This window comes from Pelobates fuscus, chromosome 12 (genome assembly GCF_036172605.1).
Source record: "Pelobates fuscus isolate aPelFus1 chromosome 12, aPelFus1.pri, whole genome shotgun sequence".
Lineage (NCBI taxonomy): Eukaryota > Metazoa > Chordata > Amphibia > Anura > Pelobatidae > Pelobates > Pelobates fuscus.
Window position 1 is genome coordinate 120,499,502 of NC_086328.1, and position 144,179 is coordinate 120,643,680.

The 144,179-nt window shown below is 41.7% G+C and overlaps 1 protein-coding gene across 1 annotated transcript; it reads right to left on the reverse strand.

The window, feature by feature from the left end:
• Nucleotides 1–25,626: 25,626 nt before the first annotated feature.
• EHF (ETS homologous factor) lies at nt 25,627–80,606 on the reverse strand. Its single transcript, XM_063437895.1, has 9 exons — nt 80,488–80,606; nt 39,226–39,319; nt 35,934–36,170; nt 34,410–34,469; nt 31,904–31,963; nt 31,738–31,812; nt 29,940–30,005; nt 28,793–28,988; nt 25,627–28,152 (listed from the first exon to the last, which is right to left on the reverse strand). The coding sequence occupies exons 2-9, from the start codon at nt 39,314–39,316 to the stop codon at nt 28,053–28,055; spliced, it is 885 nt and encodes a 294-aa protein (XP_063293965.1). The 5' UTR covers nt 39,317–39,319; nt 80,488–80,606; the 3' UTR covers nt 25,627–28,052.
• Nucleotides 80,607–144,179: the final 63,573 nt, after the last annotated feature.

Below are 144,179 nucleotides of genomic sequence, written 5' to 3' on the forward strand. Positions count from 1 at the left end.
AAAAATCAGTTTTTAGCCTTAGATTGTACTTGATCTCTTGATATTTGGTAGGAAATTGCAGACTTTAGGTCATATTTACCATGTACAGAATGGCATTAATTTCTTAAAATTCTGCAGTTTCAACCGAGAGTTTGCAGGCAAGCTACGTTCAATGCTTAACTTCTCCTGCCGTTTATCGAGAAGTTAAGCGTTGAACGTACCGTAAGACAAAAAGCGATTATGGATATAGCTTAATGAAAGGTTTACATCCGTGGTCAGCAACCGTTCTCCACGTCAGGGCCAGGTGCCATGTCTGTGTATGGATGGTGGGCCACATTTATCTATATAGACAAAAATGTAATATACTAATGATAACAGTGGTAATAATAACAAACACAGGAAAGGAGCCTGTTTCTTAAGCTGTTTAGTAGATGGCCCCTAATTTGGTTTCCTTATGTGAGATTGGCATATTTATACGGATACCATATTGGGGAGCTCTCTACTAAACAGCTGAACAATCAAAATTAAGAAAAGCTATTCTCTTCTCCCCTTGCCCTTTCCTCTTGTCAACAACGTCACTTTTCTTTCCTTAATGCAAATCACCTCTCTCCATGTGCCCCTCTCTCCCTATCAGTCTCTCCCTTCTCTAGCAGCATACACATTCTTTTTCTGGTAGAGTTTAATTGCTCTCTTCTTTAACAGTGTTGTCCCTCTTCTCGCCCAACACTACCCTTCACTGACACTTTCATTTCCCTTCATTTACACAGGCATACACACACTCATACAGACCTAGTCATACACACACTCATACAGAGACACATACACAAACTCATACAGCCACACATACACACACTCATACAGACCCAGTCATACACACACTCATACAGAGACACATACACAAACTCATACAGCCACACATACACACACTCATACAGACACAGTCATATACACACTCATACAGACACAGTCATATACACACTCATACAGCCACACATATACACACTCATACAGATACAGTCATACACACACTCATACAGAGACACGTACACAAACTCATACAGCCACACATACACACACTCATACAGACACAGTCATACACACACTCAGACAGACACAGTCATACACACACTCAGACAGACACAGTCATACACACACTCATACAGAGACACATACACAAACTCATACAGATACAGTCATACACACACTCAGACAGACACAATCATAAACACACTCATACAGACACACAGTCGTAGAGACACTCATACAGACACATAGTCATACAGACACTCATACAGAGACACAGTCATAAAGACAGACATAAACACACTTATACATACATACACTCATACAGACAGTCATACAGAGACACATACACAAACCCATACAGATACAGTCATACACACACTCAGACAGACACAGTCATACAGAGACACATACACTCATACAGACACAGTCATACACACAGTCATAGAGAAACACAGTCGTAGAGACACTCATACAGGCACACAGTCATACAGAGACACAGTCGTAGAGACACTCGTACAGACACATAGTCATACAGACACTCATACAGACACATAGTAATAAAGACAGACATAAACACACCTATACATACACACACTCATACAGTCACACATACACACACTCATACAGATACAGTCATACACACACTCATACAGAGACACATACACAAACTCATACAGCCACACATACACACACTCATACAGATACAGGCATACACACACTCAGACAGACACAGTCATAAACACACTCATACAGACACACAGTCGTAGAGACACTCATACAGACACATAGTCATACAGACACTCATACAGAGACATAGTAATAAAGACAGACATAAACACAGTTATACATACACAAACTCATACAGACACAGTCATACACACACTCATACAGAGACATATACACAAACTCATACAGCCACACATACACACACTCATACAGATACAGTCATATACACACTCATACAGAGACACATACACAAACTCATACAGCCACACATACACACACTCATACAGATAAAGTCATACACACACTCATACAGATACAGTCATACACACACTCAGACAGACACAGTCATAAACACACTCATACAGACACACAGTCGTAGAGACACTCATACAGACACATAGTCATACAGACACTCATACAGAGACACAGTCATAAAGACAGACATAAACACACTTATACATACATACACTCATACAGACACAGTCATAAGGAGACACATACACACACTCATACAGACACAGTCATACACACAGTCATAGAGAAACACAGTCGTAGAGACACTCATACAGACACACAGTCATACAGAGACACAGTCGTAGAGACACTCGTACAGACACATGGTCATACAGACACTCATACAGACACATAGTAATAAAGACAGACATAAACACACTTATACATACACAAACTCATACCGACACATACACACACTCATGTGGACACATAGTCATATATATACATACATACACACTAAACAACTTTAGCTTAATAAGGCAGTTTTGGTATATAGATTCTCACTGCTCAATTCTCTGCCATTTAGGAGTTAAATCACTTAGTTTTTGCATCCCTAGTCACACCTCCCTGCATGTGACTTACACAGCCTTCCTAAACACGTCCTGTAACGAGTCATCTAATGTTTACACGTCATTTCTTGCAAATTCCATTTAATTTAGAATTTCTAATCTCCTACTCTATTAATAACTTGCTAGACCATGCATGTATTTAAAGTTCAATTTACAGAGCAGGATAAAAGAAAATGTTTTAAAGTAAGTTAGTAAGTCTGTTTGAAAATGATACAATATAATTTTTATGCAGGCTGTGTCAGTCACAGCTAGGGAAGGTGTGGCTATGGCTGAATAAACAGAAACAAAAGTGATGTAACTCCTAAATGGCAGTGAATTGCGCAGTGAGACTTCAGAAGCATGATCTATACACCAAAACTGCTTAATGAAGCTAAAGTTTTTTTGGTAACTATAGTGTCCCTTTAAGTAAGGGGTCTCTCAATGAACATCAGATAGGAGGGAGCAAACTTGCTAGAAATGCCATAAACCTGGCTGCTGGTGGTGCGAGGGAGCCATGAGGTGTGGCTTGCTTTAGTTCTATGTAGATCTACATTTCTACAAATCTACAACTACCTCCAGAACTCGGTTGCCCGGTGAGGCAGATCAGACTGTGGGGGAAGTTGACAGACTGGATCCCATAATTTAAAGCAATTAGCTGCCGAGCCATTGATGTACAGAGGTAAGACCGGGTGCTTCCTACAGACCGTGGGCTGCCGACCACTGGTTTACATGAGGCCGTTCTCTATTGGACGTCTGCATGGTACTCATGTTTGCTACCGATGTAGACCGGCACTTGTAGTTTACTGTTATCTTGGACGTATGATGACAAAGATGATCTCCAATTATATATATATATATATATATATATATATATATATATATGACCTCAATGCTTATACATAGGGTTTAGATCTGCACTATCATTTTTGGATATTTTTTTTTATGTTGCAATCACTACATTCTTAATAATTGGACTAAAATGAGAATTATTGAGCATTCAAAGTAAATTAAAAGTGAATCTCAAATTTAAGGCCAAAGTAGCCTAGCTACAAACATAGCCAACTTTCCAGTCTGGCTACTTTACACTTAAATTTAAATTTTACTTTACATTCACTTTAAATTCCTGACAATTTTACCTTCCTGAATAGCCGTGTAAAATTTTGTCAAGAAACCAGGAGGTGACAACACTTCATGACTCCGTACACCATAACAACTTAAATAAAACTTACGGTTTATGGATCTTACACTGTCCCTTTAAGAAATCCATGCTAACGTGACAAACTTTGATTCTAGTTTTAGCTGTCTTCACAGTTGCAGTCAGATCATCAGGACAAACTACTACATGATCTCTGCAGTTCTAAAAACATAAGTTACATTATTATAAATCTTCACCGGGAACAAGCCTATTGTGATGCTGTCAACCTGCAGTGATCGATGACAAACTGCATTTGCTAACACAGGCATAATGTTGTTCATGTATTGGCTTATCGTCACTTTAACATGTATTATACAAACTTGTATCTTTCTCTGCTCAAAAAAAAAATTAAAATCACTAAAAAAAAATCACTATTCACACACGGGCTCATTCCTGAATGTGTGAATTGTCAAGAATTCTAAGTAAATTTAATGTGCATTTCAAATTTTGTGCCCAAATTCTCCAATTCAGCTGATTTAAGTTATTCAGTTCAGGTCTAAAAATGGAAATGATTTTTAATTCACTTTTATAGCACCTATATAGGCATGATATGAGCAGTTGTCAATAACTTTGAGTTTTTACGCACAACCATGAAATTGATCCCTCAGTCAATAAATCTGTTTGGGGCTTGTCCACTAAACAGTTAACTTTTGTAAATTGATCATTACATTTGCAACATTTGAACAAACACTCCACACAGTTGAAACACTTACAGGGTTATACACTAAAAGTGAGAATTCAGAGTGGACTTTAAATTTAAGGTCAAAATGGGCAATTGCGCATATTCTCTAAGTCAGCTATGTTTTCAGTTTGCTACTCTTTTCAAATTATTTTTTTTTATAAAAAAAAAAAACAACAAAACAATTTCAAAATGATATTATAACAATTCAAGCAAGATGTCCCAGTGAAATCGTAATAAAGCAGATACTCTGGTTTTAAATTTGATATTCACTTTGAATTGTTACTTTAGTGAAAAAAACAGTTTAGTTGCTTTATGCGTGAAGAGGTGTCATTTTTGCCCTTTTCTTTTAAAAGAAACTGTTTTAGAACTGAGCATTGTTAGCTCCCCCTCCCCCCTCACCCCCCCCCCCCAACTGTCAATCAGACAACTGGTCCTGTTAATTCCTGGTTTCGCTAGATCAATGGAACTAAACTCAAGAGGCAGCAATTGCTCAGAGCACCTGCCTTGAAAAAAATTCTTATTGAGCTGCATTGGGAAGTCTGTGATTGGACAGCCACAGAAAGTCTGGGCGGGGCTAGTAGAGGAGGACTTGCAAAGGCATCAAGACAAGAGATCTTTGTTTTAGATAAACCCCCAACGAAATGAATGCATAATTAAATGCATGCATGTTTGCATTGGGGGTATATCTACTAAATAGGGATTTTGTTTTCTGTATTTGGCCAGTGGAGTGTCCCTTTAAACTCATTATACCTACTAGGAAAGCCTCCATCACACATATTTTCCAATTGCCACTATGCTATTTATTTTATAAATTTGGCTGTTTAGTGGAGGAACCCCTTAAAATTACAAAGTAAGGGATGCTACAAAGTAACTAATGTGTCTCAGCCAAAAGAAAGTATATACCAATACTGCTCTCAATGTGCAATGCCCTCCAAACCCCATTGTACTTCTGTTTATAATCTCTTAACTGTGACTGGCAGGGCTATTCAATAAAGTGTGAAATGCCAGAAATTAAAAGTGATGTTCACATTTTTGGCCGAAATAAACAAACTATAAACATCACTGTTTTAAAATAACCATAGCAATTTATCTATAATGTGCTAAAACTGGAATTCTCTTTGAATACCCAACAATGCTCATTTTACTGAATAACTTTGCTAGTGTTGTACGTAAAGGTAGTTTGAGATACAAATGGTTAATAGAGAGTTCTTAATATAAGTTATAGACCATAGTGAGGATGAAAACAAATTAGTATAGTATTAAGGTAATCCACACACACACACACACAAGTAAGCAGACAGCCAAGCTAATAGAAAAATACATCGCAAATTAAAACTCTTCTGTAAACAGAACAGGTAAGCTACCGCAGACGTAACGGCTTAATTAGCTCAGACAAGCAAATAAGTCTCTCTGAACAAGAAATTGGTCAATGTTCTCTATGCAATGATATTTGGGACAGAAAACACACAGGAAACTAATCAGGGACATATTCACTAACACCAATTTGTAATGAATTGAAATTATATTGTGAAATTTGGGCAGACATTGCTGCTTTTGAAACATTCTCCAGTTATAGTCTATGTGGCGGCCTACTTGCTGGGGACCCGAGTGTCGCAGCCAAGGACTCCCTTTCCCACAGGGATTATAGCCCAGAGAGCATATTAGAGTATTATAGCTGTTATACCCCTTAAGGACCAAACTTCTGGAATAAAAGGGAATCATGACATGTCACACATGTCATGTGTCCTTAAGGGGATAAACAGAAGGTCCCCAGGAGAACAATACAGATTGCAACATACCCAGTGCCTCGCGTTCCGTTCTTGACCACATAATTTAAGTAGCAGCCAGACACCTTGGTGACAATTAACAATTTCACACAAAACACAGGGTTTACATGCCCACATTCCCAAACAAAAGCTGTCCCTGGAAGGCTCTCTTCTGAGTGCTCACTTTGTCCAAAAAGCACTAGGATTGGTGGTGGCTGGCCTGAGTTAGCTGAAAGTAAAATTGTGACCAGGTCGCGGCCATCCTCTGATTCAGCGGAGAGTTCCAGAGCGCTGGCTGGAAAACCCCGGTCACCAAAAAATGATGGCGCTTTTGGTGGGTTAATGGAGCTCCCTCAAGTCCTGGGATGCCTCACTACCTCTTCTATCACTCCTCCAAATAACTCTCTACTAGGTCACACTTTGACCAAGAGCGCCCTCGACAACGTTTTACCGGAGTACGGCTATTTTGAGATCCAATCAGGAGTTTCAGAGAAGTTGATGGTTGCTCCCTGTCAGAAGCTGTGCCTTTGCAACCTTATGTTGGGTCTACGATGATTCTGGGGCCGCTAGGAAGGGCTGGGAGGCACAAACTTGATGGACAACTGAAGTGAAGATAGCTCTTTTAGAGGGAGGTAATGGTTGGGAGACATGTACCATTCCTGGGTAACTGGGTGGTCTGTCACAGTCTATACCCACTATAAAAGGCTGTAGATCTCAAGTCTACAGTCTTTGCAATCCCGCAGCTCAATGAGAACTCTTTCAAGGTAGGTGCTCTGGGCAATTGCTGCCTCTTGAGTTTAGCTCCACTGATCTAAACAAACCAGGAAGTAACAGGACCAGTTGTCTGATTGACAGCCAGGGAGGTGTAACAAGGTCAATTCACAGAAAACTAAATTTCTACAGAAATTTGCACTTTTTGTAAAATTAAAAAAAGAGGACACACTCTTCTCATATGAAGCACTCAGCAAGCTAACGTGCTTTATGGATCCAAAGTATCCCTTTAAAACTTGCTTAGGCTGAACTTTCTGGCCCAGTAATTTGTGGTTGACAGGTTCATCTCATAGTAAGGCTTGAGTTGTGGGCTGGGGAAGAACTTGGAATGAAAAGGCTGTGTAGGCATACACATTTAAAGCATTTTAAGGAATGTTCAGATATCTCCAGGCTCCTATGACTACTAGAAGATCATGAGAGTTAAAACCCATCCAAGACATTGTTGTTCTGCCATTCTAATAATGTAATGTGATGATCACTGTTACTTTTGGACATAATGATATGTTAGTGTACTCAGTGCTCCACTCTGATGGATACTCTGATAGATGTTTTGACCCCAAGAGTGAGGATCTATCTGAAAATAGAGAATCATACCAGGCACCCTCCCTATTCCAGTGTTATTAGAGAAACTGAGCAGCCACAACATTAAAACCACTGACAGGTGAAGTTCATTCATTATATTGCTACAATGTCACCTGTCAAGGGGTGGGGTATATTAGGCAGCAAATGAACAGTCAGTTGTTGAATTTCATGTGTTCGAAGCAGGTACAACGGGAAAGCAAAAAGATCTGAGTGACTTTGACAAAGGTCAAATAGTGATGGCTAGACAACTGGGTCAGAGCATCTCTAAAACAACAAGTTTTGTGTGGTGTTCATGATATGCAGTGGTTAGTACCTACCAAAAGTGGTGCAAGGAACTGTTGAACCGGCGTCAGGGTCATGGGAATCCAAGGCTAATTGATGGCAGGTAAGCAGAGACAGCACTGGGCAAAGTTCTGTTGGTAAGCCTTGGGTCTGGCATTCGTGTGGATGTTATGTTGACCCATACCACCTACCTAGAGATTGTTGCAGACCATTTAGACCAGTTCATGGCGGTGGTCTCTTTCAGCAGGATAATTTCACATTGCAAAAATAGTTTGAGGAACATGACAAAAAGTTCAAGGTGTTGTCTTGGCCTCCAAATTTCCCAGATCTCAATCCGATTGAGTATCTGTGGGATGTGCTGGAACAACAAATCTGATCCATAGAGGTCCCACCTCATAACTTGAAGGACTTAAAGGACCTGCTGCTAATGTCATGGTGCCAGATACTATAGGACATGTTCAGAGGTTTTGTGGAGTACATGCCTCAATGCATCAGAATTTTTTTGGCAGCACAAGTGGGACCTACACAATATTAGGCAAATGGTTTTAATGTTGTGGGTGATCAGTTTATATTTTTTTTAATAAATATTGTATTTATATGTTGTGCAGTTTTATGACTCCTAGCATTGAGGAGCATTATAGATTACAGGGTAGATACAAGCAGGGTAAATGTTTACAAATGTTTTTATTCTCTTTAAAAGTGGACTCCATGTTGTGAAACACTTACTGTCCCTGGAAACCATACATTACAAGCAAATCAAAATAGAACTCAGAAGAATATTCAGAAAGGACAACAGATCAATATTTTGTCCTACGGTGGGCCCTTGCTCAGTTTACAAGCTTGTTTTAGTTACATTTTTTTCACATTTCAAAGAGTACCTGAACCATCTACATATTAAATTGAACACAACCTAAATGGCAGTCCAGATACAAAATACCTTGCAACCTCCTCAGCTATATAGACTTAACAAAACTGTCTGCTGTCTAATACATATACTAGTCCAGTGTATGATAAAACTAGGAACAAGCTTTAGCTCTACATTCGAGAACCGGTACACTGTCCACCAAACAGAAGTAGCCGGCATGGGTATCATATCAACTAGAACAATCAACAACTAACCGAGAATCAATCATTCCTTAATATATGTAGAACTGTGTGTTTTCCTACCTTGTTATAAATCAATGATGGAAAATATTATGAAAATTTTCTCTGCAAATGATTTTAACTATGATTCTTTTGCTGCCCTGGAATTTTGATGACAGACGTGTTTGTATTAAAAATGTATATGGTATACATATTTAGAAAAGAATCCTAAAATGACTCATTGTAGTTTGATCCATCATCTGGGCAGCACTGAAATCCCACCATGCTCATCGAAGGGCAGTGTCACTGCAGTCCCACTGTAAATGGAGACATTTTAAAAGTTGTTAGTAGGGTTATTACAATAGTCCCAAAGAATACGGAGAGTTAGGGTTAGGTGGCTTTAGAGATAGGGGATATCCCCATTCAAGAGGCTGTGAACATTAATTCCACAGGTGATCCCCAATATCCACAAGGAATATAGGGTTCATCCCTGTACCCCAAACTCTCATGGCAAAGAATTCTATAAGTAAACTTTGTGTTTCAACATATGCCTTCTCTTAGAAATAGTGGAGAGATCTTTTGTATCATAGCATCTCTCGCAAAATGAATTAAAGAGAGTCAAAGCATATCGCCTCCAACACGTCAACAAAACTGCAGCAGAAAGAAAATCTACCCAAGTGTGTTACATTGATCAGATATTTTATTAACACTGCCTAACACCATTGTCGTAAAACACCTCTCTTTTACAAAACATCTGCTCTAATGTAGCTTTCAAGCCTCCTGTGGCATGTGGACAGAAAGTCAAAAACGCCATAGCTTCTCACAGTCATTTTCTGCCGTTGCGATATTGCAAAACCTGTGGTGTGGATGTGTGCCATCATATACTAAAGAAGGTCTTTCTTCCAGCCAAAGAACACAGTGTACTGTACACAATGGTATAGAAGAAACAAACAGACAATGTACATAGAGAGTTTCTGTAGCCAACCCACACAACCAGTCCTAAAGGATTACCTAGACATCTCCTTTTTATGACTAGCCCATGTGGAACACTCGGCAAGCGTCCCAAATCCAAGAGCCACTGACCCAATTTGAGACGTACATCCCTTACCTCCCATTATTTGAGTCAAGGTGATTAAATTAAACTGCAAAAACTGCAAAAAAAGTTAGATGCTCAATCTTTGTATACTTACTTAAATCATTTTAAACAATATATGATATATTTTACTTATTGTAAGAATGTTCAAAATGCAGCCTTGAAGTTTGACTTGCAAAGGTTGCTGCAGTTTGTTGGTGAAGGGTAGAGCACCTGTTTACAGCAACTCTGAGATGCAGAATGTAAAAATTGAAAGAATTGAGCCTTAGAAGATAACTTTTTGTTATCTGTAGTATTAAGATCAGTGCTTGGAGCAAAGGGAGAGGGAGTGAAAGTGAGACTTTAACAGGGTTAATTACTATAGTGAAAATTGTTGGTGAATGTGAAGTCAATTTTAAATTTAATGCCAAAATAGCTAAATTGGAAACATTCTCAGTCAGTTATGCTTCCGGTTCTGCTGTCTAAAATGTAAAACTCACTTTGAATTCCCGACAATTCTCAATTCAATGAATAACACAGTAAGTGTTAAATTTCTTTCTGCGTGGCTTTGCATGCAAAACAGGAGATGGTATATAGGTTAGAATTTATTGACGTCTACAGTTCTTCTTTGTGAAATGCCAACATAATGCCAACAATAACTGCACCCTTATGCCAGGATGTTATTACCATCTGTTGTTTGCAATGGATTCAAATTTCCAATTCATGCAATGAGATAATGGCTCTTTGTCTCAGAGGTCACAAGCCCTTCTGACAAACGAGACAGTAATTTATCACAATAGATCAATACTTTGTTGTGCCTTATCAGGCCTGATCTGTCATTTACTTTTTAATTACTGTGTACTTTTTTTTTTATTTTTCAATTCCAGCCCACTGGATAAATTTGAGCTAATAAATTGTCTTTAGGGCTGTTCAGAGGATTTGGCAGGTTACTTTAGCTTCCGCTGCGGAAAACATGAAAAGGAGGTGTAAATGGAAAAATGTGTGCCACGATTTTCATCTTTGATGTTGGGGAAAAGGTGACTTGTGACTAGCTTCAAAATTCAAGTCCACGTGACTTATCTATCATGAAATTAGGGCTGAATACATTTTGGAATTATGGAATGAACTAAAAACACCGTGGGTGCATGAACCGAAACAGAAAACGGATCCCCGTGCTAATGATTTTTGTTCTGTTTAGTATTATTGAATGAAAAAAACACAACTATTATTTGACTCTGCCCCCTTCTATGACTTCACCCTATGGGACATCAGCGCTCAGTGTGGAACATGGACACGTAGAGATTGCATTGGGAAAACACTCATGTGTCTATAACTGCAATGATTTTTTTACGCGCACTTAAAAAGGACCACTATAAATGCAGTCAGTGTTCCTGCTCTTTTCTGAGCTCAGTATGCCCTGATATACCATGTTTTCCTTCGCAGATTTCTGTACAATAACTAAATATCTTATACTTATTATTTAAAGATACATTCAGAGCACCATAAGCACTACAGCCAACTGTAGTGGTACTGCAGTCAAACATTCTCTTGCAACCCCCTGAGAGTAAGTAGTCAAACCATTCGAGAATGGTGACTAGTGGGTTCCCATTGCCAACTCTCCTAGAGCTTAAAACTCCTACAGGAGCCTTTTGAGCCAAGCCATAGTGAGCAGGGCTAGTTCATTGGCTGAGATTGTCATCTGAGCACTTTCAGGTAATGAGTGTGGTCCTGCACCACTGGACTTAGCTCAGTGACGAAGTTTCTGCAGAGGAGGTGGCGGCAGGCGGCCAGCAGAGCCCAAGTAAGTTGTCAAACTGTTAGCCAATAGTTAGCGATTGGTTTAAGTGGGTTCTTTGAGAGAGCACCTGGCATGGGTGAGGGGGGCTTTAGGGACTCTTTAACTCTGGATCTCTACAGTTGGTTCAGGAGTACTTTGTGTGTTTTTTTATAGCTTTAATTTTATATCAGGCTAGTTAGGAAGAAGAGGCGGTGCCCCCCCCCCCCCACCCACCCACTCAAATGACTAAAACAGTGTTGTATTCCTATAAAAGTCAAATAGAACTGATATAGGCATTGACTGACCCTATGTAACATATGTCCCATTGTAAGTTTTAATGTTGTATAAAATACTCAGTGTTAAATGGACATTATAGGCACCCAGACTACTTCAGCTCATTGAAGTGGTTTGGGTGCGGGGTCCCTGCCCCTTTAGTCCTGCAATGTAAATCACTGCAGTTTTTGAGAAGCAATGCTTTCCTATGGGGGGGAGGGGGTCTAATGCGCTAGCAGCGCTCACAGTGCATGTGTATTAGCCCTCCCCCCACCCCCCTCATCGGGTGACGTTGGAGAAGGAGCACCGACCCAGCGCTGATGGAGATCACAGCTTGTATTGGGTAAGTGTTAAAAGGGGGCCAGAGCTATAGTGCAAGGAATACAGCTTTGTATTCCAAGCACTAAAGAATCCCTTTTATCACAGTAACATGAAATGGGAAAAGGAATATCATACCAGCCCTTTGGCCACTCTAGCCCATCACATAGTCCAAAACAATAACATTAAAACAGAGTACAGTTAAAAAAAAACAAACAGAGTACATCTGCACTTATGGAGATATGAACTTTGGGTACATTTATTGATTGGTGAAACTCAGCACATGAACCCATTGGAACTGTAAGAATAAGCTTGTATTAAAAGATGAAGTTTAATAATGTAATCTCTTTCATTGTGAGATTAAAACAAGAGTCTACTTCTTTCATATGAGACATTAACACTATTATATGAGACAGTAATATAAATCAATTCAGGATAACACGGGACATCATGCAACAATCATATTTTCACCATAAATGGCTAACAGAGCATTAAATCATTTTATAATTTTAACAGCAGTAGGATAATAAAGCAGCAATTTACATATAGCAACCGTGATGTCATGATGTCATAATAAGGAGAATTCCAAAATAGTTTGCAGTCTGACTGTGACATCATGATGTCATAATAAGTAGAATTCCAGGATTGTCTGCGGTGAAAAGCAGCAAAATTCTGCAGTATATTACTGTCTGGAAATCAGGACGGAAAAAGCAAACTTGTGACTTAAGACAAAATTACAGTGAATAATATGTCGGCTCTGTCAATATCTAAAGGTGAGCTGCAGCGTACTATGAAGTTCTCCCAAAACAAAAGCATTTTTTACACCATGAAAGACAACAAGCAGATGCAGGAGAACGTCTGGGAGACAATGTGGCAGCAGCAAAGATTCATTGATGGAAACCACGGGTTTAATCAGAAGATGGGTAACTGGAGATCCACACCAAGCAAAATTAAGCTGAAGGCATCACAGCAGGTGATCTATCAGAGCAAATTTCAGGTTAAATCTGCAAAACAGGAGGGCAGAACAGAATTTGGAGTGTATCAGAAGAAAAGGATGCGCACTGATAGCTACAGCAGAGAGATGGCATGGGATGGCATGCTGTTCAGAGGACAAAATCACCATTTTGGAGAAAAAAAACCTAGGAATGCTATTTGGCAAGGAGGTAAAAGGGGCAAGCGGGGATATGGTCAAGAAATGCGAAATCAGAGCCTGATGTGTCAAGGTGGTAAAAGTGGAAGAGGTTGGGGAAGTCAGATGAACAGAGAATTTGGGCACAGGGGAAGACAGGATTTGGGAAGATGGCCCACTCTTCCCAGAATGACAACGGAGGAACTTGATAAGAAACTGGCTGCATTTACCATCAACACAGAAGGCCATGCAGATACTGAGATGGAGGTCGACAACTCCAGTGCAGAAGGCTCTTTCAATGAAAACATGGAGCTTTATAGGCCCATTGTTGGAAGTCCTCCTGAGGCAGAGAAACATACGGAAATTCTCAACAATCACGGTCATCATAAGGCAGAACAGTCTGGCAGCATGTTTACCTCTGTTAAAATTACCTGTTATATGGAAAAAACATATTTCATTAAACATTGAATGAGATGAAATGTACACTCTTGTGTCTTTTACCTTCTAACCTGATATCCTCCGGACATAAGTATAAAGGTAGAAGTGATGATAAAAGGATACCATAGTCACCAAAACAACTTTATCCTAATGAATCCGTTTTGGTGTAAAGATCATGCCCCTGCAGTCTCACTGCTCATTTCCCTGCCATTTGGGCTGTAAAATAAATTTGTTTTTGCAGCCCTAGGCACACCTCCCTGTGTGTGACTTGCACAGCCTTCCTAAACACTTCCTGTAAACTTCCTGTAATGTTTACAATTCCTTTATTGCAAATTCTGTTTAATTTAGAATTCCTAATCTTCTGCACTGTTAATTGCTTGCTAGACCTACATTGCAGAAGTGTGAGATTCCAATTTGAAATTAAAGCTCAATTTATAAAGCATAAGATAAAAGCTTTTAAAGTTAGTTAACATCTGATTGAAAAGGAAACCAATTTTTTTTCATGCAGATTGCATTAGTTACAGCCAGAGAAGGCGATTTAACTCCTAAATGGCAGAGAACTGAGCTAAACTATTGTGTGCATCCACATATTGAGACATTTTAGTTTCCACATGTGCTGTGTGTTCTCCTAAATCACTTGAAATTGTTGTATCAGGTCTGAGGATGGACTTTGCAGCATCAATTGCATATTGGTTTCAGTCACTGGGGCCTTCCCTAAATATTGTGATCATTTCATCATTTTGCAGCATGGTCTCCTCAGCGGAGGTGGCAACGCCATCTTGTTTCCTCTCCGGTGACTGCCAAACTTTAGGCAAGAGCTCCATGCTAAGCGGCTATTTGGATTAAGCAGCAAGCCATGCCTTAAATTTGAAGTTGAGTTTGAATTGACTTGGAATTCCCAGCAAGAAATAATCCTGTTTGTGTTTATTCATATATAATTACAGGGCCGGACTGGGAAAAAAATTAGGCCCGGGCATTTTTCAATCAGAGCGGCCCCCTAAGAAGGGGGCGGGGCCAGAGAGGGTGTGTTTTGTCATCACTAATGACAAGCACACCCCCTCTCAAAGTGAGCAAGTTGGTTCAATGCGCAGAGCCGCGCTGAAGAGCTCTGGCATTAGAAAAAGGCTTGCGCTGTGTTTGCTTTTAAATTGTCTCTGGTGTCTCCACAAGTGGGATACCAGAGGACAATTGGGCCAGGAAAGTGCATGGTGCATGTGTTTGGAGCCTGCTTGTGAAATTGCGTGTGTGTTGAGTGTGGTGTGGTATTGTGTAAATAGGTCAATTTCATTTGTGTTTGTGGTGTAATATGTGTGGCTAGGGGCTGTAGATAGTGTGTGTGTATAGGGGGCATAGTGTTATAGGGGATGTAGCGAGTGTGTGCATACAGGCTGTAGTGTGTGTGTGTGTATAGGTGACGTAGTGTGTGTAGGGGTTGTAGAGAGGGTGTGTAGGAGATCTAGTGTGTAAAGGACCCAGAGTGTGTATAGGAGATTGTGTGTGTGTGTATATATATAGAGGATTAAGAGTGCATATAGGGTAAGGGATCTAGCGTGTATCTGGAGCATAATGTGTGTGGTGGTGCAGTGTGAGGGGTGCTGTAGTGTGTGTGTTTGTATATATATATATATATATATATATATATTTGGACGTATTGTATGTGTGAGGGGCGCAGTGTGTGTGTATTTAAGAGGGGTGCTGTGTGTGAGGGTGTTTTTATCTGCCGTCACATTCTAGGTTTCTAATTTTCTTTGTCTGTTAACTCACTGAGGGTTATTTTATATATGTGTATGTGTGTGAGCGAGGGTGCTGTCTGTCTGAGGGTGCTGTCTGTCTGAGGGTGCTGTCTGTCTGAGGGTGCTGTCTGTCTGAGGGTGCTGTCTGTCTGAGGGTGCTGTCTGTGAGTGAGGGTGCTGTCTATGAGTGAGGGTGCTGTCTGTGAGTGAGGGTGCTGTGTGTGTCTGAAGGTGATGTGTGCTGAGTGTCTGAGGGCGCTGTGTGTCTGGGTGCGCTGTGTGTCTGGGTGCGCTGTGTGTCTGGGTGCGCTGTGTGTCTGGGTGCGCTGTGTGTCTGCGTGCGCTGTGAGTGTTTGGGTGCTGTGTGTGTCTGGGGGGGCTGTGTGTGTCTGGGGGTGCTGTGTGTGTCTGGGGGTGCTGTGTGTGTCTCGGGGTGCTGTATGTGTTTGGGTGCTGTGTGTGTCTGGGGGGGCTGTGTGTGTCTGGGGGTGCTGTATGTGTTTGGGTGCTGTGTGTGTTTGGGGGTGCTGTGTGTGTTTGGGTGCTGTGTGTGTTTGGGTGCTGTGTGTGTCTGGGGGGGCTGTGTGTGTCTGGGGGGGCTGTGTGTGTCTGGGGGGGCTGTGTGTGTCTGGGGGGGGCTGTGTGTGTCTGGGGGGGGCTGTGTGTGTTTGGGTGCTGTGTGTGTCTGGGGGGCTGTGTGTGTCTGGGGGGCTGTGTGTGTCTGGGGGTGCTGTATGTGTTTGGGGGTGCTGTATGTGTTTGGGGGTGCTGTATGTGTTTGGGGGTGCTGTGTGTGTTTGGGGGTGCTGTGTGTGTTTGGGTGCTGTATGTGTTTGGGTGCTGTGTGTGTCTGGGGGGGCTGTGTGTGTCTGGGGGGGCTGTGTGTGTCTGGGGGGGTGCTGTGTGTGTCTGGGGGTGCTGTGTGTGTCTGGGGGTGCTGTGTGTGTTTGGGTGCTGTGTGTGTCTGGGGGGGCTGTGTGTGTCTGGGGGGGGCTGTGTGTGTCGGGGGGGCTGTGTGTGTCTGGGGGGGGCTGTGTGTTCTGGGGGTGATGTGTGTGTGTGAGGGGGCTGTTGGTGTGATTTTTTTTTATTTAAATATTTTAATTTAAATATATTATTAATAATGTTTTTTTTTTTTAATTTAAATATATTATTAATAATTAAAAAAAATAAAAATAAAAATCCCCCCTCCCTTCTTACCTTTAGCATGGGAGGGGGGAGCCGTTCTGCCTGCGAGGAGCCGAGGAGCAGCTTCCTTCCCTGGTGGTCCAGTGGTGAGAGTGAACTCTAACCTGCCGGCTAGAGTTCACTCTCGCGAGATCTGAGCGTTGCCGCGGTAACCGCGGCAACGCTCAGACCTCGCGAGAGGACCCGGCGGAGCTGCTGGATTGAGCTCCGCCGGTCCTCTCTGCTGCTTCCCTCACACCCCACAGCCGGCAGCCGCCTGTCAGTGTCTCTGGGCCGGTGAGGGAGATCTTTGATCTCCCCACCGGTCCATGGAGGCTCAGAGCAGGGCCGGCGCTCGGATAGCGCTGGCCCTGCTGGGGCTGGCAGGGGAGATCCTGTGATGTCCCCTGCCGGCCTCGGCCCCGCGGCCCACCGGGCATTTGCCCGGTATGCCCGATGGCCAGTCCGGGCCTGTATAATTATATTATATTCACACATAGGAGAGCTGTCAAAGTTTGTCCTGGAGGTGACCACCAGTCCAGATTACTTATTTTTTAAATAAAATTTATGTCTAGTATTGCAATATAAAAATAGGATACTGTATATCAGGTGCACAATGTCACTAGCTCGGTCTAAAAGTTATTCGACACAAGGAATGTGTACAAACAGAACTTTGGTGTACTTTGTAGCTTCTCAATGGCATAGAGTTTGTGTGGCTACATTGATTTATGTATAAGATCAGTGTGTATGAATACATTGCTGTATTTGTGTGCTAGCAGGAGCTGGCCAGCCTCCACATAATTAACCACGCATTGCCAAGAGTTATTTAAGTATTTGCCCGCGGACTGCTAGACAGCAGTTGAGGAACCATTAGATGTAGTTGCTGGGGGAAGGAAAAGGAATAGTGTGACAATTCCTGATTTTTACCAACCTAGTAAGTTTGTCCAATTGAAAGAAGATACTATGAATGTCTACTCAGTGGTGAGAGTTCTGGGAAAAGCCAGCCCTGCCATACTAGGACCATGAGCTAACGTTTTGTAGGACATATTCTAGAGCAGCACAGCCTTGGCACTCCATAGCCATGGTGGGCCGGAATTCAGGGTAAGGTTTGAGGAGTCAATAACTTTTTTATTAATGAACCAGTTTCAGTGATATTACATACAATGAATGCTTAACGTATTGAGATTTCTTTGACTAGGTACGGAAGATGACCTCTTTTAAATGAGCTCCATTGTTCATAACATTATTTAATGTTTGAGGCTCTAGCTCTCAAATTTCTGCACGGATATTCTCTTTGAGCTGCGTAAGTGTACTCTGTTTGTTCACATACACCAGCTCGTTCAGGTATCGGGAGTTGAGAAGTCAATTGAAATGGCGGCCAATTAATCAGGGAATTTTCCTGAAAATATACCAAACAGTTGTCTCAATATGTCCATGGTGGCCCTCGATCACTTACAATATGTACTAGCAACAATAAAATTTAACTACTAACAAACAAGTTATTTACCTGTCAAACCCTACTCTGAATTTTTGACCCACGCTGTGTTTAGGGTAGCTGTGAAGGTACTTATAACGGACCATTTTGCACACAAGAGGTTAAAAACCGTTTAGGCGAGATTCCCCTTTCAGATGCACAGGCAGCTACTGCAATCACCAATCTCCTGAACTGCAAACACACAAATTCTCCAACTCCCGAACTGGAACCAAACGAATCCTCCAACTCACTAACAGGAAACTTACGAATGCTATTAGACAGCCGAACAGGAAAAACAATACGAACAGCTTACACTCCTGGCAGTCGCACTGTAACAGCATACAATCCAATTCCCCCCAAGAACGAGACGACACTTTGTTTGAGGATCAAGCAGAACTGATTTACTGGGGCTACCTGCCCGGCTTTTATGCAGGTCTCCCACCAGATGGAAGACTGGGATACAGGACAGACACCGACCAATTACAGACATACAGTGTAAAAACATTCCCACAATACATTGTAATCCCTCCTCTCTATCCTGGAGATAATTGGGAAATAATCCAATTATCTCCAAGGACAGAGGCAAGACTCCATTAACCACGGCAGACCAAGGACGGTAAAAAGACATTAAAATATACAATGTTACATTTATTACATAAAATACCCACATGTAACATATCCCTAGATAGCTTAGATCTGAGCGCACATTATTACCAAATGGCACTCAGATCTCACACCTACAGTTCAATTGCCATGGAGCCAAAGTCTCTTATTACCCGAATAGGCTCCGTGGCATAGCTATCTGGGTTAAAGCCTTCACATAGTTAAAGTCCCGATTGATCCGGCGTTCGGCTCAACGACTGAAGCTAGAAGTAGGGAAGGCTGGCGGCTCAGCGGTGTTCGCAAGTATATAAGTGTCCGTTTTTAGTTCCATGAATTTGGGACTGAACACCGATGGCTGCGCAGAATGCTGCCACGCAGTGTTAGTTATGCGCAACTGCGACCACAAACAATTAAGCTGCGGTTAACCGCAGTTACTGGGTGGTCAATTGATGGCACATGCCAGTTCTGGGAGGCCAATTGAAGACATCCGAAAGTCCCTGGTGGTCGGCCATTCGTTAGTTTGTTCGAGAGATTGAATCTACCGAACGCCCCAGGCAGAAAGGTACGAATAAGCCTTTCTGCAGGGAAAATAGTGTTTTTAAATGCCGGTCCATAGTCTAAGGGGAGCAGGCGGGCAACCAGGCTCCTCCAATGCACAGTGGCGAGGTTGGCTCCGCCACAGCACTACACTGCAATGCACATTTCCCACAATGCACTAAATATCCTCAGGAATCTCATTACCATGAACGGATTGCATTCATGCCCTAATACGTTGGCAACATTGTCAGGTTAAGTGTAAAAGGAACGCTTTGCTCATTCTGAAATCTGGCCCCCAGTCATTGCTCTGCCGTGCTATTTTTTGTTGTTGTTGTGCTTGCATTGAAACGCCTGGGTTCCTTTCAGCATTTCCAGATATAATTATAATTCAGTATTTGTGTCTGGCAAGGAATCTAATGTTTACGTATATTATCTGAAGTATTCGCTTGGCTGTTGTTGTAATTATAATGTGCATAACTGATAGGATTAAGTAAACTGGATTTACGTGCGTCACTCACACTGACAAAGTAATCAATCAATGAACAGAGACACAAACAAGGTTCTCAATAGTGAAGAGGTTATATCTGATTTAAATAATGTCCATTTACCATGAAATGCTGGCAGGGGGGCAGAGGACACAGGGACAATTGCCCCACTGGTCCATTAGCCAGAGTCATCCAAGGGTTGTGGAGTTCAAGCTCACTGCCAATAAAAATAGCAGGAAGTGCACTGGGATTTCTGATAGCACAGTATTGCAGGAGTGAGGCACCAACCTGAATTTGTGCATGGCTTTTGTTAGTCCAGTACTGTGTGGGTTTCTACATGAGCTGGTGGCCCATGGTCTTAATGGCCTTTGGACCTGAACTGGCCCACTGGAACATTTCCCGGGAGACAGCAGTGTCTTTATCTGTATGTACGATGTTCATGGAGCAGTCCAAGAGAGAGTAGGGTGAGCTAATACAGGGCTCATGACATTGATAACACCAAGTGGTCGTCATTAGTGATGGTGAAGGGCCGAATAAATATATAAATTGCAGGCAGCAGCTTAAGCAATTAGCTACCCGCTGAACATAATCCGAGTAAATATAATTTAATATAAATTAGTTCACAAGAAATCATGTTAGACACACCCATAAAATGAAAAACATGATTCTAAATTAATTATTGAAAAGTCCACAACCTACGCCTTCTTTATGTGTAATAAAATATGTGCCTGCCATTAAGTTTAAATAAAAATAATCTTTCTTTATCTGTGTCTCTTCATCTCTCTAGTTGTTAATATGCGTTACTTAAAGTGGTACTCAAACCAAAAAACATTGGTTCCATAAAACCCTGCTTTTGGTTAGGGTAACTATTGCTGTGCTGGTTCACCCCTCCACCCAAACTAAAAAAAAAAATATTAACTAAAAAAATTTAAATAATACTTACCTCTGTTTCAGTGCAGAGGCCACGTTCTCCCTGTAGCCCGATCCTCCTCCACTCAGAACATTAGGTATTGGAGTTCATAACGCCCCAATGAAGCTACTAGGTGGAGTTAGAACTCAGTTAGCAGAGGGTTTAACCCCTTAAGGACACATGACATAAATATTCCATCATGATTCCCTTTTATTCCAGAAGTTGTGTACTTAAGGGGTTAAAATGCTGTTTTTGTAGCATTTCATAGCAAATGCTGCACATATAAAGTGCTGCGGAGTAAGACGGCGCTATATAAACGCCAATAATATACAGACTTTTATCGTACAGCCATGATGTTTGAGCTGTAAAATGTGAGTTGAGGTTAGAGTTTCAATTTATAGCTACTGAGATACAGAGTGCTAACTTCAAAACATCTTTGCTAAACAGTCTACCATATTTTTTTTTTTTTTTTTTAGAGAATGAATAAAAAAAGTTATCGATATGTTTATTCTTACTAATTATTTGTTTAGGCCAGGCTTCCCCAAACGCCGGCCCTCCAGATGTTGCTGAACTACAACTCCCATGATTCTCAACCTATCTATTTCATTCATAGAATCTTGGGAGTTGTATTTCAGCAACATCTGGAGGGCCGGCGTTTGAGGAAGCCTGGTTTATGCCATGAGAATTGTGGTTAACATAAATATGCCCCTGGTCCTTTTTTTTTCATTGTATGTATTCCTATTTAAGCTGATCATTCACCGTGTCCATGAAATGCCAAAAATGGTCAGGAAGTCATCTAACTCTGTGTATCACATAGGAGCGATAATGGATACGTTTTACATTAATTGAATTAAAATAGGTACTGTTTCTAATGTATTGATGTACAGAGCCGGATTGCGAATTGTTTGTTCCAAGTTTTTAGGAGTTGAAAAACAATTGTGTTTGGCGAGAGGCATCTGCACTCAACTGTCACTAAATATTTGTTTCTGCCCAGCTCTCTGTGCCAGAATTGCACTTCCTGGTGGCATTTTATGACATTAAAAAAACACAGGGAAGGAACCTTTTTGTATAAGGAACTTTTATACACCCTCTTATTGAAATGGATTTATTATTTGATAACCAACTTTAATTTAATCCATTCAATGTAAATGCTTGTGCAGAAATAATACTTATAATAACTGATTTGTAATGCATTATATATACACTTTAGTGGCATTGTCATTCAACCCCTTAAGGACACATGACATGTGTGACATGTCATGATTCCCTTTTATTCCAGAAGTTTGGTCCTTAAAGGGTTAAAGGGCCACTGTCACTTGCAAAAGGTTTTTAATATTATGTTTTTGTTATCCTCTGTATTTAACAATTCTGAATTTGTAAGGTGTAAAAAATAAAATAAAATGTCAACATCATAAATGAATACCCTTTTATCCTGCAACTGGGTGCCTCCATCTTAGCTCCCTGTCAGTCGTTGTTATAAACTCCGTGCTTTGCACCTGGCACACAGACAAAACATCTAGAGAAGACAACAAAATGGAACAATGTTTCTAATTGTCCTTCTCATTTGCAATGTGTGTCCGGGCTGTACCTGGGCTTAATTCGATTGTGCTTAAATTTAAATTTAAATTAAAATCTAATGGCAAAAAGGTTAACATAAGTTATAGGTGATTTTCAATGTTTTCGCCAATGGAGTAATTTCGAAGAAAGGGAATAATATTAAAATAAGTATCAAGTTAACATTTTAAGTGGATTTAAAGAGACAATTAACGTGTCTTTATTTTTTTTTTAACCTTGTATCCCAGAAAAAGAGTTAGAGAAAGTTGGCGAGGTGAAAATTTTTTGTTTCCGATTTTCTGCAAAAACAATATACAAGAAAAAATATGATTTAAAAAAAAAAATGTATTCATACATGTAAATTTTTTATTTTTACACAGTGCTTTTACCCAGATACAAGATGCACTGTCCGTAAAGTCCTTCGAATGATTTCGTACACCAACATTGACCCCGTTACTGTGCCTGATAAAAGTAAAATTTTCACGTCTAATCCTGAGGACAATGGCTTGTCATTGTTCATGTCAAGCAAACACAGAATAACACGTCATCATAAACATTCTAACAGCAACAACAGTGAGATCGGAGGAATAGCACTGACCCGAACACGATTTCTGTCCTATTTATGACATTTATACTTGCAACATGCTTTGTTTATTCTCAACACAGGAGTCTAGTCTTACTCATAAAGGTAATGTGTCATGAACTATATAAATTATATGACAACTGTCATTTGTTTAAACTTTATTCAACGGCTTTCTCCACCCCAAACAGCTGTAATCCACCCTTTGGTTAAACTAAAGAATTGAAAAAGGTCAACAAATAAAAAGAATGTGGACTGTTGAGAAATCCTCTAACCAAGGGTAATGTCTGGCTTTGTTTGTCTATATACTTTTTTACAGTAACCTGATGCTTGAGAATTTTAATTTTTTTCCAAGAAACTGCAGAATTTCAGGGTGACGTGGTATTAAATGATGGGCATGTTTATTCACTAATATTCCCGTTTCAGTCAATTGAATTTGAATTGCAAAACTGGGGCTAAAAGATCCAACCTTTGAAATAGCAAAGCTTGAGATCAGATGAGATCTTTTTTCCTATAATTTACCATTGGGGAAAAGTCCAAACGAGACATCATCCAATAACATCTACATGAATACAGAGGGGGGGAAAAGCAATGCATACAAATAAAAGAAACAAAAGTTTCAAGCAATAATACATACCATAATGAATTAATACAAAATAATGCCCTAAACCAAGAAAGCATTATTCAAGAGTAACTATAACCGTGTTGGACATGCCCTATTGGACACTAGTTACTGTGTAGTCACTCATTATTTAAAGGGACACTATAGTCACCAGAATAACTACAGCTTATTGTAGTTTTTCCAGTAAGTATAGTATGTCCCTGCAGCCTTTTTGCTAGTGTAAACACTGCCTTTTGAGAGAAAAAGGCAGTGTTTACATGCTCCCTAGGAACAGCACTTGTGGCCACTCCTCAGATGTCCACTAAAGGTGCTTCCTGGGTCAATGCTGCAAAGTGTGACTGACGTTCAGCGTGTCCGTGCTCTGCAGATGCTGATTTTTTCCCCATAGAGATGCATTGTTTAATGCATCTCTATGAGGCCAAGCTGTTGTTGGCTCCGGCTGCCCCGTCTCATTGACGGTCTCAGCTGAACCAATGCCTTTCCTATGGAAAAGTATTGGATTGCTGCCTTGAGATCCAACAAAAGCTTGGCCAATCAGCATCTCCTCATAGAGATGCATTAAGTCAATGCAAGCCATCTAAATGGTGGTTTTAAAACGATAGGGTCAGGAATACACGTTTATATTCCTGACCCTATAGTGTTCCTTTAATTTAAAACTAACCTTTAACCCAGTCTTTCATATGTTGTCTGACATCACTCCCTTCCACTCCTCAGAGAGAAATATTTGATTGGACCATTTAATCGGCTGCACACACTCTCAGACAGCAAGGGGAGGGCGGGAGTTGTGAGAAGATTTTTTTTAATAGATTTCTGCAATGGAGGGATGTAGGGGAAAGCATGCTTCCCCAGGCTTCATCCGTTACCAGTCTACGGTGCACATTCTTTTGCACAGAATTGACATTTAGCAGCCCAGAATAAAGTTCCAGGCTGCCAAAGTCACATGTGCCAGGGGTGTAACTAGTAACAAGTTCATATATCTCTGAATGTGGACTGTTTGAAGCTGAATCTCTGCAGAGACTCCTACCACCATGACCACTTCTAAAAGCAGGCGTGACCATGGTGGTTAAAGTAGCCCTGTAATAATGGGAAATTTTAAAAAATAAAGAAAAAGCTAATTAAATAATACAATTCCAGTACCGTGTGATTCATTTTCCTGGATATTAAATTGCACCTGAAAAGAGGGAACATCACTGCACATTCTTTCCTGGATCAGTTTAAGAACACACACAGTTTTTTGCACAAAAGGCTTAGCTCCCCTTGTGAATAGTCTGAGTTAAATCCAGATGACAAATCTTTGTCCAATAAGAAGAAATTACCATTTCATTTCACTAACGTTACCTATGGGAGATACTGTATCTATACAATATATATAATTTTTGTTATGTTGCAGTGCAAACCCCACTTTGCTTTTTGAATAACCACATTCCAATTGCTCTAGTTCATTGATCTTAAGCCTTTATTGTCAGGGACCCAAATTATGTACATGGCCTTAACATGACGAGCCATCACTGCCCCTTTGGTTGAGCTATCTTAGTCATTAAGTTATGCTTACACAAAAGCCCTTTGTATTGAGATCATATCATTCTATTAATATTCAGTCTCACAGGACATGAGATAATATATCTGTTTATAAATGCATTATCGTTGGCCAACAAATTCAATAAAGACACAAAAGCAGTTTTAAATAATTCATATTGAAACTTTATTTCAGTTTACAGAAAAAAAAAAACACATTAAGCCCTTTACTTTACCTTTGCTACAGGTACATCGGAGAAATAGCACTTTTGAACCAATACATCTAGTTTCTAAAAAAAAAAAACACCCTGAATTATTGTCTGATGGACACCTCTCAGAGGCATTGAGTGGCCTAACTGCCCTCTCTCCAGACAGTAAAAAAAGTTACATACAAGGAAACTCATTGAGAAAGCTGTCAGTTTAATGTAACCTAACCAGAAAGCTGACTACATGGGAAAATATAACATATTTCTTTAATGTGTCTTACAGGCACAAAGTTTTTTGCTGTTTTTACATCCAGCAATGAGATGAGAAATTTTTTCAAATTTTTTATGGCCATCTTTGACTACCACAAATGGCGATGTTGAAAGGCGCTGACAGCACACTCCACCGTGTGTTTTTTTAAAAAAAAAAAGTAAAATCCTTTATATACTTGACTTCAGTATTGTAACTTCATCTTATTTTAGGTTATGATATCCCATGACGTTTGAATTTGACTATGGCTTTTTTTTAATACCAGTAGTGCGAACGTTATGAATTACATTTTACTATGTATGTGTTTTTGCATTTCCTCCCTCTTCTAGTGGAATTTATTTACTAAACTCCGATGAGTGGGCCTATGGTTAATTATGATTCACAGGTGAATAATGAAGAATTATACCTTTGGCTAATGACTAAGAAAAATGCAAGGCCTCCAAGGCGTGTGTTGATTGCTAAACTAGCAGGATTGCATAATATTTTGTAATGCTAGTCAATCATATCATTAATCAGGCCAGGAGGACAGGATATTGGGGTGGAGATTATCTAATCAACATGTTCACGCCAACATTTAGGATAAGAAATTTAGACGTTGTATTATGTTCACTGTACAGAAAACACCAAAAGCTGGCTGCATCACGTCTATGTTTTATTTTATACATAGTATGAAGTCAATTCTTTAAATATTAGATTTTAATTTGTTTGTTCTGTTGTGAACTATTTTTGAATTTGTACTAATAACATTTAGAAGGTACACAGATGGTAGTATTGTGGCAGTGACATTTATTTAATCTTGGCGACACTTTTATATGTTTATAACATACATGTCTGTTTTAGGGAAGAAGTGAATAATAGACAAAAGAACAAGAGGTCACCCATTTAGACTTAAAGAGAGAAGATTTCACGTAGAGCAGACAAAAATGTTTTTTACAGTGAGAACAATGAGGTGTGTAATTCTCTGTCTAAATGGTTGTTTTATCAGATTCTGTAATTATTGTAAATGTCTGGATTATTTCTTTGGAAAAATAGAACACCCAAAGATATGATAGTTTATAAGTGGGGTAACAGTTTGTTCAACCAGACTGCCATTATGGAGTAATTAGGAAGGAATTTACCCATCTTGTGGCAAATTGGAAAATAATTTTAAAGTGGGGTTTTTCCTACTTTTGGATGAACAGCAGTAACAGAGATGGATGAAACGCTGAACTTGAAAGACACATTTTTCACCTTATATCACTATATAATTCTATACTTGAAACTACCATATAACAAACAGCCCGTGTAATGCAGTATACAGTTTAGTAGACGTTTGGCAGTCAGACTATTCCAGTAGGAAAACAAAACTTAATGAGCCAGGTGATCTCATATAAACAACCGGAATTCCAAGTAGAAGCATTGACTCTGAAACATCCAAAAACAGCAACTGAGCAAAGAAATCCTGAAATCTGTGGCGGGCCTGCTTTTCTGTCACTAACAAGGAGTTATCCACTAAACAGTGAGCTGCGGTGAAATTACACGAGTCGAACTTTAAGGCCAAAAATAGCAACGCTCGGAAACAAAATTCACCAAATCGGAAAATTCTAAATCAGTTCCTATCTCACCACCATCTGAGATCCTCCTGGCTCAGACACATACAATTCAGAAGTCCGCCCTGACACCCTCAATGGCTGCTGGACACAGTTTCAAAAATTCCCTAAAAGTTCACATTTGTTACAAAATATTTTTATTTACATATTTTATGTATATAGTGTGTGCTTTATAACATATCCCTTACTGATCACTTATTGCAAAAAAAATAATTACTTTATATCCCTTACTATGAAAAAAAATCTGCATTTTCTAACACTTTTCTACAATCACCAAGAAAACTTGATTTAATAGTTAATACGACTTCAATGGCACCTTTTAGTCGCAGTACCCCTTACTGGCCTCAGTGTTTATGGTGGTGCTGTAAGCTCTTTTTCATAAGACCACCATTCAAATATAAGAGGCCACTGGCTAGGGTCAGTAGATAGTAAAATATTTTTGCACTGCATGAGTTAATAACATAAAACCTGTGTGCTAGTGTTTTTGAGGACCTTATAATAGGTTGTTTATATGCACACAATATGTCACCTGTCACTGTTTATAAAACCAACAGGTGTGCAGAAGATATTCCTGCTTTATAACATCCTTTATAAATAATTCTCTCCTTCCATGATCCATTATTATGAGCTTAGAATCACAAGCACATTGCAAAATGTTAAAGTACATATACCTCCTTTAATGCCACATTTCACAGAAAACTGGGTGCGTCTCTTCCAAAAGAAATCAACAGAAAAATAGCTTCAGAAGACGCAAAGTCTGAATGTTTTCCTTAATGTTGATGTCCTCATTGTTTTTGTGGTTTTTTTTTTGTCATTTTTGATAGATAAATAACAATACATTGTCTTTGTTTCACAGTGTTCTAAGATTTCAGCTGTCATTCTCCTTCCAACCGCGAGCGTTTTTTCCAAACTTGTATACCAATCTCCGTCCGTCCACCCGTTCCAGTATTTCTCTCTTGTAATAGTACCTGGATGAATTGACAGGGACACGTAATGGGACAAAGGTGACAATATCTACAGGGTTCGTAAACAGCAAAGTGTAGTAAATGAAAATCTGAACGCAAAATTTAGGCTAAGACAGCCAGCGTGTGACTGTTTTTGGAGCTTGAGAGAATTTCCAAGATATTTTTTCCTAAATTTAACAAGAAGATGTACAGATTTAAAGCTGGGGGCTATTGAGGTTGTTAATCTGTAGTGTAGCATCCAGATTACATCTAAGGGATAATAAAAGCTATAATCTGAAATGGCAATGAGGAAGTAAATCGGAGGGCTATTAATGGGATAAATGGGGATTGTTATTTTTCGACTGTTTAACCCCAAAGTTGTTCCTTCAGTTTCTGATGCAACTGCCCCCAGCTTTCTTCTTTCTTGTCACTACAATATAAGGAACGTTTAGCCAGCTGACTGTTATTAGGCTGAGAGTTTGAGTCTGTGTCGGTTCAATGAGTATTAGGTTGTTATGGTGGTGGGAGTGTTTGTTTAAGGCACTCATTATAACGAATTCGGGGACAAAATGCACATCAATCAGAATTGTACTTGCACATCAATACTCTGATTGAACATGATGTATTTGTAAAAATATACACAGACTGCCAGAAATACTCCTACCTCATAGCGCGACTTAATTTCTCATACGTCATACTGCTGTTGTTTTTTTTCTTTCCCCAGAGTTGAGCGACAGCTTCCGATTTCAGGAACCGGAACACCCCCTGCGAACGATCTTCCCATTTAATTAAACCAGGGTTCTTCTCTGGTGTCAGCAGAATGTCCCGTATAAATTCCCATAGGTGTGTCCCTCGGGGATCTGAAGAAAATAATGGTTACATTTACACGATTGGTAAGACTGGTCAAAAAACTGGTTTGGGGATATTTGTTGAAAATGATTTCCTTGGAAGGACCATCCATGAATATTTAGCAAACAGTCATTGAGAAACACACAAACGTATCTATCTATTTTATTTTTATCAGTAACATACAGACAGATGGACAGATAGATATATAGGTGTATATAAAATCATCTTCATAATATAAAACGTGGACCATTGAAGATGGTTTGGGAAATGTTGCACTAGTAGAGAAAGGATACATAAACTGAACTATGTTGTCATATAAATATAATATATATTTAAAGTAAATCTAAAGAAAAAAGAAGATACATTCAATGGTAAATAACAAGTATAAATGAAAACCCAGAAGTCTCTCTGCTGATGGCTGGAGGAGATTATGGAAAGTGTAATCCAACAACAGTTGGATGTCCTAGGTTGAATATGGCTGTCTTAACCTCTAATTTGCTTAATGTTCTTATGCCTCTATACCAGACACACTGAACATATAAAAACAGAAATTATGACACTCGACATGGGCCAACTGGTCCATCATCTATGTAACTGTGATTGGCTGAGCTTGTTAGCTCTCTCATTCTGATTGGCCACTGTAGAATTGTGAATTGTTACATTAAGACTCTGGCTGGCTTAAGGATATTTGTAACTGTTTTTTGTATCACTGGTATTGACTGGTAACTCTGTGATTTGCTGGTAAATCCCTTTAATTGGATAGTCATGAAAGCTCTGGCATTCAGATATACTGAGATCATTGGTAGATCAAGAGATATCCCTGATATTGAACCCATTCCAAAGTTCATTCTACCTCTTACACTATTGGTAAACGCATTACCCCCACACTCCCCCTTAACCTCCTGTCGTGCAAGATAAGCAAATCAGTATTCAATACTTCTGGCGTGTTAACAATCACTCACTGTGCTTCTTGGAGCTGCTTTTCTGATGATGTTCGTGTGATTTCTTTACGTCAGGTTCTGTATAACCTAAAAAGACAAAACTGCATTGTTTTTTTTGTATTGATTTGACTGTGCCAGCACTGCACTAAAAGAGACCTTAAAAACTTCCATATAGAAATCAAACAAAGGCTCTCTTCAGATTTGATGCAACATAATAATGTTTAACCCCTTTTATAAAAATTGAGGATAGGATCTTCTACCACGTAAGTGTCAGAGAGATGGCTGAGCAAAGCAGTCCCTGATCAACAAGACATATATATATATATATAAATAGAACCTTAAAGGGACACTGTAGTTTCCAGAACAACTACAGTTTATTGCATTTGTTCTGGTGAGTAGAATCATTCCCTTCAGGATTTTTGCTGTAAATACTGTCTTTCCAGAGAAAATGCAGTGTTTACATTACAGCCTAGTGATAACGTCACTGGCCACTCCTCAGATGGCTGCTAGAGGTGCTTCAATGTATCTCTATGAGGAGATGCTGACTGGCCAGGGCTGTGTTTGACTTGTGCTGGCTCTGCCCCTGATCTGCCTCCTTGACAGTTTCAGCAAATCCTATGGGGAAGCATTGTGATTGGCTCAGACCACCACTTCTGATGAGGTCAGCAGACAGCAGGCAGATCAGGGACAGACCCAGCAGCTGCAGACTAGAATACAAGTAAGATTTTACTATATTTAGGGAGGCCAGGGGTGCTAGATTGTGGTTTTAACACTATAGGATCAGGAATCCTTGTTTGTGGCCCTGACCCTATAGTGTTCCTTATAACAATACAAAAAATATTTGGAGATCTGAAATTCTACTATACTCCTGTGTTTAGTCATTTGACGACTCGCAGGTATTGACATGTATATTTATTTGAATAGATATGTATTTTCAAAACCATTTTAATGTTGATTGATTTATGTCCTATGCTACTGGGAGGCCTTAGTCTGGCCATAGGTTTTAAACCATAGGTTTACCAAACAAGCCCAACCTTTCACATTTCTCTGCTGTCAGAGTCGACCCACATAAAATTAAAACTTTGAGAGATTTCTAATTGTGATGCAAAATCATTTTACTTTTTTTTTTATTTCTGATATTAATAATCTCTTATTACTCTGCTTATAAACTATCATATCCCTGAATTTCCTGTTTCACCCAAAAAAAATACAGAATATTTTTTTTAGTTACCTACTGATTGTGAATAAGTCACCAGAGAACTATTTGTACCTTTCCACTTCCATGCTATCCTTCTTTAAAGTCCCAAGGGGAAATCTTACCATTGAGTTACACACATAGTTCACATTAGCAATCTGAAACTTAGCATTCTGGCCACCTGATTGATAGCTCCGAAGGGGCTTGATTACAGAAACAGAGATTTAAACAAATCAATTGCAGTTATAAGCCACTCTCATAATAGTGAGTAAGTGTGCAAGGTGAACTAACTACCATCACTTTTGAAATTGCACAATATAATTTTTGGTAGTGATCAAATCCTATGTATACCAAAAAGCAGTGTAGAATGTTTTTTTTTTTTTTAAAACATAATATAGACTCTATGTCAAATTGTGTGAAAAAAGGTCAAAGTATATCGACTAATGCTTCAAACTAAATGAGTAAAAGTGGATGCACATAGGATATAATTTAAGTCACATAGAATGGTCCAATCAGAGAAGAAGAATCAAAGCATGTGAAATGACGTCTGCCCAAAGGGTCATCTTTACCATCTTTGTGCATAATATTAGACCTCAATAATATGCTCCTCTGATGCCAACTCACCCACTGTATAGGGATTTGGTGACCGTGAAGCCACCGGCAACTGATTTCGACCAAACGCTTTACTCTCATACATTTCTGAAAACAAGCCATAAAATGGGTCAGAATTTCATGGGTTTCGGAATACTGTCTCTGATCTATAGTTCACAATAAAAGAGAAATAACCTACCATCGTAGCTGTTATCGTATGAATAACCGTCTTCTTTCCAAGGAGTAACTGCAAGAGGTTCTGTAGAAATACAGATAATATCAAACTTAAATCCAAAAAGGGCCACTGACTGTGTCGATTATTTCCATGTATGCCCTAGGGTCTAGATGTTGTCATGACCCAAATAACGGAACATATTCTTATTTTATTATGGACCTCTTGAATGAAAAGGACCTATCGAACCCATAACTCTGATTGAGACCATATAGTTGATTAGATGGTTGAGCATAGTCAAGGAATCACCAAATTATTTAAAATGATAGAGCTCCATGGTTACTAAAATTAAATTTTATGACATTGTCTACACATTTTCATGGAATCACTGGTTCAATCAGACCATACATCCAAAGTAGCAGTCCAAGTACCATAACCACTACAGCCCACCATAATGCTTATACTGAAAGGAGGCCCCTGGAACTGTTACACAGTAAGCCGTCAAACTGTTGCCAGCGGTGTCATGCTTACCTTGGCCCATCTAATCCCCACTGTCCTTCCAGTCTTCTGGATAACGCTAAAGTGGACATTTAGTAGTATAATTTCTGTCCTTATATGGACATTGGCTGAGAGTTTCAGCCTTGGAGATATTCAGAAGATTGGAAGGAAGGGCTAAAGTCAACTAAGTGATTCAGGTAAGTGCAAACCAATTAAAAACAACTTGACTATTTAGCATGGGACAGTGCCAGAGGACTCCTGATACTATTACACCTACAGCCTGCTGTCACAGGAATTAAGGACAATCTAACTTAAAGGGACACTCCAGGCACCCAGACCACTTCTGCTCATTGGAGTGGTCTGGGTGCCAACTCCCACTACTCTTAACCCTGCAAGTGTAATTATTGCAGTTTTTAATAAACTGCAATAATTACCTTGCAGGGCTAACTCCACCTCTAGTTGCTGTCTACTAGACAGCCACTAGAGGGCACTTCCTGGATCATAGCACAGGAAACCTGTACTAGAGCGTCGCTGGACGTCCTCACGCTGTGTGAGGACCTCCAGCGTCGCTCATTTCCCCACAGGATAGCATTGAAATGCATTTTCAATGCTTTCCTATGGGGAGACCTAATGCGCATGCGTGGCATTGCCGCGCATGCGCATTAGGTCTTCCCGGCCGGTGGGAGGGATCAGTCTCGCCCACCGGCCGACGCAATCACTAGGAGGAGCGGCGGCGGAGGGAGAAGAAGCGACAAGGGACATCGTCGCTGCCTCTGGTAAGTTACTGAAGGGGTTTTTACCCCTTCAGCAACCGGGGATTGGGGGGTGGGAGGGAGAGGGGACCTGCAGTGCCAGGAAAACGGATTGTTTTCCTGGCACTGGAGTTTCCCTTTGAAGCCAGGTTCACATCTCCTATAGTAATATTAAAACGACACTCCAAACACCATAACAACTTATAAACCTTACGATTTCTTTCAGACTACCTGCACACTAGGAGTTATATATAAAGCGTAACTCTGGTTCAGAGTTCTAAAATTTGAACTGTGACTTGAATACCAGTTAAATGTCCCTACTGATAGCGTCTTAAAGCTGCAGTCATTATTAAAATATCATGTCAGTTATTGCTGTCTGTGGTGAACTACATATCCTATAATCCCCTACTGGCCAGGAATGTATAGGGTATTCCCAGTTCTAACATTGAATATCCTAAACTTGGTCAGGGGAGAGCTGTTGTAAATCCTGAGTATTTTTTGTTCTTCTTGTTTGTTTGTTTTTTTGCATAATTTTATCATATTAGCTATACAGAATGCAGAAAAATGGGGCCAACTCAGCACTAGACTGGAGTGTCCCTTTGAGTTTGACACTGAGAAATGTTTAGGGTAAAGCCACAGTCAAGGCAGGGAATTTGCCGCGACTGACATCATCTTCTGCTTTTGTGTTTCAGATGACATGGGCGAGCTGAGGAGAAAAAACAAAAGCAGCAACTTCCAAAGTATAGACTATTTTATAACATTTCCAAGGAATCCCTAAAGGGAAATACCATGCAAAGATATCTAGAAATATACATTATAGCATTAATTGATGTATCGTGCTTTGCAAAGTTGGAAGGTCTGCGGCTATTTAATTTATATTTTATTTGTTTATTTTATTTTTCAGGTTCTCTTAATTACATCACGAAAATATATATTTTATTGAGCTCTGGTGGGTGTCCTTCAGGTAAGCCGTGCACAGGAGGCTGCGGACAGTGATCCAAACAGTTAGACAGACCAACTGCTGTCTGCAGAGAGCCGTAACAATGTTGCAAAGTAGTACCGGTATATGGACAAGATACAAAGCACTAAAATAGTCTCACTTTATTTCCCTTTAAAAAATACAATAATTCCAATTTATTTACAAAAACATTTTTTTTTTTAAAATGCATGTTTTAATGTAGTTCATAAATTCCCAACTTTTTCAGTAGCATTTTTTTTTAACCATGAATTGGGACATGCAGGTAATTTACGAACACAAATCAAATAATCTAATAATTGCATACCTGTATGCTCTGCCTTTATAACAACATTGAGCGACTGGAGCATCTGGTTTCCATACTGACCTATAGATATAAAGCATTGCAGAACAGATAATGTAAATATCACTTTAAAAACTTACATCAGGCAGGTTATCTGCCAAAACCCTGAAGTATGCATATTTGATGCTGGTATTATAGGTTAACTGTGAATGTTGAAGGGGTACCATAACCACTGCAACCTGCAACCATTTTTTTTAGCACTTTGACACTAATCTGTGTTTTTCAGATGTCTGCGGTTTTTCCAGTCTTCTGCGCTATCACTAAAGCAGACATCTTCATTCCTCTTTGGTGGTATCAGTTTAGTCTAACTTTACATACCATTCAATGGGAGTGTCAGCCCAGGGATCGATTTTTGGTTCCAGCCTAAGGATCTAGTAAGAATTAGTGGTGTTCACCACATTGTAAGGAGTAAAACCGTTTTAGAACATTTTGACTTTTTACCTGGTGGTCACTGGGCACTGCTCCCCGCCTCCACTACATCCAACAGAGAGGCAGAAGCTCTCTGAGCTAGCCGTGCGGGGCAATTGAGAACTGTCAGCTGACGCTCTCAGCCAATGAGCTAGACCTGCACTGACTTAACTCAGGAAACTAACATAATGTCTTAGACAGGAGTTTCCGTCTCTCTGGCTGAGGTAGTGGAGGCGGGTAGTGGCACCCGCAAGACTTGATTTGACCCCCTTTACAATGGCAGGAAGCCAGCATGTTGTAGCAGTTATGGTGCTGCAAGTGTTGCTTTAAGAACAAAATATGAAAAAAAAAGACTTTGTAATACTTAAAGAATGGCGTGCAAAGAGTTAATGACTTGAAAAATATATATATTTTATTAAGTAAAGTAACACCTTTAATAGTCTGGGAAATCTTCCAAACTGAGTGTTTATAAACATTTTGCAATACTGTCAGTCTGGGAACCGGGCCAAAATAAATATTGCCACATTTTGGCAGTTTATTCCAAAACCAGTCAATTGTTATATATAATTAATATATCTCACCAGCATTGTTAAAGTTCAGCTGTCATGCAGATATGACGTGATGCCATTGTACAAGGAATAAAATTACGTCTAGCAGCAAAAAGACAGGACCCGCACACTGGGTAATGGATTAGCCAAATTGTGGCATCACTTTTCATGTACCTTCCTATCCACATGTCTAGTTAGTGTACCTCAGAGTCAGTACATAGACTCACGGTATTCCTTTCAGAACAGTACATCTTACAAAAGCAATCCATTTAGGAGAAAATCAGGAACCACTCAATAAAATACTTTTTATATCAATATATTAAACGAAGTAGCATTTATGTCACCACTCTGGACCATACAAATAGTGCAAAACATACAAAGTAGAGCACAAAACAAAGCGACTCACAAATATACGGTGGCAGTACAGCACTGGCAGTAATGGCAAGATCCATAAAGTGGATGTAAATCATTGGCTAATCATTCGTGCCTATCCTCCCTCCACCCAGCCACCTAGACTAGCTTGATAACCTACCATGCCACTTGATATTCTGTACGTTGCTGTATAAGATGTGTCCAGCTGAGCCCGCTGCCTGGGTGAAGTCTTGTAGAGTCATGCTGCACAGACGTTCCCCGGTGATGTCAAACTCTTGGAAGGGGATGCAGCTTGCGTCCAACTGGTTGCTGTCCATGAGTTGCTGAAGCCATTCCCATACATGGAACTTGGTCCAGTACTGAGGTGGAATCTCATGCCACTGACTTCCGTAGAATCCTGCAACCACCAATCAGAACATGTCACATCAGCTCTACCTTCTATGTGGATAAAAAATAATAGAAGAAAATTCTAGGCCTAGTCAGTCCATTCCTACTCAATCATGTAGATGTCTTTAGGTGGACTTCTCTTGATTTATTGTGAATAATGAAACTCCTCTCTTATGGTTTGTTAATAATATTTTATCTCCAGGCATTTCTTCTTGAAGACTCCAAGGCCTCAATTTAATAAGCTTTCCATGTGATTCAATACTGTTAGAAAACTATCCTAGTCATTTTTCTACTGAAGTCCCCATTACAGTCTATGAGTGTTTTTGAAGATAAATCAACAGTTTCGAACCATTTAGGAACCTTATTAAATCAAGGCCCAACTCATTTATTAAATCAAGGCCGAACTCTTCATTACTTAAATCCTATCTCGTTCCTCAGAAATAATAATGTGCAAATAGTTTATTGATGAATTTTATCTGTGAGTCAAATTACAAAGCAACCACATTACGACTTCCTTGGTGTAGGATTTTTCAATTATTCAGTTTACCAAACAAAACGAACATGGCCCAGGTTTTTTTTTTTTTCTTTTTGTCAATCTTTGTTTTTATTGAGGCATAAGATGGGTCAGTACAGAAAGTAAAACAAGGGGTTAATGCATGAAATACATACGGTATGCATAACTCAGGGATAGGCAACCTTCGGCTCTCCAGATGTTGTGGACTACATTCCCCATAATGCTCTTACACACATAATGCTGGCAAAGCATCATGGGAGGTGTAGTCCAAAACATCTGCAGAGCTGAAGGTTGCCTATGCCTGGCATAATGATCGTACAATTGTTGCATGTAGTCCCGAGTATAACGGCCTCATTTTATGAAAGTTACAACAGTAGTACCATACAGGCTAGACAGGTTTTTTGTTTTTTTAAAGGTTTGTCGTTGACCTAGAGTTTGATAGTACAAGCTATGGATCATATGATCCGATTGGTAACATGCTAACTAATTAACACAACAAAAAGTAGTTGCATAGTTGTAGGCAAATAAAGTTAAATGTAGTACAGGCTGATGTAGTGTATCAGAGGTGGTAAAGCACGTTAGGGCAACAGACTTGTGTCAATAGACATATATGCCTGTTCAAATGCGGTAAGGCAATCTGTTTTGTTGTAAGGCATATCAATGAACTGGCATTATATAGTTTTTTAAGATTGAATGGCACAGCAGTGTATTACTATACTGGTTAAACCGGTAGGTGCATGTGTAGTCTCCAATAGTAGCATGCTCAATAGAACATCATCCTAACCAGCTAATACGTTGCTTAGGGTCCACAGCTGGGTGTGTGGTTAGTGCAAGTATATGATAAGCAGGCAAGTGTACAGATGTTTTTATACAGCAAGCATCTTAGCTAGGGCTATTATTCAGATAAAGTAAAGTAAAAGACAGTTCAATAAAGTAGAGTAGAATAGAGTACACTAAAGTGCCATCAGGCAGATCGCGGCACATTGCGTCAGCCACTGCGAGTGTCAGGGTGTTAGAGACCGCTGTGTATTGCAGGTTTGACTGTGATATTATTAGCACATATGTCCCTCCATGTAGTGGTGAATGCCGCCAGAGTGTCCCTTGGTGAGGCTGCCTGCGGTGAGTTCCGCAGATTGTGCCTTTCATATCTTCCATCTGTTTACTTTGTGGAAGCTATTAGTAGGCATCCTCTTCTTGGGCATGGGGATACACCCCGCAGGTCTCTCCAAATCCACTGGGTCCCGACGTCCCGCTGCAGGGCACAGTGTCCGGAGGTTGATGTGGTGAGGTCGGAGGTCGTGGGGTGAGTGCAGGTCTTGTACTGAACCGATCAGTTTGTCCAGGTGCGGGTAGTGGTGCAACCTAGCTGCTACAAGGGGACAGCTTTTCGGTGCTTTCCCTCAGCGATGGTCTGCGGTCTTGGCAGTAGGAGGCTGGGGTGAGGCGTTCTCAGTTGGCACGGTCTGCGCGGCTCTTCTCCAGTGGCTTGTGGGGCAGTTACAGCACGTTTTGCCATTTTGTTGAGGCCGCGTGGCAGTCGTTGGCGGTTGGTGCCGAGCTGCCTTGTGGGTGTTTGCTTGCCTGGTGGGGACCGGGATAACCCCCACTGGTCCAAAGGGGGGGTGAACGGGGCCGGGACGGCTCCAGCCGTGTTGTGGCTCTCTGCAGCCGGGGTGAGAAGCAAAGCAGCGACCGTCTGCTCCACTCCCCCCCGAATAGGCCTCAGTCTCCAAGCCCCAGAGCATCTCACCGGGACCCGGAACCACCCGCTATCAGGTGTTCTAGCTGCACCGGGTCACTCCAGGATCCTGTACCATGGATTTCCAGGGTGTTTCAGGCTGAGTTAAGTGGGTATTTGCCCGATTTTAACTAAATTCCTCAGGAGCCATAGTGACTTGCATCCTGCCAGCATGGCCGCCCGGCCCCGCCCCCCATGACCCAGGTTTTATCGATTCTCCACTGGAGGAGAATTAGCCAAGCCCTAAAACATGGCCCATTTGTGGTCTGTGAGATTTGAGACTTGGAGTGAGAACCACTGCAGAAAAAGGTTCAAGCCACTGAAAGCTTGGATACGTATATTGCAGCCTTGAAGATTTGTTTTAGTTCGAATTGCAATTTGTCTGAATTTGGGCATATTGGGGAGATTCGGTAAAAATGCAGGCGATCCAAAAATGATTCTGTTTTTGGGAAAGATGGTTCATCCAAGCCAATTTTATTACAATGCACATGTTTCAGAGGGCTGCAACATTATTTCGCAAGTACAATGACTATAGTCTCCACCGTTTTCTAAAACGTTTTAATACAAAACTTTTTCATGGAACCCAAAGTCACTAGTGGCCCAGAGGGAACGGAACCAATCTCATAGGCTTCGCTTCTTATTAAAGGACTGTTCTGTTCCCCACAAAACAAAGAAAAAAAAAACAAAAAAAAACAAGAGTATTATTTAGTATAATGCAGATGAAATTAAATATTTTAAATGTAAAATTGTTGCTAGGTTTGTATTTTATTTGCTATGACCCCACAGCCAGCCGTGATCTAATAATGTTCTCACCATCACACGCCATATAGGGACTGGTCCAGGCAGGTTGGTGTGGGTTGGCAGTAAGGTTAATATTCATAGTACTGCTTCCCTGTAAAATCATGATCTGTGGAGGGAAAAAACAAGGAGAATTGTAAAAAAACAAAACAAAAAAGTGAAATCAATCATTTAGGGAAAAATTGGAAAATGACCTTGTGGAAATCAGATTAATGACTGAGCGTGTGTTTTGACGTTAGATAGGAGCAGAAGGAAATGGATGGAACCTGGAATGCTATGTGATTGTCCACTCACACTCACTCTCATATTTTACCTACACTATTACAGCACTTGTTGAATACTGTGAAACCAGATTGAAAGGAGACACAGTTATAGTTCCTCGGTTATCTTTTATACTGCAAAATATATAACTCCTGCTACTACAAGCTCTAGCACTCTATTAATGGAGAAGGATATAAGGAATTCTAAATTAAACATAATGTGCAATAAAGGAAGTTTAAACATTAGATCACTCTTTATAGGAAGTATGTAAGGTGTTTGTGTAATTTAAATGCAGGGAGGTGTGGCTAGGTCTGTATAAACAAATCGATTTAACTCCTAAATGGCAGATAATTCAGCAATGAGACTGCAGGGGCATAATCTATATACCAAAATTGCTTAATGAAGGAAGACAGCCTCTAGAGGCTGGATTAACCCTGCAATGTGAACATAGCAGTTTCTCTGAAACTGCTATGTTTACATCTGAAAGGTTAAAACCTGGGGGACATGGCACCCAGACCACTTCAATGAGCTGAAGTGGTCTGGGTGACTATAGTGATCCTTTAAGCCTATTCTGAATTTTCCATTTGCAATGAATGGATTTCTGCAGAGTTTAGTGTTGGTTATAGATTTGTTTCACAAGTAAGAATTGTACTGTGCAACAATCCTCCACAATTCTAAATATTTGATCCTGAAAGCTAGTCAGTAAATTTAACAGACTTAACTTTAATTTAACTAATTCAAACTTTTGCAATCCAATTATACTGTAACAAACATTTGCCCCCCAAAACTCAAAAAACATTAGATCTACAGTTGGTTTTAGACTGCAATCCCTATCATCCACAGAAAGCCAATCGGACTTGACCTAAGAACACAATTTATACATAGGGAAAGAAAATACTATAATGAACAACAATGCAGGATATTACCTAGAATCAAAATTAAAAATATATATATATAATTTGTATTAATAATATTTGTGGCTAGTGCATTTTGTATATTGCACTTAACACTTTTAGAAAATAAATAGTTAACAATTGCTTGTGAGAGGATCTGCAAAGTCATTCTACCATGTAGCCTACCGTAAAAGCAGAACTTAAAAACAAAGAAGCTCCCAGCTTGTATGGTTTAATGATTTAATATTACTTTAGGAAGTTTCAGGCGGAACACAAGTGAATGGATATGCAGAGTGAACTGTCTCAACTGTATAAAACAATGGGTGGGTGTTTTAAAATATTTCTAAAACTTGGTTTAAAGGGACAGTATAGTCATCTACACCACTTCATCTTAATGAAGTGTCTGGGTGCAGTGTCCTTGTCTGTTTAACCCTGCAATGTGAAACGGTTTATATTGCACCTATAGAGGCGGTCAAGCATTCATTTTTTGCTTTCCTACGGGGAAGTTTGAGTGTGCGCTGCAAGTGCAAGGGAATGGGAGGTGGGAGGGGGGGGGAGGGGGGTGAATAGTTCAATTACATTTCTGTCACCTGACAGACACATCAGATCTCACTGAATGGCGAAAGAGTTGATCATTAAACTAACAGGGTTATTTACAAAAGGGTAAATTGTAAAGTGTAATTTGAAAAAAAAATCATTTCATTTCGAATTCACTTTAAAATTCAAGAACTTCAAAATGTGGGATTTATATACTGAACATCGAACTGCAGTAAAGTGTAAACTGAATTGCAAAATGTAGGAAAATACAGGAAAACCAATGTTGATATAGGAAACCTCTCCAATTCAATCTGCCCAATGCTTGATTATTTTAGCTTCAATTTTGCAAATCAGTTTTCAATACACTCCTAGTGAATAAACGCCCTTTAGTGTAAAGCCGTATGAGAAGTGTGATGTATTGATGGGAGTTGCACAAATTTTGGTCCAAAATAAGCTAAGTTGGAAAATAGCTCTAATTTGGCATCTTTTCTATCTCACTTCTTTCAAGTTTAGTCAATAAAACCCTGTATTTTCAGAAAATCTTTATTAATTCTTCATTCTGACTGTAACAATACAAGTACAACGGTAATAAAAATGAAAAAAGCAATATCCACAGAGTACATATGCAACATTGAAGATAACAATACCACAAGGACATAATAAAAGTCAAACAATTGAACAAAATATTGTACAAGACACAATGTAAGATAGGACAGATAGAATGTGTCTTTTTTAAAGTGGTTGTTTGCTGGAAATAAATGTGAGATTGTTAAAGGACACTATAGTCACCAAAAGAACTTCAGCTTAATTAAGCAGTTTTGGTGTATAGATCATGTCCCTGCAATCTCACTGCTCAATCCTCTGCCATTTAGAAGTTAAATCACTTTGTTTATTAACCCTAGTCACACCTCCCTGCATGTGACTTGCACAGCCTTCCTAAACACTTCCTGTAAAGAGTCATCTACAGTTTATCCTTCCTTTATTACAAGTTCTGTTTAATTTCGATTTGCTTATCCCCTGCTATGTTAATAGCTTTCTAGACCCTGCAAGAGCCTCCTGTATGTGATTAAAGTTCAATTTAGAGATTGAGATACAATTATTTAAGGTAAATTACATCTGATTGAAAGTGAAACCAGTTGTTTTTTTCATGCAGGCTGTGTCAATCAGAGTCAGGGGAGGTGTGACAAGGGCTGCATAAACAGAAACAAAGTTATTAAACTCCTAAATGGCAGTGAATTGAGCAGGGAAACCTGAGTGGCAAGATATACACACAAAAAATGCTTTATTAAGCTAAAATTGTTTAGGTGACTATATGAACATTTTGGGAACCATAACAACTTAATCGCAACAAAGTTGATATGTTGCAAAGAGGTCCTCTGGCGCCGGCGTACTTCAAGGAGTCAAACCATTAAGGAATTTTTTAACCCCAAATGTACATATTTTTTTCAAGTCATTATGAGAAAGAGGATGCTCTCAGCTTACCAGCTACGACCCAGTCCGAGGTTTCCTGATTCAGACTGTGCAGTGGGCTGAGCAATCAGACACCGGATTCAACACTATGGAGATAAACTATATGTTAATGGTTCAAACCCTTGAGGTAAGCTGACACCAGGAGACCTCCTCAGACAATAGCAATTTCATTTTGAGGAAGTTGTTATGGTGCCAGGCGTGTCCCTGTAAAGAACCAGGTAGAAAATTTTTGTTATAAAGGTAGTTTTCGGTCATGGGGACTTGGCTTACAGTTGCTTTAAAATTCTATTTTGAAACTTCCCTAACTTGTCAATCTTCTTCCTCAAGCAAACAGAACCAGTAGTTGTGGCTATTTGGCTGGTTTGGAAATTTAGTGAAATTTTCCCTCTCATCCACAGCACCCAGCTTATATACAGCAGACATATGAACCTTTATATCACCCCAACTGTGACATAAATAAAACTCCACGACTGAGGTCACATAAAACAGAAACATTTTCATAAAAAAATAAATAATGCTAAATAACAATTCACAAAATCTGTTATTTTTGTTAATATCAAAAGCAAATGATTCGCATTTCCCTTTTGGTACATTTGTATTAACACTATTTGTGCAATACTTTACATTAAAGGCAAAAGTTTAATGAAATATTTAATTTTAAATTGTCACTCTAAACAACATGTTATTGTAGCAATTTTGGTGTTAGAATACAGTAGCTGTCTAACTGGGCTTCTCTTGATCCCTCTACTCTACCCTTCAATCACTGGTGTAATATTTATGGGATTTTACTTCCTCGTCATCTCTCCAAATATTTGGACATTTTGAGCATGAATTGGATCTACAAGCTATGCAGAGAATTAGCAGTATTTACCTTGGTGAATTGTTGCTGGTATTCAAAATTGCCAATTAACTGTTTGACAAAAAAATGGTTAATGGTGATTCAGTGTCAGAGAAAGCGATACGGTGCAGAACAGAACGCATACACTTTAAAGGGACACTATAGTCACCAGAACAACTACAGCTTAATGTAGTTGTTCTGGTGAGTATAATAGCTCCCTTCAGGCATTTTCATGTAAACACTGCCCTTTCAGAGAAGGCAGTGTTTACATTGCTCCTAGAGACACCTCCAAGTGGCCACTCCTTAGATGGCCACCGAAGGGGCTTCCTGGCACACGGCTGCACAGTAAGCAGCCCTGCCGTTCAGCGTCCCCACGCTCTGCATGGGGACGCTGAATTGTCCTCATAGAGATGCATTGATTCATTTGGCCCAGCCCCCTTGCCAATTTTAGCTAATCCAATGCTTTTCCCATGAGAAAGCATTGGATTGGCTTAAAAATCACCAATTCTGATGATGTCACCAAGGAGGCGGGGCCAGTGCCGGCAGACCTGCTCGGCGCTGGAAATAAGGGGAGTTTTTCATGCTTTTAAGGGGAGCAAGGGGGGGTAAGCCACCTTAATGGTGGGTTTTGCACTATAGGGTCAGGAATACATGTTTGTGTTCCTGACCCTATAGTGTTCCTTTAAGTACCTCTGCACTCAGTCTATCATTGCTATCCAATTGTTTAGACGGATAGTTAATATATGGCTCAAAAATTTAAAAATGAAATTCCTCAGTATCCTGTTAGCAACTGAGTGGATGAGCTGAGAAACTCTCGATTTTTGTCAAAACACTTAAAATATTTAGCCAGCATCAAATAATAAACTGTAATAAAAAAATAATACTAAATTAATAATATAGTAGCATGTCATGATACTACAAGCTGTAACAATTTAATTAAATGTAATAATGCAATCAATTGTAATAATGCAACACACCGTAATATTACAATTATCGCACAATTTAAATACAATGTAATCATAGGCACATACATAAATAATACAAAATAGCTTCCACCCAATCACCCGTGGAAAAAGGTTAAACTTAACTTTGGATACTTGCTTCCCTTCAGTTACCTCCCAAAATGGTAACTATATAAAAAGTATAATATGGTACATATGGAATAGGGATCCAGCTTGTATCACTAAAACATAAATAAAAAATACAACATAGCGTAATACTGTTGTGGTCTTATTAATTGCCCAATGGTTCAAGGTTACACTCACAGATTTGCTGTATATAGTAAGCCTTCAGGTTGCCACCCCTATAGGTAGGGGGGTAAGTCCTGTTCGTTTGTAGTAACGCCAATCTGGAGACCAAGAAGTTCACACTCTCCCAATGGTTGAAAGTAGAAAACAATGGATTTATTGGCATATAGTAAAATGTAATTAAAATATGGTTCTACGCGTTTCGTTCCCCTTAGGAAACTTCCTCAGTCACCAAAATGTAAAAAACATACAGTTTATACACTCCAAATACTAACAAGTGTATCCATAAGCCTATTGGCAGTATTACAGTATTACGCTATGTTGTGTTTTTTAATTATGTTTTAGACATACATAAATAAATGATCTTTGCAGTCTAAAAAATATAAATATCTTGAATGACGTGGTTGATTGGGCTTTGGCCATTTAGCCAAGGCTATCAAATTGTCATTTTAAAAATGAAACAGTTTTTAAAAACCAAATAAATTCTTTTAATTTTTGACAACCCTGAAACACACGTGTTTTTTTTTTTTTTACATAAGCATTGACTATTAGAACAATGATTCGCCACCATGGTCATAACAAGTGATTATAAAGTAATTTCTATATCTGCCAGCTCAGTCTATAAAATGTAACAAGAAGGACGAAATCTATCGCTCTCTATAAAACAGCAGTTGTATCTAAATACTCTGTAAATGTATTTTTAGACTTGAATTTAAAAATAGTAACCAAGGTTAGAAATAAAACACATTCATTTGTTTCCAGCTGATCTATTTTAAACTTAAACATATTTTTAGACCTGAACGCAAGAATAGAAGCCAAGGTTAGAAATGAAAAACATTAGTATGTTTCCAGCTGAGCTATTTTAAAACCTTGTGAACATTTGTGAAATTTACTTTGAATTTTCTGGTTCATATAGCAGATGTTAAACACCGATATATATCTACTGGAAGGTGGTCAAACTCAGAAGTATTGAAAAATAGAAAGATTTTTATTTCACTTTTTGTCCCGGTCCAGAACTTGTTCCGCGCTCTCATTTTTTGCAACCCCCAACTCACCTTTGCGTCCGTTCCTATCTCATGATCATGACTAAACAGGACTTGCCTGAACTCCCATTACTACCTTTACATTATAAACTCATCATAAGCCAATGTATGCACTCTATGCACTCTGAATAAAAGTGCTATGAATGCAGATGTTAAGCGACACAGTAGGCACTATAACCAATTCATCTCATTCAATTTATTATAGTGTTTGGAGTCCTCTGGCACTGTCCCTCCATTCAGTGTTATTTTTGAGCAGTTTAACACTAAATAAGGGTCCCCGGCTTCCCATAGCTCCACCTCCACTGGAGGTGTGGCTAAGGCACTGATTGCACACTTCCTTCCAGCCATACCGATTCATACGAGCATTGGGCGCTGTGATAGGCTGAAATAGGTCAGCTGATACTTTCGGACAATCACTGTCACCTATTGCTGCTCAGGCTAATGCTTTCTCATTAGCTTAAGCAGTACAGAGGGGATCTACACCATAACCGCTTTAAAGGGATAAAGCAAATACAGTGTTCATTCAAGCTCATGGGCAGTTCCCTTTGTATTGATATGTGCGTATTCTGCCAATTGTACAGCTCGGCGTATTAAGTTGACAATTTAGAAATTATAAATGGATAAATAACACGCAGGTAACAAGTCATGATCTTAGAATTATAAACTACAGGTATGATGGATACAATGTGGTGCATTGCAGGATAAGTATCGTGGAAGTTCAAAGCCCCTTTTCAGCCAAAACCTGAGCCCCAGATTGCAAAGAGCCTAAAATGCTAAATATTGGACTTTTTGGTAATTCATTATAAACTAAGGGTCAAATTGACCAACACAAAACTGGTGCTGTCTAAGGCAATGGGAGATATTCTACTGGTTTCTAAGACGCTTGTGTCTTATTTATCACATTACCCTAGAATAGCACTACTAGCACTAGTTGAACTCGATATAGTCTATTGTGTTCTAAGTTATCTTTAATGCACCTTGTCACTTCTACATATCTGGATGACAGCTTCCACTTAAAGCTTTACTAATCCACATGACTTTGCAGCTTCATTGTATGCAAATGTTTTACCAGTAAATATAAGTAGCAATTAAATATTCAAATATTTCATATTTAAAGACCTGTACATCTCTTCAAACATTTTTAGAAAATAGCTCGACATTTTGGAGCTACTTTTACCTAATAGCAGAAAGCTAACATTTGACGTGCAAAACTCAGTCCAAGATAGAATTATTAGAAAATATCTCCAATGTAACTATTCTCTAATTCTGCTTATTTGGATATTTTTTTAAATTAGCTATAACTCTTTATTTAGTGATGGAGCTAATTCTACAATAAATATCATAATAATAGTCCATAGATGATTATGTACAGGTTGAATGTCTTACTTATTTGCATCTGTGCAGAATCTGAGATATCTCAGTGAAGGCAGATTCCTAAAAATGTCCCCAGAATATAAAAATAAAGTCTATATATGTTATCTAATATACAGGATATTCCAGGCTGCATTTGCAGCATGCAAAGAATTCCTTCAGTTTACATCATATGCTCAGTATCCTCTTTCCCTTCTCCTCTATCTTTGGCTGCTAGAATGCAGCCATGAAGTTTGACTTACAAAAGTTTCTTTAGGGTAAGGGAGGGTACCATATACAGTTTCTCTCTGTTGTGATATTGACAAAATGGAGTCTTGGAGAAACAAAAGCTAGAATAAAGAGGAAGGTAAGTGTGTTTTATGGGTAAAGATCATTTTGTCTTGCAAAGTTCTACAAAACGTAGTTTAGCCCAGATATGCGGATTGCTGGGAGGGAAGGAGTTAAATCGAACGTTTTGCAATATCAAACAATGATATGACCTGAATAATATGGGAACAATGACCAACAAAAACAGGAATTAATTACTCATCAATGAAAGAAAAGACGAATTTAAAATTACACATTACTCAATGGCTATAAAACCGACACGGACTACAGGTTATACACTCATGAAATTCAAGGAAAGTATTAAAGGGACACTATAGTCACCAAAACAACTTTAGCTTAATGAAGCAGTTTTGGTGTATAGATCATGCCATGGTAGTCTCACTGCTCAATTCTCTGCCATTTAGGAGTTCAATCACTTTGTTTACGCAGCTCTAGTCACACCTCCCTGCATGTGACTTACAGAGCCTTCCTAAACACTTCCTGTAAATAGTCATCTAATGTTTATACTTCCTTTATTGTAAATTCTGTTTAATTTAGAATGTCTTATCTCCTGCTCTGTTAATAGCTTGCTAGACCTGCAGGAGCCTCCTGTATGCAATTAAAGCTCAATTTACAGAATAGGAGATAAAAACTTTTAAAGTATATTACATCTAGTTGAAAGTGAAACCATTTTTTTCATGCAGGGTGTGTGAGTCACAGCCAGGGGAGGTGTGGCTAGGTGTGCATAAACAGAAACCAAACTGATTTAACTCCTAAATGGTAGATAATTGAGCAGTGAAAGTGCAGGTGCATGATCGACACACTAAAACTGCTTCATTAAGCTAAAGTTGTTTCGGTGACTATAGTGTCCCTTTAAATATTTGACCAAATTCCATACTGTGGGCCACACAGGACATAGGTATCCTCAATTTTTTATGTCGAATATTTTCACTCTGAAACACTGACCACAGCTAGATCCTCAGGATTATTTGCTGAAGGGAGAATACAAAGATAATTTAAGGTGAATTTCAAACTTAAGGCCAGAGTAGCTGAAATGGAAGCATAGCTGACTTAGAGATTTTTTCAAGTTCGGCTATTTTGATCTTAAATTTTAATATTAACTTGAACTCTCTCTGGATTAGTAAATAAGCCTGAACTATATGGATTTTTACTTAACTTTATACAATTGTATCTTAACATTAATATATTTATACATTTTCCTCACTGACAATGGTGTAGAAGAAAAACTCTATGAATTAAAATGAAATACTTTTTTTTTTTTATGACAAGTACACATTAGCTGGAAAAAGGCCCCATGCTCTTTCCACTTTACTTTTATTTATTTTTTTGGTGCGGGGAGGAACGGAGACATTTTGGGAACGTTGGTACTATTTTGAATGAAAAAGACAATATGGTGCCGGCTCACAAGGTAGTATAGTATAAATAGGTTGTGAGATGTTCCAGGCTTTGAGTAGTAAATAGATTTACATGTGTCTACTCACCAAGAGTGGAGAAATGCCAAAGCTTTTTCCATGAGAAGCTCAAAAACGTAGTACCCCTAAACAACCATGAGATAGAACGGTAGACTGAGAGAGTCCAGGTAAACATATTTCATCACACTGTAGACTTTTTATTGGGATAAGCACATCACGACAATGTTTTGGCCTATATAGACTTGAGAAAAGGCATCTATATTGACCGAAATGTTGTCATGTTCGTATTCCAACAAAATGCCTGCATTCAATTTGTGTGGCCGCACTCCCTCTGCATTTGGAAATGTTCTAGGGGTTTGCCACTGAGCCTGGAGTATATTGTCTGGATTAATGATCTCTTAGGATGTGTGCAGCCCTTACTGGAGACATATTTAATACTGTGGGCTGAGATAGAACTTAATTATGGGTGGCCCAATGCTCAACCTCAAATATTAACTTATCATTTTTACTTGTAAGAGGTCTGAATGCTACCAGAATGGTTCCAAAATGTAATAGTGCCAGTGCACTTTGTTAGTGACTCAGTACCCCAAATTTATTCATATTTCAGGTAAAACACTTTCAATATCAGCTGAAGTCTTTATTAATCTGAAATCTTAAAATCCCCATGTTAGTCCCATGCAAACCCCATGGCCCATGGGATGTTTATTGAGCAAACACCAAACAGTAGTGAATTAAAAACCAAATTTAAAAAATGTTTTTTTTTTAAATTCCAACTCAAATATAGTCACAACTTAACTATTTTAGACCCAGTTTGAAAATGATGTTTTGAATTCACTATATATTTGTATTTAGTGAATACGTCTTTCAGCATTACCACCAGGAAGTTGCCAATGAAAAGCTGGCAGTGTAGCCGACTTGGAGAATTGTTTCAATGTGGCTATTTTACGGTTCACTTTAAAACTAACTTTGAATTCCTTCTGATTCTTGGTTTATTGAATAACCCAGTCTGTCAGGGTTATTTATTAAAGTGAGACTTCAAAAGTAAATTCAAAGTGGATTTCAAATTGAAAGGGACACTATAGGCATCAAAACATCCTTAGCCTAATGAAGAAGGCTTTGTGTATAGATATTGCCAATGCAGTCTCACTGCTCAATTCTCTGCCATTTAGGAGTTAAATCACTTTTGTTTCTGTTTATACCGCCCTAGCCGCACCTCCCCTGGCTGTGACTCACACAGCCTTCACGAAAAAAACTATTTCATTTCAATCAGATGTTAACTTGCTTTAGAAGTTTTTATCGCCTGCTCTGTAAATTTAATTTTAATCACACAGGAGGTTACTGTAGGGTCTAGAAGGCTATTAACAGTAGAGGAGATAAGACACTCTAAATTAAACACCAGTATTAGAAAAGGGTCCAGGCACTCCAATGTCTTCAGGCACCTTTATTAGAACATATGGAACACTGCAACGTTTCGACTCCCAGTATTGGTATTTATTATCTTCTGGGCTTGTGCTGGCCCCTGGTTCAGCTAAGCACCCTGTCTTAAGTGAATTGAGTGCGGTTCCTTTTTCCATTTTTGCAATTCTAAATTAAACAGGCTGATCAACAAAGGAAGTTTAAACATTAGATCTCTCTATACAGGAAGTGTTTCGGAAGGCTGGGCATCTTACATGCAGGGAGGCGTGACTAGTCTATACATCAAAACTGCTTTATTAACTTAAAGTTGTTTTGGTGTCTATTTGATCGGGAAAAAAAACATAGGTGACCTTGAGAGTGTTTCAAGTTCAGATAATTTCAGCTTAAATTTAAAACTGACTTTAAATTCACCTTGAATTCTTACTTTGTATGTGTTTTACTTTTTTTGTATAATAGGGGCAGGTTTTATGTTGGAAACAAGTGGTTGCTACTTGCTACGGTGAAGCTCATTTTAAGGAGCAGCCATTATTAGCTGTTGGCACGTTGTATGTTATCTTCTGAAAGCCTTTCACGAGGCATTATCCAGATGCAGAGTTTGAGTTGGCACAAAGCACAGGTCTCTGCACCTGTCACTATGCTCTGATAGCATCTCACGTAAGCTTTGATTTGCTCGAAATAAACACATAGTGCAAAGAACGACACCTGCCCAAATAGCCCCAACCATCCGTGGTCGGTTTCTCAGTAACAGACATTTTTAACCCTTCCAGCTGAATTTATTTTTCAGAGTATTTTACAGCAGTTTACAAGATATTTAATTGACAGGATTATTCACTGAATAAGCAATTTAGGAGAATTGACCACGGGATTGCACATTTTAACCCCTTAAGGACACATGACGTGTGACATGCCATGATTCCCTTTTATTCCAGAAGTTTGGTCCTTAAGGGGTTAAAGGGCAATGATCACTTCCCAGGATTTTTAATATAATGTTTACTTATCCCTATTTTTTTTTACAAATATGTATGCATGAGATGTAAAAAATAAAATTAAATTAAAAGTAGAAATCAACTCATATATCTTGCCACTGGTTGTCTCCATCTTAGCCCTTGGTCAGCCATTGTTATAAGTTCTCTTCTTTGCACCTGCCACTCATCATAGAGAAAGCACTGCCCCTTTATCCCAAAATAGCTGAACTGGGGAAATTCTCAAATTAAGCTTTTTTAGTGCTTACATTTTTTATTTAATTTTTCTTTCATTTCCCAACAATTCCCAGTTTAGTCAATAACTCAATTACATAAATATAGCAAAACCCCACATAGATATGTGGAAAGTACACAGCAGCCCTAACTGAGTTAGATATAATCTTCAGGACGGATTCCCCAAAAATATTACTCCAGACATCTAAAACAAAGGGAAAATCCTAGTTAATAGGACACTCTATTGTCTAAAAATTTTTTCACTGTTTAGTAGATATACCCCAATTTAAAATTATGCATGCACTTGGTTAAGCATTTTGTCAATGGGGTATAATATCTAAAAACTGCTTGCAAAACCTGCAGATCTCTTGTAAGCCCTCCCCTTATAACCCCTCTCAGACTTTCTGTAGCTGTCCAATCACAGACTTCTCAATGCAACTAAATGAGGTGCTCTGGGCAATTAATCTGCCTCTTGAGTTTAGCTCCACTAAGCTAATCAACCAGGAAGTAACTGTATCTGTTGTCTGATTGACAGCCAGGGGGGGTGTAACAAAGTTAATTTATTTCTATTTCTATTGATATCTGAATGAAAAAAAGGTGCTTTAAGGGTAAAAACTATTCGTATGATACCAAAACTAATATGACTGAATTCGGATGGATTAAAGGAGCAGATGACCCTGGCCAAATTTGAACTTATGATCCTTTCGCATTAGGAAGTATTGGATTGCCCAATGAGATCTCTCAATGATCTATAGCTGTGTACAGTAAGATTCTAGGACAGCATTAGTAGCACAATGGGTACACCAACTATACAATCGATGCCCGAGTTCAGTATGAGTTCAGCTTCCAGAATTATTCACTTTCCCAGTGTCCTTGTGTCACCCACTTATGTCACCATCCAGTCTGGAGCTGTCTGCACATTGTCTGATGCTTTCTATCTCATATCTCAATCTGTGCATAGACAGGGATTTAATAGAATGCTTTAGACTTGCACACACCTGGCTTGTACTTTCTCATTAGTATGTCTGAGTTACCTGAGGACACATTAAATACTATCTCCAGGTCATCCAGGGGTACGCTTGGTTTCTAGCGTTTGAACTACACACAGTTAATGAACTTTTATCGAGGTGAGGTATTATGTTTGGAGATGTCTCATATCTGCCTGACAGACAGAGTGGAAATATTATGTTTACAATGGGCGGATATCTTCAATGTCATTTATTCGGAATTAGCACAATTCCACAGAAACCGTACAAGGAACGATAACATCAATATCAGTTTTATGTATTCATCCATCACACAAGGTGAACCAGAAACCTCACAGAGCACACAAACTGTACACAGAATGTACTAGGGCCCTCACACAGAGTACACTTTATCCCTGACATATAGTGTATTAGAACCCTCATATAAAGTGTACTAGAACCTTCAAATAGAATTTACTGCATTCAGCATGCTAGAACCTTCACATAGAGCAGGGATAGGCAACCTTCGGCACTCCAGATGTTGTGGACTACATCCCCCATTATGCTTTTACACCCATAATGCTGGCAAAGCATTATGGGAGGTGTAGTCCAAAACATCTAGAGTGCCAAAGGTTGCCTATGCCTGACCTAGAGTGTGATAGAACCTCACATAGAGTGTACTGTAACCTTCAAATAGAATATACTAGAATCTTCAAAGTGCACTCAAACCTTCACACAGAGTATACTCAAACAAAGCCCACCAGAAACTATACATAGAGTGTGCCAGAACCTCACATAAAGTGCACTAGAACCTTCAAATAGAATGCACAAATACCTTCAGAGTGCACTCGAACCCTCACAACAAGTACACTCGAAATACTATAAACCACCATAAATTATTTTGAGCCATTCAGCACCAAGTACTTCCCATTACTTATGCAGCATGCACCAAATGTGCTGGTGTGATCGTAACTGGTTTAAAGATACTATGGCATGTCCAAGATCCGCGCAGAAAATTAATGGCTGGATTAAACACAAACTGCGTGCCAGCCTAGCTTACCTGGCAGTGAGTTGGCATTGTGTAACCTGAAATAAAGTCACATCTTCACATCTTCTGTGTGTTGTAGATTAATGGACAGTAATTAGCTTGTCTGTCATCTGAACTGTACTTTTCCAAGTCAGCCATTTTGGCCATGGGGTGAACTCACCAAAATACAGTGTTCAATTAATAAACATATAAACACACATACACAACACACACAGACACGTATCTAGATCTAGAATATATACCATTTTCTCACAGCTTTAGGTTGGGAATCTATTAAGCTAAGTACCAGCTGAGACATGGACCTGCATTTCCAGGTAAACAGTATTAGATATGATTATATCCTTTTTATGGTTTATTGTGTAGGGCAGGCCCTAACATTACTAGGAATGGGTGTAGTCCTGTGGTTTTGGAGATACACAGTGGAGAGTCTCACTTTTAGGGAGCAGTTCTAGATATTAAAGTGCCCTTAGTCGAACAATATAGAACAATTTTTTTACTTTTGTTTATGGCAAATTATTGTTCTATTTTAATTCTACAACAAAAAAAAATATCTTATTAAGCGACCCATGATTAAGTGTCCTATGATACTATGATAAAGTGTGGTGGTCTGGCGCCAACACCGTGAGATGCTTTTTTTGCTCGCAGGACAAATCTATTTACACCCTGCTATTTCTAGTTCTCTGCTTTGTCATGCTCTCAGTGAAACATGCCGATAATGAAAATGTGTATTATGTGTACATATATAAAAAGTGTAGTTTGTGTGATTGCATATGTATGTGCATGTAGATGGATTGCGTCACTAGCGCGCCTCTACACCTGCCTCCTGTCCCAACTTCATTATTGTCAGTGTTGGGAAGTATGAGAATTAGCACAAATGAGGCCAAGTAACAAATCTATAATGAATGCGGCGGCGAGGCTCATCTTACTGTCTGCCAGCACCTCCCACGCCTCCCCGCTCTGTCAATCCCTACATTGGCTTCCTGTAAGATATAGGGCTCAATATAACATTCTGGTTCTTGCTTTCAAATCTCTACATAATGCTGCTCCAACCTATCTATCCTCCCTAATACACAGTATGTCCTGTCTAGGCCCCTATGCTCTGCCGAAGACCTGCGTCTATCCTCTGTCCGTACTCCCACCTCTGATGCTCGCCTTCAAGACTTCTCGAGGGCTGCACCGTTCCTGTGGAACTCCCTTCCCTTTTCCGTTCGATGCTCACCAGGTCTCCACTCCTTCAAAAAAATCATTAAAAACTCACTTTTTCACAAAAGCATATCAATTAAACTGCTAATGGCTCCAAACTGATTCCTCTCCTGCAACTGTCATTTAAAAAAACAAAACCCACACAAGTCTTCATTGAATACTATTCTACCAATCTACTTCCCTAATACTTCCCTTACCTTTTGTCTTACTTTACCCCACTCCCTCTAGCATGTAAGCCCATTGAGCAGGGCCATCAACCCCTCTGTTCCTGTGTGTCAAACTTGTCTGGTTACAATTACATGTTTGTTAGTCCACCCATTGTAAAGCGCTACAGAATTTGTTGGCGCTATATAAATATAATAATAATTTGAGATAAATGCAAGCCCCTTTCCACATACAGCCTGCTTCATTGGGAGCTGTGAATTCAGGATGGAAGTTGGGTTGGCCTATAAGTGCATGTGAGACACATGTGGGACTCCAGGGAACAAACACTGGATGGTGGTACCGTAGCCTTTTAGACTGTAAGCTCATTTGGACCGTGCCCTCTTTACCTACTGCTCCCATATAGAAAACATGTCTTGTTAGAATTACTATTGTCTGGTTTACCTATTGTACAGCGCTTCAGAATATGTTGCCGCTGCATAAAAAAATCTAATTGAATCTGGGACAGGAGATTTGTCAGTAGGTCCAATGGACTTTGCAGAGGGCAATATAACTGCATAATTGTGATCACACCATTTTTAAAAGGATATTTGTGCTGTGCTCCACATTTCACTATAGTGTTCCACTACAGTGCCTGTTCACTAGTGTTAATCCACATGATTACAAACTGGCAAAGCATCATGCGAGTAGTATTGTTACGACAGGTGGAGAGCTACGTGCTAGGACTATAGTATATCCTGTACAGTAACTTCTCTATATAGACCTGCTCTGATTGTTCAAAGTTTGCTCGGAATAACTTCATGATTTCTGTACTATATGATCATAAACATGATAAACATACATGCATTTTTATGAGCCCGTGGCATGCACATTATCTGAAATATAATATCCTTGTATACTCATAATGTTACTGATTAACTTTTAAAATGTGTTTCCAAATGCACAGCGCCTTATTGTACTTACTTCCCAGTGTACATTTAGGAGTATTTTTTCCTTTCTGTACAGTGATAAACCATTTTCAAACAGGTTCAAAGGGCCATTTGTCAGAAATCACACTTCTTAGATACACTGACATTGCTGTGATTAACAATATCAGATTAGCCGTTGTGACAGAACCAGCCACCTATTTGTATTAGAGACTGTTTTGTTCATGTCAAAGACTTAGCTGGTTCGACAATTGGGGTTCCCCGAACAGACTAGAGCTATATTGTTTGTATACCGAAGCATCTACCGAACAGTTGCACCACCCAGGGGAGTAATGTGCCTCCAATTGACCCTATTCACAATTAGAAACCGCAAAGTTCTAGGCGGACCACATGGCGGTGGTCATCTTTGTCCACGAACACAGACAGTGGTGTTTGGTCGTCGAGTGCATGGAACTATAATCGGACACTCAATGGAGTGAACACCGCTGGACTATCACCCCCTTCGTGTGTTCGGTTCAGTCAGGGGCGTATTAGCCGCGAGGCAAACAAGGCATTTGCCTTGGGCGGCATTTTCCAGGGGGCGGCAAAAAAAGCCGCCCCCCAAATGCCCAAGGCAAATGTCTTGTTAGCCTTGCGGCTAACAGACATGCTGGGCTGCTGCTGGGCGGTCGGGCGGCGCTGCTGGGCGGGCGGCGAGGGAGCACTTCCTCTGAGCTGTCTGCTCAGCTCCCTCGCGCGCCGCAGAGTGAGGCTGGGAGCCGGAATATGACGTCATATTCCGGCTCCGCCTCCCAGCCTCACTGTGCGGCACGCGAGGGAGCTGAGCAGACAGCTCAGAGGAAGTGCTCCCTCGCCGCCCGCCCAGCAGCGCCGCCCGACCGCCCAGCAGCCACTGGACCACCAGGGAAAAAAGAAGGCCCCCCCCAGCATTCCCAAAGGTAAGGAGGCTGGGGGGGTTAAAGTAAAAAAAAAAGTGTTAATGTGAGTGAGTGTGAGTGTCTGTTAGTGAGTGTGAGGGTGTGTGTGTCTGTTAGTGAGTGTGAGTGTGTGTGTCTGTTAGTGAGTGTGAGTGTGTGTGTGTCTGTTAGTGAGTGTGAGTGTGTGTGTGTCTGTTAGTGAGTGTGTGAGTGTGTCTGTTAGTGAGTGTGAGTGTGTGTGTCTGTTAGTGAGTGAGTGTGTGTCTGTTAGTGAGTGTGTGTGTGTGTGTCTGTTAGTGAGTGTGAGTGTGTGTCTGTTAGTGTGTGTGTGTTAGTGTGTGTGTGTGTGTGTGTCTGTTAGTGTGTCTGTTAGTGTGGGTGTCTGTGTCTGTTAGTGTGTGTCTGTTAGTGTGTGTGTCTGTTAGTGTGTGTGTCTGTTAGTGTGTTTATGTTAGTGTGTTTGCCTGTGAGTGTGTGTGTGTGTGTGTCTGACTGTGTGTGTCTGACTGTGTGTGTCTGACTGTGTGTGTCTGTTAGTGTGTGTGTGTGTGTGTGTTTGCCTGTGAGTGTGTGTGTATGTTAGTGAGTGTGTGTGTCTGCTAGTTTGTGTCTGCTAGTGAGTGAGTGTGTGTCTGTTAGTGTGTGTCTGTTAGTGAGTGTGTTTGTCTGTTACTGAGTGTGAGTTTGTCTGTTAGTGTGTGTGTTTCTGTTAGTGAGTGTGTGTTTCTGTTAGCTAGTGTATGCGTATCTGTCAGTGAATGTGTGTGTGTGTGTGTGTATTTAGAATGCGGGGCGGGGTAAAGGTTGGGTGGGGTGGGCGCCTGAGTTTTGTTCTGCCTAGGGCAGCACAAAACCAGGATACACCACTGGGTTCAGTTCACGTGGAAAGAGTGGCATTTGTATGAAACAAACTACCGAATAAGGGACACACAATCCCCTGCTATATGAATGGTTTCATTTGTTATTTTCTATGTTTTATACTCCCTAAAGAAGACCGGTCAAAGTAATCTAGTAATCTCTGGAACTGTTTTGGGGCTTCACCTCATGGTCGACTGGTCTGAACTTTACTCGAATGGTGTTCCAAAACCACCGAACGGATCTGAGGGATATTTTGACAAAGTGGGTGCTCAGATCCCAGCTTTTCGACAAAGTAACTTTTGGGGAGTTCTGAAGTATAAAAATGTATTTTATACTATTTATAAATATTATATATTTTCTGTACCTGGGAGATAATGTAATTAAAGAGTTGTTCTTACTCAATCATCTCCCAGGTACAGAGGAGGAATTTGGGAAATGTTTATTTGTTGCATGTCTCCACTCAGGTCCACCAGGGGAAAACCCCATGAATGTAAATTAAGAAAACTCTTGCATGGGGAGTAGCCTAAAAGCCAGCTGTGGCTGAATAAAAATCAGTTGACTCCCAGAACTGTGTATCGTCCGGTTACTGGGGAAATTGGGATTATATTGCTTCTCTTGGATGGTCTACAGTCTACCAGCGGAGATATTGATTTTAATATTGCAGCTCCGCTACAGCTGTGATCAGCAATATCAAATTTATATTATTTACATCAGTCAATGGTGCATATTTTGCAAGGCACAGAGACGTCTACAGGAATATAGACCATTTTATCAATTTCAAAGAAGGAACAAGGAAAAACTAAAAACAAGTAATATGAGAATTGTGGAGGATCCAAATTTAATTTTGAATTTGAAGCAAAAATAGGCAAAACAAATCAATTGACAAGAAGTCATTATGGGGAATGGATATGAAATTACTGAAAGTGAAGATATAAGTTTAACATTTTTTGCATTCTATGTAAAACTCACCTAAAAAACAACATGCACTTGTGTTTACTGCGTTACTTACTAGTTCCCGGTCTACAAACTGAATTTAAGCACATAGATAGTGATGGCAATAAGAAAAAGATGCATACGATATACTGAAGAAGGAATTACTTTGAGTATTCATATGCCCCAATGCCCTCAAACACATACTGACTTGGAAATGTCATTCTCTGCCCTCTGCATTTAGACACTGAACTTTCCTCATAGAAATGCATTGGTTCCACTCACCCCGTATCTACAAAATGGGGCGCGACTTCAGAGGCATAGAGGACACTGGGGTTCAGAGATACCACCACCTGTATGAAAACGGAACGCTCAGAACGTTCGACAACCTAAAAACCTTTGCCCCCTTGACTACGAAAGATGTCTTTAGATACATACAACTCAGCGCCCCAGATAAGGATGACAAAGAACCCAGATATATTGGACAGTGGGAGACTGACCTGGGACAAACACTAGAGGGAGGCGACCGCAAAAACCTCAATATGCCTGCTACAACAAGAACAAGCGTATAAAATGCTGATGAGGTGGTACACCACCCCGGTGCAATTACATAGAATGGGAAAAACCATGACAGACATATACTGGAAAGGGTGTGGGGACAAGGGAACGTTTAAACATATGTGGTGGGACTGCCCGCAATTAGCCAGATTCTGGAAAAGGGTACAGACATTGTTGACGGAAGTCCTCGAGAAACACATTGACCTAGACCCCTGGTCCATCCTACTGTCAAAACCCACGGACGGCCTCCCAGGGAAAGAACAATAGCTCCTTAACAAAATCACACTTGCAGCTCGACGAGCCTTGGCCCATCAATGGATAAAACCTATAGTCCCGTCCATAGATGACGTAATAGTGAAAATCAAGGACACATTTCTAATGGACAAACTCACAGCCCAGGTCAGAAACACGGAAACTAATTTTCACAAAGTCTGGCAACCTTGGGAGGAGTACGCTGGGGACTAGACACCACAAAATACATAGGACCATCGACATGAGACAGATAGTGGGGAGCGGCCCACCGTGTGCCCCAGTGCCAAACCCAACATCACGCGGAGCGGACCCCACCCCCCATGCACCTTCTGCTCCCCCCTCCCCTTCATTCCCCCCCCCCCCAGTCTCCCCTGTACCACATAAATGGAGGAACCACATGGAGGTGGGGCCCTGGGGACCCACCACCTACAGAGCCACACATGTCAGGTAATACACAGCAATATAACACAGCAGGGAGTCAAATTAAAAGTCAACAGGTAGGCACACCACACGAGAACAGCCCGACACAACAAGCACCTATCCGGGACAAGGGCGGGGGACCTAAGTGGGGCCATTACCCATAACACACAAAGGAACCCTGAGGAAACAAACACCAAATATTCCCGATGGGTAGGACACAAGCCGTAAGACCAAGCACCACGCCAAACCCCAAAGGCTAACTAATCTGGCTGGTCCTGCAGGCACCGACTCCAGAAAAAAATAAGACCAGACAAAATAAGACCAGACAAAGTGGTACACCACCAGATTCGGACAGACTTCCACTATGTCAGGATCGGGACAGGGATCCAACACGCAAAGTACAAACAGGTACAGGGTACGTATACCGGACCTTAGAATTGCCTGACTAACGTACAGAGAGTATACAGAATGGTCAGAGACAAGCCGTGGTCGATGGAACGAGAGAACAGGTAAGCGAGTAACAAGCCGGGTCAAGGATAACAGAGGTAAACAGAGTAAGACAAACAAGCCGGGTCGGAACCAAAAGGATAACTGAAAAACACCAGAGCACTGTGAGACTAGACAGGCTACAACCACGACAGGGCAATGAGCAACAGGGCGAGGTATGTTTAAATACCCTGGCTAGAGAGGATAGACACGCCTCCGACGAGTCCTGATTGGTCTCCAACGGATTGAGTGACAGGTCGTTCCGGATTGGCGTCATGACGTCGGTCTCCGGGCACCATGCTACATAAGGAAGTAACTCCCTCGCGGCCGGCGTTTATGTGGCCGGGTCGACCGCGAGGAACAGGGGAAACATGGCGTCCGGACGGATAAACGTCTAAGTCTCTACCTCTCTCGGAGGTAGAGACCTCAGGTACCCTGACACACTACCAGGCACAGGCCTCACCTACCCGTTAGGGACCGGTGCCAAATGTTATTGTTATTAAAAAACCTTGGCGACGGGCCGGCATCCGCATGGTATAATACTTCTATTTGTAAAAACACAGTATGTATGTATCCAGGTTACCAATGACGAGATACCTGTCTGTATTTGTAAAATCTCGGCACATGTGTAAGCCGACCAATGTTGATGTAACACCTTATCTGTCAAGACAAAAATAAAGAATTAAAAAAAAGAAATGCACTGGTTCAATGCATCTCTATAAGGAGGTGCTGATTGACCTGGGTGGCGTTTGGCTCTGCCCCTGGCCCGCCTCCTTGGTTGTGATCATCAGTATTGACAATCTCAGCCAATCCAATGCTTTCCTAGGGGAAAGCATTGTGATTGGCTCAGATCATCACTTCTGATGATGTCAGCCAAGTAGGCAGCTCAGGGGCAGAGCCAGCAGCAACAGACTGGAATAAAGGTAAGCTTTTAATATATTTAGGGGTACAAGGGGTGATCAGGGGGCTAGATGGGGTTTTAAACACTATAGGTAAGGAATACATGCATAAGGATAGTTTGCTGTACTTAACTTGTCCTAACTAAAAGTCAGTAAGGCAAAGACACTGCAATGCCCGTCAATAAATACAGTTTCTAGTGGAAGGAATACATAATTATGTATGATTAAAGGGCAAAACTATTTTCACACCCACCCCTTTGATATTGTAGTAAAAAGTTTTGTTGGATTAGTAAAATGTGAAAGAGATAGAGGAAACAGAAAAATAAAAATAAAAGTTAATGCTAGCTAATTTGCAAGTAGTTCTGAAGTGACGCAAAGCACGTTAGCTTGATGGGGTCCTTTATGTGTCAGGACTTTCTAATTGTATTGTAGTTAATAAAAGGGCTGATTTCTAAATGAAATTGGCAATTTTATAAATAATTGCAGAAACGTCTCCCCAGAGTTTATCTTTCGCTTCCGTTCCCTGCACAGTATTAAAGGAAGTGGTATGTGCATTCTGCTAGCGCCCACCTTCTCCCCCAAGGAAAAGTGTGCCTGTCAGCACATTCTCACATGCGCGTACACTCAACCCATTTTAGTCCTGCGCAGACTCTCTGGCTGGTAGACTGAGAGAACTTGGGCTGAAAGGCGTGCGTATGGGCGAGCTCACCGCTCAAAATCAGAGGTCTGTCAACGAGAAGCCTGTGCCAGGTCACTTCCCCTGGCCCACACTTGCCAGAGGGCAAGCAATGGCAGCAGAACGCGGATTTGCAACTTTTGTAATCAGTTTTTAGATATACCTTCAATTACAAAATGGAATAAAAGCGTGCACCGTGCACGTTTTCATTAGGGTTAGCATTTTTATTTATCTTTTCCCGTAAGGACACAACTTCTGGAATAAAAGGGAATCATGACGGAATATTTCCGTCATGTGTCCTTAAGGGGCATGTGTCCTTAAGTTTTCCTTTAATTTACCTGTTTTACTCACAAGCTCACAGATTTTTGTGTGAATGGCCGCACTCGTACATTCAGAGAGATCTGTGCCTTATTCTCGTTTCTAAAGAGGCAGATTCTTTGTCCTGACTGGCATGTGAGATAAATGTCTTTGCTCTTCAATGTTTTCTTAAATTCCTTGATTCGCATAATGCCTATAGTCCGCTTGGTGACAATCCTAGAACACAAAGCTCTGTAGGCTCCCAGCTTCATATTGGCGAAGCATGATGGGAGTTGTAGTATTGAAACAGGAGGAGAGCTACGTGCTAGCCAACCGTGCCCTTTATCACCCTTCTTAGTAATTTCTCTATGTAGATCTGCTCTGTTTGCTCATGTACACTCTGAATAACTTATAGATTTTTGCACTATATAATCAGGTTCTTTGCAAACATGTGTATGATTCCTCGATCTGCACATTATTTGAAATATAATATCCTCATATACACTTAAGGTTACTGATTAACTTGTAAAATTTGCTTACATATCTAAGGTGCCATTACATAAGTGAAACTAGCACACCTTATTTTATACACTTCCCAATGTTAATTTAGGGCTTGTTTTCCCTTTCTGTTTAAGCAACTACAAACACGTTCAAAGGGCTGGTTTCACGCAGTGAAAATATATCCAATTTATGGTCACTGCGTGTTTGGAATTAGCCGTAATAAGAAACTGAAGTTCTGTAGATCATGCAATGATGCTCTTTTAACAAGACAAGTGGAGAACTGTTCAAGGAAATTGATATACAAATTAATATACAAATTAATATACAAACTAAACATACCAGGATATTTCTAGCTTTTTCAATGGACTAGTATACTAGTATATCCTGGTGTATAGTCATGCTATGTGCACAGCTTCAGCTTGGAGTCAAGGATTCTGAAATGGAGCAGTCAGCAGGAATATCCCCAGAGTTTATCTTTCGCTTCCGTTCCCTGCACAGTATTAAAGGAAGTGGTATGTGCATTCTGCTAGCGCTCACCTTCTCCCCCAAGGAAAAGTGTGCCTGTCAGCACATTCTCACATGCGCGTACACTCAACCCATTTTAGTCCTGCGCAGACTCTCTGGCTGGTAGACTGAGAGAACTTGGGCTGAAAGGCGTGCGTATGGGCGAGCTCACCGCTCAAAATCAGAGGTCTGTCAATGAGAAGCCTGTGACAGGTCACTTCCCTTGGCCCACACTTGCCAGAGGGCAAGCAATGGCAGCAGAACGCGGATTTGCAACTTTTGTAATCAGTTTTTAGATATACCTTCAATTACAAAATGGAATAAAAGCATGCACGTTTTCATTAGGGTTAGCATTTTTATTTATCTTTTCCCGTTTAAGTTTTCCTTTAATTTACCTGTTTTACTCACAAGCTCACAGATTTTTGTGTGAATGGCTGCACTCGTGCATTCAGAGAGATCTGCGCCTTATTCTCGTTTCTAAAGAGGCAGATTATTTGTCCTGACTGGCATGTGAGATAAATGTCTTTGCTCTTCAATGTTTTCTTAAATTCCTTGATTCGCATAATGCCTATAGTCCGCTTGGTGACAATCCTAGAACACAAAGCTCTGTAGGCTCCCAGCTTCATATTGGCGAAGCATGATGGGAGTTGTAGTATTGAAACAGGAGGAGAGCTGCGTGCTAGCCAACCGTGCCCTCTATTACCCTTCTTAGTAATTTCTCCATGTAGATCTGCTCTGTTTGCTTATGTACACTCTGAATAACGTATAGATTTTTGCACTATATAATCAGGTTCTTTGCAAACAGGTTTATGATTCCCCGATCTGCACATTATTTGAAATATAATATCCTCATATACACTTAAGGTTACTGATTAACTACATATCTAAGGTGCCATTACATAAGTGAAAGTAGCACACCTTATTTTATACACTTCCCAATGTTAACTTAGGGCTTGTTTTCCCTTTCTGTATTAAGCAACTACAAACACGTTCAAAGGGCTGGTTTCACACAGTGAAAATACAGGGCCGCCATCAGGGGGTGACAACCATGATGGTTGTCACGGGCCCGGCGGTCCTGGGGGGCCCGGACTGCTTTGGCAGTCCTGGGCCCCACATTCCCACTCTAAATATAAAATTAGCGATAATCGCTATATATATGTGCAGCTGCGGGCCCCCCGGCTCCCTGTATTTGCAGAGGGGGCCCAGCAGACTGCAGCTGTACCTTACAGCTCTTCCCTCTCTCTAACTCCCGCGAGACGTGCGGCCGTCAGAGCGTTGCCACGGGTTACCATGGCAAAACTCCGCGCGGCACGCACGTCACACTCGCGGGAGTTAGAGAGAGGGATGAGGTGTAAGGTACAGCTGCAGTCTGCTGGGCCCCCTCTGCAAATACAGGGAGCCCACCGGACCACCAGGGATGGAATCTCCCCCCTCTCTGAACCAGGTAAGAAGCAGGGAGGAGGAAATAGCTTTTATTAGATTTATTGTGGGGGGGGAATTCTTAGTTTACATGCATACACTAGTCAACACACACACACACTCTGCATCCACTACACTAACACACACTCTGCATTCACTACACAAACACACACTCTGCATTCATTACACTGACACACACTCTGCATACACTACACTGACACACACTCTGCATTCACTACACTGACACACACTCTGCATTCACTACAGTAACACACACACTGCATCCACTTCACTGACACACACTCTGCATTCACTACACTAACACACTGCATCCACTACACTGATACACACTCTGCATTCACTACACTAACACACTGCATCCACTATACTGACACACACTCTGCATCCACTACACTGACACACACTCTGCATCCACTACACTAACACACACTCTGCATCCACTACACTAACACACACACTGCATCCACTTCACTGACACACACTCTGCATTCACTACACTAACACACTGCATCCACTACACTGATACACACTCTGCATTCACTACACTAACACAATGCATCCACTACACTGACATACACTCTGCATTAACTATACACACAGCATCCACTACACAAACATCCTGTATTCACCGTACACACACTACATCCACCACACATTCAAACACTCTGCATTCACTATACAGAGACACTGCGTCTAATACACACACTACTACATCCACTAAACACATTGCATCTAGTACACACAAACACCACATCCACTACACAAACACAACCTACATCACTGTACACACACACTACATCCACTACTCAAACACACTCTGCGTTCACTAAACACACTGCATCTGCTACACAAACACACACTCTGCATTCACTGCACAAACAGTATCTAATACACACAAACACTACATCCATTACACACATTCTAATTCACTTCCACTAAACACACCACATTCAGTCGTGCATCATTGACAGCAGAGTTCTGTGGGCAGACTCCTGGGCGGTCCAGGGGGGGGGGGGGGGGGGAGTTTGGGCAGACCTTGTGCTTTGTCAGGGGCCCCAAAATTTCTGATGGCAGCCCTGTGAAAATATATCCAATTTATGGTCACTGCGTGTTTGGAATTAGCCGTATTAAGAAATTGAAGTTCTGTAGATCATGCAATGATGCTCTTTTAACAAGACAAGTGGAGAACTGTTCAAGGAAATTGATATACAAATTAATATACAAACTAAACATACCAGGATATTTCTAGCTTTTTAAATGGACTAGTATACTAGTATATCCTGGTGTATAGTCATGCTATGTGCACAGCTTCAGCTTGGAGCCAAGGATTCTGAAATGGAGCAGTCAGCAGGAACATTATTTTGGTTTCCATAGCAATTGCTCGAGTTTTAGATAATTTGCTCAGTTAAGAATGGGAACAGTTACGCCAAACAGAACAATAGGCTACACAGGTTGGGGGAGACAAAACAAAAAACCCGAACACCATAACACTATTGAAATGCTTCATAAATACAGAAGGGGAGAAGAACGAGCACAATAAATAGCAGGAGTCCTCCACGGTGATAGTCCACAAAATATTGAACACAGAAATTTTATTATTTATAAAACATCAACACATTTTGTTAGATTGTATATTAGGTGGGCTAACAAACATGTAGTTGAAACAAAACATGTTGGTCACACAGGATCAGAAGGTTGTGGAGAGGAGGAATCTTCAGAAAAAGAGACACGGAAAAGGCGGTGGTTTAGGCATAAAGACGATCACAATTACGCCAAATCTCCTAGACTGAGCTTAGAAAGGGTGTGATGAAGAAGTTGATGTTCAACATTGTTGAAAGCAGTGGAACGATCAAGAAGAATTAGAAGGGAGTTAGTGACTCTTGGATTTTGCAGCAATTAAATAATTGGACTCTTTGGCCAAACCTGTTTCGACAAAGTGATGAATGCAGAAATCAGAATGAAGAGAGACAAGCCAAGAGTTAGGTTCAAGGAAGTTAGTAAAGTCCTAAACACACAACTCTCTCAAGGATCTAGGAGTCAAATCATAGTAGGTGTGGAGGGTGGTAGATGCACACTTGAAAGGAGCAGGAAAGACAGCAGAGGAGCGAGACTGAATATTTTAGCAAGAGGTAGACCAAGAGATGGGACAGCGTACGAATAAAATTTAACAGAATACGGGCAAGGGAACAGGTGGATGGACAATTGGATAGAAGCAGAGTAGAAACTTCTTCTTGTGTAGTGGGTTTGGGTGAGTTTAGCATAGAGGTGGGAGGGAACTGGGGGTAGCAAGGAGCAGAAAAAGGAGTGTTAGGATATGTTGCCTAATTTTAAGAATCTCTGTGTTGTGAGCTGCAAAGTTTGGAGTGGTTTGGTTAGTAGGAGGGGGTTCTACATTGGAGAGTAGTAACATAATTAAATTAACTCAATTAATTCATCATATTTCTTTAAGGCCTCAAAGTCACATAATTCTATTGGTTGTACCCTGAATGAACAAGTACACAAAGATGTATATTGGAATACTTTGTGTGAAACGTAGACGGCAGGGTTAATTCCAGTAGAGGCTTTCTGAATGTAATAATAACAGCTCTCCATATATTATAATGCAATCCTAGGCACGAAATACAGTAATCCAACCTAGCATTGTACTTACGTCTGTTTAATAACGCATTAACCAAATTAATTAAGCATATTTGCTCAGTGGAAACAAACACTGGTTTTGGAACAAGTTTTTTAGGCTCTGTTATCTAAATAGCGTTAACAGTGTGAATGAATATCTCCCCCAAAAAAACAACAACTGACTTAAGCTACAAACATAGGATTGTCAAGTGATCACTATCCAGCTGTTGTAAAACAACAATTCCTATCATGCCTTGCAAGCTTTGTGATAGAATTTATCTTGATTCCAAGGCTCAAGCTTATAGGTGTCATATAATGATATCCTGTATTAAAATTGGCTAACTTGGAATCAGGATTGATTGCTTGATGCTTGAACAACACTTAAGACCATATATGTCTAAGTCCCGGGAGCAGAGAGCCCCCACCCAAGATGTCTCTACTCTAATCTTGTTGTTCTCTCTTACCCAGAAACGTATTTGTTATGTATACATGGCGCTCATTCCTATGTCTTATCCTATGTCCTATTCCTATGTCTTATCTGTATTCCCTTGCTATTTTTGTTCTAAGAGTATTTGCACGTAAGCACTTACTTTTTAAATGTATAAAACCCAGCTGATGAATAAAAAACGTCAGAGGCTTATTTTGAATACCAACAGGTGTCTGGTGTCTAATTCTTGCTTCTCCGAGTGCACTTGTAACAACAATTTGGGTTTCCTCTGAATATAACAAAGATCAACATTCTGATCCACAACAATTTGGTGCCGAAACCCGGGATCAGACGAATCCAGTTCATCCGGACCCAGAAGGGTTGGCTCGGAGCCCAGACGGTTAATCAGCTGCAGCGGGTAAGAAAAAGCTTTTATTTTTCTACCTATAAATGATTTAGACTCTCTGGTGCTCTTTGAGACCCCGGTCCGGGTGGGTAAGGATTTTAAAAACGTCTGATCTAAAGAACTTGTTTTCTGTGGTATTATGGTTATATTCAGGTGGAGGTTGTGTTATGTCTTGTGAAAGGAATCTTGAGATAGTGGAATAGAACTGTGGGTTGTAAGTTATTTTTATTGTTTGCCTTGTCATTTGTTTTATAATTTGAGTTAGAATCCTCCAAGGGCAGATCTCCTGATCTGTGTTTAGAAGACAGAACTGTGAAAATTCCACTGCAGCGGTCATAAGTGTTTAAATACACTGTTATTGTACAGTTTGTCTTGTGTAAGGAAGTAATTAACCCTTACAAGTTTTAAGATGGGTAGCTCTGAAAGTACCCAAGGGGGATTTACGGCTTTGACTATTGTCAAGCATCACAAAGGACAAGGAGCAATTAAGAATGTTAAGAGGTTACTTAAGAAAGCTGGCATGCCCTCAGAGGGCACTCTAGACCCACATATATGGAGTGAATTTATGGCAAATTACAGAGGTTGGTTAGAAGATAATAACTTAGTAGAAGTTGCACAAAAATGGCATGATACTGCTGTTGAATTAACTAAATGTGGTTGTAGAGAAACCACCAGGAAAAGTGTACCATATTATCAATGTTTTGGACCTCTAGGGTCCCAGAGTAGGCAGGATCCTGGGAAAAATCTTGTAAACCCACCCCTTTACCAGGATAATGCAGGGACTCCTTTGGTCCCTAAAGGCCAGGCGATTTCCCTTTTACGGAGATCAAAACCTCTCTTTCCAGTAATATTACGCAGTGGGACTTCATATGGTCCCCTAGCAGCCCCTGTAAGACCTATGGGTTCATTAGAGCAGGCAGATAGCCCAGACTTAAAGGAACCCCTAGTTGCCCCCATAGACACCCCAGTGGGGCCATTAGCTCCACAATTTTCTACTCCAATGATACCCAAAGTTGAGAGCATGTACCATGAGAACAGACAGCCGAGCTCAAGTATCAAATACTGGGAAGAATATAAGCCCTGGACACCCAGTGAACAACTGGCAATAATACAGCAGCTGGCAGATGTTGAAAAGGCCCCCTTAGCTCTAGTTCAGTCTCTATCCACAATTCAAGCTACTTACCAGTGTACTTGGATGGATTTAAAACAGATTGTGGCACTAAAAGCTGGCCCCATTTTGGCTAGAATAATTGCTAAATATACTGATGCCCATGAAGATAACCTCAGAAAAAGCAACATGCAAACAGATGAATGGTTTAGAACCAAGTCTGCATCTGGAGCATGCTATGTCACTGCAATAAGAGAATGGGCTAAGGTAAAGACAGAGGAACTAGCCCATAAATTAGGAGATATATTACAAGGGAAAGATGAACCTGTAGAAACATTTTTCACCAGACTACAGATGGCTTGGGAGGCATTGGGTTACACAGATATTGAAACCACTTCGACCAGACTGCTTATTAACTGCTTCATGGATGGTATCCACATACCCATAAGGACTGGTCTCCAAAATGCTAGACCTGAGTGGAGAAGTTTAACCTATGGTGATCTGGTGAAGGTGGCTAGGGGAGTGGAAGCTAATCTAAATACTAGAAAGAGGAGCACACCTCTAATGGCTGTAACTGTCCCTAGAGCTGACGGAGACAGAAGGCAGGTAGAATGCTGGAATTGTGGCAGGAAAGGACACATTAAACGTAACTGCAAGTGTCCTCCTAAAAATAGAAAACCCCAGGATTCTAATGATAACTCCCAAGACAGCCAACCACCTCCACCACCTCCCCCTCCCCAATAGGAAATTGGCAAACCAGTGTCCCTACATATTATAAATATCCCTGACTCTGCAGGACCCTCACCCATTTTCGATGTTACACTACCTGGGGGCCGAATAGTCCCTTTCCTGTTGGACACTGGCGCTGCTAAATCGATGTTACAGGAAAAATATGTGTTCCCGTATGAGAAATCTAATGATGTATTATCATGTGTAGGGGTGGATGGTATCGAAAATGACATTCCCCTTACCCACAAGCTGAAATTGAAGCTACACGACTCTACTGCCCTTGTGACAAGGCTACTTGTCAGCCCTAATGCCCCTGTTAATCTACTAGGCAGTGATATACTGTCTGCTCTTAGTGCAAATATCCAGTATAGCCCCACTGGAAAAGTAACATTGTCTGTGCCTTTAGAGGACAAACAAATGATATCTCTTTCAAATGTTCTGGCAACTCTCACTATGCCCAGCCATGTGCCAGAACCTACCATTGACTTGTCCTCAGTCCCTGATTCCTTATGGGCTACAGGGAAGACAGATACAGGCAGACTCTCTGTGCCCCCAGTCAAAGTGAATCTCCTGCCCGGAGCCAAACCTCCATACCAAAAACAATACCCCCTAAGCCCAGCACAGGAAGATGCTATTTCGCAATCTGTGCAAGAGTTTCTGCAGGCAGGGGTAGTTGTCCAGACCACCTCCCCTTGTAACACACCATTGTACCCAATTAAGAAAAAGCAAGAGAAAGGTAAACCTGTGGTTTACCGTATGGTACATGATTTGAGGGCAATTAATGCTGTAACTGAACTGATTGCCCCTAATGTTCCCAACCCACACTCCTTGTTGGCACAAATACCACCTTCCTCTAAGGTATTTACTGTTATTGACTTGGCAAATGCATTTTTCAGTGTCCCCCTGGATCCCGACAGTCAGTTTTTATTTGCATTTACACATAAACACAAACAGTACACTTGGACAGTATTGCCACAGGGCGCACAAAACTCACCCACTATGTACAGCATGGCAATGGCCCAGATTCTTGAAGAATGGGAGAGGCCAAATAATGTAATTTTATTGCAGTATATCGATGACCTACTCCTGTGTTGCGATAATATGGAATCTTGTATTGTAAACACCCTCTCCTTGCTGAAATTCCTGGCAAAAGCAGGCTGTAAAGCGTCAAAAACGAAACTGCAAGCTTGTGTAGAGAAAGTTATTTTCCTAGGACATTGCATTTCCCAGGGCATAAAACATCTCACAGAGAGTAGAAAGACTGCAGTTCAAAATATTAAACCCCCCCGCAGCTTAGCCCAGCTTCGCACGTATCTCGGTTTGATATCTTACTGTCGTCCTTGGCTGCGTTCAGTAGCTATCTACATGCAACCACTGTATGATTGTCTTGCCAACGAAAACAAACCATTTAAATTAAACCATGCGGCAGAAAATGCCTTCTATACACTTAAGATACTGGTAACGTCAGCTCCAGCACTGGGTCTCCCAGATTACAGAAAGAATTTTAACCTGTTCTGTACTGAGCAATCAGGTTATGCTACATCTGTCCTTACACAGGACCATGGTGGTAAACAAAGACCAATAGCTTACTACTCCACCAGATTGGACCCTGTTGCCAGGGGTGCCCCCTCATGTGTTAGGGCAGTGGCGGCTGTTACTGCCCTCCTGGACAAAGCCACTGATATTGTTTTAGATAATCCGGTGACCATATACACACCACATGATATCAACAGCATACTGTCACAAGTTCAACCAAAACACATACATACTGCAAGGCATCTCAGAATGCAATGTGCCTTGCTTATGCCACCTAATGTTACTCTTAAAAGGTGTATGGTAATAAATCCATCTACATTACTTCCCCTGGATTTAAAAGAGGGGAGTGGGAATGGTACTTGTACTTCTGATCTTTTTGTAAATTCACTTTCACCAGATGAGTTAGCTGATGCCCAGGTACCCCATGATTGTGCAGCACTAATGGCACAAGAAACAGCAGGTTTTTTGCATGTAACTGATTCTCCATTATCTAATGCAGATTTTGAGTTTTTTGTAGATGGTTCCAGATATGCTGATGAGAAGGGTAATTTCCACACTGGATATGCTGTAGTCTCTGCACATGAGATAATAAAAGCTGAACCACTCGCTCCTCACTGCTCTGCACAGGAGGCAGAGCTGAAGGCACTCGCTGAAGCGTGTAAAATGGCTTCTGGTAAGACTGCTAATATTTTTACAGACTCTCGCTATGCTTTTGGTATAGCGCATGATTTTGGCCCTATTTGGCGGGCTCGTGATTTTCTCACCTCAGCAGGAACTCCAATCAAGAATTCTGAAGCCGTGAGTGCACTTATGGACGCTATCCTGTTACCCACTCAAGTAGGCATCATCAAGGTGGCAGCTCACGTGAAGATCACAGATGAAATTTCAAGAGGAAACCACAGAGCAGACGAAGCTGCCAAGCAAGCAGCAATTCAAGTTCATCCCTCTAAAGGTAAAACCTTCCTACAAGTTGTTCTTACAGATGACGCCGTTGACTACAATATACTGTTGAGCTTACAAAGACAGGCAAGCAAGGAAGAACATGACCTCTGGAGGAAACAAGATGCAGAACCTGATGATGACAAAATGTGGAGAAAAGGTAAAAGACTGTGTTTGCCACGAGTATTGTACCCCATGATGGCCCAGATTGCCCATGGACCTACACATCTATCCAAGATGCACATGAACAGCTTAGTAAACACCCATTGGGTAGCACCCGGATTTACTGTTGTAGCAGCTAAACACACCCAAGCTTGCATGATTTGTGCTAGAAACAATCCAGGACAGGCTGTCAAAACACCGAGTAAGCACACACCAAGGCCACTTTACCCGTTTCAAAGACTGCAGATAGACTAAGGTAGGAGTGTATGAATATGTGTTGGTGTGCATTGATCTCTTTTCAGGTTGGCCAGAGGCCTACCCAGTGTCGAAAGCCACAACAAAGATAACAGCGAGTAAGCTTCTGAAGGAACTGGTATGTAGATATGGAGTACCTGAAGTGATTGAAAGTGACAGAGGTAGCCATTTCACTGGGGAAATAATGCAAGAAATTATGAAAGCCTTAGGGATCAGTCAGGCCTTCCACACCCCTTATCACCCCCAGAGTAGTGGGAAAGTAGAAAGGGCAAATGGCACCTTAAAGAACAAGATTGCAAAAGCCATGCAAGACACAGGGAAGCCCTGGACTGAATGCCTTCCCCTAGCACTCTTTTCTATGAGATTCACCCCCAATTCCAGACATGGCCTATCCCCTTTTGAGATCCTGTTTGGATGTGCCCCAAAGACAGGCCTCTATTTTCCCCAAACCCTCCAGATGCAGCATGGTAGTATGACTGCCTATGTTCAGGCCCTACACCAAAGATTAGACAAGGTGCATAAACAAGTCTTTGATTCTATTCCAGATCCAGACTCTGACTCTGCAACTCACAAACTGCAGCCTGGTGATTGGGTGGTGATAAAGAGGCATGTGAGGAAAGGACTTGAACCACGCTTTGACGGTCCATTCCAAGTGCTCTTGACTACGGCTACCTCGGTAAAACTAGAAGGAAAAGCCACGTGGATACACGCCAGTCACTGTAAACAAGTCACTCCGACTGATCCACCAACATGAAGCTGTTCATATCCTTTACCATATTATGCTCTGTTCAGATATGCTACTCTGACTTGAGACCAGAAAATAATAATGCATGGCAGGAAAATATATGGTTGCAGATAGCAAAGGCTTTCAATTTAACCTCCTTTTGCCTCAACCCTCTCCTTAGTACTGAAAACGCCATAGAATCTTGTCTTATAGCTGTCCCCACACCAATCTCACTGTTGAGGAAGTACCTACATACCCATAGACCCCATAAATCTCTACAACTATATTCTTATGCCTTCAAACCACTGGTAGGCATGCCCCCCCTATCCCTGAAGACAATTAATGTGACAGGCGCTGAACTATGTTGGTCTTTTTCATGTAATTGTTCAAGAGACCCTAATACTGAATCCCTGTTTGCCCCACATGGTGGAAAAATACCACGAATTGTAGAGCCCTGAGCACCACTATGAATTGTACCAAAACTCACCAAGTTATGAGTTACCACTACAATGTCTATCTTCCTAAAGGATGGACTTTCTCCTGTGGAAATATTACTTATGCTTATGTCCCAGGTAACATTACAGGAGGTCCCTGTGCAATTTCTCGACTAACCATGACCATGTTTTCCAAATCTGACCTGATCACTAAAACCACCCAGCTACACAAACTGCTGAGAGACAGGAGAGATGTTAAAAACAACCTTACTTCTGATTGTAACTCTGAAATCACTCTCTTATCCAAAGCCGAATACTCTGCCCTAGCGTACACCTTGGTAGGAGTCCCAGGCTTAGCACTGTATAATACCCGAGTAGTTAATGCTGTAGCCTGTTCCCTTGCAAAAGGTTTAAATGCCACTTCACAGGCCCTAGAAGAGCTACTTATGGACAACCAGGCAAATAAGAAGGCAATCCTTGAGAATAGAGCAGCCATTGACTACTTACTAATGAAACATGACTTAGGATGTGAAGCTATTGAAGGTATGTGCTGTTTTAACCTATCTGACCATGGCACTATGATCCATAAACATATAAAAGATTTACATGACTTAGTACAGGATATCAAACAAGATAACGGCTTCTTTGAGGATTGGGATTGGACATTTGGGCTAGGAACATGGTTGACTTTACTAATTAAGAAAATTTTGTACTTTTTGCTATTAGCTATATTTGTCATTATGGCTATTTTTCTAACCTTTAGATTTTTTTTCATGTCTACTAACCTCTCTATGTAAAAGCAAACCTACTGTTGGTCGTACCTTAACTTACATTCCAGCTCCGACCTCGGAAAGGTTTTATGATGTTACCTCGCCTAACAAATGAAGGAATTCTCCTCCGCTGATTCTGGTGGTCGCTCAGTCCAAGGGAACCGTGGTGAAGCAATAAATGAAAGTCCCACAGGCTTTGGCTAGCAGGCCTGGATATACCTTGGACATTTGGGTGACCCTTGGATCAAAAGAGGGGATTGTGATAGAATTTATCTTGATTCCAAGGCTCAAGCTTATAGGTGTCATATAATGATATCCTGTATTAAAATTGGCTAACTTGGAATCAGGATTGATTGCTTGATGCTTGAACAACACTTAAGACCATATATGTCTAAGTCCCGGGAGCAGAGAGCCCCCACCCAAGATGTCTCTACTCTAATCTTGTTGTTCTCTCTTACCCAGAAACGTATTTGTTATGTATACATGGCGCTCATTCCTATGTCTTATCCTATGTCCTATTCCTATGTCTTATCTGTATTCCCTTGCTATTTTTGTTCTAAGAGTATTTGCACGTAAGCACTTACTTTTTAAATGTATAAAACCCAGCTGATGAATAAAAAACGTCAGAGGCTTATTTTGAATACCAACAGGTGTCTGGTGTCTAATTCTTGCTTCTCCGAGTGCACTTGTAACAACAATTTGGGTTTCCTCTGAATATAACAAAGATCAACATTCTGATCCACAACAGCTTAGAGTGAATAATTATATAAATAAAACAGATACCAGTGAGTCATGAAGCCCTTATGTAGAGCAATATTATACAGGAAGAAATTATGTTATTCACAGCAGTCTGTACTGTAGTTCCAACAGCCTTGTATTGAACAGGCAAAGCATCATGGGATTTGTTGTCCTCCAGCAAACATGGAGTATTGGGTTTACCTTTTGGCTAAACCTGGTTGAGATCAATGAACACATGATGTTTAAAATTGGTTGGCTGTATCCTTCATTTGTGACTTCACCATGATGTCTCACGTACAAAATGTGCAACTTTAATAATTATGAATTAAAATTCATAGCACGTTAGTTGGCACCTACCGCCACCAAAATGGGGCAAAGCATAAACAAAGCAAATTAGGCCCGACTATAAATTTAACTCCAGAACAGCTCAATACATTGGCTATGTGTTGGTGTAGCGGCTATAGTCACTTAACCCGTCCAACCTTTAATTTTCTGCCTAGACAAACGATTTTGTCTTTGAAACTTATACTTATACTATAATTTACTGATTTATTGTGTTTAGTTGCTTAATTCTTCTTTGTGTTATATTGTGTTCTCTTTGATCTTGTGAAATGATGAATCGAGGGAAAGTTATTGAAATGTTTGGCAAAGAAAAATAAAAAGCAGCACTTCTCTGGCTTTTATAAAAGATGCAAAGCATAAATAAGCCTTAGGTTATTCAGACATGCATTTTGTGACAGGCCGGTGTATGGCTTGTTGGGTCCTGCCTACACAGTGAATTGTAAATGAAATTAATTGCAATGTATGCAAAAAGTGTTGATTTGGAAGTATTTGTCAGCTGAGCTATAATCCCTGCTTGCCAATTTTAGCCCGAATATTGCAGTTAGGGTTCAACACAATTAACTGTCTACCCTTCTGGCTTAACTGCAAACTGAAAATTTCAGGATTTGTAAGGGAATGGTGAACATTGAGCTAAAATAGTCAGACTTTAAAAAAGTTATAAAATATATAATTCCATGTTGGCGATTTTACTCTAGAGAGTGCAAGTCTTTGTTCCCTGAACAGTAAATTGTGATTTGAACAAGAGGCTGGAGATGAGAACAGGTAGGATATTTTTCCAGTTTGCCTAATTTGCTCAAATATGTTGAGTTACTTGATCAATTCCCCAAAGCTCTTAGTTTCCTGTCAGAGTTACTTACTAAAGCAAGAATTATCAACTTTTAGGCCAATATAGACATTCTAAAACTGTACCCTAAGTGGTTAGCTAAGTAAATATAGTGAAAAAGGATCAGAAACTGTAGGCAAAAAAAACGGGAAAATATCTGAACAACAGAAACATTTTTTTCAATGTTGTTATATTGGCTTAAAACAGGGGTAGGCAGCCTTCGGCACGCCAGATGTTGCGAATTACCTCTCCCATAATGCTCTCAAAGTATTATGGGAGATGTAGTCCACACAACATCTGGAGTGTTGAAGGTTGCCTACCTCTGGCCTAGAATGTAAACTGGTCTGGGTTTTGATGGGAAAAGCACTCTGCACAAGAGCGGCCCTGTGTGGGACCAGCCAGACATGCCCCTTCTTCCTCCCACCTCCTCTTCAGACAGGATCAAACATTTTGGGCATTGTCCAGTAACAAAGGGGGTGACAATGGCATAAATCAGCCCACCCACCCCTGATCCAATTTCATAACTCCCATTTGTGGGACGTATGTATATATTTTAATTACAATAACAGTAATTATCTGAGTTTAAAGGGGATTGCTTATTAACATTATGTTTACTTGTCCCCTATGTTTAACAAATATGTATTTGTAAGGTGTAAAAATAAAAGTAGATGCAGAATTCCACAACTCACGATCTCGCTACTGGGCGCCTCCATCTTAGCTCCCTGTCAGTCATTGTTATAAACAGTCGCCATAGAGAAAGCAAACAGAGAAAACGAGAAATGAAACAAATGGTGTAATATGAGCTCTGGCTGTGCCTGGGTTAAACTGGCTCATAATGTCATTTGCTAAATCTTTAAACGTAAAAGAAAATTGAGTTTTTCATGAGAAAAGGTTAATATGAGTTATAGGTGATTTTCTTGTGTGTGTTATTCAATGGTTTATTTGCAAAGTGATGGTTCTTCCTTAATTCAGTACCAGATATAAACCAATATAAACATTTTTATTACCGCTCAGAATAGGAGATTATTTTCTTCCATACAGGTTCATTCAATCGTTTGTGAATCGATTGGAAAGGAATTCAAAATTAATTAAGGCAAATCTTAAATATTTGGCCATAGTCGTCAAAATAGATGAATTCTTCATGCCAGCTATGGCTTCAGTCTGGCTTATTTTGACCTAAAATCAAAATTCACTTTGATTTCACTTTGAATTCTTGACAATTCATACTATAATCGTTTCAAAATGAAACATTTCTGATAGATAATTTAAACTGCGACTTCTCTGATGTTTGTATGCTTGGTGAAACTGCTATCCTTCCAAATTCTAGAATTAAAATGTCAACGCTATACACAGAATTACTCACCAGAGAACTAAACACAAAATGTCAGGTTTTAGGGTGAAATATTCAAACTGGTAAAAAAAAAAAAAAAAAAAGCCATTTTTACCTAAAATGTTAAATATACTGATTTAGCGAATGTTTGAGACCAGAATTAATCTCAAAGCACCTTGTTCTCAAATCTTTTTTCATTTATCATTTGTTTAAGAACCAAGTTACAACTTGAATCTGAATTGTATTATAAGCTTGATATCCCGTGTTTACTCGGCTCTAATGCCCCATCGAATCTAATGCGCATCTCAATTTTTTAAACCTGGAAGCTGAAAAATGCAAAGTACATTTATACAAGAAAATGCTACTATACAACTCTGTGCTACAATGAAAATGTTTATATTTGAGGGTATTTCAATTTTAGTGTTATATGTTAAGTCTATTCGTGAGTGAATACACAGGAATGAAATTTGCCGGAAAAGTTCAAATTTTGCCCCGAATGTAATGCGCCATCGAATCTAATGCGCATTAAAATTTTGGAAACTTTATTACAGTACGTACGGTAATACCATAGGATTGAATACGGCAGGTGAAATTGTATACAATACATAAACATACATATTTGCACATAATGCATACTTTAATCTATGTAAATTTATATTATCAATGCAAACAATAATCTGCCTAGTAAACATAATCAGTAAAAAAGGTTCAATGAGTTAATTTAGGGACAGTGACTTGTAGTAAAAATGAAAATATCAGTTTGCAGAAAAATTACTGTTTTGTTATTTTGTTATTAACCGTGCAAATTTACATTTGAAACTCGTTATAGTTCACTGTTTAGTTAATAAGTCCAATAGTAAGTCGCGCAATACAGCAGTTATTTGCTTATTGATTTATGTTAGCCAATAAAGTTTATTTCTACCCTATAACTTTTCATTAAAAAAATGATAAACTTTTCTCTACCTGAGCTTTAAAACGTGTCTTTCAACCAGCTTGTGCACGAATAACCTGTTGCAAATAACTTCCTTTTTATAAAACACTTTTGTAAACAGTTTTATTATGCTATGTAGCCACGAGCGAATTCTAAACTATTCTAAAAACTTTCTGATTATTTACTGTACGAGCTGCATTAGTTTCACTTTGCGTAAGTTTGCCTTTTAAGAAAAGCCATCCATATGATATCTGACAGCTTTGTTGTCCACATCGTATAATCTGAAATGTCACATTACTGGTATATTATTTCTATGGGTCTAATCCACTAAACAGCAAGTTGTGTTTACCTTTTTTTTTTTTTACTAGTGACTTGTTAAATCGAAATTAAAAGGGTGGGGGGAATAAAACTCGGAATCCCCTGAATTGGACTTTTTTTTTTATTTCTCATGAAAAAAACATGTTTGGAGTCACCTGTTAAAAAATGCATCTCCATGTATACATTGCATCAGAGAAATAAATACTGAAGCTATTTTTCTGAAAATGTTCTCCATGCCATTGGCATAGCAGTAAAATGTAGAAATATGGCTCCACACATGATATATGCTCATGCATCGTTCTTGCCTACATTGGAAGTGGTAGGATTATACAATTCCTGTGCTAATTTGGGATACCTCATGTGTTATTTGGGGGAGGGACGTGTGCGGTCAACCTTGTCCATATCCTAATCCCTGCGCAACCGTCTTCCATCAGCAATGTCATCTTACAGCTGGATGAAACAAATATAGCGTACTGCATCTTTATATATAAACACTATTACAATGTATTCTTTAACTGTATACGTGCCTTGATGTGTACTCTCCATTTACATGATTTTAGATAACAGGTTCACTTTAATTTTTGACAGGAGAATACACACATATCATGTTACCGTCCCTTTAATTATGCTATCACAATCTGTTTGAAGGATAGCCGGTCCCATAATGTAGTTTCAAAAAACTAAAACATGCTTCCTTTTCTAAGATAGATTATCGTCTCTCCAAGTTTAAAGCATCAAGTCAGTTCTTCACACTTTTTAAGGGTCAAGATTATTTTTGGGTGTCGTAAGCATTATCCCCATTCTGGATGCAATTTCTACAGCAAATACAATGTTTCTGAGAGGCGTCCATTCATTGTGCGTTACAAGTTTTAAAATGCCACCCAACTTGCAAAGTATAAACCAAACTATTTAAACTGTAAAAATGTATACATCAAGTTGTTGACCAATTCACGGCAACACATTTTTAGCCATAAGACCCCACCATATGCTATTCAAAATATCACCATCCAATATTTCTGAATGCTATCTCCTGATTTGGCAAGTGCTACACATTTACTTCTCCTTTTAAACAGGCATGGCTCGCTTTAGATTTTATGCATTAGTGAACTGAAATTGCAAAAGTCAAGTTAAAAAAACCAACTTGTGAACATAACTCATCTGGAGTTTTTTTTTTTTTTTTTTTCAAATTGTAGCCTAGATTTTGCAATTTTAATTTTAGTTAATTGCAATACAGTTCATTCAACAAGTACCCCAATCATCAACTGCTTCTACAAAGTACAATTAACATCTGCAACGTTAGATACTAAGGTAAGAATTCAAAGTGAATTTAAATGTTAAACTTAACGTCAAAATAGGTCAAATGTTATAACTCTCTGTGTGAGCAATCCTTTTAGTTAAGCTACTCTGGCCTTAAATTTAAAAATTCACTTTGAATTCACACTGAATTTTCACATTGGTAAATAACCGTGTTGAAATTGAGATGTGGTGATGTACCCCACAGCACCTTTAGAAACACTCCACTTGCCACCTCTGTCTCTGTCTCACCCTGAGCTATATCCGTTTAACAGTCCTTAGACAAAATATCCATAGGGTTATTGCTGTGACTTGATGATTGTCAGCAAAGAATGACACTTACCTGGTTCAGGTGGTTATATACTGAGTCCTTCAGGAATGGAATACTCGGCTTACAGGAGAATTACAAACACTTGCAAAATAGCAACACGCATACACAGACACACTCAGTGACTACATGATATGAATAACGTTGTTAAATATTTGTGTCAGGCAATGAGCAGTAGAAATTAATCAGCCAATCAGGGATTTTCCCTTTGTAACTTCCTTTTATTTGTGCTGCTGTCGTAGCAAAATAAAACAGGATCACAATGATTTGCACTTGGCACTAGAAAGTGACACAAACAGGTCTAACCAGGTGATGGGGTGTAGTGATACGGTGTGAATGGGTGAGAAGGGGGGGGCACACTTTACCTTTCTTGTTAATCCTAAATTAAAGCACCTATGAAAGGTCTTTTATATAAACAGACACATGGTTCTCTGTTACACATTGAACCAAGGTTAAATTTTAAACACCTGTGTGTACAAAATACTTTTCTTTAGATTTTCAGCTGTATCGACCATACACCCGGTGTTCATCTCTTTTGTTGACATTCTCTGCAAACTCTTCGGCGAATGCATTATGGGGTAACCAAAAGGTTAAATTTAGAAAATATAAAAAATAAGTGTATAAGTGTTTTTCTTTTATCACCAATGTTGCACAATTGTCTATATCTTTTTTTTTTTTTATCTGTACAGATAGATAAGAACATTCTAACAGGGTTATTCACTTGAGCGAAAATTAAATGTGTATTTCAAATTTAAAGGGACACTTTAGGCACCCAGACCACCTCAGCTCATTGAAGTGGTCTGGGTGCTCTGTCCCTGTCCCCTTAATGCTACAATGTTAATTATTGCAGTTTCTGAGAAACGGACTCAACCAGCATCCGCATTAGTGCCACTCCAAATCGGGTGACATCGGAGGGGGCGGAGCACTGACTCAGCGCAGAGGGAGATTGGTGCTGGAATTGGGTAGGTACAATAAGGGTTTATTAACCCTTACACTGTGGGGTCTGGAGGGGGAGGGTATGTCAGTGACAGCCTAATGCAGGGCTCAGTGGTCTGCTCTGTCCCCCATTTATGTTCCTAGCTGAGCTGATGTGGCAGTTTGAAAAAGCTCATAAACCCATTAAATATGAAAATGCTAATTTCTCTTTGATAAACACACTGACATACATGCAGATGCACAGATACAAACACTGACACACATACAGATGCACAGAGACACAGATACAAACACTTACATACATACAGATGCAAACACACAAAGACATAGTTACAAACACTGAAACAATAGCAAACACTGATAGACATGCAGATGCTCAGACACACATATCCAAACAATGACACACTCACACGGATACAGACATACAAATGTACAGATACACACAGTGACACACATGCAGATACATAGACACACAGATGGTAAGGAAACACTGGCACACACACAGTTGCATAGATACACTGGTACACACACAGACACACATGCAAATACACAGATACAAACACTGACACACAAACAGATAAAGGCACACAGAAACACATACTGACTCATACAGATATACACACTAATACACATACAGATGTATAAACATACAGATGCAAATATTGCCACGTATCCGGATACACAGACACACAGATGTCCACACTGCCATACAGTTACAATGACAGACATACAATTGCGCACACATACTGACACACATACAGATACACATATACAACTACTGACACACATACAGATACAGGTACACATGCTGACACATACAGATACACACACTGACACACATACAGGTGTACAGATACATCTGGATTGGGATACCCTGCTCTACCCTGTCTGACAGGAAGCTGCACACTGCTCCCAGTAATCACTTCCTGTCAGACTGTGTGGAAGATCCAGAAGATCCTCTACCGTGGTCCACTCTGCCATGGTACATGAAGTGGCTTCAGGAGGGGAGTGCCCTGCTCCTGCTCCCCTCCTGCTGGTCACCTGGATATTGTGCCCCCAGGCCAGTGCGCCCTAGAGAGCCACCTGTGCCGCCTTATGGTTGAGCCGACTCTGTATAATACCTTGTGTTTAGTTGTTTTATTTTTGAATTATTTTCTTGTAGACTCTTATTTGGAAAATAATATAAATGGTTGAAATATCCTTCCCTCAAGAAATAAGGAAATAGCAATAAACGCTGGAACATGTTAAAGAGAGACTGTCAAGTCTCTGGAAATTACACATAATCAAACATTGTAAATCCCCTATAACTAGTGTTAGCCTTTTCTACTTAAGACGCTCAGTTTTATTTTAAATTTGTATTCGAAAATCGGCTCATGACATCATTGTCCCGTTCAGACAAGGCAAAGCCAGTGCAGATATTGCAAATGGAGGAAAGAAATGGTATAACTGTTTAATTTCTCCTACACTGACTGCCAGGTGCAAAGGACAGAGATTTAGAAAATAACTGACAGTTGCAGGAAAAAGAGTGTGAATTCATACATTCAAGTAGTAATAAAAAAACACAATATTTTTAAAACAAAATTCTGTTAAGATGACAATACAACATTTTTTGTCATTTGCAGTAAATGTTAGAGATTAAATCTACATATTTGCACGGAATTTGGTGAGCATGTCTCGATAAAATGTTAGTCCTTACAAGGAAGAAAACTTTATCTTATCTGTACATTAGTCTAGTATGCACCGGCTAACGTCTGTCACATTGATTTGTACCATAGCATATTCCATCTGTGTACAAACAAGTTTGTAAGGCAAGTTTGAAAGTTATTTTTATCTCACCATAGATTGTATAGTGATTTTATAACAAGACACGGAGGCTCATATTGCATAACCCTTTCTTTACTGTCCACCAATAGCAGCAAAGAATACAAACAGAATGAAAAAATAAAGAACATACATTAACATAGGCCCCTCCCCGCTCAGGTCCCGGTAAATTAGGCAGCACTTCCCTTCCATTTCCCTCTTTCTTTGCTGCTCCGACCAAAGATAAGTACATGTCACTTTGTCTTTACATTTAATACTATCAATACCTTATTGATTTTATTATCAGTACTATTTGTTTATTCTAGTTGATCTTACCCTGTATAACTTTTATTAATTTATTATTATTCAATTTAGTTTACTATTATTATTTTATTAGTATTATTTTTATTAATTTCTGTTCTGATTTACCTTACTGCTTGTTTGCTTTAATTGGTTTCCTCACTGCATACTTTGTAGTTGCTATTGTTCCCAGGGTCCAGACCCCCCTTTTTGTTCCGTTTTTCTCTTAATTTCCATTTTACCTTTTACTCCTGATTCTGTCCTCTAACATCAGCGCCATTTTGCGCACATTTTTTTCCCAGTTTTCGGCTGTGTTCGCATACGAATTAAGCCCATTCGGCTGTTTCATAGCGCACACATACCGCTCACCGTTCGCGAACGGCCCATTTGTCAGTTTTGCACATTTTTCCTATACGTACCTTTGTTTCCATCAAATTCGCCTCTTTTAGCCGAACGTTCGCTTTTTTCTTCTATCTCACCTTACTTCATTTTTTGCTGCGAATCTCGCGAGATTCTCGGCGGCCATTTTCTAACTTCCTGTCTTCTTCCCTATCCTCTGTCAGATTGTGCCACTGGTCTGGGCCCTGGTGAGATCGTTCTTTTTGCTTGCTAATACTTTGGGTGACTAACCCATACTTTTCCTTGTCAGTTTACTGGGATTGATTAATTAATTCATTAATTTACTTCCTATTATCCTTCACCACATACTCAATTTTTCAAAATGCCTAAACCCAGACTAAATTCTGGTTCACCTCCCTCTGGGGAGTCTGATACCCCACTCAGTAGGGGAGAAGCCCCTGTCACCTTAGGTAATTCACCTGCTTGCTCTGACAGAACTACCCACTCGGATGGGACTCAGTTCTTAGCGCTACAGCGCTCGGTGACAGACGCCATTATGGCAGCCATGGGGTCCATGTCCTCTACACTCTCCCACACCCTTTCTCAGGCCCTCCTGCCACGTCCTTTGGACGAGCACTACTCAGGCTCCACAACGCCTCAGCCGCGTCCTCCTGTGGACCCACAGGGAGATATACCCAGGAAAGCTACCCACAAATCTAAACGTCCCTCTGCCTCCAGAAACACCATGACTGGCGTACCTTTGGTCGCCCCTGAAAGCGTGTCACAACCACAAGCTTGGAAATGTGCCAGAGCACAGGTAGAGAGCGACTCCGACTCAGAAATCGGGTTAAGTGAGGAGGCTAGGATTGAGTAGGACAGCGACTCTGAATCGGATGCCGCTTCGGATACAGGCTTCGACCTCCTTTCCTCTGCTCAGGCAGAGACGTCCGGAGGCGAACCAGGGACTAGGCACTCCGCAACCGCAGAGTCCACCCTTGTGGATCCGTCGGGCGTTCCACTCTTCGAACCGGATGACTTACACCATCCGAGATCGGCAGAGTGGCTCCCGGCCGACCATGTTGCCACATATTTGGAGAAGTGGGTGCGACACCCACTTAGTAAGGCGGCCCGCAACAAATTGAGGACGGAGTGTCCAAGGCCTGTGGTGCCTAACAAAGTTTGCGACACTCCCGAGGTAGACCCCAAGATGACCCAATTTCTTACTAAATTAGGCTGGAATCCCCGTAAGGGGCTCGAATCCTGCCAAGATAAGCACCTGGACATATTCCGCCAGAGCGGAAACCGCATGGTTGACCCTGAAGACCTACGTGGTTGGGTCCAAAGAGCAATCTGTATTGCTGGGAACGTTAACACCTCATTATCGATTGAAAGGCGTAAGGCCATCTTATTTAAGATAGAACCCAAATTAGCCAACCTCGCCCTCACAGAAGCCGGTAAGGACGCCCAAGGCCTCCTCTTCGGCGACTCCTTTATAAAAGATTTGGGGAGTTTTGTTGGGGCATTTACTGCCCTGGATAAGGCCCAATCCTCTATGAGGCGAGTTTTCCAGGGACGGGTCTCCACCAGGGCCGGCAGATCCAGGAGCCGTCTGTCCGGCCGGAACTATTTCCAATCCCGTGGCACGGGACGATGCTCCTTTCACCAACGTACCCAGTACCAGGAGACTAACACCCGCCCCTCCTTCTTCCCATCTTGAGGACGCCCGTGGCGATCCAGAGGCTTCCGAGGCCAATCCGGTTCTAGACGACCCTACGGTGAGTTACCTCAAACCTCATGTTTTTTCTGATGTTTGTGTAGGGGGCAGACTCCGACATTTTTTTACCAATTTTACCAATTTACCATTTTTTACAAACTACCTCAGACCCCCTGGGTACTGACTACCATTCGGGGTTTTCACAAAGAACTGATAGACCACCTCGTACACATTCCCCCTCCTCGACCGATCTGCTTTCCACTCCAGGATCGCAGACGGATCGACATGGAGCTTTCCACCCTTCTTACCAAAGGGGCTATAGAAAGAGCGCCTCCCGACCCCGCAGGGGTCATAAGCAATATTTTCCTGGTGGAAAAGAAGGGCGGACAATTGAGGCCCGTCATAAATCTGCGCCCCCTCAATGCCATTGTCCGATACCGTCATTTCAAAATGGAAGGTATTCACCTATTACGGGATCTTCTCCTTCACGGAGATTGGCTAGCAAACCTAGACCTCAAGGACGCATACCTGACGGTGCCGATTGCGTTGGGCTCCCGAGACCTCCTACGCTTCCAATGGCAACACGAGACTTGGTGGTTTACATGCCTACCTTTCGGCCTCTCCTCAGCACCGTGGTGCTTCACAAAGCTACTACGTCCTGTGATGGCATGGCTACGCAGCCGGGGAGTTCGTCTAATCGTATACTTAGACGACATACTCCTCATGGCTCAAGATCGCTCCACTCTCCTTACCCACCTACGGCTGGCCATAAACCTCCTTTCCCGCTTGGGCTTCGTTATCAATTGGGAAAAGTCATGCCTAACCCCAGCCACTCGGATGGAATTCTTAGGATTCCTCGTGGACTCAGGGGAGGCGACTCTGAGCCTGCCAAGGTCCAAGATACTCTCCATACGCAGAGCCCTCATACGGCCCCAACTCACCTTGCGACAGCTGGCACGGCTCATTGGCCTACTGGCCTCATCTATACAGGCAGTATTCCCGGGCCCACTCCACTACCGGGCACTGCAACGCCTGAAGATTGCACACCTGAGCATCTTACGCAGACCAGGTGTCACATGACACCGAAACGAAGGATGAACTGCGATGGTGGATTCTTAACCTGTCCGCATGGAACGGCAAGGCGATCTTCGGCCCACTGCCAGAATTCACGATCGATTCCGATGCAAGCCTCCATGGATGGGGGGCCCATTGCGAAGGGATTTCAACAGAAGGCCATTGGTCGGCAGCCGAGTCACGGCTACACATCAACGCACTGGAACTCCTGGCAGGCTCCTTCGCCATCCGCAGCTACGCGAGGGACAGAGTCCTAACTTGCATCCGACTCCGCATGGACAATGTCTCAGCGGTGAGGTATGTCAACTACCTGGGGGGTACGCAGTCTGCAGTGTTGGCCACCCTGGCGAAAGACTTTTGGGAATTCTGCCTAGAACGGAACCTAATGGTCCACGCGGAGTATCTACCTGGTCTACACAACGTCCAAGCGGACTGGGGGTCACGTTATCTTTCAGACTCCAGCGATTGGAAGTTGGACACAGAGGTATTCTCCAGTTTATCGTCTCTCTGGGGTCCCTTCTCTATCGACCTCTTCGCTTCCCGACTCAACACCCAACTATCTCGATTCTTCAGCTGGAGACCAGACCAGATGGCGGAGGCAGTAGATGCCTTCCTGCAAGACTGGAGCGGGGACCTCCTATATGCTTTTCCCCCATTTTCCATGATCCCACGCTCCCTCCTACAGACTCGCAGACACCGGGCGGAGTTGGTCATGGTGATCCCCTTCTGGGAAACTCAGTCTTGGTTCCCTCAAATTCTCGAGATGACGATGGACTACCCACGGCTTCTACCGTCACGCCACAATCTGCTGCTAGACCCGATGGGACGGTGTCACCCACTCCCTCCCACTCCTGGCATGGCGGATCTCCGGGGACCCTGGGAAATCCAAGGAGTTTCGGACACGACTAGACGCCTGTTGGCGGAAGCATGGGCCCCAGGAACTAGACGAGCATATGGGTCAGCTTGGCGAGCTTGGACTAGCTGGTGCATGGCTAGGGACGCTGATCCCGTTTCGGCCCCTGTAACCATGGTCCTGCAATTTTTTACGTCCCTCTTTGAAGCGGGGAAGACTTACAGGACTATCAACCTTTACCGGTCAGCCATCTCTGCAATTCATCAAGGCTTTGACGGATGCCCTGCGGGACGACATCACTTAGTGTGCCGATTCTCCCGACCACCCAGGCCTCGCTACTCCACGTCCTGGGATGTTTCCGTTGTACTATCCTTTATCTCGTCATGATCCGCTAACTCAGCACTCTCCCTGAAACAACTATCTGCCAAGCTGGTTTGCCTGCTCTGCCTCGTATCATGCAAGAGGGTCTCGGACGTCAGAGCCCTGGACTTCGATGCCAAGTCATACACCCCGGATGGGGTCACGTTCAACATCAGTCGCCGGACGAAAACCTCTATCAAGTCAGTGTCCTATCCGGTTTTTCCTACCTCTCCAGCATTATGTCCTGTGGCTTGCCTTCGAGAATACGAAAATCGCACCAAACTTCATCGTTCCAATGTATCCCCACAGCTGTTCATGTCCTTTCGGCCACCCTTCCGCCCGGTCTCTAGCACCCCAATATCACGCTGGGTGAGATGGTTATTGAATCAGGCGGGCATCGATACCACGATCTTCGGCGCCCATTCGGTCCGGGGGGCCTCAGCCTCCTTGATGATGACCGCAGGAGCACGCCTGGAAGATATTATGAGAACAGCAGACTGGTCTAGGGAATCTACTTTCCGTGAATTTTACTTTCGCCCGGCCCCACATACATTTACGGCAGTAGTTGATCAGCTTTAAACTTGCAATATGAGCCTCCGTGTCTTGTTATAAAATTGCATGATTTTGCTATTACATGCCGAAAAGTCATGATTTTATTAAAGACACGGAGGCGAGTATTGTCCCACCCATGTTTATTGTTAATGTCTTTTCCCACCCTATTTCGAATGTTGCAGCGAGTCACATCGAATATTTTGGTACGGTAAGTGACAATAGTTGCAATTATTGATCTTAACCTGTCGGCTCCTGTTTCTTTATGTTTTCACAGCCTCATCCGACAAGATGGCATGCTGTTACCCAACTTGAAAAGACTCTTCCCGCTGACAATCTCTGGTCCTACAGTTCATCCGGTCGTGCTTCCCTGTTGTTACTGGATTACACCCTTCAGTTATGAGATTCTCTAGTTATTGGACTATTGGACTCTGTTCTTGTTCTTGTATGGACATCGTTACTAAGGTCGCATCTTCAGAAAGAGGGAAATGGAAGGGAAGTGCTGCCTAATATACCGGGACCTGAGCGGGGAGGGGCCTATGTTAATGTATGTTCTTTATTTTTTCATTCTGTTTGTATTCTTTGCTGCTATTGGTGGAAAGGGATATGCAATACTCGCCTCCGTGTCTTTAAATCATGACTTTTCATCATGTAATAGCAAAATCATGCAATTATAATAAAAAAAAACAAGTTATGACACGTTAACAAGATACTTGCCAAAATGTAGGCCAAATTTACCAAAATGGTAAAAATTTATTTTTTCAATTCAATATATTTAGCCTAAATTCTACGTGGCCAACACAGTCCCCGTTGGACCCCAAGGAAGCCACCCTCACAACTAGATATACACAAAGCTGCAGAAGATGCCTCCCATATACAAATATACACACAGCCCCCAGTGGCACAACACCACTCACAACCCTCACACACACAATGTGATACTACCCCTTTCAAGCACAACAGTGTATAGTGCAGCGCTAAAAAGTCAGGGCTTACCCATACAGCATAAAAGGTTTTCATATATACAGTATACTGAAAAAAAGATAAAAAGAAATATACAAAGGTACAATATCGTTTACAATTAGTATGAATAGAATCTAATTTTAAAAGGGAACGCTCACAATTCAAGAGCCTTTTAAATGTTATGGCTCTGAACGTACTGGCTTTCTGTGCCTTTAAGGTAGCAACAGGGACCTTCTTGTTGTATCTCTTTACAGACTCCAATGGGATATGTACATGACAGGAGACAAAAAATGCTGAATAATAGTTCAGAGTGTTGTTAAAGGTTCACAACAGATTATCCATAATATGTTGCTCACCTGGTTCTGGAGCTCATATGGTACTGGCTCCTAGGGATGTGCATGGGCAAAAATATTGGTTTGCTTCAGCATTCCGAAATTCAGCACTTCGGCAATTCGGGACTTCAGCAATTCAGCAATTCGGTTCGGTTCATGACTTCCAAAATTCGGGATTTTGGCAATTCGGCACTTCGGCAATTCGGTTCGGTTCATGACTTCTGAAAGTCGGGACTTCGGCAATTCGGTTCGGTTCATGACTTCCGAAATTCAGGATTTTGGCAATTTGGGACTTCGGGTAAGTGTAGGGTTAGGGGTAGGTTTAGGGTTAGGCTAGGGGTAGGGTTAGAGTTGGGTTAGGAGTAGGGTTATGGTAGGGTTAGAAGAAGGGTTAGGGTTAAGAGTAGGGTTAGGGTTTGAGTTGGGTTAGGAGTAGGGTTAGGGTTGGGTTAGGAGTAGGAGTAGGAGCAGGGTTAGGGTTGGGTTACGAGGACTATATATTTGCACTTTTTATCAACTTTGTTTTTATCTCCTATGTGGAGTTTTTCTATTTGTTTGTAAATTAATAAACGATAAATATCTATTCCATCCACTTGCCACTCCATATTCTTGCCACTCCATATTTGGCAAGCAGGTGTTAAACGTGGAACCAGTTTGGAGTCTGTAAAGAGATACAAGCAAGCAGTACATTTAGAGCCATAAAGTTGAAAAGGCTCTAGAATTGTGAGCATTCCCTTTTAAAATTAGATTTTATTCATACCAATTGTAAACGATATTGTACCATTGTATATTTCATTTTATCGTTTTTGCGGTGTATATATATATATATATATGAAAACCTTTTTTTTTTTTTTTTTTTTTAAATTCTTTATTTTTGGTGCATGTTGTATAATACAGATCATTTGTGGTTGCCACTTCCATGTGGTCAAACTGTCAAAGTTATACAATGAACATGGCATTCAATACGTTGCACATTTTGTTTTGGTTGGGCTGTGTGGTTATAACGGGGTGACCTATGTGTTTGTAGTGTATCCCCATAGTGAGTGTGTCTCCGTCGGGAGTTCCGAGTGAAGCTTGTCTGTGGGTATGCCCGCTACATTTGTTTGTGGTGTGTCATGGAGATGTTGCTCCTTCCTGACGCTCTACGTGTCCACTGCGGTGGTCTCCTTTGTGGGGAGCAAGTAATGAGTCGAACGACTTAGGCTATGGTTGTGTGGGGTTATTGGTCTCCATTGGAGGTGTGACCCTTGCCTCTAAGGTCGGCGTGTGAGTGGTGACCCGTGTGTGCCCCGGTGATTTATATCCCTGTAACCTAGGGAACGGGGGGAGGGGAGGGTGCATTAAAGTGCATCCCGCCAGGTTTACCAAACCCATGTGTCTGGGTTCTGGGTCAGTGGAGGTTCTGACGCCCTACTGCGGTTGTATAAGTGGAGCGTGTCAGCAGGCGTAAACATAAAAGAACTGAGGAAAATTAAACGGTCAAATGAACATTGGTATAAGAAAATGAGTTAAACGTATAAGTCCCAGCAGCCTTGGCTTGCAACAATAAACAGTGCGTGATGATCTTGGGGCTCTGCGATTGTCAGCGCCTCTTCAGGTAGTGGGTCCCTGCTTCCTCCTCGGCGCTGGCGTAGATGACTTGGCATCCGGTCCGGGGTGAGGGTGAGATATTCCCGGTGCTGGAGTTCCATTGGTGGGTAAGCCCAGCGCTGTCAGCAGTGCTGGTGCGTCTGTCGGGGCCGTAGCTTTGAAGGATTGTCCGTCCTTTGTGACCCATAGGGTGTTTGGGGTTGCCCACCTGTATGTCAGGTTTTCCCCTTGTAATGCCCTTGTGAGGGGTTGCATGCTCTTGCGCCATATTAAGGTAGCCCTGCTCAAGTCCTGAAAGAAGGAGATGTGGCTGTTTTCAAAGTCATATGGGGGTTTCCCCTTAAGCGCTGCAGTTAGGCCTAGTTTGTCGGCAACATTTTGGCACCTGAGGATGATGTCTCTTGGTGCTGTGGCTGGAGCTTTAGGGGACTTAGCTATCCTATACACCCCATCAAACGTAAAGTACTTAGCTTGTTTTGCCGGTAGCAGGGATGCCACCAGCCGTCTCACGAAGTGCGGCAGTTCTTCCAGGGGTATGTTTTCTGGGACTCCCCTAATCTTTATATTTTTCCTCCTGCCTCTATCGTCTAGAGTGTTTACTTGTCTATTTGTTTCAGTCTGGGCTGTTTGTATTTGGAGTACCTTGTCTCTTAGTGCCTGGAAATCCTGTTGCAGGGCCAGTACGTCTGCTGCTGTGGCTTGGGAGCGTGCTGCAACCGTTTGTACCTCTGTGGTTAGTGTCGCCAGGTCTGCTTTCCACAACGCTTTGAGGTTGGATTGGAGGCCTGTGAGCATCTCCTGTATGTCCTGCTTAGTGGCAGGAGTCAGTGGCCCCGATGTGCTGGCAGTCACTTGGGTGGTCTGGAGTGGGCTTTGGGGTGAATTCTCTCTCTCCGGATGCTGGGATGTCGAGTCTCTCTCTCGAGAGGATTCTCTGGAGTCTCTTGCTGGTGGCTGAGACGTCCACATCTGGTCCAATTCGCGCTGCGTTTTCGCGGCATTTGCGGGTGTCCTTTGGGACTTTCTCCCCATTTCACTGCCCAGGAGGTAGGGTGGCAGCAGATTTGTGAGGGCCAGGTCTCCCCAGTATTCACCCGCGGACACTTGCGGCCGGCCGTCTGCGCGGTAGGCCTTAGAGCCTCGGTTGCGGTATTTTCTGCCCGGGGCCAGAAAGAAAGGCATCGATCGAGTCCGGACGATGCCCTGAGTAGTATGCCGCCTTCAGGTACGATGTGGCTGGCGAGATGTCGCTGATATTTGCCGATTTGATTTAGGCACACAGGAGCTGCAGAATATGGCGTCCGCTCCTGTGCGCTGTTAGGCTCCGCCTATATGAAAACCTTTTATGCCGTATGGGTAAGCCCTGACTTTTTAGCGCTGCACTATACATTGTTGTATTTGAAAGGGGTAGTAAAACTTAAACTTTGTTTTAGCACATTGTGTTTTTTGTTCAGTTTTGGATTTCTGGGTAACTAGTGCCTCGTTTCCACTGAGCGGATCGGTTCGGGTCAGTACAGTTTGGAAGGTTTTGAATGGTCCGGCCTATTCCGGTGAGCGTTTCCACTGCAAGTTGGAATGCCTGGAGGCTTGCGTGGTTTACGACAAATGCCTAGTGTGGCGTCACACTAGGGCGACAACATACGTGATGCTACAAATAACAATAATGGAGGTCATCCAGCAGCTCGTCTTTGCTCTATTTGGCTTTTGGTTCTTTGAAATCAAAGTACATGCCGCACTTTATGAGAGAAGGTTGCGAGCGGTGAAGAGAAACAGAAAGCAGAAAAGAGAAGAAAACTTATGGCTTGGGTCTTGAGCCGGGAGGAGAAGTACACCTTTGTGTGGCAAAGACAAAGACGGCAGCGCTATAGGGTAAGCAACTTTATGCCATTTGTCATGTAGTTCTACACGTATTAAAAAATAAAAATAATACAGAATATGTAAAAAATCGAATATAAGATGGGAAGGATATACATTATGTATTTAACAACATACATGTTGCACACATATGTAAAAATCAAGAATTACACCTTATACATAAATACTCCTTATGTTATTTATGTTGCTCGCTTTTATACATGATGCTATCTGTCCGTGTAAAGTATTTTATGTTGTATTATTAGTGATATGGTAACATCTGTCCTTTTTTTTTTATTTTTTTTTTTTTTTAGATGCTTCTCCTTTTGTCAAAACAGCGCAGCCGACCAGTCATTTGGGCTCTCCGCCGCGCCAATGAGTGGTGGGATGTGACCGTCCCTGGATTCACACACACACAGTGGGTGCACAATTTCAGAATGTCGGAGGAAACATTTTTATACCTTTGTGCAAAGCTACGTCCAGCGATGGAGAAGCAAACCACCAACTTCAGAGCCTGTTTGCCTGTGAGGAAAAGAGTTGCCATTGCACTGTGATTTACTGACACCAAAAAGATGACCTATACTTCTGTATTCACTGTTGGTAGCCAGCAGGGCCGGACTGGGAAAAAAATTAGGCCCGGGCATTTTTCAATCAGAGCGACCCCCTAAGGTGGCGGGGCCAGAGAGGGTGTGTTTTGTCATCACTAATGACAAGCACGCCCCCTCTCAAAGTGAGCATGTTGGTTCAATGCGCAGAGCCCCGCTGAAGAGCTCTGGCATTAGAAAAAGGCCCTGAATTTGTTCTGCGCAGCGCAAGCAAATTTAATAACATGCTTGCGCTGTGTTTGCTTTTAAATTGTCTCTGGTGTCTCCACAAGTGGGATACCAGAGGACAAAAGGGCCAGGAAAGTGTATGGTGCATATGTTTAGAGCGTGCTTGTGGGATTGCGTGTGTGTAGAGTGTGGTGTGGTATTGTGTAAATAGGTAAATTTAATTTGTGTTTGTGGTGTAATATGTGTGGCTAGGGGCTGTAGAGAGTGTGTATATAGGGGGCATAGTGTTATAGGGGATGTAGCGAGTGTGTGCATACGGGCTGTAGTGTGTGTGTATAGGTGACGTAGTGTGTGTAGGGGTTGTAGAGAGGGTGTGTTTAGAGAATGTTGTATGTGTTTGCTGACAAGGAATGTAGTGTGTGTGTAGGAGATCTAGTGTGTAAAGGACCCAGTGTGTATAGGAGAGAGAGAGTGTGTGTGTGTGTGTGTAGAGGATTAAGAGTGCATATAGGGTAAGGGATCTAGCGTGTATCTGGAGCGTAATGTGTGTAGTGGTGCAGTGTGAGGGGTGCTGTAGTGTGTGTGTGTGTGTGTGTGTGTGTGTATATATATATATATTTATTTGGACGTATTGTATGTGTGAGGGGCGCAGTGTGTGTATGTAAGAGGGGTGCTGTATGTGAGGGTGTTTTTATGTGCAGTCACATTCTAGGTTTCTAATTTTCTTTGTCTGTTAACTCACTGAGGGTTATTTTATATATTATATATATAATATATAAAATAACCCTCAGTGAGTTAACAGACAAAGAAAATTAGAAACCTAGAATGTGACGGCACATAAAAACACCCTCAGACACACACAGCACCCTCAGACACACACAGCACCCTCAGACACACACTGCACCCAAACACACACACAGAACCCTGGGGGTGCTTTGTGTGTTTGGGTGCTGTGTGTGTTTGGGTGCTGTGTGTGTCTGGGGGTGCTTTGTGTGTTTGGGTGCTGTGTGTGTTTGGGTGCTGTGTGTGTTTGGGGACTGTGTGTGTTTGTGGGGGCTGTGTGTGTTTGGGTGCTGTGTGTATTTGGGTGCTGTGTGTGTCTGGGTGCTGTGTGTGTCTGTGGGTGCTGTGTGTGTCTGGGTGCTGTGTGTGTCTGGGTGCTGTGTGTGTCTGGGTGCTGTGTGTGTCTGAGGGTGCTGTGTGTGTCTGAGGGTGCTGTGTGTGTCTGAGGGTGCTGTGTATGTTTGGGTGCTGTGTATGTTTGGGTGCTGTGTGTGTCTGAGGGTGTTTTGTATGTCTGGGGGTGCTGTGTGTGTCTGGGGGTGCTGTGTGTGTCTGGGGGTGCTGTGTGTGTTTGGGTGCTGTGTGTGTTTGGATGCTGTGTGTGTCTGTGGGTGCTGTGTGTGTTTGTGTTTGGGTGCTGTGTGTGTCTGGGGGTGCTGTGTGTGTGAGTGTGAATGTATATTTTATTTAAATATATTTTTGTATTAAGAAAAAAAAAGTTATATCCCCCCCCCTTCTTACCTTTATCCTGGGAGGTCCATTCTGCCTGGGGGGGTGAGGGGGGGGTCCATTCTGCCTGGGGGGAGGAGGGGTGCCGTGCTGCCATTCTTCCCTGGTGGTCCTGTGGTGAGAGTGAACTCTAGCCCCCTGCAGGCTAGAGTTCACTCTCGCGAGATCTGAGCGAGAGGACCCGGCGGAGCTGCTGGCTAGAGCTCCGCCGGTCCTCTCTCCTGCCTCCCTCCCTCCCACACTCCCCAGCCGGCGGCCGCACCTGAGTGTCTCTGGGCTGGTGAGGGAGATCTTTGATCTCCCCACCGGCCCATGGAGACACACAGCAGGGCCGGCGCTCGGGTAGCAGGGGCTGGCAGGGGAGATCCTGTGATCTCCCCTGCCGGCCTCGGCCCCACGATCATCGCGGCCCACCGGGCATTTGCCCGGTGTGCCCGATGGCCAGTCCGGGCCTGGTAGCCAGCTTCCGGCTACCAACAGTGAATACAGAAGTATAGGTCATCTTTTTGGTGTCAGTAAATCATCAGTGTGCCGGTGTGTGCAGGACTTCTGTAAGGCTGTATGCACATTGCTAGCTCCTGAAATTATTCATTGTCCGGACTGGCAAAAGCTTAAAGACATGGCTGACTACTTTGAGAACAGGTGCGGCCTTCCACAGTGTGTTGGTGCTATTGATGGGTCACACATACCAATAATAGCACCACAAGAAAACCACACTGACTACTTCAACAGAAAAGGCTGGCATTCCATCATCCTCCAAGGAGTAGTGGATGGAAAAGGACTATTCTGGAGTGTGAACGTAGGAAAGCCTGGGAGCTTGCATGATGCTCGGGTTCTACGACTGTCCACATTTTGGGATTGGGTTGGCCAGGGATGCCTGTATCCTGTTTGCACTAAGAACATTGGGGGGGGGGGGGGGGGGGAATGTTGGCTATTATGTGCTCGAGGACTCTGCCTACCCTTTACAAAATTGGCTCCTGAAACCATTTCCTGACAATGGCCGCCTGACACCAGAACAACAAACCTACAACAAGAAAGCATCCAGGGCATGGGTCGTAGTTGAAAATGCATTCGGAAGACTTAAGGGTAGGTGGCATTGTCTTATGAAGAGGAATGACAGGGACATTGCACTTGTCAAATCCATGGTGCTTACTTGCTATGTGTCACGATTCTAGGAACCAAACACGCTAACACACACACAGAGAAAAGGTGCAGTACCGGACCTTAGAGTGGCCGGGCTAAGCACACAAAGAATAGTCAGGAAACAAGCCGAGTAAGGGGAACCAGAAGACAGAATAACGAGAGGCAAGCCAAGGTCAAAGGGTAGGAGAAAGTCGCAAAGTCGGATACACAAGCCAGAGAGTACGTAACCAGAGAGAAACATAAGTTCAGTAGCAATACTAGCAAGCAAAGACCACAACAGGGCAGAGAGAGACAGGAAAGGTAAGTATTTAAACCCATTGATTAATTCTGATTGGATAATTTCCAATCAGAATTAACAATCACACGTGGATATCTATACCTCCCACTGTGATTGAGGCACTGTGCCTTTAACGCCGGGTCAGGTGGCGGACCCCGGCGTTTACAAAAATGGGCGGTCTCCCAGCGTGCAGCGTCATGCATGCTGCCTCTGGGGGACGGAGAGGAAGATGCAGGAGGCATCCGAGGCTGGGAGGATGCCACCCGCCGATCGTACGCCGGGAAGGGGTCCGCGGACGGCTGGAGGGTGAGTGCCGTGAGCGGACAGAAGCCTCCCCTCGCAGCCGCCCACGGGATCCTGACATTACCCCCCCTCGAAGACCGCCCAGAGGGCGGGAAGCAGAAGGCTTCAGAGGAAACCGTTCATGAAAGGAGCGGACTAAAGAGGGAGCGTGCAAATCAGAGCTCGAAACCCAAGACCGCTCCTCAGGGCCGTACCCCTTCCAATCCACCAGATATTGCAGCCAACCCCTAGAAACACGAGAGTCGAGGAGGGCAGCCACTTCGTACACGTCACTAGAGACAGTGCGAGGGGAAACGGGCCGTCCGAGGGGACGAGAGAACCGGTTACACAGCAAGGGCTTCAAAAGCGAGACGTGAAACGAGTTCAGAATACGCATGGAAGGAGGCAAGTCCAGGGAGTAGGAAACGGGGTTAATCCTACGTAACACCTTGTAAGGACCAAGAAATCTGGGAGCAAACTTCATCGAGGGAACCTTGAGATGGAGGTTCCTGGAGGACAACCATACCCTATCACCCGGAGCATAAGAAGGGGCCGCACCCCTACGGCGATCAGCAAACTTCTTCTGAGCAGCTGCTGAATGAGACAGCGCAATATGGACCTGATCCCACATCTTCCGCAAAGAAGCGAGGTGCTGGTCCAAGGCGGGCATTCCCTTGTCGGAGAACACACCGGGAAGGACAGAAGGCTGAAACCCATAAGCAACCTCAAAAGGACTTAAGCCAGTAGACGAATGAGACACCGTATTCCTGGCAAATTCAGCCCACGGAAGGAGGCGAGACCAGTTGTCCTGGTGCGCATTAGTGAAGCAGCGCAAATACAATTCCACAGACTGATTAGCACGTTTGGCTGCACCATTAGATTGCGGGTGATAGGAAGAAGTGAATGACAAGGAGACCCCCATCTCAGCACAAAAGCCCCTCCAAAACCGAGAGACAAATTGAGGACCCCTGTCAGACACGATATCCTGAGGTACCCCATGCAAGCGAAACACTTCCTTGGCAAACACCTGAGCTAGCTGAACCGCAGCAGGCTGTTTCTGAAGCGGAATAAAGTGCGCCATTTTAGAGAACCTATCCGTTACAGTCAATATCACTGTCTGACCATCAGAAGGAGGAAGGTCTACAATAAAATCCATGGATAAGTGGGTCCATGGTTTCTTGGGTTACAGATAGAGGCATCAGTAGACCCTGGGGTCTCACATTAGGAGACTTACACTGCGTACAGACCCGACAAGCCTGTACAAAATCCACTACGTCTCGCTTAAGTGAAGGCCACCAGAAATGTTGAAGGAGGCCCTTATAAGTCTTGGTAACCCCCGGATGACCAGCAGTTTTGGCAGTGTAAAATAAAGTTAACAACTTTTTTCTGTCATTTACTTTAACATATAGTTTACCAACAGGCGTCTCAGGGGGTGCTTGGGTTTGGTATGTCTTAATACCATCAAGGAAAGGAGACGAAATAACCAAACGGGTAGCAGCTATTACCTGAGATGCAGGTACAATAGGTTCAGGAGTGGGGTTAACAAATTCTAAAGGTTCATACTGCCGAGAGATAGCGTAAGCTTTGGCATTACGGCAACCAGGTCTATAGGTAATAACGTATTGGAAGCGTGAAAGAAATAGAGACCATCTAGCCTGCCGGGCGGACAACCTTCTAGCATCAGCAATATAGGAGAGGTTCTTATGATCTGTTATAACCATAATTTTGTGTCTAGAACCCTCTAATAAGTACCTCCATTCCTTAAAATCTAACACAATAGCTAATAGTTCCCTGTTCCCAACATCGTAATTCTTTTCTGGATCAGACAACCTTTTTGAGAAGTAACAACAAGGATGGAGGGGTTCGTCATACGATAACCTCTGTGACAGTACTGCTCCCACACCCGATTCAGAAGCGTCTACTTCCATAACAAAGGGAAGAGAAGGATTAGGGTGGTGTAGCACTGGGGCAGAGGCGAATGCCTTCTTGAGAGTTTCGAAGGCCTTAAGGGCTTCAGGAGTCCAAACCCTTTTTTAGTCAGCTTCGTGATAGGGGAGATAAGCGGTGAAAAGTTTTTTATAAATTTCCTATAATAGTTGGCAAATCCTATAAAATGCTGGATAGCCTTAAGTCCTTGGGGAAGTGGCCAGGACAGTATGGCTTCCAGTTTAGCAGGATCCATACTTAAAACCCTGTTCGGAAATTTTATATCCTAGGAATTGCACAGAGGTCTGATCGAACAAACATTTTTCTAACTTACAATAAAGTCCGTTCTGTAATAACTTTTTAAGCACCATCCTAACATGATTATGGTGTGACTTCAAATCAGGAGAATATACAAGTATGTCGTCAAGGTACACCACGGCACAGACATGCAATAGATCCCTAAGGACTTCATTTATGAGGTCCTGAAACACAGCAGGAGCATTACACAGTCCAAAAGGCACGACCAGATATTCGTAATGCCCACTACGCGTATTGAACGCTGTCTTCCACTCATCATTCTCCTTTATACGGACAAGGTTATAAGCCCCCCTGAGGTCTAATTTAGTAAAGTACTTAGAACCTTTAACACGATCGAACAACTCAGTGATGAGGGGGATAGGATAGGCGTTTTTAACCGTTATATTGTTCAGACCCCTGTAGTCTATACATGGCCTTAGGTCACCCTCCTTTTTGGCAACGAAAAAGAAACCAGCCCCAGCAGGAGAGGAGGACCTTCTGATAAAACTTTTACTTAAGGCATCCTGTATGTACTCCTCTATGACCTGGTTCTCTTTTTCGGAAAGAGGATATACCTTACCCCTAGGTGGCATAGTACCCGGTAAGAGGTTTATGGCACAATCATATTCACGGTGTGGGGGCAGTTTATCTGCCTCCCTTTTTTCAAAAACCTTTGCTAGGTCTGCATACACAGGAGGGACCGAAACAGAAAGTGGTTTGGCTGTGGGCACATTAAGCAAGCCAACAGGACAAACACGGGTCATACAATCCCCTTGACAAGATTTTCCCCAGGAGAGAATCTCCAAAGAACCCCAATCAAGCACTGGGTTGTGTTTAACCAACCAGGGGAAGCCCAAAATGATAGAGGCTGTAGAAGAGTCGATTATTTGAAAGGACAACCTTTCCTTGTGCACGGCACCCACAGACATAACCAGTTCTTGGGTCTCATGGGTCACCAGAGGTTTTTCCAGTGGTCTACCGTCTATGGCCTCCACAGCCAGAGTCAGATCAGAGTCAAAGATGCGGTTTTAGCAAAACTCTCATCCATAAGATTGTCAGCAGCCCCTGAATCTATCAAGGCTTTGGCAGTCACAGTAGTATTCCTAACTAAAAGGGTAACCGTAATAAATGGTCTAGCAAAGGGGACATGAGGAGAAAATGACATAACACCTGAGGCCGACCCCTCTATAGGCCTTAGGTGCTGAAGTTTTCCCTGCAATTCAGGGCAGGTTCTTAGAAGATGTCCCCTTTTCCCACAGTAAAAGCATAACCCTTCCCTTCTTCGATATGATTTTTCAACCTCAGTTAACCCAGTAGCACCCAATTGCATGGGTTCAGTGGGAGGTTGGCTAGAAGGTGGTAATGCTAGTAGCGCAGTATTGGGCAAAGCAGGTAACATCTGTGTATTCATACGCCTCTGACTACGTCTCTCTCTAATATGATTATCAATACGGATGATATAATCAATAAGATCATCCAGAAGGACAGGCAATTCCCTGGACGCTATTTCATCCAGGATGTAAGCGGCCAAAACCTCCTGGAATGCTGTTATGAGAGCGTCATTATACCAAACCACTTCAGCTGCTAAAGTGCGGAATTCAATAGTGTAATCCGCTACCGATCTGTTCCCTTGTCGAACCCTAAGCAGAGCTTTGCCAGCAGAAGCAGCCCTACCGGGTAGATCGAAAGTACGTTTAAAGGCTGTCAAAAACTCAGCAAAGGATGTAGGGGACGTATTCTCCCATATGGGATTAGCCCATGCTAAAGCTCTCCCGGAAAGATGGTTAATAAGGAAAGCAATCTTAGTTCTATCAGTGGGATAGGAACGAGGATTCATCACCAAATGGATATCAATTTGGTTGAGGAAACCACGACATAATGCCGGATCACCACTATAACGCTGTGGTGGCGTCATATGCACTACATGAGCAGGAACAGGTACTGGCTCGGGAACGGGTTCTGGCGTCGTAGTAACTGCTTCTTGGACACCAGGCTGCAAGTGAGCAGTACGAGCCAGTATGGTTGGTAAAGCCTGAGCAAATTGGTCCATACGGTGGTCTAAACCATCCATTCTAGCTTCCTGATTAACCAATAACTGTGGAATGTCAGCAGGTTCCATTATGGCCCTGTTGTAATGTCACGATTCTAGGAACTAAACACGCTAACACACACACAGAGAAAAGGTGCAGTACCGGACCTTAGAGTGGCCGGGCTAAGCACACAAAGAATAGTCAGGATACAAGCCGAGTAAGGGGAACCAGAAGACAGAATAACAAGAGACAAGCTGAGGTCAAAGGGTAGGAGAAAGTCGCAAAGTCGGATACACAAGCCAGAGAGTACGTACCCAGAGAGAAACATAAGTTCAGTAGCAATACTGACGGGATCCTGACACTATGCTCTTCACAATCTTTGTGAAAGACATGGAGAAGACTTCCACCAAGATTGGAATACGTCTGCAGAAGAGCCAGGACGGGTAATTACACAGGATAGCAAAGAAGAGTGTAGTGAAATACGTCAGGCTCTCATGCGGCACCTCAACATTTAATTTCTTACCCTGGTTTTATTAACGTTTTATTACGGTTTTATTAAAGTTTTAAGAAAGTTTAAAGAAAGTTTTACATTTAATCAGACACACACAAAAAGTCTCTCCTGTTTTTTATTCAACTAAAAAAGTGATCTTTCAAAATATACTTACAAGTACAGAGTAAAAAAAAAAATTTTACAAATAAACCTTTTTTACAAAAACCAAAAATAAATATATTTATCAAAAAATAAAAATAAAGAAGTGTACAGGTCCTGTGCTAGCTGAAAGGCACTACTGCTTGGGCGGTGACCTGGGATCACGATTGCCTCCCAGCACTTGAACAAGCTGCCCAAGGAAGGCCTGGTTGAAGGTAGCCAACTGCTCCATCTGCTGCTGGGTGATTTCTGCCTCCTGGCGCCTCGCTTCCTGGGCCTCCTGATGCAGTGCCTGAAAGCGCCGCTTAGAAAGGTTCTCCATCCTTTCCTGCTGCCTTTCCTCTGCTGCCCGCATATCCTCCATGACTGTGCGCAAATCCAGCTGAAACCGTCTCCTATCACCTGGAATATACAAAAGACCATAATAGTGGTTTTTTTTTTGTAGCAATTGGTACAAAAAACAGGTGGATATATATTATTTAACATAATGTAAATAAGGAAAATATGTAACACATAAGAACAGTATAAGCACAAAGTAAAATAAACACAATAAACACAATATACTTAAGGTAAGCTCAAAATACAATGAAATTTAAATAGCAGTATATACAGACAATGTACAATTATGATTATGGATTTAATTATGCAAACAAACTACATATAGAAGCATTTTGAGTGAGTTCACAGTTTGCTGTGAATTAAAAGTTAGGAAAATGCACAATTACAATTTTCACTCTGAACATCATGTCTTACCAGTGTGCCGGAGTGCATTGGGCATACTCTGTGGTTGGGTCTGTGGTTGGGTCGGTGTTGACGTCATCGTACCGGTGCTGCTGAACGACGTTGATGGACCATCGTCAGAAACATAAGAAAAGCTTGAGGTATCATTGGAGAGTCCTTCAACTGTATCTGAAAATGCACAGATCAATAGTTCAGTACACTGTACAAATAAAATGTATTTTTTGGTGCAAATAGTTAATGGTTTTGTGCAGTGAATTTATAAATGGTTAGCAGAGCGAAAGCCAATGCAAAGTAGGAAAAAAAAAATCTTACCAACGGGTTCTATCATGGATTCGAGAAGTGCAGATGCTGAGTCCAGACCTCCCTCCCTGCCTTGGTTTGCCGGCCTATGACCGTAAATGGCATCCATGGCGTTGTACCACTTCCAAGTACTTCGACTGTTTCCACTACGGCTGTTGGCATCCTTAATTTTTTTATATTGGCCTTTCAGCTTTTTAAGCTTTGCCCTACACTGACCCGATGTCTGTTCAAATCCCTCAGCAGCCATCCGCTGAGAAATATCTTTATACACCTTTTCATTTCTCACTGATCCGTCAAGTTCACTCTGAATAACGCTATCGCCAATTATAGTTAGGAAAGTGTATAGTTCCTGAGCCGACCAGACCTTGCTGTTGTTTGCAGGCATCCTTCTCCTATTATCTGGATTAAACAGCGACGTGGTGTTTGTTTCGCACTTGCCTTTGACTTGAGCATTGACGTTTTTCTGTGTTATTGCTCTCACACTCTCTCATACTAGTCACTGGAAGTTCAACATGGCACCTCATGGCAAAGAACTCTGAGAATCTGAAAAAAATAATTGTTGCTCTACATAAAGATGGCGTAGGCTATAAGAAGATTGCCAAGACCCTGAAACTAGCTGCTGCACGGTGGGCAAGACCATACAGTGGTTTCACAGGACAGGATCCACTCAGAACAGGCCTCGCCATGGTCGAAAAAAGAAGTTGAGTGCACGTGCTAAGCGTCATATCCAGAGATTGTCTTTGGTAAATAGATGTATGAGTGCTGCCAACATTGCTGCAGAGGTTGAATGGGTGGGAGTTCAGACCATACGCCACACACTGCATCAAATTGGTCTGCATGGCTTTCGTCCCAGAAGGAAGCCTCTTCTAAAGATGATGCACAAGAAAGCCTGCAAACAGTTTGCTGCAGACAAGTAGACTAAGGACATGGATTACTGGAACCATGTCCTGTGGTCTGATGAGACCAAGATAAACTTATTTGGTTCAGATGGTGTCAAGCATGTCTGGCGGCAACCAGGTGAGGAGTACAAAGATAAGTGTGTCTTGCCTACAGTCAAGTATGGTGGTGGGAGTGTCATGGTCTCGGCCTGCATGAGTGCTGCCGGCACTGAGGAGCTACAGTTCATTGATGGAACCATGAATGCCAACATGTACTGTGACATAATGAAGCAGAGCGTGATCCCCTCCCTTCAGAGACTGGGCCACAGGGTAGTATTCCAACATGCTCACGACCCCAAACACACCTCCAACACGACCACTGCCTAGCTAAAGAAGCTGAAGGTAAAGGTGATGGACTGGCCAAGCATGTCTCCAGACCTAAACCCTATTGAGCATCTGTGGGGCATCCTTAAATGGAAAGGGGGGGAGCGCAAGGTCTCTAACATCTACCAGCTTCGTGATGTAGTCATGGAGGAGTGGAAGAGGACTCCAGTGGCAATCTGTGAAGCTCTGGTGAACTCCATGCCCATGAGGGTGAAGACAGTGCTGTAAAAAAATGGTGGCCACACAAAATATTGACACTTTGGGCCCAACGATGTAGGCATTAATGGCTGTGTGTTGAGATATTTTGAGGGGACAGCACATTTACACTGTAATACAGGCTGTACACTTACTACTTTACATTGTAGCAGAGTGTCATTTCTTCAGTGTTGGCACATGAAAAGATATAATGAAATATTTACAAAAATGTGAGGGGTGTACTCACTTTTTGAGATGCTGTATATTTCAATAAATTCAATAGTCTATTTTTTGTTTTAGTTTTTTTACTCTGTTTATCTCTAATGTTGGGATAAGGTACATCCAAGTATGTTGACTATACACAGTGCAGGCCAAACAGTTGTTCATGGAGCACATTGAACAAGTGCCAAATACATTTTCATTTATTTGAAGCAAAAGATGCAAAGCTAGAACAAGAAATAAAGAAACAAAACAAAATTGAGTGTACATATTACTGCTTGAATACAGTAAAAACATTTGAAGCATACACAAACAAAACAATACCTAATCTTGATGCAGAAATATTGGAGAATTAAATGATAGGACATTACAATCTCAACTTGACCAACAAAAAAAGTGTGGAAATACAGATACCAACACTTTAAAACACTTTAAAACACAGATAACCAAAACAAAATATGTTTATATTTGTGGCTATAATTAGCCAAACAGTATGTTCATAAACAAGAGATTGTTAAAGGAACCGTCCTCACAATTTAAAGTGACACTACACTAACCAGAACAACTTTATCTTAATGAAGCAGTTTTGGTGCAATAAATGATGTGTAAACATTAGATGACTCTTTACAGGAAGTGTTTAGTAGGCATGTGCATGGGGAAAATATTCGGCTCGGTTCAGCATTCCGAAATTTCGGCAATTCGGGACTTCGGCAATTCGGCACTTGAACACTTCGAACTTCGGCACTTCGGCAACTTCGGAACTCCGGCATTTCGGGACTTTTCTTGTAGTCGCTTGGTAGATAACTCCCTAATTCCCATGGTATTAGGGAGCTATCTACCAAAAGGCTGAAAGACCTAAATTGGTCTCTCAGCCAAATTTACTAATACCAAGTAAAAATTACTTAGTATTAGTACATTTTGCCCATACTCGCTATACCGCGAGTAGGGGCATGTCTATTAAACAGTGAGCAGCCTGTGTAACCAAGTAACCAATCAGAGAGTTATGGGTCAAATTACACAGCGTGGGAAAATTCCAAAGAACTTTCCCATGCTGTGTAAAATGACACAGAGCACTCTGATTGGTGGGTTTCAAACCAACCAATGAGAGTGCTGTGAAAGGTAAATGTAGAGACTTACCTGTCAGTCTCTTCATTTACCTGTCAGAGCACTCTGATTGGATGGCTTAAACTAAGATCTCAGATCTCAGTCTGACCGGGTGAAGATAAATTCTTTTTTTTGGCGTACTGGTTTTTTGTTTTGTTTTGTTTTTATTGCGTCGGTTATTATGGATTTTTAGTTGGCCTTTTTTGGGATTTTAGCAGAAAGAAAACATTGAATGGTAAGTTAATTTAAATTTTTATAGGTAATAGTTAAAGGACCCCCCTCATTATTTTTAGGGTGAGGGGGGTAGCTAGGGGTTTATTTTATTGAGGAGGGGGTGACTAGGGGTTTGGGGACCCCTAGTCACCTGGGGGGAGGGGGGTTAAATTTGTATTTAGGGCCCCCACCCACCGCTCAGAGGTGGGGGCCACGGGGAAGGACATTAGGCCCCCCCTTATTCTTGTTTAAGGCCCCCACCCACCGCTCAGGGGTGGGGGCCAGGGGGGAGGACATTAGGTGTCAGGAGTGTCAGGAAGTGCAGATTGACGTCAGGCATGGGTGCAGCTGATTGGCTAGAATGGTCAGCTGACGCTCTAAGCCAATCGCTAGTTCCCAATTCATAAAAAAATTTTACATTTTCATGAATGGGGAGCTACTGATTGGCTTAGAGTGCCAGACAATCAGCGGCACCCCTACCCAGCGGCCCTCTGTGTTTCCTGACACTCAGTAAATTAAAGTGAACACATTAACACTGGTGTTTTTTTTTACCCGGGGAGATGAGAAGGTCCAAAGTTTCCCTGCCAGGCCCAGGTACCAAAGCCTTATGATGTGGTGTCCAGAACGAAGTGGAGGGATCACTTCACTTGTCCTTCCTGCTCCAATCTCATTTTCTTCTCCTTCATTTGACACAGTCTTCTTTTTCTTCTGAGGCTCTGAGGTGGCTCTAGACTTTATGAGGCCTTAGACGAAACTCAAACATGAGGCCCCACTAACAAAAAAAGTGAAAAAAAATAGAGTTGCAATACATGCACACTGTGTGTGTGTGAGAATGTATGTCTCTGTGAGCATGTTTGTGTTTTTGTTTGGTACCCTATGTGTATGGGGGTAGCTGCTTGAAGTGTGTTGTGTGATGGTGAGAGGGAGGAGGGTGATGGGAGAGGGAAGTGATGGTGAGAGGGAGAGGGGGGTGATGGTGAGAGGGAGAGGGGGTGATGGTAAGGGGGAGAGGGGGTGATGGTAAGAGGGAGAGGGTGGTGATGGTGAGAGGGAGAGGCGGGTGATGGTGAGAGGGAGAGGGGGTGATGGTGGGGGAGGTGATGCTGAAGGGAGGAGTGATGGTGAGGGGACGTAATGCTGAGGGAGGGGGTGATGGTGACGGAGGGGGTAATGCTGCTGAGGGAGGGAGTGATGGGGGTAATGCTGTGGGTGTTAGGGGGTGATGCTGAGGGTGGTGAGGGGGGCTGATAGTGAGGGGGGTGATGCTGAGGGGGGGTGATAGTGAAGGGGGTGATGCTGAGGGTGGTGAGGGGGTGATAGTGAAGGGGGGTGATGCTGAGGGTGTGAGGGGGTGATAGTGAAGGGGGGTGATGCTGAGGGTGTGAGGGGGTAATAGTGAGGGAGTAATGCTGAGGGTGTGAGGGGGTAATAGTGAGGGGTAATGGTGAGGGGGCTAATAGTGAGGGGGTAATGCTGAGGGTGGTGCGAGGGGGTAATAGTGAGGAGGTAATGCTGAGGGTGGTGGGGGGTAATACTGAGGGGGGGTAATGCTGAGGGTGTGAGGGGGGATAATAGTGAGGGGGCTAATGCTGAGGGTGGTGAGGGGGGTAATAGTGCCCCTATCCCTCACTTACCTGATCTGTAGGCTGTCTCTGTGCTGCTCCCCTGCGGTTTCAGTCATGAGCGAGAGGCAGGGATAAGCTGTAGCTTCCTGCCTTTCAACATTCAACATTGCAGTGTGGGGGCCAGGGGTGGGGGCCAGGGGGAGGCATTAGGTACCCCCTTATTCTAGTTTAGGGCCCCCACCCACCGCTCAGGGGTGGGGGCCAGGGGGGAGGACATTAGGTCCCCCCCCTTATTCTTGTTTAGGGCCCCCGCTCAGGGGTGAGGGCCAGGGGGAGGACATTAGGTACCACCCTATTCTAGTTTAGGGCCCCCACCCACCGCTCAGGGGTGAGGGCCAGGGGGGAGGACATTAGGTCCCCCCCAATTTGTATTTAGGGCCCCCACCCACCGCTCAGGGGTGGGGACCAGGGGGGAGGACATTAGGTCCCCCCTTATTCTTGTTTAGGGCCCCCACCCACCGCTCAAGGGTGTGGGTCAGGAGGAGGACATTAGGTACCACCCTATTCTAGTTTAGGGCCCCCACCCACCGCTCAGGGGTGGGGGCCAGGGGGAAGGACATTAGGTCCCCCCCATTTGCATTTAGGGCCCCCACCCACAGCTCAGGGGTGGGGGCCAGGGGAAGACATTAGGGATCCCCCCTTATTCTTGTTTAGGGCCCCCACCCACCGCTCAGGGGTGGGGGCCAGGGGGGAGGACTTTAGGTTCCCCCCTTATTCTTGTTTAGGGCCCCCACCCATCGCTCAGGGGGGAGGACATTAGGTCCCCCCAATTTGTATTTAGGGCCCCCACCCACCGCTCAGGGGTGGGGGCCAGGGGTGAGGACATTAGGCCCCCCCAATTTGCTTTTAGGGCCCCCACCCACAGCTCAGGGGTGGGGGCCAGGGGGGAGAACATTAGGGACCCCCCTTATTCTTGTTTAGGGCCCCCACCCACCGCTCAGGGGTGGGGGCCAGGGGGGAGGACTTTAGGTTCCCCCCTTATTCTTGTTTAGGGCCTCCACCCACCGCTCAGGGGTGGGGGTCGGTGGGGAGGACAATACTTTTTTACTTTAGGGCCCCCACCTGCCGCTCAGGGGTAAGGGCCGGGGGCTAGGGGGGTTTAGTTTAAAAGCTCCCACGCACACTTTAGTTTAAAAGCTCCCACTCACACGTCGTGGGTGGGGGCTCAGGAGGGGGGGGGGCTTTTTTTTTTTTTAACAGTGAGCAGCCACAGGCTGCTCACTGTTTAATAGACATGCCCCTACTCGTGGTATAGCGAGTAGGGGCATAATTTACTAATACTAAGTAATCTTTACTTAGTATTAGTAAATTTGTGTGAAAGACCAATTCAGGTCTTTCAGGCTTTTAGTAGATAGTTCCCTAATACCGTGGGAATTAGGGAGTTATCTACTTATTCATTCCTGTCATTACATGACTGGCTAAGTAACTTACATTTTATATAAATGTATGTTACTTGATTGTTGTAAGTGTTGCAAATGCTTACAGCTGTATCCTGGCTATGTTTGTATATTATTTATTTGAAATTGTATACAATGTAACATTCTTCTTCTTTCACTGGGTAAGTATGTTAGTACTTAAGCAATACTGTGCTTCGGAACTTCGGCACCTCGGAACTTCGGCAACTTCGGAACTTTGGCACTTCAGCAATTCGGCACTTCGGCACTACTACACTTTGGAAATTCGGGAAATTTTGGTGGTTCGGGACTTTGGCACTTCAGCAATTCAGCTATTCGGACATTCGGAAGCACCCGAATGTCCAAAGTTTCCGAAATTCGGCTGAATTTTAATTCGGACCGAAACTAATTGCACATGTCTAGTGTTTAGGAAGGCTGTGTAAGTCACATGCAGGGAGGTGTGGCTAAGGCTGCATAAACTAAGTGATTTAATTCCTACATTACAGAGAATTGAGCTGTGAGACTTCAGGGGCATGATCTATACACCAAAACTGCTTCATTAAGCTAAAGTTGTTTTTGTGACTATAGTGTTCCTTTTGGTTTGCTGAATCGATTTACGTGTGAAAAGTGTGTCTTTTTTATTTTACAAAAAGTGCAGAGCAATATAAATTGCCCCATTTTAAAATGAACCTTGTTACACCCTACGAGAGTGAGCAGTTTAGACAAGAAGATGCACTCATTTAGTAATACTGGTAGTTGTATTCCTAACTATTGTTTTATCATAGATTAAAAGTGTAGTATTTTTATATTTTTAATATTGCATTTATCAATCCTCCAATTTAACAGATATGTGTTTGAAATATATAAATAAAAACACAGCCAGTATCCTGGTATTTTGAGTGTCTTGGAAAGTAAGGTTTAAATGTATCTTTTGTTTCTGTGTGCATAGATAGTACATTGTTTAATGGAAAACAAAAATGAAAAAAACTGGTTGGACAGAAACACTTGTTAAAAATTGTTTATGAAGTTACAAATAAGAAAACAGTCTTATGTGTGTCCGGCACTGTATACCTGTACAGGGAGTGCAGAATTATTAGGCAAGTTGTATTTTTGAGGATTAATTTTATTATTGAACAACAACCATGTTCTCAATGAACCCAAAAAACTCATTAATATCAAAGCTGAATATTTTTGGAAGTAGTTTTTAGTTTGTTTTTAGTTATAGCTATTTTAGGGGGATATCTGTGTGTGCAGGTGACTATTACTGTGCATAATTATTAGGCAACTTAACAAAAAACAAATATATACCCATTTCAATTATTTATTTTTACCAGTGAAACCAATATAACATCTCAACATTCACAAATATACATTTCTGACATTTAAAAACATAACAAAAACAAATCAGTGACCAATATAGCCACCTTTCTTTGCAAGGACACTCAAAAGCCTGCCATCCATGGATTCTGTCAGTGTTTTGATCTGTTCACCATCAACATTGCGTGCAGCAGCAACCACAGCCTCCCAGACACTGTTCAGAGAGTTGTACTGTTTTCCCTCCTTGTAAATCTCACATTTGATGATGGACCACAGGTTCTCAATGGGGCTCAGATCAGGTGAACAAGGAGGCCATGTCATTAGATTTTCTTCTTTTATACCCTTTCTTGCCAGCCACACTGTGGAGTACTTGGACGCGTGTGATGGAGCATTGTCCTGCATGAAAATCATGTTTTTCTTGAAGGATGCAGACTTCTTCCTGTACCACTGCTTGAAGAAGGTGTCTTCCAGAAACTGGGAGTTGAGCTTGACTCCATTCTCAACCCGAAAAGGCCCCACAAGCTCATCTTTGATGATACCAGCCCAAACAAGTACTCCACCTCCACCTTGCTGGCGTCTGAGTTGGACTGGAGCTCTCTGCCCTTTACCAATCCATCCATCTGGCCCATCAAGACTCACTCTCATTTCATCAGTCCATAAAACCTTAGAAAAATCAGTCTTGAGATATTTCTTGGCCCAGTCTTGACGTTTCATCTTGTGTGTCTTGTTCAGTGGTGGTCGTCTTTCAGCCTTTCTTACCTTGGCCATGTCTCTGAGTATTGCACACCTTGTGCTTTTGGGCACTCCAGTGATGTTGCAGCGCTGAAATATGGCCAAACTGGTGGCAAGTGGCATCTTGGCAGCTGCACGCTTGACTTTTCTCAGTTATTTTGCGCCTTGGTTTCTCCACACGCTTCTTGCGACCCTGTTGACTATTTTGAATGAAACGCTTGATTGTTCGATGATCACGCTTCAGAAGCTTTGCAATTTTAAGAGTGCTGCATCCCTCTGCAAGATATCTCACTATTTTTGACTTTTCTGAGCCTGTCAAGTCCTTCTTTTGACCCATTTTGCCAAAGGAAAGGAAGTTGCCTAATAATTATGCACACCTGATATAGGGTGTTGATGTCATTAGACCACACCCCTTCTCATTACAGAGATGCACATCACCTAATATGCTTAATTGGTAGTAGGCTTTCGAGCCTATACAGCTTGGAGTAAGACAACATGCATAAAGAGGATGATGTGGTCAAAATACTCATTTGCCTAATAATTCTGCACGCAGTGTATATGTGCCTGAGACTGTGTGTCTGGCAGTGACTATCCTTGTTTGTGTATGTGTGTGTCTGTGAATGTGTATGTCTGTGCCTGGGAGTGAATGGGCATGCATTGTGTTTATGATAAGGCTGTTCTGTTGTGAGGAGTTACTGTGTGTGTATTAGGGTGACTGTGGGGGAGTGAATGTGGCAGAGTGAGTGTGTGAGGGTTAATGTGGCGTGACGGTGTGGGGGTTGAGTGTGACAGGATGAGTGTGGGGGTTACTGAGTGTGACTATGTGTTTTATAAAATTGTGGGAGAATCAGAGAAGTGATGTGTCAACCCTTATGAGATCGATACTCTGTAATGAGATACATTAAGATAGCGTTAAAGAAGACGACACTGACCTTTCCATTCCTGAATTCTTAGCAATGTATTAAATGTTCTTTGTTTCCAGGAACCATTATTAGGTAAAAGTTGTAAGACGTTAAGAGAAGAAAAGCAACAAGATCTGTTTTTTATCCTGTCTCTTTGAGTTTACTTACTATTTTGCATAAAATTCTGAAACCAGGGGTCTCTCTGCAGATGGAATTTTTTCCCCAAGTAAGTGAGTTAATCTCATAAGAGCAGACATTAGACTGTTAGAGTAGGACCTGCCAAAGATGGGGTACATTGACATTGTGGCAGGCTTATGCAATGTATGATCATATAATATAACTAAACCCCCATTATCTTTGCCTAGATTAGGTGTTTTAAAAAAAAAAAACAAATCTGTCAACATTAAAGTTGCTGTTCAGTGGATAAGTGAGTGCGCTGGATCTTGTGTATTATATATGTATATTAGGGATGTGCATAGGCAAAAAATCCGGTTCGGTTCTGCACTTCCGAAATTCGGGACTTCGGCAATTCAGCACTTCGGTTCGGTACTTCTGAAATTCGGGACTTCGCAATTCGCCAATTCGGCACTTCGGTACTTTGGTTCGGTTCGGCACTTCTGAAATTCGAGAATTCGGGACTTCGGGAATTCGAGACTTTGGCAATTCCATAACCCTAACCCTACCCCTTCCCCGAATCCTACCCCTAACCTTACAACTAACCCTACCCAATAACCCTAACCCTACCCCTAACTCTGTCCCTAACCTTAACCCTAACCCTAACTCTACCCCTTATCCTACCTCTAATCCTAACACTACCCCATAACCCATACCCTAACTTTACCCTACCCTTACCCCTAACCCCATCTCTACCCCTAACCCTACCCCTATCTCTAACCCTACTCCTAACCCTACTCCTACCCCTAACTAGGTAGAGTTAGGGGTAGGGTTAGGGTTAGTCATGTGATGGCAGTTGCTGTGAAATATGATGTCACACCTAACAGCTCAAGAAGCCTCAATCTGTGAAAACTATATATTACATGTATTCACCTTAACAATCAAGTCTCCTCCACAAGAAAAGGAAAATTACTCAATCCATGCAGGTAAAGGGCAAATAGCATTTATTTATTTATATTTCGATTATGTTGGGACATACAGGAGGAAGTGCTGTGCCAATGCTGACGCGTTTCATGTCAGAGTCTCTGATAAAGTGCCAGTGAAGGCACGAAATGTGTCAGCATTGATATAGCACTTCTGACTGCACCTTCAAGCTTGGAGGTAAAGTAGAAATAAATGGCTTTTTTTTCTCTTTACCTGTGCAGAATTGAAGTGTTATCCTTTTCTTGTGGTAAACTGGTTGTCAAGTTGAATACTTACCAGCAGTACCAGAACCTACATGCGTCTCTCCCTCGCTAAAGGTACGTTTGACACCTGTGCCTTAAAATACAGCTAATGTATCTGCCTTCAGCAATTTGTTTTTCAGTTATGGAGATTGCATCCATATATCACAGTCAATCTGTGAGTTTTGAGGTGCAAAAAAAGGCTGTTTGTTTTACTTGCAATCCAATCAAAGAGTTAACAGCCCTCCCCTGACCTCCTTTTTTTTAATAATTGTTTATTATAAAAACATTGATAAACATTATATAATACATATGAGTTCATAAATATTATTTTCACACAATACACATAACATAAAACAAATATATTTGTTAGACATCTTATTTAATAAAGTATCTGTTTTATTTTTATGGACCTATGCAAAATGTAAGAATGTACTAATTTTAGAGATATAATTCAGGCGCTTGGGTCCAATCCGCCAATTAAATTTACATACAATATATAAATTACTTTTCAGACCAGGAGCCGGCTAATTTTATTTACAAAGCTATATTTTATTTTATAAGTTAATTTCTTAATATGACACAGGGGATTGCAATACTATAGTTTTTCCAGCCAATTTTTGTATAATTTACATTTTTTGAAGGCATATATATGGTTAGTGGATAGCTCTTTCCCCATACGTAATTGGTATTTTATTTGGTTAATAAGGTGTGTGTTTTTTGGAAGGAGGAATAAATTCTCCAATTTATAGCTATAATTAACTTGGTAGACTTCAGACAATATTTCTAAGTCCAGATATTTCTATCCGAGACTTTATGACCATTATTGGCTTTTCATTTAAAATATCTGTCATTTGATTAGCTTTCGCAGTTACTTTATTTATTTTATTATAAGAAAATATCTGTTCTATCTTATTTATATTAGGTGCAGAAGTTTTTATTAAAGCAGAGTCAAGAATTTTTTTAATTCTTAAGTACGTAAATATTTCTTTATTAGGAATTTGGTATCTTAGTACTAAATTTGGAAATGGTTCTAGTTTATCTTTGTGAATAATATCAGAAATAAATATATGTGGCCAATTTTTAAGTGACATCTTTTCTATGTTATCCGTTAAAGAGCTTAATCTGTACGTCTTTCGGATTTTCTGTGTTAAATCCAAAACTTTTTTTATTTCCTACCACACTTGTATAATTTGAGATAGAACTAAAGATTTGTTATCAATGTGATCTGTAAAAATTTTTGAACTGTTACACCACAAAAAATAGTCAAGATTTTTCACCCTTATTGCTTCTGATTTAATGATATACCATGGTTCTGTTCGCATTTGATCTTCCTGGCATTTATATATGTGCCCAATTATGTTGGCAAAGTACGCATGTCTAAGAATTGGAAAGTTCAGTCCTCCTTTTCGATATTTCTTTGCCAAAATCGCTATACCTATTCTAGGTTTCTTGCCCTTCCAAATAGAAGATTAGGGCACAAGGGACATCCCTGTCTCGTACCGTTATGCAGGTCAAACCAACCTGCACATATATTTACTCCTACTGTCCATGCTGAAGCTACAGAATATAGAGCCATTATGGCATCTTAAATCCAGCCTACAAAACCAAAGTGTTTTAAAACATACTTAAGATAACCCCAACTGACCCTGTTGTAGACTTTTTCAGCATCCAGTGACAGGGCCAGGAGGGGTTTGTTAGTTCTACTTGATTGATCCAGTATATCCAAAATTCTTCTTGTGCAATTTTTTGCTGACCTCCCTGGGATAACCCCTATCTGGTCAGGATGTATTATTTTTTTCTTTTTATTACATTTATTCTTTCTGCTTTATAAGATGCATATAACTTCATATCTATGTTTATCAACTAAATTGGTCTGTAGTTACTTACATCTATTCCATCTTTATTAGGTTTTAATATTGGGAGAAGATTCGATTGCAATAACTATTTTGGAGGATTCAATTTACTTGCCATTTCGTTAAACAGAGCAGTCAAAGGTTTTGTTATTATTGTTTTTGTCATGGAGTAACACTTCCGGGTTCGGCACTCAGCAGTGAGGAGCCGGACCCCGCCCCCCTCTGACACAGCTCTGACGGTATTTAGGAAGACTGGGCCAGAGAGAGGGTGCTTGATGATTGATTGTGTGAGCTAACGTGTGAGCTGCCTCCGCGAGACCACGGGCTCCACAGGCTCAGCTACTGGGATCTACTTCCACCGGACTTGCCTCTCCACAAGCTCAGACAAGCCGTTCCAGCCTTTGAGCAAATGCAAGGATTGCTGCATGCCATAAATGATTACTGGAGAACGGATACTTTGCTACTTTACAAGTGGACCATATCTCTGAACTATTGGAGGACTACCCATATTAACCTTAAGTATATCTTTCAGCTATTTGTCTACAAAATCATTTATTAATGAACTAATGCTTGCTTACTCAAACCTTCATTGCTACAAGTTACTAATCTCATGAAGGACAACTCCCATCATGCTTATTCACTATGAACTGTTTCTTACTTTGCAAATACATTCAGTGCTTCAATCTACTAATCTCATGAAGGACAACTCCCATCATGCTTATTCACTATGAACTGTTTCTTGCTTTGCAAATATTCTTTGCTACTTGATTATTGTTCCTATTGAAGATTATTCTCATGAACTTAAAGAATGTTACTTAATGCATCTCTGAAGAAATACGTAATAATGAACTTTGTGTTGTTGATTACTTGCACTTCTTCTTATTGGATTATTGCCTAAATGCAATTCATTTAAGTTTAACACTTATTAAAACTTAGGTTGAATCAAGTTACCAGTGATTCTCTCTTTTCTTAAAGCTACAGTATTGATACTTAAGGATTCTCCATTTCTTCACTATTGTAATTAGGGAGATTACAGGCTGCAGTTGAGTTCCAATCCAAATCACCCCTAGTAGCGTAACAGTTTTATAATATAGATTGCTGTAACCATCCGGGCCTGGGGTTTTATTCATAGCTGGTCTCTCTATTTGTAAATCAACTTCTGCAGTTGTAAATGTCTTGTTTAATGATTTTAGATCTCTATCTGATATCTTTGGAATATTTGTTTCTATTAAAAAAAATTGAATGTCACTTTCTTTTAAATTTAGAACTAAATTATATAATTTACTATAAAAATCATTAGATTTTTTTCCCTATTTTTTCAGGCATCGTACTTATTACCTGCGCATCAATGAATTTGTCTATCCTATTCCTTGATCCTTGTTTTTGTAATTTTTTTGTTAAATACCTACTAGCTCTATTTCCTGAATAGTAATTATTTTAATTAATTTTATTTAAGATTATTTACATTTTTTCTTCTTTTTTTAAATTTCTTTTATATTGAAGTTTTCGATTTGTAGGCTGTAATTTGTTCGAATTTGAAAGATTATAATAAGATATATACAAATCCGATAACTCTTCACCTTTTATTTTATTTTTCTATTTTCTCCATTTTGATTAAATATCTGCTCACAACAGCCTTTTGTGTGCACCAGATTGTAGATTGTAAAATATCTGGTAACTTTGCCAACTCTTTCCTATTTTCTTCATTTTAATTAGAAACTCATCCATTCTCCATATATTTCTCCCCAGTTTTTGAGATTTTCCTAATTCAATTAGAACAAAACTACGATCTGACCAAGGATTGTCTTTAATTTGTATTTTATTTATCAGAGGAATTGAATTGGCTTTGACTAGACACATATCTAATCTGGAATAGGATCCAGAACAGGATTCATTAATTTTAAATAAATTAGTATAATCTCTGCTTAATGGGTGTTTAATTCTCCATGCATCACACAGCTCGAATCTTCTGCATATACCAATTAATTTTTTAGATTGTTTTATAACCCTTTCGTCTATTTTAACTGTCGTTTGAGATATTTTATCTATTTTATAATCCATTATGCAGTTTAAATCACCAGCGATAATTAGTCTACCTTTAGCTTTTTTCTGTACTCTTTCCATTATCTTATCAAATAAAGACGTGGGGTTGACATTTGGTAAATATACATTCACTAAGGTAAATATATTGTTGTCTATCTTACATACGATAATTAAATACCTGGCTTCTGGATCGACATCTTGATAAATAATTTCTACTTTTATTTGGCTTGAAAAAACAATGGCCACATCTCTATTTTTATTTTTTTCTAATGAAGCATGTAAAATAATTGGGAACTTATTTCCTCCCCATTTTTGTGGGGTATTCAACTGCCAATGAGTTTCTTGTATAATACCTATTTGAATTTTCTCCATATTAAAGGAATTATATATCATATATGGTATATTTAAACCCTGTGCATTTATAGAGATCAGCTAAAGCATGGGTAACTTTAGCTCTTCAAAATAATCACGCTCCTGGCCTGAGCACAATACAAACAAAATAAACAACATTTAACATTTAGAGGAGATCTTTCCTCCTTATCCCCGCTTGCATATCAAACATACATTTTTGGGAATTGTATTCCATAATTGTCTCTGTAGCTCAAAGACCTAATCGGAAAACTGTGTAGCAATACTACACAAAGTGGGGTGTGCCCTTGAAGGGGGTATATTATGTAAACGTTGGAGTTCTTCCTATTCAGTTAACTATATGAAGAAGAGGAGAGAAGAAAAGAAAGAGGGAGGAAAAAAAAACAAAAATAAAAAACATTCTACATATTGTGAGTAATTTCCCTTCTACTTCTCAAATTATTTGTGTTATTAATTTCAAATCACTGTGAGGTCCTGTGCTATCTTTACTTATATTATTTCAAAACAAGTGCCAAATTATTGTGAATTTAGACTTATCTTTCAAAAACAAACAAAAAAATCATTCTTATTCTAATAAGTGACTTCAAATGTCTTTCATCAATTTTCTTATCCTATCTTTATAGACAATTCTATTATATCATTTATAAATTAATCCTAATTAGTTTCATTTATATCTTGTGTATATTATTTTTATCATATAGGTCTATTTCTTTAATTTATCAACTAAAACCTCTCCTCCCCCCTTAGCTTTCACAATTTTAATGAGAATAATGAGCCTAAGATAATCTACCATTTTCTCAATCACTTCCCTGTTACTTTGTCTTTAACTTTCAGTTTAAGCTCTTATTGTTTAACCATTCTTTAACTATTTTGTTCGTTTCGAATGTTTCAACCTTGCCTTCGTGCATAATCAACATTTCCAGTGGGAAACTCCATCTAAATTGTATACTATGTTTCCTAAGGATCGTTATAGAGGATGCAAAAGTCCTTTTTTTATACAAATGCGAGAGGACAAGTCCGGCAAAACTATTATCTTTAGATATCGGCCTTCTTTAATCACTTTTTCTCTAAAAGGCTTTTAATATTTTTTCCCTAAATTCATATGAGTAAATAAATGCAATGATATCTCTAGGTACATCTGGTGACACACTCTGTGGTTTACTCAATCTATGGCATCTCTCAATCTTTTCTTCTTGGCCTTTTAGTGAGAGGCCTAAGGCACAAAAGTATTCATTCAGGATATCTCTCAGGTCTTCATGGTTGGTATTTTCTTCAAAATTTCGGAATCTCCGTTTTTTTCTTCTTAAGCGGTCTTCCGGGTCATTTATCTTAAGATCTAGTGTCATCATTTTTTACAATTTTTGCATTTTCTTCTCTCAGTTCATTAACATTTTTTGACTCTTGATTGCTAGCTGATTAATTTCCTTTTTAATTTCTTGTTTGATTTCCAAGGAATTTGTAGAAATTTATTTCTTAATTTGCTATACCATATTTTGCAAACTTGCGTTTAGTAGATCTGCCTTGACCATATCTTTTTCCTTTCTTATGTCTAGGTCTGAAGTATCTCCATTTGTAGTAGATTCTCCTGTTAATCTACTTGTCTCTTTGCTGTTGGGGTAAAAAGCCAGGAATACTCTTGAGTATCTTCCTAAGAACTTGTTGTTTGGAGGGACTTCTTCTATAACCATTTGCTCCAAGAGATTTGATAAGATCTGAAGCATAGCTTTTTGTTTTACCGGAGACAAGACCTTTGATGTTACAAACATATTTGAGGTAGGGAACTTTGAGATTCCAGCTTGTAGCTTTCTCTTATGATGGATAAAACCCACTTATCGCAAATAGTCTTCGTCCAGTTGGGGTAAAAGAAATGTAGTCTTCCTCCAATGACCCCTTGGACCTGCGTACCTTCATACATTTTTCGAAGATGTGTGCATTCCTCTTCCTCTTGAAGACTTAGTTGACGATGAGGATGTGGTTTGGTAGTTACTCCAACTGGAATATCTAGGTCTCCCAGGTTTGTATTCTCACGAAATACCGATCCTTATAGCGTCTTTCTTTAGAAGAAGAATAAATTGGTCTTCTCTTTTCTTGTGGAAAGAAGGCTTTCTTACTATCCACTGCTTTATGAATGGCTTCATCTACCACCTTGCTGAAGAGTAATTCTCATTGAAAAGGAAGTCAACACAAGGAAGATTTTGAAGCATAATCTTCATCTCAGGCATGAAGCCACAGAGCCCTTCTTGATGCCACTGACAAGGCCATGCTTCTGGCAATCACCTTTGTAATGTGCAATGAGGCTTCTGAGAAAAATTCTGCAGCCATGCTGAAATATTTAAGGTTTTCCAAGAGATTTTCCCTTCTGACTCCACTAGAAATATCGTCCTCCATGTTATCAATCCATACCTTGAGAGATCTGGAACGGGTGGTTTGAGCAATTGAAGGATGGAGGGCAGAACCTAATGCTAAATAGGCTTTGTTTAGATTTGCATCCATTCTTTTCTCCATAGGTTCCGTGAGATAGGATAGGGAGTATATAGGTAGCATAGTACGTTTAGCCATGCGAATAATTGCAGCATCAGTTTTAGGTATAGAATTCCAGCATTTATGCTCATCAGGAGAGACAGGATTGTAGCGGAGTAGAAGTATTATCCAAGGTATCTTCGCTGGTAGACAGGAAAGGAAATCCAAATCAGGCACAAGACAGGTAGCGTAGTTACAATCCCTTCCCTCCAAGAACTAGACGACACATAGCTTGGAGGTCAACTGAGGCTTTAATCACACACTTCCAGTATTTATGGGATTTCCCATGCAAGGGGGTTCCCTACAGACAATTCAGGGGTTATACAGTGGGGGACTACATGGGAAACTGAACAATCTGGATATTTCTCCCAGCAGCCCCTGCTGCACGCGAGGGATACTCACACTAGAATATACAGTTAAGTGGATTATCCCTCGGTGCAGCAGAACATACAATTTACAATAAAATGCATAACTCTTATAATATTCGTCTGATTCAAACAAACGGACGTTCGGTAGATAGCTGGAGTCTGAGTGTACATTTCGTGAAAGTACCGCTCAGATCCCAGCATAAATAACCGAACGCCGCACGAAACCAACATTACATTTGAGTTACATTCAAACTACCGATCAACTGTAGGGAACCACTTTACCGAAGGACCGGGGCTCCCGAACGGCTTGGAAGTCCAGCGGTATTCGTGCCGCCGAGTAGCCGATTTTAGTTCCAGGTGCTGGACGACCAAGTACCGCTGGGCTAACAAAGGATCCAAGATGGCCGACCGCCGCGTGGTTGGTAGTCGAACGACGGCCACCCTGAATCCTCTTAATTTACCGATTGCAACAATGTTGCAATCCTTAATGGGAGCCACACAACCTCCTGTGTGTGGTCCCCCTTCGGTAGTTTGTTCGTTTCACGAACAGAGATGAAATTCACTGTTCGTGGAACAATTACATGAATGCTGACGGGTTTTTTATGCCGCCAGCATACGAACGCCATAGACCTGAACCACACATTACGCATGCATACACTTGGTTCTTAAAGTGGTACATACATATTTAAATAAACACAGTTTAAAAGTGGCTGCTGCTGCCACAAGGATACATTCTAGAAGCTTTTTTTAAAGGTAACTTTATTTTCTGGTTTTGGCCACTCTTCCAGTATTATATACTTTATTGGACTGTGAACTGGATTTTTAGTGTGTCCCTGATTAGGACTATCAACCTATCCACCAATTTGGAGTCTACATTACTATGATATGTCTCCTCTTCTTCACAAATTTCTGCACCACATTCTGATTGAGAACTTGAGTCTGAAGAAATGGATGGTTTTGTTTGTCCCATGCTTTTAGCTGTGGCTTTTAAGCCTTCTGCAATTTCTTGGGATATTATCCAAGGCTTCAGATCCTCTTGAGGGGATGGTCTTTTACTGCTTTCTTCAGTAACCTCAGTTAGGCATTTGATGCAGAGGTTTTTGCCTTCAGGTGCTGTCTGGTTACAGCCTACACACCAATTACTCTTCTCCTTATATTTCCTCGGAGACCAGTCCCGGCTTCTACTTGGACTGTAACAGCATTAAAGGCCATACATACTATGTTGGGGTCCAAAGTTGGCACTCTTTTAATCCCCCCAGAAATAGGTTATTTTGGCTCACCTTGGGTTTCTGGATATAGAGTGTCTGGAGGCAGAAGGAGATGCCATACTATAAAAGGTAAAAAGGAACAAGAAAATTAGAAAGAAAAAGAAAAAACAAGAACCATAAAAACTGAGGAAGCGACTATGGCAGAAACTCACCTGGATAATAGTATTATATTGCTGGGCAGCCACAAAAGAATGAGAATTTTCAAACACATTTGCAAACGAATACAACCGAAATGAAACGAACCACACTTAGAAATATTTCCGCTAGTGAATTGACTAGACTGAGGCAAAGGAGTCCCTGAATTAAATAACAGAACACATACGCGTTTGTGAGAACAGGATGCCAATGCGTTCGCGCCTGTTTTGCACGAACAGCCATAAAATCCCACAAACTGACCCGGCTTGTATACTAAAAAAGCCTCTATTGAAAGGAGCCCATATAAGGTAAGACCCTATGCATTCAGTAGAAAAAATATACGCATAGATAGGAGTAACATAGCAAATAACAGACACTCATAGTTGGGGGAAAGAGAGGGAATTACACTTTTTATGCCCTATAATTAGAAAACTCATAGATGTAAATCTCAGCATACAGCAACTTCCATGAAACACTTAAAATGACATAATAAGAATCCCACGTAGTAGCTTAAATAATTCATTTTGAACCTACCCGAGTTAGTCCTATTCACAAACAGGCTGTTTACTGGGGTCTTCAGAACAAAGAAAGACCCATGGTACACATGGGAAGGTGGCCAAAAAATAAAAAGGTGAAAAATGTTAGGAAATTCCTGTCTGTCTGATGACAGAAAAAAGACTGGTGTGTGAAGGGAGAGGGGACCCTTTATACACATGGTCTCATTTGAATTCTAGTTCCTGTCCTGTTCTGGTCCAGAGGGCAGAGCTACCCATAAGTGAGCCAGGAAATAATATGTCACTGTGTTATTTTGTTACCTGAATGTTTAATAAGAGAGAAATGATGCCACCTAGTGGCCGTGTCCGAACACACACAAGCTCTATTCTCCAGCACTATACTACTAGACTGCAGCAGTTACTAAAAAACACACTGGTTATATTCAGGGATAACTCAGCAAACTTGTTGGACACAGTGTTACAAAAAATTTATTTTTGACAAACAATCCTTCACTTTTACTACAGAGCTAAACTACAGACATTTTGCTCATTTTTTTTGCTAATGGGTAAAGCAAGTGGAGTATATTTTCTTTGCTTGTTCTGCATCATTGTGTAGGATTAAATCTGTAAAAATGCCGCTGGAAGGAGTTACAATTTATGCAGACATTCAACCTTTTTTGACCCTTGGCACCTAAAATATAACACAAAAGTTGCAAGTACATTATACTGTACACCAAGCATGTCAAACTCAAAGTCTGGATCGGGCCACATAAACAAGGTTTAAGTTTGTGTGGGCCGCAAAAAAAATAAAAAAAATACTGCATATTTTCATAGAAACGTAGGTTTATTTTAAAAATTTCAGTAAACCCCCCCAGCATCCCCCTCTACTAAATCACAGCACCCCCCTCTACTAAACCCCAGCTCACCTCTACTAAACCACAGCACCCCCCTCTACCACCCTGTGCCAAATCTCATCCTCCCGTTGACATACACACATATTCAGACACACACATACTCACTGACAGACACACACATACTCACAGACAGACACAAACACATACTCACAGACAGACACACATACTCAGACAGGCAGACACATACATACAGACACACTGACAGACACACACTCTCACTGACAGACACACACACATACTCACTGACAGAGACACACACATACTCACAGACAGACACACACACATACAGACACACTGACAGACACACACATACTCACTGACAGAGACACATACAGACACACTGACAGACACACACACAGACAGACAAACACACTGACAGACACACACACTGAAAGACACACACACAGACACACACACTCACTGACATACTCATAGACAGACACACTTTGGGCACCTGTTCTAAAGAAGGATATTATGGCACTAGAAAAAGTGCAGAGGTGGGCTGCAAAATTAATAAAAGGAATGGAACATATCAGCTATGAAGAAAGGTTAACAAATTTAAACCTATTTAGTTTAGAAAAACGTTGCCTGAGAGGGGATATGATAACATTATACAAATATATTCGGGGCCAATACAAGCCATTGTGTGGAAATCTATTCACAAACCGGACTTTACATAGGACACGAGGCCACGCGTTTAGACTGGAAGAAAGAAGATTTTGTCTAAGGCAAAGGAAAGTTTTTTTTTACTGTAAGAACTATCAGGATGTGGAATTCTCTGCCTGAAGAGGTGGTTTTATCAGAGTCCATACAGATGTTCAAACAGCTACTGGATGCATACTTGCAAAAACAGAATATTCAAGGATATAATCTTTCAATGTAGGGTAATAACTGCTTGATCCAAGGATAAATCTGACTGCCATTCTGGGGTCAAGAAGGCATTTTTTCCCTAGCTTGTTGCAAAATTGTGCATACTGGGTTTTTTTTGCCTTCTTTTGGATCAACAGCAAAAAACAAATGTGAGGAAGGCTGAACTTGATGGACGCAAGTCTCTTTTAAGCTATGTAACTATGTAACTATGTAACATACTCACAGACTGACAGACACACTCACAGACAGACACACATACAGAAACACTGACACACACACACATACTCACAGACACACACACAGATTCTCACGGACAGACACACACACATACTCACTGACAGACACACACTGACAGACAGACAGACACACTGACAGACACACACACACATATACTCACTGACAGACACACACACACTTACACACACATACTTTTATTTATTGCTTCTTACCTTATAGAGCTGGCGTGGGGATTTTCTATCTGGAGATCTCATTCCTGCTCCTCACTGCTCCCTCGCACGGTTTAGTGATGCCGGGTGCCGGAATATGACATCATATTCCGGCGCCGGGCTTCACTTCAGTCGGCACGTGCGAGGGAGCAGTGAGGAGCAGGAACACAGAGCTCCCTCGCTGGCCGCCAGGAACCTCTTCTCCCCGGCCGGGTAAATGAGCAGAGTAGGCACCTGCAATATCAGGAAAGCAGGTGCCTACTCTGCTATTACACCAGCATGTACTCGCGGCTCGCAGGGCTGCAAAGATGGTCCTTGTGGACCGCATGCAGCCCACAGGCCGCAAGTTTGACATGCTTGCTGTACACATTTAAAATAGCACACAGAGTAAGCTAATATAAGAATAAAACTTACATACATGCATATACAGTATGGCTATCAATATAAGAAAGCACCTATTGCTATTCCAGTAAATTATTGCATGAAAAAATGAGAATTCCAAATTAAATTATGTCAGAAAAATGTCCAAACAGGAGTTATGGAGCAAGCAGGATGTTAAGAATAAATGGATGTCACTAAGCCAGAATAAAATTCTAAAACATAACCTTGTACTAAAGACTTTGAATTCCTGAAAATTCTCACTTTAGTGAATAATTCTATAACACAGCGGATATGTCAGGGAGTCATAAATAACGAAACATAGTGCGTATAAGTGTCCCAGAGAGAAAGTCGAGATGAGCAGGAAACACAGTGAGATCTGACTGTCACATCTTACTTTTTGACACATACTAAAAGATGAGGTTGTACTATATTTTTCTTACAAAATTTACCTGTTTTTATTTTTTTATTTACATTGTATGTCTGTCTGTCCTGGCATTACCCGATCATGTCATCAGGATTTGTCAGGATAGATCAGATTTTTGGGTATTTTCCTCTCAATCAAAGTTTGCTCTCTGGTATATGACCAGGAGTAGTTATGGTGTGTGGAATACGTCTTTAAGAAATATCAAAGTAAAAAAACGACAGTCTGTCTATAACAAATATGTTTCAATATATTAGTCCCAAAACCTTGTCTAAATTATTTTAATTGATACTCTGAATTATTATATAATTTTCTCTGACTTCAAATCATTATTGATGTTTGATCAATTGTACCATAAATCCCACGTAAAATATACTCATATTCATCTGTACCACAAGGAGTTTATACACAGCCGCAGAGATTTGGCTAGCTATTTAAACACAGAGACTCCGCACAGATGTCAGCCTCTGATGAAGTGAGTCTGACCTCATGAAACTAGTAAGTACCTTTTCGGCACCTGCCGCCAAAATTACTGAGTTGTAGTGGAACGCAGGAGGAGAGAGCAGTGGTGTAGTGGGAACCAGGGAAAGGTAGTGCAGCTGTTGTTTTTAAGGCTGCGTGTCAGGGTCTGGTATGGGGTCCTTGACTGATATTGCTTTGTGACTGAGTCTGTTAGGGGGTCCCTGACTGGTGGTACAGTGGTGGATACTGAGGTGAATACACCTTCCCTAGGGCCACTTTGGGAAATCTCTCTGCTGGGCCTCCATGTGTAACAGGTAGTGAGGGAGAAGATTGTGAAAGATGAGTATGTGGATCTCATTTTACTAGTGCCCTTTTATAAATAATCTGTGAACATAACATGTTGGGGGGAAGTTAGGGACAATGAAACAGGTAGCAACTGGCCAAAACGGTCGGCAACTGGTTGCAGGGATTTTCAAATTTTGCTAGCATTTTGTCTAGTAGAATTCTGGAATGAGCACCTTCTTTGTTCACATATTTGGACCTTATCTGGGGTGCCTACAAAGTGTACAATGTTCAGAGCTGGTTCAAATTTGACCAGTAGTCTCGTCTAAAGATGGCGGTTATGCATCAGCTTGGTTTTGGAGTTCGGGATGGCAATCTTTGGTTGCTTCTAATGACTCCATGAAACCCGTACACCGTTCCTTCAATAACCAGCGTAACTGGAGGTGCATCGGCGGGCCAAAAGAACAAGGCCTGCTGGCTCTTTAACATGAGCCACTGTTGATGGTACAGTAGTTGCCAATTCAATCACGTCTGCTCACACTGGGACGGGTCACATCCTGCTTTATGATGTTTCAAGTGAGGGAAGTTTGTCCCTAAGACGGGGTCCAAGGGTGAAGTTCCTTGAGGAGAGGATGCTGATGATGGCAGAAGGCTGCAGTACCCCAGGTGTAGGGAGGCAAGAATCCTATGGGAAAGTTTCATGGAGAGATTTTGTGTTATGTTTATTGTGTCATGGAAGGCGTTGTTTGCTCCCAACCTGTCATCGATCAATGGCAAGGAAGAAGCTACGGAAGCTAAACTACAATAGTAGGTTGAGTTTGGGGAGATGGTGGGTACATTTCCCTGCCTTCCGTTCGATAACTTGTGGGTTTCCCCATTAGGCTTGGTTCCAACAAAGGAACTGGGCGCCTTCAGACTCATTCATCATTTATCCTTCCCATCCGGGTCATTGGTGAATGACGGCATTGCCAAAGAGGATCATCATGTTTAGTATATGTCCTTTTAAAAGAGTTGGAGCTGGTTCCTGGGGCAGGGTGGTGGGCCCAGTTAGCAAAGTCAGACATTCAATTGTTTTTTGTTTGCTTCCAATTCAAATGGACTGCTTTCATCTGTTAGAGTATCAGTTTTTTTTAGGGGATTTTTTTATATGTTTTGTGTGTTGCGGGTAGTTCCTCAGCTTTTATTATCCCAATGTGTTTTTTTTTGTCAGGCCCGCGGTGTCAACTTTGTCTGTGGAGTTGTTGTACAATATTTCAATGTGTATAGCTTGTATTCACACTATTATAATGTGTGCACAGAGTACAGGGTGTAACTGGTACAAACGTGTTGTTTTGAGGATGTTACTTGCTGGTGATGAACTGGTGAGCATCATTCACTGTTGAAAAGTTGTATCTAAGTTGTCCATTACAGCAGTATACCTAAATAATAGGTGACATTGTCAGAAGCTCTGTGTGTTTATAACTTCTTCATTTTCAGTGCGTATTTGCACAACAAACACTTGGACTTTAATTGCTCAATAAAGATATATTTGTACGCAGTTTCCTGATTACCTCACACACCTGCCAAGTCACCACCTCTCTTTAATATTGTGACACAATTTAAAAAATTTGCATTTCCTGGATGAAGATGTCCCCTACGCACTATAATTCCCAGATTTTACTATAAACGTGACGTAAAGTCATGATTTTATTAAAGACACGGAGGCGAGTATTATGCATATCTCTTTCTTTATTACTCTCAGCAGCAAAGAAAATAGAGATAAATAAATAACTGAAATGAACAAAAAAATACAGTGCTCAAGCAACCAATCATATAACACAGGAAGTGACTATAATATGCTTGAAGCACCCACAATCCCCCTCTTTCTTGCGGATAACGAAGACCAAAACGTAGAACATCCAACTTCAGCTAACATAGCCAACAGCATCTCCAACATGGAAAATCACGAGAAATTCAGGCTAAAGGAGACATAGAAAAAATATGGTAATATCTGGGCTCCAACTGTATGTGTATAACGACAAACAATTAAATCACTAAGTCAAGCCCAACTCTTCACACCCAAAAAATGTTATATCAAGTGGTAGCATAAACGCTTTTCGCCAATATGTAGAATGTCAGATACTGAAACATTAAAATTAAAACTTCCAACAGAGAACTTACCATACTTACCCACCATACCAGCCAATTTCCAACCACAACCGGGTGGGTGGGAATAATACTCGCCTCCGTGTCTTTAATAAAATCATGACTTTACGTCATGTTAATAGTAAAATCTGGGAATTTTATTAAAGACACGGAGGCTCCTATTATGCAAGTTCAAAGCTTAGAAACCACTTGAGATGCAAAATGGTCAATCGGTCTGAAGTAGAAGTCACGAAAAGTCGATTCCCGTGACCAATCTGCCGCACATAGAATATCTTCCAAGCGGCAGCCCATTGCTGATGCCTTGGAGGCCATAGCGCCACGGACTGAATGAGGGGTGAATATGGACGTATCGATCCCAGCCAACGTCAACGGCTCTCGAACCCACCTTGCCAACGTAGGTGTAGACACCGGTAGGTGTGGGTCTCGAAACGAAATTAACGAAGGGGTAAACGTAATGGCATTCCAGTCAAGTGCTCGAACATCCAACACCCTCTTACAAGAAATCAAACATAACAGCATGACTACCTTAGCCGACAGCTGTTTCAGTGTCAGATCCTGATTCGGGTACCAAGATGACAAAAATCGAAGGACCACATTCACATCCCAAAAAGCAATGAATCTCGCACAGGGTGGGCTAGCGAGACGAATCCCTTTGAGTAGCCGGCATACTAAGGGGTGACGTCCTATAGCCGAACCATCCAAACCCTGATGCCCAGCCGATATAGCAGATCGGCGTAAATTAATGGTGCGATAAGCCTATCCAGAATCAAACATCTCGGTAAGGAATTCCATGATCATATGCAAAGGGGCAGATACGGGATCCACTGACCGCCCCATGCACCAACCAGACCAGATTTGCCAGGCGTATCGGTATGCCACACGAGTACCTGGTGCCCATGCATCATCGAGGAGGTCGAGAGTTGATTGCGGAACTCCCGTGATCGTCCAGGGTCCCCTGAAAGGGGCCACGCCATTAGGTGTAGCAGGCCGCAATCCACTAACTCGTGCGAGTTGCAATCCGGATCCCTCAGGAGATTCGGAAAGGTTGGTATTAGTCGTGGATAATCTGCAGTCAACTCCAGTAACCGAGGGAACAGAGGTGTGATCAATACCATTGAACAGTTGTGACGAGTCAGCTTCGAGAGCGTGTGAGCTATCAGATTGAACGGGGGAAAAGCGTAAATTCGGGCCTTCGGCCACTCCTGAAGGAAAACATTGTAACGGATCACCTGGCACCCCGACTGGGTACCTCCGTTAATGGATGCTCCTAGTGCTTCCTGAGGACTCCAAGCACTCTGGCAGACACCACAATCACCGAATCCGAGAAACCTTTAAATTCTCCCAAGCATATGAATGCTGTAGACCATTGAATAGGAACCATACGAATAGGCTTGTACTCCTAGCAGTCAACTGGAACAGCATACAATAAATCCTTCCCCCCAATAATGAGACGACACATCACTTTGAGGGTAAAACAGGAACTCTGGACTGGCACATCCAGCCTGGCTTTTATTACACTAATCCACATACAGGCCACACCCAGGGGGAGGCATAAAATAACCAATCACATACATGGTTCAGCCCACACATCCCCTCCCCTCAGATAACATTAAACTCAATTATCCGGTACACTTTTTCAGCCAAGTTCTGGATGTACCCCAAAACCCGGGGGTACACCTTTAAATCCAGCATCGCTGGATAGCCCTTATTCAGGGGGACAACATATTCAAAATTCAAGTAATTCGGATGAATGGTTCGTGAGATATGGGGTTCCAAAGATTTGACCGACCGCATGGGTAAAGTATCCGAAAACAGTTCCATGCATTTTGGCCCTGCGGTCGGTCACAAACAAGGGAATGAAAACAGGCGAATTGCCTGTGTTATAGAGCCTGGAGAGGGTTTGAATGAATTCCCTTGTTTATGGGGCTCTTTCTACCGAACGGCGGGTCATTCGGTAGTTTCCATACGAATTTCTGGAAGTATGGAGGTCTCAGCGGTGTTTGCCTAGTCAAGTGTCCGATTTTAGTTCCAGACACTCGACGGCAAAACACCGCTGTTCGGTAGTTTAAGATGGCCGCCGCCACGTGTTTGTTTCCCGAATGGCGGCCACCCAGAGGACAAAGACCACACTGCACTGATTGCCAATTACCTGTTTGCAACATTGTTGCAAACGGCAATTGGAGGCACACTCATTCCTGGGTGGTCTGGTTGTTCGGTAGTTTCACTCAATATACTGAATGGAGTGATTCTACCGAACAATCAGAATGCTGCATACAAATCACCGAGGATAAACTTAACACATCTATAAACACATATATAACATTACAGGCAGTACACTCGAATATGCTTCACAATCCCAAAGGGACAGTAGTCCCAAAAGTCCCAACATGTCCATAGATGCTGTTAAAAGGGCCAGTAGCAGCAATATACAGTACAATATGCCCCAAATAACCCAGGGGCCATAGTCAGTAGGTAGGAGGCTAGCAAACAGGCTTCTCCAGGGCCCAGTGGCGAGGTTGGTTTCGCCACAAACATCCGTCGCCACTGCTGCCGGGTCTGGTCTCCAACTGAAGAACTTGGGCACTTGTGTGTTTAGACGGGATGCGAAGAGGTCCATTTCGAATGGGCCCCATATTCGATTTAATCCTTGGAATGCCGCAGTGTGCAAATGCCAATCTCCAGAGTCTTTTAAATAGCGTGAATTCCAATAGGCCGTCGAATTGTCCAGTCCCGGTATATGTTCTGCCTGTACCGAAATGTTGTTGTGAAGGCAGAACCGCCAGAAGTCCTTCGCCATGAGAGCCAACATGCACGATTTCGTGCCTCCCAGGTGGTTGATGTAACGCACCGCCGACACGTTGTCCATACGGAGCATCACGCAACAATCCACGCGTTCTGGCGTAAGGCTGCGAATAGCGAAAGCTCCTGCCAATAACTCCAGACAGTTGATATGGAGCGTCCACTCTTGTTCTGACCATCTGCCTCCGGTAGACATGGTACCACAACGAGCACCCCAGCTGTGTAAGCTGGCATCCGATTCTATCACGACGTCTGGGATGGGTCCAAATATAGCTCTCCCGTTCCAGGCCTCCATGTGGGCTAACCACCAGGTCAGCTCGTCTCTGGACTCGTCGTCCAGCCTCACTCTCATCTCGTAAGATTGACCTGCACGCAGGTGAGAGTCTTTCAGTCGTTGAAAAGGCCTGATAGCGGAGAGGCCCAGGAAATATTGCCTTATCGAAGCAGCCAAAAGGCCGATCACTCTCGCCAGGTGACGGATCGAGAGATCGTCTGCACGTAACGTACGCCTGATTTCTTTCTTGATGGCCTTCATTTTGGACTCCGGAATAAATAGGAACTGTTGTATGGAGTCCACTGTAAACGCCAGGAATTCTATGGATTGAGTGGGGTTCAGCACTGATATCTCCCAATTGATGAGGAAACCCAGGTTCTGGAGTAAGGACATAGTCCATGTGACATGAATCCGTAATTGCTCTCTTGATTGAACCATCAATAGGATGTCGTCCAAATAGATAAGCAGACGTACTCCGCAGGATCGGAGGAAGGACACCACTGGCTTCATGACCTTGGAGAAACACCAGGGAGCCAAGAAGAGTCCGAATGGTAGACACGTAAATTTCCACCGTCTTCCTTTCCAGGTGAACTGGAGAAAATCCCTGTGTTCCTCGGTTATGGGAACCGTAAAGTAGGCATCCTTGAGGTCCAATTTGGCCAGCCAGTCGGCCTCCTGTAGGAGGTCCCGAAGACAATGGATGCCTTCCATCTGGAAGTGTTGGTATTGAAGGAAGGCGTTGAGGGGGCGTAGGTTGATGACGGGCCGCACCCCTTCACCTTTTTTCGGAACCAAAAAGAGGTTGCTCGTAAACCCTAGGTGGGTGAACGGAATCTCTTGTATCGCACACTTGGCGGATAGGTCTGCGATCTCCGAGGAGATCAGTTCTTCCTGATCCTGAGCAAATGACAGCTCTCTGGGGACAGAAAACTGGACAGGCATGGACACAAAATCTATATGGTAACCTTTTACTGTTTGGAGAACCCAAGCATCTGTCGTCAAGGCAGCCCACGCCTCGTAAAACTGTGCCAATCTGCTCGCCACCTGCTCTTGAACGTGAGGGAAAAAAGGGAGTACTCACCATAAGGGCGTCTGCCCGACGTGGCACCTCTCGGATAGCGGGGATTCCAGGGTCTACCTCTGGATGGGAAGAATGGAGCTGGTCTGGGCTTCTGGAAGGTTTTCGAAGGGAAGGAGGAGCCTCTTTGAGCTCGAAACGAACCCCTGGATCCTCGGCAGGGCGGGCGGTTCCTGTTGCGCCCGGCCCCTCCAAAAACTCTAGGAGAAAACATCCTCTTCATGTTGGCTTGCGCCTTATCAATGGCGGTGAATGTTTTCACATACGATCCCAGATCCTTGACAAAATTGTCACCAAATAACATTCCCTCAGCCGAGGGGCCTGGTTCTGATATGGCCATGGTAGCCAATTTGGGATCTATTTGAGCAAGATAGCCTTCCTGCGTGCAGCAGACATGGCCATATTGGCATTGCCGAGAAGGCAAATGGCACGCTGTATCCAGCCAATCGCCACATCTAGGTCAAGAACCGACTCGCCAGCTTTGGCGGATTCCAATAGCCCATAGGCCTTTGACAGTGGACCAAGGGTGTCCATTATTTTATCCTGGCAATTTCTCAGGGAAAAAATCTAGGCCTTTTTTCGGCTTCCAGCCTGATTTGTTAAGGAATTGAGCGATCTGTGGATCGACCTCAGGCGTCTTGCACGCCGAACCCGGCACTGAGGGTCTAGGGCATTCCGCCCGCAGTTTACTGCGGCCCTCCTTAGAGAGTGGCGTGCGCATCCTGTGCGCAATATATCGGGCAATATGCTCGGGTGGTTCCCACTCAGCAGAACGAGGCGCAAGTCATCCGGATCAAACAGGGGGTTACCCTGCGGATCCAGGAGCACCGCGCCACCGCCCGCCCCGTGAGCAGCAACAACCTGGGCAGGAATAGCACCCCCAGTACGGGACGTTACGGCAGGGGGAGCTCCCTCCTCCAAGCCGGCCTCATCGTAGGAGGCATAGTCTATCTCCTCGGACTCATCCTCCTCACTCCGGTCGCTTTCCGACCTTTCTTCACGGGATCTAGCCCGTTTCCATAATCTGGTAGTTTATGCCAGACCAGGGGCTCCTGTGCACGGTGGTAGCGCGCCATCTGTGACTGCCTGAGGCGAGTCCGTCAAGTCAGGTACAACCTGCTTCATGGAGTGGGAGGAGAGGTGTTTCACTTTCGCCTTGGCCTTACAGGTTACAGGCGAGGTGGATGTAGGGTCAGGACCCGTTCCCTGTAGGGTAGGGGTAGGGGTAGCCATCTGGGGCAGTAAAAGGGATTGCGCTAGTGACTGGGAAAGGGAGGAGGACATAGCCCCATAGCGGAGGCAAGCGCTCTCTGTAGAGAAGACGCCATGGTGGAGTCCAACAGGGCCTGGAACTGGTCAGACACAACTTGTTCCTCAGGAAGTCCTTGAGGAAATTCGTCAATGTGGCCCTCAGGGCCATCAACCTTATCCTGCATAGCTGCAGTTGATGAGGGAGAAGCAATTGCAGTAATAAAAGTTATCTGTATTAACCAAATATATAAATAAGTACAGTGATATACACTCTCTGCAGTAAAGTAAAGGAGTATATAGTGAGAAGAAAGGAGAACGGATTAGGGTTTAATAACCCACAAAGGAGTAGTGAAAAAACAAAGGAAGGAGAAATATAGAAAAAAAACAAATAATATACAGAGCATGTATAATGTGCACAATAAATAAATAAATAAATAAATCCAGTAAAAAATGGGACCGCGCGGCCCGACTGACACACGCTCGGGAGCCGCCGCCGAGCTAAGTGGAGGCTCCCGGCGTGTACCCGAGCAGGATCGGGTGTAAGCACTCTCCCCATGGGCCTAACACCCGCGGGGGGAGAGGGGAAGGGCGGGAGGCGGTAACAGGCGCCCAGGGGAATACACCACACTAAAAACGGAGCAATAAAAGCAACAGGCTCCAATAAAGCCAAGAAGGCAAAAGTAAGGAGCAGCAAGCAAAACAAGTAATCATAAATATCATAAATGCACAATTAACACAGAGCATGAAAAGTGTGTACTTAACTGGTCTGAGAGCAGCAAAGAAAGAGGGGGATTGTGGGTGCTTCAAGCATATTATAGTCACTTCCTGTGTTATATGATTGGTTGCTTGAGCACTGTATTTTTTTGTTCATTTCAGTTATTTATTTATCTTTATTTTCTTTGCTGCTGAGAGTAATAAAGAAAGAGATATGCATAATAGGAGCCTCCGTGTCTTTAATAAAATTAGAAATACCCAGAGACAGTATCTTACGCACATTGAGCATCTTCGACAGAGGAAGGATAAAGTGTTAAACATTTACAATGCTGCTATGTTAGTCTTTGTCTACAGATTTCTATAAGTGGAAAACAGAAAAAAGTGACAACTCAATAAAAAGCATCAGTCACAAACATATTAAAATATGGGGGGGGGGGGGGGGGGGGGACTGTAGCATTTTATTTAGCCAAGTCTGTTGTTGTTGTATTTAATGATCCATTTGTCTATCTATCCATGCATACATTTACCTAAACAAGTAATCATCTTTCTCACAATCTCTCTGCATTGACATATTCTACAACTGGGTGTGTATGTAGGTATCGCTACACAAATATGATATGGCCTATAGATACAGCAAATAAATTCTCAAACTTAAATATCAACACAATAAAATCTTTTGTTGGATAAAATTTTTTGCAAACGCTTATCATTTCAGGGAAAATTATTCAAATAGTCGATCAGGAAACGCATAAGTCAAACACGGCATGTGTACTATTCTAAGCAAACTTTTTTTAAAATACAACTTTTAAATGGGTATTTCCTAGGCATGTGCATGGGAAACATTTTCGGTTCGGTTCGGCATTCCGAAATTCGGGACGCCGGCAATTCGGCACTTCGGCAATTCAGGACTTCAACACTTCGGAACTTCGGCAACTTCGGAACTTCGGCACTTCGCCTGTGGCTGCTCACTGTTAAATTTTTTTATTTTATTTTTTAAAAAGGGTCCCCCCTCACGAGCTGGGGGCCCTAAATTAGAATTTGACTCATAACTCATAACTATGTAATTTGACTCATAACTCTCTGATTGGTGGATTAAGTTACCAATCAGAGAGTTATGAGTCACATTACACACCTTGGGAAAATTCCAAAGAACTTTCCCACGCTGTGTAAAATGACACAGAGCACTCTGATTGGTGGATTTCAAACCAACCAATCACAGTGCTGTGACAGGTAAATGTAAAGACTTACCTGTCAGTCTCTTCATTTACCTGTCAGAGCACTCTGATTGGATGGCTTAAACCCACCAATCAGAGTGCTCTGAGCCTAATTGCAGGGCATGGCAAGGCTTTATAAGCCTTCCCCCGCCCTGCAGAGCTCAGTCTGCGCGGAGCCCTCCATGGGTGAAGATGGAATTATTATTATTTTTGCACTCGTTTTTTTTTTTTTTTTTATTGCGTCAGTTATTATGGCTTTTTATTTGGCCTTTTTGGGGCTGAAAAATGAAGATTTTAGAAGAAAGAAAACATCAAATGGTTAGTTTATTTTCATTTTTTTTACAGGTACTTAGTTAAATGGTCCCCCTCATTATTTTTAGGGTGAGGGGGGTAGGTAGGGGTTAATTTTCTTTGGGAGGGGGTGACAAGGGGTTTGGGGACCCCCAGTCACCTGCGGGAGGGGGGGTTATTTTTTTTATTTAGGGCCCCCACCCAACGCTCAGGGGTGGGGGCCAGGGGGGAAGGACATTAGGTCCCCCCCTAATTAGTATTTAGGGCCCCGACCCACCACTCAGGGGTGGGGGCCAGAGGGGAGGACATTAGGTCCCCCCCAATTAGTATTTAGGGCCCCCACCCACCGATCAGGGGTGGTGGCCAGGGGGGAGGACATTAGGTCCTCCCCATCATTCTCATTAAGGGGGGCCCCCACCCACCGCTTAGGGGTGGGGGCCAGGGGGGAGGACATTAGGTCCCCCCCAATTAGTATTTAGGGCCCCCACCCACCACTCAGGGGTGGGGGCCAGAGGGGAGGACATTAGGTCCTCCCCATCATTCTCATTAAGGGGGGCCCCCACCCACCGCTTAGGGGTGGGGGCCAGGGGGGAGGACATTAGGTCCCCCCCAATTAGTATTTAGGGCCCCCACCCACCGCTCAGGGGGGGGCTAGGGGGGAGGACATTAGGTCCTCCCCCCTCATTCTAATTTAGGGCCCCCACCCACCGCTCAGGGGTGGGGGCCAGAGGGGAGGACATTAAGTCCCCCCCTAATTAGTATTTAGGTCCCCCACCCACCGCTCAGGGGTGGGGGTCGGAGGGGGAAATTAGGTCCCCCTTATTCTGATTTAGGGCCCCCACCCGCCGCTCAGGGGTGGGGACCGGTGGGGAGGACAATAGGTCCCCCCCATTACTTTACGGCCCCCACCCACCGCTCATGGGTGGGGGCCTGGGGGGAGGACGATAGGTCCCCCCCTTATTTTACTTTAGGGCCCCCATCCCCCCTCAATAGTGGGGGCCGGGGGGGGCAATAGGTCCCCCATTCAGGTTAGGAGTGGGAGGGGGGCGTGTTTTTTTTTTATACAGTGAGCAGCCACAGGCTGCTCACTGTTTAATAGACATGCCCCTACTCGCGGTATAGCGAGTAGGGGCATAATTTACTAATACTAAGTAATCTTTACTCAGTATTAGTAAATGTGGCTGAAAAACCAATTCAGGTCTTTCAGCCTTTTAGTAGATAGCTCCCTTATACCGTGGGAATTAGGGAGTTATCTACTTATTCATTCCTGTCATTACACTGACTGGCTAAGTAACTTACATTTTATATGAATGTGTGTTACTTGATTGTTGTAAGTGTTGCAAATGCTTACAGCTGAATCCTGGCTATGTTTGTATACTTTTTATTTAAACTTGTATACAGTGTAACTTCTTCCACTGGGTAAGTATATTAGTACTTAGGCAAAACTGTGCTTCTGAACTTCAGCACTTCAGCAACTTCGGAACTTCGGCACTTCAGCATTTCGGAACTTCAGCACTTCGGCACTTCGACACTTCGGAAATTCGGTAATTTCGGAACTTCGGGACCTCGGCAATTCGGCAATTCGGACATTCGGACGTACCCGAATTGCCCGAAATTCGTCAGAATACATATTTGGCCCGAAACGAATTGCACATGTCTAATATTTCCCCTAAAGATTATGTTCTACTGACTCTTGTTAATTTTTTATTCTTTGGTTGTTGTTTTTTTTTTGTTTTTTGCTTGTGACAGACACACAGCCTTACAGTTTTTGGACATTATACCATATTTAGATAAAAAGAAGGGTATAGGCGCTCACTATAAAGCCAATAAGTGTGTAAGGCAGCAGTGAACCTGCAGGACTTCCCAATGCCTGCTATGTAGTGAAAGTGATATATATTTGTTTGAATAGGTTAATGTAATTAAGTTTCTCAAATGGTTTAATCTCTTTGGAGCCAGTTTCAGTTTTTTTTTAAATTAATCCCATTGTTAAAGACTCAGGGAGAGCTCAGTTTTAAAATGTCATTTCTGGGTACTAAGTATTTTTCTGTAGAAGTACTAGAGTACTTCAAGAATGACATTGACAAACATGATGGACCATATGAGCTTCCAGAACCAGCAGGCCCCAATTGTGGAAAATATAAAGGTTTTATGGATGTTTTGACACAGATTGTTACTAATAAAAAGTGCAATATTAAGAAAAGGAAAAGCTTGGTGGCACAAGCGGTTGTTCCTGCAATAAGGGGTTTGGCAAGCATGGTACTCGAATTGCAGCAAGCTAATTTAGTAACCACTAATAAAATGGAAGATGCTCTTGATGAAAGAGATTGTTTTAAAATAGCTGCCCTAAGAACAAACCAAAATGATTGAGGAGTTGGAAAAGGAATTAAAGGAAATAGAACAACAGAGAGATGCATACAGTGCTAAGATCACTGAACTCCAAGACCTAGTCATGGAATATAAAATGAAAATTAAAGAAAACACAAATAAATGGGATAAGGAGATTCCTAGAGTATGCCCAGGCCAGTCTTATTTTAAAGAACCAGTGCTGGAAACAAAACACAAGGGAAATGTGTCAATTCTTAACTGTGTCCCACAAGGCCCTTTAATTATAACTGAACACTTTAATGCAAGAGAAACGCCTACTAGCGTCTCTAGGCAGACAAGGACTATGTCAATCACAGATAAAGATAATTTCCAGAAATGGTGGGGAAGTATGCCAAATAACGACTTTAATACTTTTACACATTGGTTTATGAGGGGAGCAAATAGAGCTAAAAAAGAAGGTCTTAACTTAGAAGAATGGACAGAACTTTTAGAATATGCTATGGGGCCTTTGGCTAGTAGACTATTCGGATTTAAAAACAGTGTGTCTGATCAGGCAGGAAGAATTGCTGCAAATAATTTCAATCTACTTAGCATAGAGAAAGAAATCGCTAATATTACGATGAGGCCAGCAGATGGTCCTAGAGAGGTAGCTCAAAGGATATTGTTCTGGTATACGCTACGCCAACCTCAACAGCCTCTGTTCTTGGGCTCACCAGAACACATTGCTAAAGTAATGGAAGCCCTTCCCTGGGAGTGTCAAGAATTTGTGAGGCTTTTTGATCCAACATTAGCAGACTTAGAAATGGTACTAACTAGAGCTGACAATTGGTGGATCAAGCATCCTTCCTCAGAGCAGGCCTTCTCTGTTTCAGCCATAAGAACATTCAAGGTTGACTCTGGTAGAGATATAGATGGTAAATGGAGAAGCCAGAGGTGGGATGTACCCCAGAACAAGAGGGATAATGAGAACTGGAGACCAAAACAGGACTTTGACAAAAGATGGAGAGATCCACAGAGGGACCATAGGAATAGGGACAGTGCTAAAGGAAGTAATGTAATGGGAGAGAATTGGAGAAATAGGTGGGAGGGGCCTAAGGTAATCAATAATAATTGGAATAATAAAAATACCTGGGAGAGGCTAAAAAGGACAGATATTAACTGGGAAAATCACAATTGGGGAGAAAAACGGAGAAACAACAGGAACAGTTATTGGGAGAATAATTGGAGAAGGAACCATAGATGGGATGAGCATCAGACCAATAGACGGGACTGGGATAATTGGAGGAATAAAGAAGGGAATAGAGACTACTGGGACCTAAAGAGACAGACGGAAAGATTGGAGGCAGATGTGAAAGCACTGAGGGAACAGATGAGAGAGGAGGAAAAGATTGATCAATTGGGGGGTCCCAGCAATCAATAACTCTCATAATTTTTGTATCTCTCTACATCTATATGTATGTATGCTTGTTTTTCTTTTGTTTTGATTCTTTTATGTTTGTTTTTCTTTTGTTTTGATTCTTTCTCTGAGTTTTCCAGTCTCCCATATAGCTATACATTTCTAATGATGAGATCTAGTGTTCCCACAGAGCAAGGCAAAGCTGCATTAGGATGATGATGTGTGTCAACAGAAGATTGTGGTGGATCCTTGTTACAGGATGGATAAGTATAAGCTGTATCACAGTAGGGATGGGAGACAGGCAATGCGGGCAGAAGATACTCCAAATAAGGGAGTCAGTTTAAAAAGATTAGTCTACATTTTAATAATCCTTCTATTCTTCCAAGGTGTCCGGAACAACGGCGGCAGTGGTTTAGGCAAAGCAGGGAGTCAGGAAAAACTGGACATATTTGCAGCCCTTCTGGGAGGAGTCGGAACTGGATTAAGAATATGGAATTCCGCAAATATCACATCCAGTCCTACACACTCTACAAACTCTGCCACCAGTACATTGCACATACATTCATATTTAACACACACACACACACACACACTTTCACCTACATTTCTGTTGGTTTTTTTTGTGTGACAAATTTGTATAAAATGTAAATTGACAGCCATAGGAAAGTACAGGAGAACTTATGTCGCTGAGGGAACTATTCCGGAGGGACGGTGGGTCGAATTTCTCCTGTATATCAGGTTTTTGCTCCCACTAGGTTATCTTGTACTAGAGGGATAACTAGATAACGGAGCAACATAGATGAAGAAAAAGTGGCGGAATGTGGGGGGATGCAACCCCTATTTGACTGTTTTCTTTTACCTTACTCATCTCACTCACACTAATTCCTGTGCTCCCCTTTCCTACTTCAGATCTCATAGTTTACATAGATAAGAGGGATATTATTTTTAAATGTGCTCAACATAAGAGAAGAAAAAGTGAGGGAATGTGGTGACATTCTGTCATCAAACTAACATGGTGACCAGGGGTCATGTGACCAAGTTTATGTAGATCTTTCTTACAGGGGGATAAGCTTAACCTTTGATATGGTAATTCAATACCTTTACAAGTCAGGAAACAGATAACCACTCCCCCTCTATCCTCATTCCTCTCTGTTCCTTCTTGGCTGTGCTACTGAGCAGATGTGCAGACGCCATGTGCTATCTTGGTGAACCATGTTATACTCTGTTGCTTCCTTTTCTTCCTTGGTGGATGTGATGTTGGACTTGCAGCAGTGAGCCATTACTAGATGTGAAGGCCTAACCGTGGGTGAGATCAAACGTGTGGGGAAAGGGATTACTATATAGATAGATAGATTTAAAAGGGTTGTTGCTCCGTGGGTCTGGGCTGTGTGTTTGTGATACATTTATAGTATTGTGTTGTTGCCTTCTAAATAAATACCTTTTAATGTAGACGAACCTTGTGTAATATTTATATTAATTTGGTGATACACCACAAAAGAGATTCCAGGGATTGCGGGAGCATGAACTAATGAGAGAGGAAAAGTAGGACTGTTTGGGGAGGGCAAGGGCTGCGCTTTATGAACACAATATGAATCTATAATGGAGAAAGTCTGACTGGGCGCGAGACTTCCTCCAGGAGCGTTCATGCACCTCGAGGAGGACACCCCCCAACTGTGTCGTAATAAATCAACACTCCCGGGAGTAACTCTGCAGATAGCGTGTTGATTTATTAGGACACGGTTGAGGGGGTGTCCTCCTCGAGGTGCATGTTTGGAGCGGGGCTGCAGTGTTCAAGGCAGAGGTGAGGGTAGTGTTATATGTGGAGATGGCCAGTGAGGGACAGGAGAGGGAAGGGATGGATAGCAGTTGTGAATCAATATCAGCTGACAGCTGCTGGAGGTCAATAGAATTAAGGTTCCTCCTGAGTTGAGGGGGTTAGGCTGAGGTTGTTGGATGAGGGGATACTTGAAAGCAAACGATAAGAGGTGGTGATCAGAGAGAGGAAATGGAGTGTTGCAGATAGTTCAACAAGGAATCACATTTTTGCCTCATTCCATTTTAAACATGGATTCCTTGGAGTTTGTGCTTGCTGTATACAACAGCTTTGAAATATTCTTGGAAATGTTAATATTTTTGAAAAAAAATCTATTTAGAAGTGGTTAATTCACTAGACATTAAATTGAATTGAACTTAAAGCCTGTAACATTTAGCTGATATGGAAAAATTCTGAAACTCAAATGTCATTGCTTTCCTAACTTAACCTTTTAAATGTGATTTTCCAATTTAGTACAAATCATTTTTTTCTGAATATATGCCTAATGTAGTAGTTTACCTTTTCTTGTCAAAGGGATTTACAGTTGTTTAACAATACAAACGATAATACGATAAAAAACAATATGACTTTTCAATGTAAATATCAAAAAAATCTATTGTTTTTATTCATTTATTTTATCTGACAAATCTAGTGCATTCCTAAAATGAGATATAAATCATTTACTATTGTAATTTAAAAAAAAAAAAAAAATTAAGAACAAATTTGAATACAGGGACACTGTGTAACCTGGTTCCATTTCCTGTAAATAAAATTGTTAGATCAAGGAGTTAAAAAGTACGCAAAGGGAAAGATACAAGGTATATGTTCATGAAAAAGTTGTCACCGCGACTTTTGACCGACCACTGTAAACCATTTTATATAGCTTCGCTAGCATCCTAATTTATAGCCAAACATCAATATTCTCCCCAATTTTATATATATATATATTAAATTGTTACATCTAAACCTGCTGAAAAATTGCCTTCAGAATCATAGCAGTTTAGCATACTGTTCCTTTAATTTCTCAGTGTCTGAAATTTCAATGGGGAAAAAGGTATAAATTAAAGTGAACCTATTATGAAAAAAGGAACTTATCTGAAATCGCTCCCATACACATTGAATATACCATATATCACAAAGATACATGGTGTATTCAATCTAAAACATAAAAATTGACTGACTTTTTGTCTGTTCTAGCTCCGCTTGTGAGCATAATTTATTTTGGGCATTGCAGGTGCCCTTTAAAACAGATAGCTTCCTTATTGGCTTATACTTGATGTTGCAGGAAGTAGATCTAACTTTTTGTTTTACATTATTAAGAGATTATTATTATTTAAAATAATCTCTAAATGTTGAGAGATTATTACTGGTTTTCAGGGTGATTTAACTTTGTCCCAGAACACCTGTTTTTGCCTTGATAAATCTCCCCCAGGATTTGTAAGGGCATTTTTTATGCATTTTTTTAGCCAGAGAAATTAATATATATGAAAAAAACATAACTGTAGCAATATGTAGTGGTTATGGTGTTTGGGGTGTTCCCTTAAGGTAGTATAACCCCACCCCCAATGCCAATACATTTTTAGGAGCAAGGGTGGGGATCTGTATTTCTTTAGTTTAGGACACATAGTTTTAGGGCATAGGGTATGTATCTGGCACTGTAAGTGATATTGGGGGGTGTTGGGTCCGGTTAGTGCTAAAATATATGGGCACACATCTGACACCTTATTTTTAGGGTGTTGAGCATATACATTGGCAGGGGATTGGCATACCTACCAACATTCCAAATGGACAAAGAGGGGCTTTTTAATTTTTGGGGTCTGGGTGTGGCCAGGGACGACGCTATCCTGAGAAATTTTAGACAACATACTAATGACAATTTATACAACTAAAATGTAATTTAAAACAAGAACATTGTATCTTATTTGCTCTGTGATCCACTCATCTCCCTTCTGCCTTTTGACTGCTCCCCTCTAAATGATCCCACCTACACGTGGAACGTGTGAATGGATATGTGACTGCTCTCCTGTAAATATATTCTTATTCTCCCAGTGCTATAAAGCAATTTGCTAATATTAGGTGTATTTGCGTAGACACCACAATCTCAGGTTCTAATCAAACATCAACAATTTCCTGGTAGCCCTATTGGGCGGAAATCTGGTACACCAGCAATATTCATTGTGCTATCCTTAAATTCATCCACAGATATGTTCAGCCTTCCGATTCCACCCAGATAAACAGATTTATTAGTTACCAGCTACTGCTGGTAATGACGGTTACAAATTATAAAGAAATGCATTCAATACATTGATTTCTAACACTGGGAATACACGGGGCTGATATACATGGTTCGTGTTGTAATCTTCCTGTTTCTTTCATTGCAACCCACAAAGGGTTAAGCATAGATATTGAATTATTTCTGTCTTAATAATGTGATTTATCAAGTGGGATACCATTAGGAAAATAAATAAGAAATAAGAATGCTCAGCTTTAAAGGGACACAATAGTCACCAGAACAACTACAGCTTATTGCATTTGTTCTGGTGAGTAGAATCATTACCTTCAGGCTTTTTGCTGTAAACACGGTCTTTTCAGTGAAAATCCAGTGTTTACATTACAGCCTAGGGATAACTCCACTGGCCACTCCTCGGATGGCTGTTAGAGATCCTTCCTTGGGTCATGGCTGC

Bases quoted from the DNA above. Each gene is read 5' to 3' on its own strand.
- EHF (XM_063437895.1), bottom strand. From the start codon at position 39,316: ATGATTTTACAGGGAAGCAGTACTATGAATATTAACCTTACTGCCAAC. The intron at 31,964-34,409 runs GTATGCAATTAT...GTATTTCTACAG, and splicing joins TATAAAGGCAGAGCATACAG to AACCTCTTGCAGTTACTCCT. The intron at 31,813-31,903 runs GTAGGTTATTTC...GCTTGTTTTCAG, and splicing joins ATACGATAACAGCTACGATG to AAATGTATGAGAGTAAAGCG.